The 139,156-nt window shown below is 34.5% G+C and overlaps 18 protein-coding genes and 1 pseudogene across 39 annotated transcripts in view; 9 read left to right on the top strand and 10 right to left on the bottom strand.

The window, feature by feature from the left end:
* Positions 1-1,823, top strand: part of LOC7491895 (uncharacterized) — a 4,978-nt gene extending 3,155 nt beyond the window's left edge. Inside the window, exons 4-7 of the mRNA XM_052451647.1 lie at positions 616-702; positions 842-900; positions 1,295-1,445; positions 1,515-1,823. Of these exons, the coding sequence (XP_052307607.1) occupies positions 616-702; positions 842-900; positions 1,295-1,445; positions 1,515-1,580 (363 nt within the window). The 3' untranslated portion in view covers positions 1,581-1,823. The remainder of the gene's footprint in view (positions 1-615; positions 703-841; positions 901-1,294; positions 1,446-1,514) is intronic.
* Positions 1,824-5,945: 4,122 nt separating this feature from the next.
* LOC7491894 (putative disease resistance protein At4g19050) lies at positions 5,946-12,423 on the top strand. 4 transcript variants are annotated; one of them, XM_024597781.2, is made up of 3 exons: positions 5,946-6,091; positions 7,557-11,420; positions 12,079-12,423. In XM_024597781.2, the coding sequence occupies exon 2, from the start codon at positions 7,573-7,575 to the stop codon at positions 11,368-11,370; it is 3,798 nt and encodes a 1,265-aa protein (XP_024453549.1). In that variant the 5' UTR covers positions 5,946-6,091; positions 7,557-7,572; the 3' UTR covers positions 11,371-11,420; positions 12,079-12,423. The 4 variants fall into 4 exon arrangements, with proteins under 4 accessions (XP_024453549.1, XP_002304369.1, XP_052307606.1 ...); XM_002304333.3 differs by having other exon boundaries at positions 5,952-6,091; positions 7,571-11,420; XM_052451646.1 differs by having other exon boundaries at positions 5,952-6,091; positions 7,571-11,457.
* A 1,487-nt stretch (positions 12,424-13,910) lies between these two features.
* On the top strand, positions 13,911-15,126 carry LOC7465469 (protein BOBBER 1). The gene has a single exon (XM_002304332.3). The coding sequence runs from the start codon at positions 14,058-14,060 to the stop codon at positions 14,874-14,876; it is 819 nt and encodes a 272-aa protein (XP_002304368.1). The 5' UTR covers positions 13,911-14,057; the 3' UTR covers positions 14,877-15,126.
* A 186-nt stretch (positions 15,127-15,312) lies between these two features.
* Positions 15,313-19,571, bottom strand: LOC18096998 (growth-regulating factor 5). 4 transcript variants are annotated; one of them, XM_024598249.2, is made up of 5 exons: positions 19,429-19,571; positions 19,038-19,307; positions 17,878-18,214; positions 15,703-16,175; positions 15,313-15,607 (listed from the first exon to the last, which is right to left on the bottom strand). In XM_024598249.2, exons 2-5 carry the CDS (start codon positions 19,237-19,239, stop codon positions 15,600-15,602), a joined length of 1,020 nt encoding a protein of 339 aa, XP_024454017.2. In that variant the 5' UTR covers positions 19,240-19,307; positions 19,429-19,571; the 3' UTR covers positions 15,313-15,599. The 4 variants fall into 4 exon arrangements, with proteins under 4 accessions (XP_024454017.2, XP_024454018.2, XP_006385702.3 ...); XM_024598250.2 differs by having other exon boundaries at positions 19,086-19,307; XM_006385640.3 differs by having other exon boundaries at positions 15,712-16,175; positions 19,429-19,570.
* A 2,170-nt stretch (positions 19,572-21,741) lies between these two features.
* Positions 21,742-24,787, bottom strand: LOC7491893 (uncharacterized). 3 transcript variants are annotated; one of them, XM_024596392.2, is made up of 3 exons: positions 24,468-24,787; positions 23,244-23,711; positions 21,742-22,382 (listed from the first exon to the last, which is right to left on the bottom strand). In XM_024596392.2, exons 2-3 carry the CDS (start codon positions 23,588-23,590, stop codon positions 21,899-21,901), a joined length of 831 nt encoding a protein of 276 aa, XP_024452160.1. In that variant the 5' UTR covers positions 23,591-23,711; positions 24,468-24,787; the 3' UTR covers positions 21,742-21,898. The 3 variants fall into 3 exon arrangements, with proteins under 3 accessions (XP_024452160.1, XP_052307603.1, XP_002303462.1); XM_052451643.1 differs by having other exon boundaries at positions 23,244-23,700; positions 24,472-24,787; XM_002303426.4 differs by having other exon boundaries at positions 24,472-24,786.
* Positions 24,788-34,795: 10,008 nt separating this feature from the next.
* On the top strand, positions 34,796-45,970 carry LOC7465468 (protein ENHANCED DISEASE RESISTANCE 2). Of its 2 annotated transcripts, none has more exons than XM_024597785.2 (22): positions 34,796-35,633; positions 35,743-35,817; positions 36,216-36,269; positions 36,820-36,885; positions 37,187-37,284; positions 37,613-37,686; positions 37,768-37,884; positions 37,995-38,035; positions 38,137-38,237; positions 39,168-39,263; positions 40,321-40,385; positions 40,465-40,536; positions 40,627-40,782; positions 41,804-42,027; positions 42,099-42,138; positions 42,244-42,398; positions 43,376-43,477; positions 43,967-44,011; positions 44,093-44,233; positions 44,553-44,648; positions 44,745-44,846; positions 45,281-45,970. In XM_024597785.2, exons 1-22 carry the CDS (start codon positions 35,496-35,498, stop codon positions 45,386-45,388), a joined length of 2,166 nt encoding a protein of 721 aa, XP_024453553.1. In that variant the 5' UTR covers positions 34,796-35,495; the 3' UTR covers positions 45,389-45,970. The 2 variants fall into 2 exon arrangements, with proteins under 2 accessions (XP_024453553.1, XP_002304367.1); XM_002304331.4 differs by having other exon boundaries at positions 37,181-37,284.
* Positions 45,971-47,947: 1,977 nt separating this feature from the next.
* On the bottom strand, positions 47,948-49,904 carry LOC7465467 (crocetin glucosyltransferase 3). 2 transcript variants are annotated; one of them, XM_052451642.1, is made up of 2 exons: positions 49,109-49,904; positions 47,948-49,024 (listed from the first exon to the last, which is right to left on the bottom strand). In XM_052451642.1, the coding sequence occupies exons 1-2, from the start codon at positions 49,689-49,691 to the stop codon at positions 48,078-48,080; spliced, it is 1,530 nt and encodes a 509-aa protein (XP_052307602.1). In that variant the 5' UTR covers positions 49,692-49,904; the 3' UTR covers positions 47,948-48,077. The 2 variants fall into 2 exon arrangements, with proteins under 2 accessions (XP_052307602.1, XP_024453693.1); XM_024597925.2 differs by having other exon boundaries at positions 47,948-49,904.
* A 3,054-nt stretch (positions 49,905-52,958) lies between these two features.
* LOC7491892 (protein LPA3) lies at positions 52,959-56,574 on the bottom strand. 8 transcript variants are annotated; one of them, XR_002980738.2, is made up of 11 exons: positions 56,407-56,574; positions 56,201-56,329; positions 56,000-56,047; positions 55,871-55,910; positions 55,682-55,782; positions 55,241-55,433; positions 55,066-55,164; positions 54,662-54,779; positions 54,358-54,485; positions 54,154-54,273; positions 52,959-53,719 (listed from the first exon to the last, which is right to left on the bottom strand). XR_002980738.2 is itself a non-coding variant. In XM_024596639.2 (10 exons), exons 1-9 carry the CDS (start codon positions 56,479-56,481, stop codon positions 54,365-54,367), a joined length of 924 nt encoding a protein of 307 aa, XP_024452407.1. In that variant the 5' UTR covers positions 56,482-56,574; the 3' UTR covers positions 52,959-54,273; positions 54,358-54,364. The 8 variants fall into 8 exon arrangements, 2 of the variants coding, with proteins under 2 accessions (XP_024452407.1, XP_002303460.2); XR_002980739.2 differs by having other exon boundaries at positions 52,959-53,401; XR_002980735.2 differs by having other exon boundaries at positions 52,959-54,064; positions 54,154-54,258.
* A 5,028-nt stretch (positions 56,575-61,602) lies between these two features.
* LOC7465466 (isoflavone reductase homolog) lies at positions 61,603-64,148 on the top strand. The gene is made up of 4 exons (XM_002304330.4): positions 61,603-62,158; positions 63,184-63,424; positions 63,501-63,704; positions 63,803-64,148. The coding sequence occupies exons 1-4, from the start codon at positions 61,829-61,831 to the stop codon at positions 63,955-63,957; spliced, it is 930 nt and encodes a 309-aa protein (XP_002304366.1). The 5' UTR covers positions 61,603-61,828; the 3' UTR covers positions 63,958-64,148.
* A 772-nt stretch (positions 64,149-64,920) lies between these two features.
* LOC7465465 (myb family transcription factor PHL11) lies at positions 64,921-67,521 on the bottom strand. Its single transcript, XM_024597147.2, has 6 exons — positions 67,045-67,521; positions 66,511-66,587; positions 66,328-66,391; positions 66,076-66,151; positions 65,570-65,639; positions 64,921-65,449 (listed from the first exon to the last, which is right to left on the bottom strand). Exons 1-6 carry the CDS (start codon positions 67,196-67,198, stop codon positions 65,039-65,041), a joined length of 852 nt encoding a protein of 283 aa, XP_024452915.1. The 5' UTR covers positions 67,199-67,521; the 3' UTR covers positions 64,921-65,038.
* Positions 67,522-71,740: 4,219 nt separating this feature from the next.
* Positions 71,741-86,180, bottom strand: LOC18096996 (DNA (cytosine-5)-methyltransferase CMT2). Of its 5 annotated transcripts, none has more exons than XM_024597997.2 (23): positions 85,293-86,180; positions 85,153-85,181; positions 84,317-85,034; positions 83,132-83,166; positions 82,903-83,005; positions 82,137-82,241; positions 81,941-82,060; positions 81,559-81,784; positions 79,764-79,969; positions 79,597-79,662; positions 79,259-79,507; positions 78,592-78,650; positions 78,454-78,520; positions 78,038-78,367; positions 77,672-77,740; positions 77,500-77,589; positions 77,327-77,414; positions 74,973-75,088; positions 74,788-74,892; positions 73,847-73,890; positions 73,704-73,773; positions 73,528-73,631; positions 71,741-72,300 (listed from the first exon to the last, which is right to left on the bottom strand). In XM_024597997.2, the coding sequence occupies exons 1-23, from the start codon at positions 85,905-85,907 to the stop codon at positions 72,126-72,128; spliced, it is 3,789 nt and encodes a 1,262-aa protein (XP_024453765.2). In that variant the 5' UTR covers positions 85,908-86,180; the 3' UTR covers positions 71,741-72,125. The 5 variants fall into 5 exon arrangements, with proteins under 5 accessions (XP_024453765.2, XP_024453768.2, XP_024453766.2 ...); XM_024598000.2 differs by having other exon boundaries at positions 73,528-73,615; XM_024597998.2 differs by having other exon boundaries at positions 78,454-78,487.
* A 2,950-nt stretch (positions 86,181-89,130) lies between these two features.
* LOC7491891 (uncharacterized) lies at positions 89,131-91,853 on the bottom strand. Its single transcript, XM_002303420.4, has 4 exons — positions 91,508-91,853; positions 90,730-90,833; positions 90,552-90,636; positions 89,131-89,596 (listed from the first exon to the last, which is right to left on the bottom strand). Exons 1-4 carry the CDS (start codon positions 91,730-91,732, stop codon positions 89,507-89,509), a joined length of 504 nt encoding a protein of 167 aa, XP_002303456.2. The 5' UTR covers positions 91,733-91,853; the 3' UTR covers positions 89,131-89,506.
* Positions 91,854-93,574: 1,721 nt separating this feature from the next.
* LOC7491890 (CSC1-like protein At1g32090) lies at positions 93,575-100,396 on the top strand. Its single transcript, XM_052451641.1, has 11 exons — positions 93,575-94,306; positions 94,846-94,998; positions 95,170-95,305; positions 95,661-95,762; positions 96,054-96,173; positions 96,676-96,756; positions 96,924-97,264; positions 97,703-97,948; positions 98,475-98,799; positions 99,360-99,593; positions 99,756-100,396. Exons 1-11 carry the CDS (start codon positions 93,993-93,995, stop codon positions 100,128-100,130), a joined length of 2,427 nt encoding a protein of 808 aa, XP_052307601.1. The 5' UTR covers positions 93,575-93,992; the 3' UTR covers positions 100,131-100,396.
* A 3,685-nt stretch (positions 100,397-104,081) lies between these two features.
* LOC7491889 (4-coumarate--CoA ligase-like 6) lies at positions 104,082-107,778 on the top strand. Its single transcript, XM_024597244.2, has 6 exons — positions 104,082-105,253; positions 105,607-105,796; positions 106,486-106,631; positions 106,756-106,823; positions 107,135-107,237; positions 107,419-107,778. Exons 1-6 carry the CDS (start codon positions 104,210-104,212, stop codon positions 107,530-107,532), a joined length of 1,665 nt encoding a protein of 554 aa, XP_024453012.1. The 5' UTR covers positions 104,082-104,209; the 3' UTR covers positions 107,533-107,778.
* A 1,031-nt stretch (positions 107,779-108,809) lies between these two features.
* LOC18096994 (plastidal glycolate/glycerate translocator 1, chloroplastic) lies at positions 108,810-114,929 on the top strand. The gene is made up of 8 exons (XM_024597884.2): positions 108,810-109,205; positions 109,368-109,683; positions 110,083-110,344; positions 110,490-110,605; positions 112,761-112,870; positions 113,334-113,511; positions 113,735-113,864; positions 114,614-114,929. The coding sequence occupies exons 1-8, from the start codon at positions 108,894-108,896 to the stop codon at positions 114,762-114,764; spliced, it is 1,575 nt and encodes a 524-aa protein (XP_024453652.1). The 5' UTR covers positions 108,810-108,893; the 3' UTR covers positions 114,765-114,929.
* A 1,415-nt stretch (positions 114,930-116,344) lies between these two features.
* Positions 116,345-118,513, top strand: LOC18096991 (protein BASIC PENTACYSTEINE7-like; annotated as a pseudogene).
* A 605-nt stretch (positions 118,514-119,118) lies between these two features.
* Positions 119,119-122,191, bottom strand: LOC7465461 (phosphoribulokinase, chloroplastic). The gene is made up of 5 exons (XM_002303419.4): positions 121,380-122,191; positions 120,358-120,442; positions 120,177-120,261; positions 119,812-120,056; positions 119,119-119,600 (listed from the first exon to the last, which is right to left on the bottom strand). The coding sequence occupies exons 1-5, from the start codon at positions 121,928-121,930 to the stop codon at positions 119,349-119,351; spliced, it is 1,218 nt and encodes a 405-aa protein (XP_002303455.1). The 5' UTR covers positions 121,931-122,191; the 3' UTR covers positions 119,119-119,348.
* A 1,212-nt stretch (positions 122,192-123,403) lies between these two features.
* LOC7465159 (secretory carrier-associated membrane protein 4) lies at positions 123,404-129,327 on the bottom strand. The gene is made up of 12 exons (XM_002303418.4): positions 129,129-129,327; positions 128,309-128,419; positions 128,160-128,222; positions 127,895-127,928; positions 127,661-127,783; positions 125,960-126,022; positions 125,778-125,871; positions 125,387-125,432; positions 125,228-125,295; positions 125,023-125,071; positions 123,867-123,932; positions 123,404-123,688 (listed from the first exon to the last, which is right to left on the bottom strand). Exons 1-12 carry the CDS (start codon positions 129,189-129,191, stop codon positions 123,656-123,658), a joined length of 813 nt encoding a protein of 270 aa, XP_002303454.1. The 5' UTR covers positions 129,192-129,327; the 3' UTR covers positions 123,404-123,655.
* A 5,974-nt stretch (positions 129,328-135,301) lies between these two features.
* The window catches only part of LOC7456109 (disease resistance protein RPM1-like), a 7,513-nt gene continuing 3,658 nt past the window's right edge, over positions 135,302-139,156 (bottom strand). Inside the window, exon 2 of the mRNA XM_024598124.2 lies at positions 135,302-136,260. Within this exon, the coding sequence (XP_024453892.2) occupies positions 135,394-136,260 (867 nt within the window). The 3' untranslated portion in view covers positions 135,302-135,393. The remainder of the gene's footprint in view (positions 136,261-139,156) is intronic.

Raw genomic sequence — 139,156 nt, 5'->3', positions numbered from 1 at the left:
ATCTTTCTTCATGTAAATATACAGGAATTCTATTCCAGTAAATATTGTGTTTAAAAGTGTGAAAATTAAATTATCATTTTTTTCAAGATAATGACAAGCATTTTGAACTTGTTGGCAAAACATATGTTGTAAGAAATTGTTTGTTCTCATACTAATATTCTCTTTTTAAGAAACTCATTTTCAAGCAATCTCCTCTTCACGGATACACATAAACAGACATGCATCTTGATATTGCTTTGATACTGGCAAGCTTGTATTGTCTGAACTTTTTTTTATGACTTGGAGATTTACTGGAACTAAATATTGCTTGATCTGGTTTTAATAGAATTACTGTTTTCTGTTCTTTTCTTAAACTATCCTTTTACCCTTTTGCAGTAAAAGCAAACTGATAAAGAATTAATAAGTAGATGTGTCTTTTTTGCTGGTAATGTGTATATATTATGAGAGAATAAAACAAATAACAATGAACTGGCAATATTGAGATTGTGGATATGTTTGCATGTGCCTTCGTGATATTTGTCTTCCCAGGTGCTAAAGCCTATATTATATGAAATATGTTAATTATATGTTGATATATCAAGTATTAATGCATGGATGAATGTATCTGTCATTTAGGATGATGATATGAAGTTCCTTCTAGAGAATAACAGCTCCCATGTTGAGAAGACACTGAAGAAATATTCTGATGAACTACTTTCAACAGTAAGCTTTTCAAAATTGATGTTGTCTGTACCATTTCTTCAATATCACATGTTGCTCAGAATTAAGAGTTTGCTGTGTGCTTTGAGAAGCTGTTATACGTGATCAATAGCCGAACTGAGGTTATTTTTTCACATTTTAGTTGGAACACATGGAGCAAAAGCTTGAAGAACTTCTTGATGCAGTGGCATCTAACTGCAGGTAATATCATTTCATGGAACAGAAAAAAAGTTGGTATGGTAGCTTTCTGTTTTCTTCATATGCTTTCAATTTTATAAACCTAATATAATTATCCTTTTCTAACTGTGTTTGGCTGGTATGAATCTGATGGTTTTAGAAATCACGAATCAAGCTGAAAAACAAAAATGATGGGCCAATATTTTAGTGGATAATGCACAATTCAGTGGTCTATCTGCAAAATGATAAACATTGTTTGATTAATCAAGGTGCCTAATCCCAAACTGGTGAAATAAAAATCCATGTTACAGTAGCTCTCATTCTGATTTCTGAGATAAAAATATGTGCTGTATAAGCAATGTATTTTAAGTTTTAAAACTGTTTTTCCTTGCCTCACAATGCCACCTACAACTTGCAGGCCAATGACTCATACTGAGAAGCAGCAACTTCAAAAACTAATTAAGAAGCTACCACCGAAGAAGCTTGACCGGGTAGTTGAGATTGTTCAACGTAGCAAGCCAATAGAAAGCCAAGACCATGATGAAATTTTTGTCAATTTAGAAGAAAAGGTAGTAAATTGCAGCAACATAAGTTTTGGAAAATGTATTTAGAATTCTAATCCTTCAAATGTGTTGCAGGATAACGCAACAGTTTGGAGATTGTATTACTATGCTGAAGCAGCGGAGAAGGCTAGACTCCTCTAATAGCAAACATCTATTGCTCGTGCAAACAAATGACGAGGTGGTGCATTTAGTATAATCAGAGCTGTGATCCTGAGTTGCGAGGGCTTGGCATTAACTGTCGCTGATTTTTCAGAAACGTACTTTCCTTTCTATTTTGTTTCTTCTCATTTGTCTAAACACTCTATTCAACATCATGAATTTATGTAGCTAGCAAGGGGAGATCATTGAGAATTCAGGCAATTAAATCATTCTTTTTGAAGTGCATGTGAAACTTGAGATCAACCAAAGCATTTTTTTAAGTGGGGCTGTAACAAGATATACTAACAATCCTTGCGCTTATGTTATCAGTTCTACATTTCACGGACTTGGGAGCAGTTTGGAAACACGTTTGACCTTAGGTATCCATGAGAACTCACGTATGTATGCCATGAGTAGGGGTGATCATTTTCGGTTCGGTTCGGTTTTTATCAAAAAAAGTAACCAAACCAAAAAAAAAAAATTTTGAAAAAAAACCGAAACCGGGTCAAAACTGACCGGTTTTGGTTCGGTTCGGTTTTTTATGGCAAAAACCGGTTCAAACCGGTTTGGCTCGGTTTTTCTGGTTTTGGCTCGGTTTTCTCGGTTTTTTCCAGTTTTGCCTCGGGTTTTTCCGGTTTGGCTCGGTTTGGCTTGGTTTTTTCTGGTTTTTTGTCGGTTTCGGTTCGGTTCAGTTTTTTCGGTTTTCTGTTTATAAAACCGAACCGGCCGGTTTTTTCAAAAATTTAATCGGTTTAATCGGTTTTTTTTTCCAGTTTTCTCGGTTTAATCGGTTTTCTGGTTTTTTTGCTCACCCCTAGCCATGAGTATGACTTCACATAGATTGACTCTCGGTTTAAAATTTCTCCTTAAAGATTCGGCTGAGTGCTGCTACCATTGAGTCTCTAAAATCACCATATATTGACTTCATTGCTCATTACCATAAATTAAAAAAACATTTATTTTTTGTCCCTAATATTTTTTTATTTTTTTAAAATTAAAAAAACACACCAATTACAATGTGAATGCATTATGATTATTTATCACATTAATCTATACCATGTTGCGCAACTTGAGTTTTAATAATTGCCCAAATTGAAGTAAGAAATAGCCTGGTCAACGAACGATTAATTTAAAAATAAAACCAGAAATCATACTACAGAATGCTCCCACTCTGTCATATGAACACTTATTAAACATATAATATTAATAATAATCAAAGTTGTTAAGATGTCTTTATTCATATATTGACAGACTGATTATTAGCTTAGCAGGGTTTTCTTTCTTTCATTCATTCTTTTTATTCTTATTGTGCTAATAACCAAGTAAATTAAATTTGTTTAATCAACTTTTAATTTGGGTAAGACTTAAGAGAGAATGAGAAACTTTAGGTTTAACTAGATATCGATGTGCGCTAAGTTATGTGGCAGGTTAAATTTTTCTTTAACATAAAAAAAATATTCAGATATTGCTAATATTTTTTTTCTTACAAAAAATATATTAATTGTGTGAGGGTTGACCTGATGTAACTGATTGACTTTACAGGTCCAAAAGCAATCTGGACGACATGTAAAAACATAGTTTGATTAAAAAAAATTAAGATGTTATCTTTTTTTTTTAATATTAAGATAACAATATATTGGATTCATATATGTCAACACGGTTTAACATCTCAAATTCGTAACTCGGTTTATGAGACTATAAACACCCATAGAAAGTAAATCAAAACAAATTATGAAACCTGGTTCTCAATCAACCAAGTAATAAAAGATGAAATTGAAAAAAAAAAACAATTTCATTGGATTAACTTGATAAACTCGTGATCTATGTCATAAGAATAAGATAACTCAATAAAAAATAAATACAATATTAAATGATAGGATTAAAAAAAAAACATTAATGAAAAAAATCAAATAAAAAATATATTATTCTAACAAATAATATGTTATAGGAATGAGTATAATAAAACACCCTCCTTTTTTTAATATTTTTATTTGTAAACATCATCACCGTTAGCATCAACATATATCTTTATATCCTTTTATTTATTTTAAATAGAAACAAAGTTGTCACCCCACCCACCCCAGGTCCCCACCATCTCGTTAAGTATATATAAAAGAATAATTGATTAAAAAATACCTCTATTTCTTTCTTAGTATTTAGTACTAGACAGAGGTTAGCCTTATGTCGCCGGTCAGTTTTTTTTTTTAATAAAAAAAATATGGTAAAATGATATAAAAATACCTAAAAAATATGAGATTTGAGTTATTGACCCAACTAAGTTTAATAAGTTCGGTTAATTTAAATAATACAAATAAAAAAAATACAACAATAATAAAAAAAATGACAACATAAAAAAACCAAGAAGCTCGTCAAAAGCAAATTAAATAAAACTATGAAATTCAATTACTAAACAGCTCAATATTGAAAGGCGAAACTAAAATAAAACTTAATAAAAAAACAACAAAAAAAAAATTCAATTTATCTCGAGTTAACTCGTTAACCCTGCGATTCTGAGCACAAGATTGAGATAATCCCATAAAAAAAGAGTAAAAAAAAAACACAAAGATCAACTCCCAATAAATCAAATACTGAAGCAAGAAACCGAAAAAAAATCAATTTAAAAAAATTACCTAAAAAAGCAAATTTAACTCATGTTAACCTTCGAAGCCAATGACTCTAGTCATGATCCCAGACCAATCCCACAGAAGTTAAACCTTAAAAAGTAACACGGTAAAATTCTTAATCAACAAAATGTTGAAGTAAAAAATTGATAAAAAATACAATAAAAAAGATCTAAAACAAAATAAATAGCAATAAAAAGAATGAGAACTAAAGTTGATATAAGAAATTTTGAAATCAAATATTAAGGGATGAAATTAAAAATAAAATTCAATTAGAAAAAGAAAAATAAATAAACAATCAACAATAAAAAGAATAAAGACCAAATTTGATATAAAAATAAAATGAAATGATAAAAGAAGAAATTAAATAAAAAAAATCAATCAAAATAAGATATAAAAAAACAAAACAAATAGTAATAAAAAAGAATAATGATCAAATTGGATACAAAAAACAAATGAAAGGATACCATTGTATTTTGGCAAGGAAAAAAGAGAAAACAAGAAGAAGAAAAAAGTTCATTGAAACCCAACTGCTACTCAGTTGTGTACACACGAGGCACAAACAAAAAGATCACGACGAGATGCTTCCAACATTACCCTTGAAGTCGATGTTTGGGCGTGAGACAATGACTCACACATTGCCCACTGGTTGGCGCATGCTTAACAAGCACCGAAACTCTTTTTAATTGACCCCCAAGCCAACCCTATTCTAAATATTTACTTGTAGTAGAGGAAAAATAAAGGGCAAGCTATACGTTATTTAATATCAAAAGTATAACCTATATCTCAATTGAGTCCCTAAAGTATAAAGATTCTTCTCAAACAAAAATGATCTTAATTGGACCCCCAAGCCAACCCTATTCTAAATATTTGCTTAGATACAGGTCCATGTAAAGCGATCATGTCAGCAGAGGATTTTTATTTCTCAAATCTGTAATGATTTGGGTGAAGTGTATGATTGATAACCTATGATGTTTGAGGACTAAATTTAGAACTCCAATAAATAAATGAGAGAGAGGTATCAGTCAACTTTGTGGTATAGTTATTAAACCCATATCTGCTCAACAGGTAGAAATCCAAAAAATAAAAGAAAAGGAGGTCTCACTCAACTTTGTGGCATAGTTATTAAACCTGGATCGGCTTAACAGGTCAATATGAGATCTGGTCAACCCGATGACTAGATTAATCCGGGTAAAGTGAAAGATCGATAAGAGTAAAAAAATGATCAAACCTGATCAACCCACCTGGTTTACCTGTTACCCGAGCGACCCAGCAAAACCTGATAAAGATCTTTTTATTTTTTAAATGTGTTTTTTTTCTAACCAGAAACCTTTTTTTTTCATATTTTTTAGTTGGTTTTTAAACCTTTTCAAAGTTCATTATATAAATACTAAAAGACTATTTTATTTTTTTAATTTGAGATTTGAAACTTTTTATTATATCTATTTTATGTTTATAAAAAAAAATTATTTTTTTAACTTGAGATTTGAAATTTTTTAATATATATATTCTATGTTTATAAAAAAAATTATGTTTTTATAATGTTGAATAAAAATTTTTTTAGTTTAAATACTTGAATTAAAATATAATATAATTTTTTTTTATTATGGAATAAAAAATATTTTAAAAAAATATTTTAAATTTTATTATTTATAACAGGTATATTTATATATATTATTTATTAATTTTTTTTATATATAAAAACATTAAAATTTTAAATATTTATTTTAATTTTTTCAAGTTGAGCGAAAGATCTGATTCCTTTGCCAGTTCAACCCCGGATCAGGATTGATAAGTGCAGGAAATAAAACAAGCGCCGTGCTGCCAGTGCCCATCGCAGAGAACTCTGTTGAGAAACAAGGGCGCTTTCCGCTCAAACCAAAGCATACCCAGGTTTTTAAATTGTCATCTTTCCTTTCTCATACTTCTTAGTAGTTCTGTGTCTGTCCCATTAACATAAACATAGCACATAAGCATCTCATTGTTTATGAATGTGATTTACATGCAAGATCTTGTCTTTTTACTTTTCCCTACTTACCGGAACAATTTTTTATTTTTTGCCATTTTTGCTAAGATTTCTTAGACTTGCTGGGTCCTTTTGATGTAGAAATGAATGAAACATGAGGTTAATGCTGATGTTCATTGAGAGTTGAAGGACAGAGGAAAAGGTTTACATCTATTTTTTTTTTTTTTGCTGAGGAGAAGAGTAAAAATTCTTGATCTTGTTGAGGGATCAAGGTGAGATTTTAGGGGAGGAAAGCAAAGATGGGGGGAGGGGATGTCTCTTTTAGGATGTGGGCCTGTCAGAATAGGAAAGAATGAGTTCATGATGAGTTAGATCGATTATACAATTGATGCAGGAACAGTTCTTTTCTTTTCATGCCATTTTAGATCATCGAGAAAAGGATTTAACCTGTCAACAGAAATTATGGATGAGAATTTGAGAAGAAAATAGATCTTCAAATTCTAATCACTTCGAGATCTGTCAGTAACATGAACTAGGAACTCAAAACATACAGAAACAAAAATAATGGCTAAAAAATCGGAGATTATTTATTCCCTTGGTGATATATGATAGTTCAACAATCAAAATCAGTCAAAACACTCTACTAGCCTAGCATAAAAAGCTAACAAAAGCTGAAACTTTTGAAATGTATTATTACTGGTTATTTTTTTTCATCATGAGTTTTTAATTTTATTATTTAAATTTAAACATCCTTCTATCCAAAAAAAAAAAGACTATTGAAAAGTGTACTTTAATCAGTTAGTTTCTCATTCATAAGATCCTTGTTCTGTTAATATCTTGGATAAAGCTTGTTTCAATTCTATATGCAGTTAGCTTAAGGCTACTTTTTTTTTAGTGTTTGAATTTCTGCAGCCTGCTTGCAAGTTAGGCTTAGACAAGTTTTATATAATGGAATTAGATAGATTTTGCTTTCTGTTGATTGATTGTGCAAATGAACAAGTCTGCAATTCTTTTTTCATGATTTAAACTCTTGTAACCCTGAGGCTTTTCTATACTTCTTACTTTCTATAGGGTGTAAGGCGTCCACTACAGTGCCTTCCTATAGAGTTCCTTAAGCATAGATTGTCAAGTCATAGTATCACAATTTCTTAATGCACAAAGAGTGAAAAAAAGAAACCAGGATGTTTTTGAAATTGAGTTTGAGATGGCTTTTTACACGCACACACACACGTTGAGAAAGAAAATGGATTTGCTGGGTACTATCAAAGTTGAAGTAATTGTTGTATTCATGGTAACTTTTAGGCCATGTTTTTATTTATTAATTTCTTTCTTTCTTACTGTCTTTCTTTCTTTATTTCTTTTTAATCATAATCTTCCTTTTGTCATTCTTAGTTAATTTGTATCAGCAATGGACTCGGAGACAGAGAAAAAGATAGTGAACTGGTTGAAAGAAGACGATGCACCAAGACTTATTCTTGTTGGCATTGCTGGAGTAGGGAAAACATGGATGGCAAAGAGGATTAGAGAATGTGCAATCACTGAGGGTTATGCTGTTCTCTGGGTATCCATGACTGTAAAACACGATAACATGTCGCTTTACAAGATTATTGCTCACCAGTTGTCTCTACTGTCCACTATTGAGAAATTGGAAGAAGATGACATTGATGAGGAGAAGGAGGAAAGCCCCGATAACTTGAAGAAGAAAGTATCAGAAAAGCTTGAAGAGATCAGAGAAGAAAACAAGCCTCTTCTGCTAATTCTGGATGATGAGGAGCCCAAGAGATATGGAAGCAAGGACTTGCTGGAGTTGGAACCTCTGTGTAGTGTGAACTCGCAACACAAACTGAAGATTTTAATTTCCAGAAGAAACATTGATGATGGACAGACTGCTGAGACCTCCCAGAGAGAGATTAAGGTTGAACCCCTGTCTGAAGAAGACTCGTTGTCTTTATTGAAGAAAAGAGTGACACGAGTTTCTCAATCTTCTGCTTTTGAAAAATTCTCCAATGCTACTGCTGAAAAGAGCAAGGGTTTACCGGCTGCAATCATCCTGATGGCTGAAGCCCTAAATCAAGTTGGAGAACACGATCTAGATGGTGCTTTGAAAGAAGCAGAAAAGGATGTATCTTCGTTCCTGCACTGTGCATATGGAATGTTACCCAGTGGTGTAGTAACTGATTGCCTTTGGCACTGTAGAGAATTCTTTCATAACTATGGCGGCCTGCACTACAACAAGTTGATCACTTACTGGATAATGGAAGGCTATTTTGATCCCGTTACTGATGTTGAGAAGGCTTATGAGAAAGGACACTCTGTTTTGATGCAGCTTTTGAATCGTCGCATGCTTAAGATACAAGAGGATAATATTGTGATACTTGAAGGTGCAACACAGAGCATTGTTGATAATCGCTTGGGTGGATTCAGTGGGACAGCCAATCTTGGACTGGCTAGCTTGGTACCTGGTGGTGAATTGAAAGGACTTGACAAAATCACACCTATGGATGGCATGATAAAAACACTGTGCAGTGGTAAAAAATGGAAAGAGGTCCATGCATTACTGATTCATGGAAGCCGTCTTTTAAGGGAAGTCCCTGAAAAATTGTTTCAGCGCATGGATGGACTTGAGGTACTTGCTGTTTTTGATCTCAAACTCAAACAGTTGCCGTCATCTTTGTCTCAATTGAAATACCTGCATGTGCTTGTGCTCAGAGGCTGTGATCTATTAGACAACATTGATCACATCTCAAAGCTCAAGAAGCTAACTGTTCTTGAGATATCTGGGGCTAGTTCCTTGACAAAAATCTCAGATGATTTTTTTGCACAACTGACTCAACTTCAGAGTCTCAACTTATCTGGATCCCAGCTGCAAGAGTTACCTTCTACTATTTCCAAACTGATTGAACTGCGTTGGCTCATTCTGAGAAGATGTAAGAGGTTGGAAAGTCTGCCAAAAATACATGAACTTTCAAAGCTTGAAGTGTTTGACCTCTCAGATGCTACCTTGTTCAATAATGTCCAAGAAAAAAGCTTTACAATTTTTAAGAAACTGAAAATTATTGATCTTTCCAATACCCAGATTGTACGCTTACCATTTATCAGTGACCTTAAAGATCTAACGCGCATCTTATTGAGAGGCTGCACAAGCTTATCAAGACTGCCCAAGCTAGAAAATCTACCTCTCCTCCAAATTCTTGATCTTTCAGATGCTGTTCAACTGAAGGAGATCAATGCCCTTAAATTCCTTGATCAATCAGGAATCACAAGCAATCATTCAGCTTCCTGCATTGGCAATCTTTCTGAACTCTATTTGATGGGCTGTCATAAACTAAAAGAACTTCCATGCACAGAAAATCTCACTGGCCTCAGAGTACTTGATCTTTCTGATGCTTCTAGCTTGGAAAGATTCATCGACAAATCCTTTAACCATCTGAGCCTCCTTCATTCTATCAACCTCTCAAAAACCAAAGTGAGAAGTCTTCCATCTCTGTCTGACCTCCATAATCTTTGTTTTCTATTGCTAAGGGGCTGTTTATGCTTGGAACAACTAGACGTTGGAGGGCTTACTAGACTCAAGGAGCTAGATCTCTCTGGTTGTGAGAATCTGTATGGATTGCAGGGACTTAATGCCCTTCAAAAACTGGAGGTTCTTGATCTTTCTGGTTGTGTTGCTTTACCAGAAATTCAAGTGCAATCATTCCTGAACATGTCTTGCCTTCAGAAACTCAATCTCTCTGCAACAAAGGTTGAAAGTCTAAGTTCTCTAAATTCTAGCTGCCTTTGTCAACTTGTACTAAGAGATTGCACGAACCTCAAAATCCTTCCATCTTCAAAATCATTGTCAAAGCTTGAGGTGCTTGATCTTTGTGGTGCTAAGGCTTTAGGTGAAATCCTATCAGATCTCTTTGTACACATGATTCACCTTCAAAATCTCAACCTATCTCATATCATTCTCCAAGAATTTTCATTTGTTTCCAAATTCACCAAGCTCAGGCAGCTTTCACTGGAATGCTGTCGAGGCTTAGGAACAGTGCCGTTTTTGACAGAACTTACAGGACTCGAGATTCTTGATCTTTCTGAGACAGATGTTTGCTCTCTATCATCCCTGGAAAAACTTAGCCACCTATCTAGGCTTTTGCTCAGAAAATGTTCACGCCTACATAACTTGCCATCCCTGAAATCACTTATTCAACTAGAGGTTCTTGATATATCAGAGAGTGGCGTCACAGAATTTCCGTATGAAATCTCAGAATTGGCTCATTTAAAGCACCTTTATATGACAAACTTGAAAGTCAAAGTTGATTGGGAGAGAATTAAGCGCTTACCAGGTCAGTTTGACTTTTCTAACCTTGATGAAATTGATGACGTTGGTAAGAATCCTTCCATACTTGTGAATGGGACAGAGTTTTTTCAAAATTTGAAGAAATACGATGCCAGCTTGCTAAAGAAGTACCTGAAGCAAATTTTTTTCTGCGTTTGTCCTCCTATTGAGAAAGCTAATGGTGGTGGAATGTATCTTCAGAGAGAGGATATTATCTCAAATGATGCTTACTTTGACATTAGAGAGTTTCCGCGTGGTAATGTTCCGTCTATAGAACTCTGTGGATTTGAAAAGTATCCCACTGGTGTGGAGTATGTCCTTGAGCAAACAGAGTGCATCTCTTTGGTTGAAAATGGGTTTATGAAAGGCTTGTCTAGTTTGGGCTCTGACACCTTGAAGTTGAAACACTGTTGGTTAGAGAGATGCACCGAAATGGAAAATATTTTCTCTGATCATAAAGATGTCAAACTGGGGGAAAATCTTGAGGTTCTGTGGGTTTCAAACCTTACTAAACTCAAGAGCCTATGCAGTTGGAAAGTGGGATCTATAAACTTGAATAATCTTCAGCATCTGCATGTGGATTGTTGTCCAATGCTGGAAGAGGTTTTTCCTTTAAAGTCAGGGCTGGAAAACCTCAAAATAATGAAAATCAAATTCTGTGAGAGATTAAAGATGGTTTTTAAATGTGATGGCTCAGTCAACAGCGAATTGCCAAAGTTGCAAGAGTTGCATCTATTTGAATTGCCAGAGCTGACACATTTTGGGGCCCGATATCCACGTGAAGTCAAGCCTAATGTCTTTGCATGCCCAAAGCTGAAACTGGAAGTATCAGGTGACTTCTCAAATGGACAAAATGCATCTGCTCAGAATGCAGGAACTGGAGCATAACAGCATTCTGTGCCAGTTTCTGAGTCTGAAAAAGGCCCTCAGCCAACAAGGTACACCAATGGACATACTGGCCATGTTAAACACCAGGTTTATATGTTTTCTGGCATCTTGTCAGATATTTTGAAAATTCACATCCCTGCAGACTTGTTTCATGATAGTTATAAGGTTGTTTTGAATTACTGATAGTCCCTTTTCAATTCTGCAAGGTTATTTCTTTGTCCTATGCTCGCCAACTTCTTTTCTTACACAACTCTGTAATTTTTCGTATGACCTGTCAAACTAGTTTTGGCTTTAATGTTTAATCGATATAGATCCTACATGCTACTCTTTCTGATGATTGGATGTCTTTTTTTTTTTTTTAATGAATCAACCAATTTCATATAAAACAAATGACAGCAAGAGTTACAAAAAGCTATTAAGGAGATAGCAACCGAAGATGGTGCCAGCGATTACTTCCAAAAAGAAAACAAAGCACCTACTCCATCCCATCCAGGATGTGGACAAAAAATGAATTCTTGTAGCGAAAAGTTGACCAAATTGTTTCACATCCAATTCAGTGTAGATCACTGAAACCATGAAAAGGGGGCATGATTGTAGTTCTTGTTCTAACGCTATTTTTTTCTTCTTCTGAAATTTGTTCTTTGAAACTCCAATGTCTTTTTTATTAATTAGTTATTTTAACACTCTTTATTGTCTTGTGTATGACAGTCGCGTGCATTGTGCTAGATACAAAGCGCCGCGCCCAAGTATTGATCCAACAAATTGTGAGGGGGGGGTGAACGACATTACATGATGCAAGGAGGCTGCAGTACCTTTGAGGCAAATATGCAGTTGGCATCTGAGTAATTGTTGCTTGAGTTATAATGATTCACGTCAGCAAAAATTATTATTTGTAAAGAAACAGACTATCCTTTTATTCCATGTAATCTTTCTTCTCCGTAGCAAGACTTGTTTTTCTACACTGACGTTAAATATCGGAGTTTCCATGTTATGGGACTTCGTTACTATGTGGTGAGCAACATTTCAGGAATAAGAAACAATCCAAATTCTATATTTGCTTATTGTGAAAAGTTATTACAAGGGAAGTTATGGACACTATGGTTCTTTTATTTACTTGATCCATAATAAAACCTGAAGGCACTGGTTACTCTTGAAGTAAACCGTAGTTCTTTCAATCTTATGCCCCTTGATTCTGCCTCTAGGCTCGTCCTTTGTCAAGCAAATCGAAAACTATAAGCAGCATGTATTTTATTCGGTTCACATCCCAGCCTAAAGTTCTTGATGTTTTTTCACTTCCCCATATCCCGGAAAGGAAGAGAAAAAATTAAATAAAAAGGAAAAAGGAAAAAATGCGGACGGATATTCATCCAGGAATATTGCCTGGGGTACAGGACTGGGTATTCTTGATTAGTCACATTATGATATCATTGTAGGTGGGTTGTAATATTTGATGTTGCTGCGTGGCTGGCTATATCTGCGTTCTCATAACGTTATTTGTTTCCCTCTTTCTCTTTTCTTGTGTAGTCGATGCTGCTGTCTTTAGTCTTTCCTTAACCCAGAGAGAGAAGAAGCAGCTGAAATGCGAGTCTTTACCGTTGAAGCTTTTGTGTGCATTTATGTGACAAAAGCATGCAAGACCTCAAAACGCGTTTATTTCTGTATTTGTTATGAGTTCGATTCTTTGCTGCCAGACAAAGGGTGTTTCTGGTGATTAACCTGGTCTTCTTCTTCTTCTTCTTCCTCTCAAAGTTGATTGCTTCATATCAGTGTGATATTGTCACTAACTAAAGCTACATATCTTCTTTCTGATGACAGTTCACAGACTAAAATTACATATCTTCTACATGATGACAGTTTCTATTTCTCACTGCAGGGTTTTCAAGAATCATGCATTTCATTCCCGGTTGCTAATGGTAGTATAAACTATGATTGGTTTTTAGTTTCTTTTGTGTTTGGCTCATTTTTGTCACTTTGGCGGCATGATCAGCTATGTTGATATTTTACAGAGTTACTGTACTCTATTGATATATCAAATAGTTGTACCTAGGCAATTAGCATTTGTACTCGGTTCTAAATAATTTGGCAAGAAATACATTTTCTTGTACTTGAGCATCTTCATTGTACTCTCTGCAGAATAAAAGAAATTCAAACAAGGAAGAAAAAAGAAGATACAAATAACATCTGATAATTATCTTTGATTTCTAGAGCTAAATCAAGTGATTATTGCTGCCAATATCCATTCGAGGAAAACAATCGGCCATAACCAGAGCAGAAGCAACCAACAACATGTCTCGACATCCTGTTGAATCCGTTCTGGAGAAATGTGTAGCGGTTTTTAATTTTAATTTTAATGTTTTAATTTTTTATATATGGGATTTGGTTTTTATTTTTTTTATTGCAATTTGTTTTGTTGTTTAAAACAATCTTGCATTGCACAAACATCTTTTTTTAAACCAATAAAAAAACGTTACAGCCCGCGTCCCACAAATCTAGTTTCAAATAACTTGCATATTTAACATATTCGTTGGCTTAATGTTTATTGTGAAGGAATTCGTTTCAAGATTGCGCTCGGATTTCCACGAAGCACCCCTGCCTCTATATAAACCCCAGTACCACCCTCCACAGAACAAACATCCATACGTGGCATTGCTATTATCAAACTCCTTGTGTTGTTCAACAATCCAAGCATGGCTATTCTCTCCGATCACGAAGAGCCTCAACAAAAACAGCAAACCCCAACATCTCCTTCCTCATTCTCCTTCAACACGGTTCTTGATCCCTCAAACCCTCTAGGGTTTTTGGACTCTGCCCTAAACTTTTTGTCTCAAAAGTCTAATGTCCTAAAGAACGATGTCTCTCCCCTAGTTAAGGAGTTCAAGAAAAGGATCAGGGCTGAAGAGGATTCAAAGAAAGCGGAAGAAAAAATACGTGCCGAGAAAAAGAAGAGAGAAGAGGAGAAGAAAAGGATGCGGGTTCCGAACAAAGGCAATGGTCTTGACATGGAAAGCCATTCATGGGCACAGACCCTGCAAGAAGTAACTATCACTGTTCATGTCCCTCCTGGAACGAAGTCTAAGGATGTTGTGTGCGAGATAAAGAGAAAATCTGTGAAAGTTGGACTTAGAGGCCATTCTCCAATTCTTGATGGTGAACTATTTGAGACAATCAAGATTGACGATTGTATCTGGAATCTGGAGGACCAAAAGACTGTTTCTGTTCTTTTGACAAAGTGTGACAGGATGAATTGGTGGAAGTCCTTGCTGAAGGGTGGTCCTGAGATTGATATTCAAAAAGCTGAACCAGAGCCTAGCAGGCTGTCTGATTTGGATCCAGAAATAAGGTCCACCGTGGAAAAGATGATGTTTGATCAACAACAGGAACAGTTAGGTCTCCCTACCAGCAAAGAGATCGAGAATGAAAGCCTCTTGAAGCTATTCATGGCTCAGAATCCAAACTTCTCCAACAAGAATCCAAACATTGACTTTTCCAACATGAACATGAAGTAGACGGTTGTCTTTGGCTAAACTGGAGTAATTCTTAGGGTTTAGATTGATGCTGGCAGGATAGTATGAGATTTAGTTGTGCAAAGTCTATCCACAATTATTCATTACCGTGATGCGCGGTTTGTAACGAGTTTCAGTTTTATTTTCTTTCTCCGAATGACTAAATAGTTCTATATTGCATAATGTGGTTAAAACGCCATGATATACAAGCAAGAGGAAGTCTGCTTTACCTTTCCTCTTTAGTTTTTTCCTATGTTGAATTATATTTTGCGGCATCAATTGCTTGCTCCTACCTTTAACCCCTCTGTTCATCCAAATTGAACAAAGCTATCAATTTTCTTTAAAGTGGTGGTAATGCCAACCAAATTCTTATTTATATGCGCATAACCTTTCAAAGATCTACTATGATTGCAGTATAAATAGTTAAATGGAGATTCAATTGATCATAACAAAATCAACAAGCCAAATACTGAATTAACATTAAGTTAATAATAACATCTATGATGTTTGATTTTATTGTGGACAAAGAGAACTTCACGCGCATTCTCAATGTAGTCAGAAGTCTACCACAAAAACATAGTAGGAAACCCAAGTACCCAAACATAAATTACAACGGAGCTAGATCCCACAGCCAGAGTAGGGCTGTCCTTGTACTTGATCAAGCAGAGATATTTTGAAGGCATCTCTTAATGAAGCATCCCATGCTCAGAAACTCCCATGCTCCTTTCAAGCATCTGCATTATAACATGAGAGGATTAGAACTCATCTATTTGTTTTCCACCAAGTCTTGGGGGCGTCTAGGTTGCGGAAAAGTATGTTCCAGATAAACCTGTCTCACCATTTGGGGAATGATAACTCCTCGCAGCAGGGTTAGGAGCCATTGGAATGGCCATTGATAGCTGAACAGCAGACGAGTTATTGTTAGATCTTTGATCAGTGAGATGGGAATCCATATCCCTGCATTTTGGCCACTCGTCAAAGAGAGGCTGAAGAGACTGATTTTCCCGCCTCATAGATCCTGATGAACTGAACTCCCTTCCAAATAAATAATGCTGCTGCTGCTGTTGTTTTGACGATGCAGCATCAACAGTTAGGGGCTCAAAATCCTGCAGTGTCTGTACTTGTGGGTAGTTTTGCAAAAGAGAACCATTTCTTGATTCTGGCACAGGGTTTGCAGGGACTTGGGATGTGAGATGCCAAGTGCTGTCCACAGTAGAGTTCATTCCAAAGCTTCTTGTATTTCCCAAAGCTTCTGGTAGGAAAGTTTTCTCATCTGCTTCAGGCTTCGGTCCATGGAGAGACCTGCAGTTCCAGTTTGCACAGAACACACCCAGATGGTTTCTTTATAAATAATTCCACAGCCTTAGGATATGCTTCAACAGTTTGTATCAAATAAACATTTTTTCCTTCACAGCATATGTTAAAGATCTCCAACAAATCCAAGCTAGTCTTTAGATATTCAAGTGCAATCAAGATCAGATCTATTAGTCTAGTGGGAGCAGGTCTGTTGTAAGCTACCTACTCCATTCTCTTCAAAACTACCTTACAATTCACACAATCAATTATTGGCTTAATTAACAAACTTACACACAACGTTGAATATTAAAATTGAAATGGGATGCAGGAACGACCAATGCATCTTCAGAAAGCTAAGTCATGATACAATGGAGATACACAAATGATGACTGTGTATACATGGATAGACTAGTGGAGTAAAATTTCGAAACACAAAAAAGAAAAAAAAATACCATGGTGACACAAGAATAAATCACTCCAACACTTTCAGATGTTTATACGACCAAAAGATTCAAATCTCATCAACATTACTCCTACAATAAAACTATATCACTATTATAGTTTGAAAATAGATGATAACAAACCAAAATGAGATATCACAGCAGCAATCCAAAATCACGATTATAGACCATACTGTGCGCATGAGCTAATGACACCAATAATGGCTAAATTTGGCAACACCTGCAGCTATACAAATAAGACTGGTGAAAAGGGGGGATTTTAATGTTTGAACCTCATTTCCTACTCGTTTCACATCCCCTTTAGAAAGGCTGAAAATGTGATACTATATTTGATTTAGAAGGAACAAAAATTCCAGACAAGTCTGAACTATATTTCTGGGTGATAATTTCTTAAAGCTGCATTAGCATTCAAGTAATCTGAGTATTAATCTGAAAGAACAGAGGCAATACAAAGACAAGCCACATTTTGTATGCCATTGTATGGATACTGGATCGCATTGTAGCAGATGGTTTTCGTTGGTTATGAAAAAATGTTTGTTGCCTCCTCCAAATAAAGGATGAGAAACCAACTAGTGTTGATATTTTTAGAACTACTATTGACAAGACTCCTTTAAAATCCACAACAGGCTCGCAAAAGCAAAGAAGGATAAGGTAAAGACAAACCCATTCAAAATATTTAAAGATTTCAACTTGTTATGTCAGCCTCAATTGATGATAAGAGATATTAAATTTTCATTAGAATCAATGGTTGATGAAAAACGTTGGAGTGCTTTTTGAGTAATGTGTTAAAAACAAGGTCATCAATTTCACAACTTAATCTAATATGTAGCACTTAACCTTCATGATTCATCAATGCAGTAACATCTTGTTTACCTTAACATGCAAGACCATGACTCTAGCCTTTATTTTTACAAAGCTAACAAGTAATAGAAAGTTAGTTATCAGAGTCACTATAATCACCAAGGTGCTTCTACATACTCAACCAAAGGAGAGGAAAACAAAGGATTGGGGAGACCCAAGGGCCTTGGCTTGCTTAACGCAGCATAAGGGATGACAATAGCTTTATGAAATATTTAAATGGCTTGGGGTCAGCATGCTGCTCAAACAATCACATAGCACTCAATTTACACACCGCATTACCCATAACTGTACCAAAATATAAAACATAGAATGCTATCATGCACAAATCCTTTAATAAAACCTTAGCTCAGCATGCAGTCTGGCTAGTGCAAATAACGATCACGCACCTGTAGTCTTTACTATTAACACCATAAGGCATAGACTCCATCTGCCAACGTGACATATTACTTCCCAAACCTAAGGTCCCAGGATTAGTTGGATACCCTCTGCTCCCAATGCTGCTGCTCCCAGTTGCAATTTCTGATGCCACAGTTGACAAGGACTGAGAGGTAGTTTGTGATTCCACAGGCTTTCTTGAACGGTTACGGCTTCTATTCATATGCCGCTCACAGTACTTGGAGTCTGGGTGAGCATCTTTGGAGCACCTCCATTTCTTGCCATCTGTCCTCCGACACCTCCCTGGCTCTGAGTCAATCTTCTTCCCAAAATAGGAACAGTAGCTCACTGCAAAAAAGGACACATATAACATGTAATGAACACAAAAATATAACATGCAACTCTAAAATTAGTTGATTAACTGGATATCACCAACCCATTCAACAAAACAAGTGCGCGCACAAGACATTTGCAAATTAAGATGATTTCACGTGTCAGAAAACTGCATTGCCAATTTCCAGTAAAATTTCCCCAAACCATTTACCTAGAGTTAATTTCAATTACTTGATGGTTACTCGTATGTCTAATTGTATACTATTTCTCACCTCACTGTTATAGCATTTAACAATCCGAAAACAAGCCCCATAAAACAGATAAACAAACATTACAATTTCCAAAGAGGGAAGAAGAAAAATACATTTTTAACCAGTCTCGTACAATTGAAAGAACAAGCAATTAGCTGAATCAATTAAGACGATATATAATTTTGAGGAGTGAACAGTAAACATTCTCAAAACTTAGACTGACCTTGCCAACTTTAATTATAAAAAAAAAAGCTACGCACGTCACAGACGTACCGATCCGTTCCAATCTTAAAGACACCAACTTCAATTGAAATAAAAAATTTATATGCAATTCCGATGAAAGCCCTTTATTACATGTAGGTCAATCAATTAGAGTAGCAGCCATGGCACAGGACATGAAAAATTCCTCACAGATCAAAATGACATCCCCAACTTCTTTTATTTCCTCGTTCATTAAAAGCAAACAAGTCCCCAGCGTACCAAACTTTATCAATCTTAAAAAAACTTTAATTAACACTAACAAAAAGGACAAAATAACGAAACATAAAAGAGGTAAAGCCAAGAGGTTTTCTGTTTTTGTAGCTTACAATTTGATGGGTGCAAGAAACCAGGGGAAAGAAGCTGAAAACTCTTACGAATAGGAAGGAGAAGGGAAGGAGGGACAGGTAACCCTGCATTTAAACACTTAAAGATAAGAACTTGATGCTCCAGCTCATGCCACTGAGACATCGTGAAACCTGGTGGTGATCTTGATCCCACCCCCGCCACTGTGACTGATGAGTTGCTCATTTCTTTCACTTCTCTCTTCAACTTCACTTGGGTATGACCGGCTGCTTCTACTGCTTTATTAAGCAACCCTGTTCAACAAATAATGGAAAAGGGAAGAAATTTTGGGGTTAGCTTGTGAGATATAAATATCTTAGCGAGTGTTAACTGGGAATCAGAGAGAGAAAGGGAGGATCTTTTTATTGCTTTTACCTTAGAATGGGAGATTGAAGAGGAGGGTTTGGACATAGCTGGGGGGAAGTTGGATGTCGGGGGGGTGGGGGGGGAGAGGACTATAGTCTATATCAATGGGTGTTCGGTGGGCGAAAATGGGGCTTTTTTATTTTTGGGTATTTGAAGCTGGACATTAATGCTTCGATTTATGGGCAGACAAAAAAGAGATGTGGAAGTTAGATGTCCTTAATTGGCCTCTTGTTATGTTTCAAGAAATTAGACTTTCGTGTAAAAAACTCTATTTATTTTGGAATATAAATAAATTGCTCACAAATTAATATCACTCAAATCGATATTATATTAAATAGAAATTATTATTAAATAATAATTTGTATATTTTAAAATTTATTTTCAACATTAATACATTAAAAATAATACCCTCCATAACATATGAATTTAATTATTTGTATTTGATTCTAATTTTTTTTATTATGTTTAATGGAATTCTGGCTTGGTGGTAGTGGTTACATGGTAATCATGGATTCTATTGTATTGAGCCCAACTCTCCTTGCTTCATAACACCAGTAGTAATTAGAATTATTTTTTTATATTTTGATCAAATCTTTTTATAGCCTAATTAAAAGAAATTATGCTTGAAATTATAGTAAAGATACAAAATTAAAATATAAAGGATTAAAATATAAAACACAAAAAAAAAATACAGATAACCCCACATTAGCAACAATTCCCCCATTTTAGTTTAAAAATTCTCTTTTTTTTCATTTTTTAGTTCTTGAAGTAAAGGGGGAAAAGAGAAACCAGCTCAAAAACAAAAATGAAAGAAAAAATTGTTTGTTTGGCCACTCTTTAGAGAACTTGTTGTTTTTAATTTCAATTTGTTGTAGGTTTTGTATATAAACATGCTCAAAAAAAAGATTGACTATGTTTTATTTATTTTTTATTTGGTTGATTTTTTTTAGTTAGATGGTTTAGAATGGGTTGTATGGTGTTCTTCGAGTAAAAATAAATTGAAAATGAATTTTCAACTCAAAAAACTCACCCTATAAATTTTTGTTATTATTGTGGTATTCAAATTCTAGGTAGCAACAAGCAATGTATCACCTGCTGCTATTTTTTCAAACAAAATAAAAACAACTAACATGACATTCATCTTTTAAAAAAGAAAAAAAAAACTGAACATGTTGGAATTTTTTTATTAGAAAAGCTCAGGCATATTGTGTCATTTAAGCTCGCGCGTCTTGGTTTTTTTTTTCTCTTTGAGTTTGTTTTTTTTATGTTGGGTTTTTATTGGTTTTTTTTGTTTTTTTTTAATTTTATCCTTCAAGATTTTGGTTAGTTTTGAATGGATTTATATTTTTTATTATATAATAAAATAAAAAATAATTGATCTCAATGAAGTATGTGATCCGGGTCACGAGTTTAATAAATTAACTCAGTTCACTTAAATTGTTTCTTTTTTATTCTTTGAACATATCAAGTCAATAAGGTCACATAAGATAAATTTTCATATGATTTTAATTTAAAACTTGAGTTAGGAAAAGGGATGGCTCAGGAGTTTTAAAATTTGACCCGTTGTGACAGGTTTAATAGCAATGTCAGTGTGCCTATTTTTATTATCATATCAGTAAGTAAAAAATAGTTTTTTAAAAAAGTTGTTAAAACTAATGGAGTTTATAATCTGGGTCGCGAGTTTCGTGGGTTAAGCCGCAAAGCCTGAGTCAATCAATATGTTGTTGTCTCAGTATTAAAAAAAACTTATATTGAACTTTTTTTTAAAGATAAACCATACTTTTTACTGATCATCTTGATTATTTTTTAACTCATCAAGTCGATTGAATCATGTCAAAACAACTCTAACGTGATTTAATTTAAAATTCATACCAGGTAAGGAATTGGATAAAGAAATTTCAAAATTATCCTACGAATCAAATTTAATAATAATATTAAATAATTTTTTATAACCTGATATTTTTTACATTCAAAATTTTTTTATTTGATTTGTTGCTGGTAACAATAAACTAATTAACTAGTAGCATATATAGACTTTGATTAAAAACAAATCACATATCATTTAAATTATATCGATGACATTTGATTCACAAGTAATCACTTTCCTGAAAAAGTGATTCTTGAAAAATTGACTCTCAAGACTTTTAGAATTTTTGTTTTTACTTAATAATGTAAGATTCCTAGCATTTTTATGTTTAGTGTTTCCTTGAGAATTTTAAAACTATTTGGATTAAATTATAATCTTATACTTTATTGTTGTTATAAAATAAATATTCTTGTTAAATTTTAATTGTTTGCACTAATAAAAGTTAAAGCAACGTGTACTATTAAGGGTCTTTAAAAATATTATCATGGAAATTAATATAGTATGCTTTCATATTCACAGGACATCCATCTCCTCATCAGGCAGAGAAAAACTATCGCTAATAAATACAAAATGAGGTGGAAATAGGGTGAGATCGCATACCCTATTTTGATCTCATTCTAATCCATCGGGAAGAACATGCAAGCTCTTAAGATCAGAATGCCCATATCTTGAAGCTGCAAAACCATATGAGGCCGCAACAGTGACTAGGACACCAAAGACCAAGGAGAAGAGCTGAAAGTTTGCAAGCAGCTCGCCTCGAACCAGACTGTCTGATGATCGACACACAATCTGATCGCCCTTAAGCTGACATCCGTTGGGCATCATGGGACCGTAGAGAGTGAAGGCAGTCTGATAAAACCAGAGGCCTTGGAGAGTTATAGCAATGCCACTGGATAAATCAACAGGAAAGCTGGTTCGGAGAAGTGCCCCCGCCGCAACGGATAAAACACAGAGGCCTATCAGAAGGACAAGGAGGAGATGGTAGTGCCCTTCAAGCCCTTTATGGGTTGTTGAGTGAAAGTAAAACAGGAGATACTCTGCAGAAAATGCCGCTGCAGCAACCAAGCAGAGGGCTCCTTCTGGCAAGGGTAGAAATCTGAGCACACAGTTAAACCAAAAGGAAAGTTCCTTCAGATAAAGTCAACTCAGACCATCTTTTTTTCCTCTTTGAGGACTAAATAATAGAATTGAAATCTCAGGTGAGCATGCCAGTGTGCGTTCAGAAATAATTTGTCTCACGTATGATTGTTATTGGCCTTCCATTAACAGGGTAGAAAACATTAAACACATGTTTTGGCAATTATTGCATTATCTTTTACTGCAACCTACCAAGGAAAGGAATTTCTGTGTTCAAGATCCCATGAACAAAACCATGAAAGTTATAATAAACATCATTGGAAATTCACAAAGATTTGGAGTAAAGTTCGTGTGAGTTTATGATCTGCATCTTATGATCCCTATATAATTCAAAAGCATCTCTATTATCCACTTTTCATCTCTCCACAGATATGTAATTGAACTATTGCTATCCAGTAACCACGTCTAGCTGCTTTGTTGGTTGCCTCGTGCAATTGAGTCCCTATCTAGACCCTTTTCTCCTTCCAGCTGGATGTGCTGTTTTAAAGCTCAGGCCGTCCAAACTTCAGAATAAATTCAATATGTATGATCATGACTGCTACAGAGCACTAAGGTCTAGGGCATGCAGAACGAGGACGACAAAGTTAACTGTAAAGACCAATCCGATTTTGCCATTTGTAACACCATTTTCTTATGTATAGAAAATAAAAACAGAAGTCCTCCTATGCTATTTTGCATCAGATTCAATTGAAAGAAGCTAATCCCAAATATGAAAATTTTAATTCCTTCTTTACCTCGTTCGCTCAGGTATCAAACAGATATACACAGTGTCATAAGGTAAAAAATAATCTACAAACACTAATACTATGAAAAGACCAACCTTGTTTTCTCTGATAGCAAACTGACAACCCCGAAGATAAAGAACATGAGAAGCATTCCACCGTGCTCAAAATCATTCATATGATGAGGATTCAAGACTCCGTTGATAAAGAATTTTAGGTGCGTAGAGTACAAAACCTCAATACACATGTCAATAAAGGCACCACCCGCTACAAGATAAAGCTCCAAGTACTCAAGCTTCCCATCAAAACCAGGCACAGGGTTCCAAACCCGGACGCGAAATGACTTTGGATTCGATACATATCTAACCAAAGAGCTCCATATATGCCATACACCAACCAATAGAAACAATGTTCCTGGTAAAGCATGCCCGATGAAAGAACCCATCTTTTGGGTCTATTAGTGCTACTCTCTCTCTCTCTCTCCACTCTCCTTGTTCAAGGACAACACTGAAATCCTTTTCAACTTGTTTGTTTTCTTGATTCAACAAATGGGTTCTGTTTTAAAACTGGGTAAAAACAAAACAAAGAAACGAGTTTAGACTTTTGGTGCTTGTATTTTTTTTAGTATTTTTGGCAAGCAGACTTTTTCAAGTTTGTTTTTTGAATGTATCTTCATCTTAGAAGACCTTTTCGAAGCAAAGGAAGCTTCTGTATAGCCGATAAATAGTAATGGGTTTCGTGTCTGCTCTGTTTTTGTTGACGAGAAAATCAAGAAAATAAAATAAAGTGCATTTTTTTTCAAAATAAACAAAGAGAAATTGAAAAGGCCGTTCATTGCAAGTCTGTAAGATTCAGTCGATGCGAATCTTTAACAAATTATTGCTAAATCTATCAATAACCTTATGCTTCATCTCCTGGAAGAAATTTTCTCATGAAACAATCAGACTTGGGCAAAATAAAGTCAAAATTTGTTGGTATCTGAAAAAAGAAATCCTACCCGTTCAGTCAATTATCGAGAAAAAAGCTTGAAAACAGCCCTTTTTCAAGTCATTGATATTAAAAAAGAAAGAAAATCACGAATTCATTCATAAGCGAAAAAACCGAAGAGAAGAGAAGCAAAACATTCTTTCTTTTGGAAAGAAGTCTATCAAAAACACAGATCTAGCATATCCCCTGAACACAGAAAAAAAAAAAACAACAGACAGAAAGAGAGAGTGTGAAAGCAACAACGACTGCTAACCTAAATGGTTAACCATGCAGGTATATGAAAAGTGCGGTAATAATTACGGTATGATATAAACAAAAAAAAAATATCCACGTACTTACATGATGCTTGACTGATTTCAAGAGCAAAAGGCTTCGGGTTTAATCTGTTGATGTGGAGAGCATAATTAGGATCCAAAAAAGTCACTGCTTGCTTGAGCTCCCTACTCCATAATTAGATATTGTTGTTGTTTAGAGAGAGAGAGACCTTTTAGAAACTGAAAGATGATGATGGTGGAGATGATGGCGGGGATCTGAAAAGGAGATTGGGAAAGGCAACAGAAAAAGAAGATGGGAATAATGAAGGGATCATTTTAATATGTATAAAAGCCTAAAAGCATAGCATAACTATATATATCGTATAATATGGTTGTCATTATCTATATTATTTTAAATTTATCCATGGTGTATAATGCCTCCTCCCGTCCTCCCGTCCTCGACGGCTCGACGGCTCGACGCTATTGCTAGTACTATGGTCTGCATGGATGACATGTCCTCCTCACTCCCCTATTCTATGATTGCGGTTTATATCGCACGGTGCTTGGCATAGAGTACATTTAAACGACAGCCAAAAAAAAAAAAAAACATGTTACTTTTAAAATGAGGTAATAGACGTACCTTTATTAGCAAAGCACATGTAATGGTCTCATTGAAATGTGATTGGCAACGATTTAAGGTTGTAACAATAAAATTTACTTTATGTTAAAAAGATATGCCTGCCACTGATTTATATTATCTCACCACGTGTCAAACTTTGCTATCACTATATATATAAAAAAAACTCTTGTGGAATCACAATAGCTATTTTTTCCGCGTTACATTACATCACGAATAATATATTTTTTTAAAAAAAAAATTAAACATGAAAGCTTATTCAATATGTTTTCTTACATGAAAACTCTAAATATAAATAAAAATATATATATAAATATTTAATTAAATAAATCAATAACTACTCGTGTAAATAAAAAAAAACATTAACGATAATTAAAAGTGAAACTGTAGATATCTTGCAGCATAAGATATTTACCCGATTGTTTACTAAATTTGAATGAAATAAAAGAAAAAAAACAATATCATGTAAGGATGTACATATTAGAAATATTTTTTAAAAATAAATATTTTTTATTTTTAAAAATAAAGTTCATCTATATAAAACATAAAAAAATATTTATAAATGAATTACAATAATATCCTCAAAAATTAAATAAATACCAAATAATTTTTTAAAAAAGTTATTAACAAAAGCTAAATAAGAAAAACAAGAAATCATAAAGGAAAGATATTAATTGAAATATAAATTTAAAAAATTGCTAAAAAGACGTATAAAAAATTGTTTCAATTAAAATAAAAACCAAAATTGGAATAAAAAAATAAGAAAAAAGCAGCGATAATCTAAGTGTTGCAGGTGCATTTAAAATAAATAAGAAAAACACTACTTGGGTTATAGACCCGACCGAGTTTAATAAGTTGGTTATATTTTAACTAAACATTAAAAAATAGGCAACGATAGTAAACAAATAAAACTTTTATATAAAAAGGGATCACGATAACTTTAAAATAAAAAACTTTAGAAATACAAAATTAAATAAAGAAAAATGATTTAAAAAAACAATCTGAGTCATAACCTGAGTAAAAAGGAGTGAGTTAACATGAATTAACTTATAAAACTCGTAATTTAGATAATGAGACTAGAATAACCTGATAGAAAATAAATTGAAGAAAATCACAAAGCCAACCTTTTTTATTAGTAGTAATAATAATATCGAACGATGAAATAAAAAAAATGAGCCAAAAAAGAAGTCGTCCGACATTAACAATTTAAATCCATGACCGAGTTATTAGACCAAAAGCACCATGTCACAGAGTTCAGTTTCTGACAAATCAAATGCTAAGTGATGAAATCAAAGAAAAAAATCAATTACTCAAAAAGATTTAAAATTTAAAAAAATTAATTAAAAGAATGAGGGTGAAAATTAATATATAAAATAAATTAAAGTGTAATAAAAAAATTTGATTAGAGAATTGAATTTAAGAGAAGAATAACTTCATCAAACAAGAAAAAAATATCAAAATAACGAGGATCAAACTGGAAAAAAAAATACCATAAACTTTAATTGAATGATGAAATTGAAGACCAATAAAAATTTAATAAAAATACCAATTAAAAAATAGAAATAAAAAGAATAGAGACCAAATTGAAAAAAATAATACATAATAATTTTTTATTAAAGAATTAGATTGAAAACTAACAAAACTTTTATAAAAAGACCAGCACAAAAAAATAAGGACTGAAATTAAAAAATCAAAAAATAAATTAAAATATCATGTTGCTTCTAACAACACAATAGAATGATAGATTTGACTACCGAGAGATGCCATATCCACACACATGAAAAGCAAGTGTTAGCAACTTTTTGAACACAAATAAATTATTATTAACGTGAAAGAATGAAGATGCCTATGGACAAATGGTCTTTTTTTTACTTTGAAGGGCAAAATTGTCTTATAGCTATATTCTAAATAATTAAAAGATAAAATTACTCTTTGGCCTTGTTTGTTTCAAGGAAAATGAATTCCTGGAATTCATTTTCCTTACTTTCCCATGTTTGGCAACATTACGGAAAAGTAGTCAATGGAAACTTAATTCCAGTCAACAAAAAAACATCGTTTTATCAAAGGAAAGTGTTTTCCTACTGATAAAGAAAGGAAAACACTTTCCTTTTTTTCAATACACCTATTTTCACAAATCACGATCTCTCTCTGCTTGTTCTCTCCCTGCTCGTTCGTGCTCTCTGTTTTTCTTTGTGTTCGTCTGTTCGGAGGGGAAGGGGGGAAGGTGGTGCAACCGGAGACGAGGCTAACACTATGTTTCTGTCTCGTTTGCTTCTCCAGTCGTCCCCTGGTTTTCTCTGTGTTCTCCCTTGGGTTCTGTCTCTGGTTTTCTTATGATTTTTCTCCAGTTCCCGTTGCTGTGTTTTTTCTCTGTTCTTCCCCCCTTTGCCTCTGTTTTGCTCTGCCTTTTATAGAGCCAGAGAGCTTGCCCCTCTAACCAGTCCCTATTACAGTCCTGCATTTACAGGACTGTTAATCAATCCACGAGCGGGATCGTGGGCAAAAGAAGTGGTCCATGATCGGATCGAATTGCTGCTGTTTTCCCTGTTGAATAGGCTTTCTCCGCGCGAAATGGAAGGGATAATGAACAGCTCTTCAAAACGGCGCCATTTGTGTCCTTGGGAATGACTATTTTTCACTTTGGTCCCTGAACTTCTGACATTTATCAATTAGGTCCCTGATTCCATTAATTAAATAATTCCAAGTCCAATTAAGTCCCCAAACTTCTAAATTAAAAATTAATTCATTAATAAATTATTTTCCAGTTTATTTTCCATAACATAACCAAACACTGGAAAGTGTTTTCCAGTTCATTTTCCATAACACTACCAAACATCGGAAAATACTTTCCCGGAATTCACTTTCCAGGAATTCACTTTCCCTGGAATTCACTTTCCAAAAGGAAACAACTTTCCTGCAAACAAACGGAGCCTTTGTTAACAATTTTTGTTCCCTGAGGGTTAATCAATTATTTTACTGTTTTATCCTTTAATAACTGATGAGTCTTTGAAAAATATTTAATTACTCTAAAAAATATATTTTTACTGTAGTAATGAATAGTGTTTTTTTTTTTTGTGTATATGCATGCATAATGATCTCTCTACATGTTTTAGAATATATTTGAGAGTATGATAGCGGTTGTTTTTCAAAGTGATTTTCGCTCAAAAATACATTAAAATGATATTTTTTTACATCAACACATCAAAATAATTAAAAAATATAACTAAAATAATTAATTTTTCTCAAAACACTATTTGAAACACAAATACAAACATCCACTGAGGCACCGTTTGGGGACGCGGTGCAAACCGCGTTCCACAAAAGTTTTAATTTTTTTTGTTAAAAATTATATTTTTTGTATATTTTGAATAGTTTTGATGCGCTAATCTTAAAAATAATTTTTAAAAAATAAAAAATATATAATTTTAATGTATTTCAGTACAAAAAATACTTTAAAAAACAATCACAATTATATTCTCAAACAGACAAATATATCCCTCGCATAATTGGGAGAACAGAGGACAATATACCAATACATCAAGAAATTGGATTTAAACAAATCAAGAAAAATCTTAAAAAAAAAAAACGTGAAAGCGGTGCGTTCTCCCGCGATAGCAATTAGCAAACGAATGAGAAAAGCCATTGTTGCACCTTTCATCAAACTAAACTAACGACGGGGCGTCTGGGAGAGTTCTTATTTCTGTTTTTGTAAAAATATTTTTAATTAAAAAAAATATGAATTTTTTTTATTTTGATGTTTGGATGTGTGTGTGTATATATATCCAAGTAAAAAATTAATTTAAAAAACATAATATACCACAATTAAAAACACACATTAAATACCAAAACATCAATTTTTTAGATACTTGATAAAAAAAATCATCACATGTGATATGTTAAAGTGTTTTAACGGAACAAAACACCGTCAAAAAGAGAAAGTTGACATGAAAAGAAAACATTAAATTATTAAGAGATTCACGGTCATATAAATTTTAGGATGAACTAAATATTCATTCAACGTCATTCACTAATTTTAAATTTTTGATATATATATATATATATAATTAAAAAAAGTGAAAAGGGTGATGAATTTACTATGCTAAACACATTAAAAAAATCTATTTGCACATGCAAACAAAAAACTTTGACAGTCAAAAAGTTGTTTTGAACTTATCCTTTTTACTTGCATGGTAAAAATATCTTCTTGCTCTTGGGAGGGGATGAGGGAACTTTTGTCATTGCCCTCTCAGTTCTTCCGTTCTTATTTGGTAAAATAAGAGATAGTTTTGTCTTTTAATATATTAAAGGTATTTTAAATTTTTTTTTATGAGGTGTGTTGTGCACGCGTTAACATGTCAATTGCGCTGTTGTTTTCCGACAACACATGCAGCTAATTTTGATAACTAGAAACGCTGTTCTGGGATGTCTTTAAAATCATTTCAGCATCTCCTCTGTGTAACGGTGACGCATGTACATAATAACCCTTTGATTTGGCTTCGACCACCATTTTTCTTCTTCTGTCTCTTTTTTCTCGCTCCCTTGATTTTTATGCTCTACCCTGGAATATTTCCAAACAACCCTCAACTTCTCTTTGTTTTTTATTTAATCCCTGATTTTTTGATTAATATTTTTTATCTTAAATAGTTTATAAAATAAAAAAAAATTATTTCATCCTCATTTAAGTTTTTGCTTTATCCGTCATATTTGATCCACATTCTTTTAATTGTTATTTATGTCATCTGAGATTTTTTTTTAATTTATCCTTGTTTTTTTTATTGTTATTTTTAAAAATTTATTTTATATTTATTTTATTGGAGATTAAACTTTGTTTTTTTTATATGCTTTCCACGTCCCTTTTTTATCCTTTTTTTTGTTGGGTTATCTGAGGTCTTTTTATTTTTTATTCTTTGTTAAATCTATTTTTTTAGAATAAATTTTATTTTTTAATTAAATAGAATTGATTGATTTAATATAAATAGAAACTCATTTTATTGTGTTTTGTTCAGTTTGATTTTTCAGGGCATTACTTTAGCGACCTATGTGACTCTTTTTTTATTGTCGTCATGCAACCTTTTGCAATAGGGTTTGAATTGTCTCAACAAACTTTTTTTTACTGTGAGCGATATTTACAGTAGAGTGGTGAAAGGTCTCAAACGATCTTTTTTTTTCTCATTACAAGAATGATATCGATTTAAATTAGATTATTAAATTAATCAATTTTATTGGATATATTCAAATTAATGAACCAGGCACTAAATTTGTTTTTTGTTTCTTTAAAAATATTATCGTTTCTTAAATAATTTTTTAAAATTAAAAAAATAAATCGGTCTACGGGGTAGTGCGCGTTCCACTCTAGTATCTTTAAGACCGTTTGGGAATTCGGTTGAAATCGTGTTACCTCAAATTTCAATTTTTTATTTTTTGCTAAAAATTATTATTATTTATGTTTTTAGATCGTTTTGATGTGTTAATATAAAAAATAATTAAAAAAAATAAAAAAATATTATTTTAATATATTTTTAAATAAAAAATATTTTGAACCGTAATTGTTATCACAAACCCAAATAAATTCTCTATCAAATGCATAGTAGAATCAACAAGGTAATGCTTTGGTGGCGCGTGCAGCTAGCTAGCCAAGGGCCAAGAAATGCAGCTGTCCAGTAGATACCCAACGCGCATCAATATGGGCTTGATGTGCCCCTTTCTGCTATGTTCTCTGGACTTGTCAACTTTAGATCAGGTTCTGACTAGTCCCTAATCGTGGACCCTACATTCAAGGCGTTACAATTCCCTACCTACTGGGCTAGCCCATTTCTAATGAACCCAGATCTTCGTACAATAAAGAGCGGGGCGAGGAGGCCTCAAGGGGCACACCAGCGATTTTATAAATAAAGATTTTGTCCTTTATCGTGAGAAGACAACTTTGTCTCTTCTCGGGAAACGCGTCAACAATCATATTCTCGTCCCACTGGTCGTTAATGCATCGATGGAAAGCGCCATCGAATAAAAGTCCAATTTCAAAAAAGGAGATTGGCTCGCGTCCCCTTGCTATTCTCGTTGGCAATCTAGACTTTGAATTCAAGAAAATAAATTAAATAATCGATAAAAAAATACGAAAACAAACTTGCCTCGGCCTGTTCACACTGCAGTGTTGCGTCGCGTTTTGACTTTTGTGCCACTCTTATAGCCGCTCGTTACACAGCGAATAAAATTTTAAATTAATTTTTAACATAAGCGAATAAAATATTTATACCATTTACTTGTGTTTGGCTATCCTGATTTTTTTTAATGTTTTTTCTAAATATTGTTTATATTAAATAAAATATATTAGTTTAAATTAAATAATAAAGTGGAAAACTAAAAGAGAAGCGAAACCAAGAGATTGATGCAAATACAGATGTTTCACACCATTTGCATATTTTATTTTACACATTTTCATCATTTTTATATTAGAGGTTATTTTTCATCTAAAGATTTTTGTTTTTATAAGTGTGCCATTAAAATACAACTTGTTTATGTAAAGTATAAGAAGAAATCAAATTGTATATAAATTATAATATTCTCTTTCAAAACATTATTAAATTAAACAATATTTAAAAATATAAATCAACATTTTAAAAATTAAAAAAAAAATATTAATCAAATAAAAAAGATCAATGGAAAAAAAGAAGAAGAGAGAGATCAGGTCCACAAGCCTGGCCAATAGCAAAAGCTTAGGTGCACTAGGTATATTGCAAACATTTTAGTTGCACAATTAAGAAGCAATAAAGATTTAAGGACAAAGAATTCATCATTGACAATACCAAAAAAAACTTATTATTTTAAAGTGTTTCAACAAGTAAATATTTTTTTATTTTAATTTAAACATGATTAATTTTATTATTAATTTATTATGGATGCTTAAATAAATTATTGATGCCTCGAAGCTAATAACCTATAATACTATGATTGTTGAAAAACAAAAAATCTAGCCATAACAAAGCAATGACATGGTAAAATGGGAAGGGAATTTATATTTTCTACTCACTATCTCCTCAGATTTTTAGCATACAATAGAAATAAAACTTTATGGTGCTTAAAGAGTAACTATGAATATATAAAAATATTTTACCTAGGTTGATCTATTTTATCTTTCTTGTTTCTACCTTCTTTTTATATCTATTTTTTTTTGTACATAAGTATAAGTTTTTCTTCCTAATCACTGTAATTTTTTTTACAACAAAGTAATCTAGTAATCATTCTCTTAAATCTGACCCATAAAATAAAAAGACATTGAAAAACTCAAAATGTTACCACTTTTCTATTAGATTTCCTTTCTAGCATAGTTTTGAAAAATAAATTAGCAAAGTATAATAGGTAGAAAAAGTTTGGCTAAATAACATAGTTTGAAAAATGTTATGACTGAGGATAACATATTTTAAAAAGTTGCAATGGAGGATTACAACATTTAAAAGGAATGATTAAAATGAATTGACAAAAATTTCAAGACGGAGAAAGGATAGAGAAAAGAAAAAAAAATAAACGAGATCTTGGAGGCACACCAAAATTTCAATGACAACACTCCTAGTATCGCTAGAAAAATCTTAATATGATGAATCTAACGACATTAAAAAAAACCACCAATAATGATTGGAGGAAGCCACAAGTTTCGTCCAAATATAGTGGATGGCTTGTTTGCCTTTGAACATCATGTATCGCCCACTCCAATAATCGTTGATGACATTTCTTGATGTTGTTGGATTTATTGTCGAGATCTTTTTTATAATACCATAAGTATCATCATCAGAGCTTGAATACACCTTCGAGGTCTCATTCTTTTTCCCCCTTTCTCTTTCTCTTATTTTCTTATTGGAATTTGTGCCAATCCATTTTAACAATTTTTTTAAAATTTCATTACTCCCAAACGCGATATTTATTAAATCATGCTATTTTGCCAAAACTTTTTCTACATGTGTTACTTTGCCATTTTTTTCAAATAGTGCTAATTTAAAAATAATTCTTGTTTTTCAAATAAATCTAAAAACCATGATGACGCTAAGATAACCTTACAAAACTGACCATTAATCACAATCTCCCACGTGTGAACTCTTGTTCTCTTAACTCACGTGAGACCTCTTAAATCCATCAATAAAAATCAAGTTTTTTCCTATATTAGCCCAATGAAAAAAACATATTTCCCAAACTAGCACAATTAGGAACATATTTTCCAAGCTAGGACAACTCAAGTAGTTGCGCAAGTCATACTTGTATGACTATTCGATACGGGCATGTAATGCATGCATGACTACTCAAATTAAAATTAAATAACTCATTTTTCTTTTATTTTTTCTCTTCCTTTTTCTTCTCCTCCCCAATATCACCTTGTCTCTCACTCTTTCGATCTTTCTATCCACCATGAAAACTCTGCATCTCTCTTTATTATTGGTTCTTTTTTTTATATCTTATGTGAACTCTAACAAAATTTAATTGAATTCATGAATCTAAGATCTTCCCAATTCATGTTTAAAATTGATAATTGAGCTTAACACAATGGGCGACCTCCCTAAAGCACCAATACTATAATAACCACTCTTACACAATGTCTTCACTTGAAGACGAGTACAAGAAGTATAAAATCACAACAAAGATTAGTCAATTCTTTGAAGAGTGTAGTTTAATCAAGAACCAAATAAGAAAAATCCCTATTATCTATGCTTTAATATGCAGTAATTAATGAGTATTCCAATATAAAAATCAAGTCTTGCAAAAAAATATTTATACTATTTGAAATAAACCCCTAAGATAACTTAATGGGCTCCCTTAACTCAATTTGAAACTAGGCTTGAAATAACCCAAAAACTAACTAAATAAAATGAAAATAATAAAATAAATATTTTAAAATTTTATTTTATAGTGCCGCCACTATTATTTGAAGAATACACTAGAAAACTTTATTGTTCTAAAATCCTATTTTGCCGCCACCTTTAGTGTCCAAGGTAGAGTATGATTTTCCTTCCAATCAAATATCCTTAATATATTATACTTTTTTTACCCAAATAATACATGATTTTCTTGTTGAATTAGGAAACATAAAATATTTGACAAAATAAGTTCAATGATACCAAATTACTCCCTTGGCCGAAACCCAAGGTCCTTAAGCCCATATTGAATATGAATTCAATTTATTAAGACTCGTTCTTATTGGATTATTACTCTTTTGTAGTTTACCTTGACCCACGTGTTTTACAGAAGCCCTAGTGATTGAGCCTGCTATAATTACTAATAGATCCTTTTGCGTGGGTTAGAGTATGAATCTAAATTGAACAATAAAAAAGATGATCGTCATGTTAAAAATGTGATCGAGAAAGATAAGCTAGGTGAGCCGACAAACCAAACCACGAGGCTTCTTATTTTTAAGTCTGAGGAAGTTAGTGAGTATGCTCATATGATAATATGATATTCATTGACTGAGCTTTGAGTTGTAAAAAATCAGGGTTAATTATCAAGTTAGATATTATTGGATAAACCTTCTAAACCAAGTTTAATTTAATTACTATAGTTAAATAATAATATATATAAAAATCATTATAATACAAGATTCAACATGCTATGGGTATTATAAGAATTACAATTCATTTGAAATATTAAAATTGAAAAAGCCTCGTGCATGTCAACCCCATGGCCAATCAAATTAACTTGGATTTTATAGCGTATATAAGTTACGCATGACTACCTGCGCATATTAATAGGTGGCGTAAGGGTTACCTGCACGACTGCATGAGAAATAATTTTCCAACCATTTTATTTTGTAAAATATTTTTTACGACTTTGGTAACGCGAGAAAAAACTCAGTCAAAATCTCTCCCAAATCCCGCTGTTACTTGATCTCTTCCTTCAGAATCAACCTGCAAAAACGCCGGCGTTTTCCACCTTCGTCCCTGATCCCGGCAAATGTCACGACCTCCTTAAAATTCCTCTCGCTCTCGTTCTAGAATATAATTATATATATTTTTTCTTTTTCAGTCTCTATCTCTCTTAAAATATAAATACTTGACTCCGCCCCTATTGAATTTTTTCTTCCTTTTAAGATTCAACTCACACCTTTAAAACTGCAAAGCAATCCTTCATTTTTCCCTTTCCTCTCTGTACACTTTCTTTTTTCCCTATTCTTCTTTTGGTGTGTTCGTTCGCTTAAAGTCAAATATTCGTGTTTGGAATCATCGAAAATGTGGAAATTTGAAAATGGGAATTCAAATCCTTGATTCCGTTGTACACAGTTTTCAATTCTAGAGATGAGAGATCAAGTCAGTCAGTTTTTATTTTTCTTTTCATTTTTTTCGTAACGGTGTTTACGATATCGCAGAATAGGAAGCGAAGATTTTTCAGAATCCGAGCTTCCAATTCCGCGAGATTGAATTTTGAATTTTTTTGTTGTTCTTAGAGAGTTGGATTGGTATTAGGGTGTAAATAAGGTGGTTTGCAGAGGGTAAAAAATGTCGAAAGTGATATACGAAGGGTGGATGGTGAGGTATGGAAGGAGGAAGATCGGGAGATCGTTTATTCATAGGAGGTATTTCGTTTTGGAGCCCAGGCTTCTTGCTTATTACAAGAAAAAACCACAGGATAATCGGGTAATTACTTCTTCTTCTTCTTTATTATCTGAATTTTTTAATGTTCTTGAAAAAAAAAGGAACTGACGTGAGTAATAATAAAAGTGGTGTGAATGTTAAATTTTTTTAGGTGCCAATCAAAACCTTGTTGATTGATGGGAATTGTCGAGTAGAAGATCGAGGCCTGAAGGTTCACCATGGACATGTAAGTTGGGCTTTCTCTATGTTGCTTGGGATTCGGTGATGATGCGTTGTCAGTGAATCGGATAATTCGGATTAGGAGTCATTAGCTAATAGGTTATAGGCTAGCCCTATCTTTATTCCTGTTAATATGTCTGTGCTCGTTGTGAAACTGAAAGTTAAGCAAACATTGTGATTCATGGATTGTAATGAAACTGCGTTTTTGGAAGTTGGCGATTGTTTAAATTAATAGTTTTCTGCTGCTCTCTGTCTGTCTGGTGACTTTTTTCCTGCTATCAAACTGGTTGCTTTTTGTTGATAGCTTACTCAATGTAATGTTATTTTTCTGATGAGGGATTGCTACAATGTAATCTTGTGGAATTTCGAGATGATTATAATGTTTTCCTTTTCTTTTTCCTGCAGACTCTTTATGTTTTATCTGTATATAACAAGAAAGACAAGTATAATCGGATCACAGTAAGCAGTTTTTGCTCTTAGTCTTAGTTTCTAAATTTGTGAATTAAGATGCTTTCCTTTTTTCTTCCCAGTAGTCCAGTTATTTTTTGTGTTGCTGTTTTATAAATCAAATTATAAGAAGCTACCATCTGCTCTATAGCATTACCTTTTCATTTGCCTTTGCACTAAAGTTTTACCTTTGGACTCCTGGGTGGTGCTTGCTCTTTACTCTGCCACTGATAGATTAGTTTAAATTTTGGTTTAAGATTTTGGCAGCTTTCTATTGAGAGCTAATTCTCTTGGTAAATTGATGATCACCTAAGATCATCGGAGCTTGGAAACTGGAAAAAAAAATCATGAGACCACCCTGCCTTTTCAATCCTGAATATTGACCCTCATTTATTCTAGTTATTATAACAGCGCCTCTTCTTGTTATCTGCCATAAAAATATGCAGAAATGACATATTTCCATGATTACAACATGATTAACCTTCATTAGTTGTTCATTTGTTGTGGCATCATAACTTTAAGTGCAAAAATACAACCTTCGTGCGCTGTTTTCTTGTTTCAGATGGCAGCATTTAACATCCAAGAAGTATTTATCTGGAAGGAAAAAATTGAATTTGTAATCGATCAGGTCAGTATGCTTCATTAGCTGTGAATTGTGATCATAGCTATTCAACTCCCATTTCTCATTTGGATTTATTAAAGGCACTGATAATATTTAACCATTATACATTTTCCTTTTGAAGTTGTCACTTCTGTGACGACTCCTTAGATTATACATTCTAGTGTAAAGTATTCTGGGCGATCAACACAATGTTCAGTTGATTCTTTATTTAACATTTTTCAGTTTCATGCATTCATATACCTGTTAGGCAACTGGATCAAATGATTTATATAAGAATGATTGCTTGCTAATATATGTGCAGCATCAGGAGTCCCAAGTTCCCAATGGTAACAAATATGTCTCATTCGAATACAAATCTGGAATGGATAATGGGAGGACTGCTTCTTCATCAGATTGTGAAAGTCAGTGAGTGCCTGTTCAACATAATTTCTCCGCTTGTGTTATCTGTAATACAGTTTCTCCTGTCATAGAACTTTGTGTTTGCTTGCTATTGTATGACAGTAGATAATGGAAAACCTATTCTGTATTTTTGCTATGTTTAAATATAATTTTTATTTCATCTTGCCTGATATTTTATAGTTTTTATTATACTTTAAGCTAGCATTTTGCACTGCTATACTGATCCCAATTGTTGATGCTAGTTTTATTAATCATTTGAACTGCTGTTGGAGCCAGTTTTACCAATTATTCTAACTGATGCGGAAATCTTGGATCAAAAAATGATTGATTGCAGGCTCAGTGCACAGGAAGATGAAGATGAAAATGAAAATCATCGAAATTTGTTGCGGAGAACAACCATGGGAAACGGTTCTCATGCTTTCCTTTTTTTTATCGGCTCCAAGTTAATTTGATGCAATCTTCGAGCAAGTCTTATTTTTTTATTGGCAGGTCCTCCTGCTTCAGTATTTGACTGGACCCAGGAATTCGACTCGGAATTGACAAACCAGAATCCCAACAACCAAGTATTCTCAAGAAAGCATTGGCGCCTTTTACAGTGCCAAAATGGTGATTTATTTTTCTTAGCCTTTAGTATTATTTAGCATTTCATTACAGTAATGATATTCAAGGAAGCATAGCAGTTTTGGTTACCGCCAATGTTTGCCTGTATATGACAGGACTCCGCATTTTTGAAGAGCTGGTTGAAGTTGATTACCTTGTAAGGAACTATTTCGTCTTTTGCATTTAGTGAACGACATCATTTTGCTATGTGGTAGGCTGTTTTATAGTTTGACACCACTTCTTGTTTTCATGATGCAGCCAAGGAGCTGCAGTCGAGCGATGAAGGCTGTAGGTGTTGTTGAGGCTAGCTGCGAAGAAATATTTGAACTTATAATGAGCATGGATGCTACACGTTTTGAGTAGGTGTTTTCCTCTTTCATCCAAATTTAATAGCATGGCTCTAGAAGCATTGTTTATAGAACAAAAATTGTACTCTCTATCCACACACACTACTGTGCTTTTGGGTGCATGAGTATTTCAGGCTTGGATCAAGAAGCTGTTTGCTTTCGAGATGTTTTTTGAACTTTAATTATGTTAAACTATCTGAGACCTAAGTGTGCATGCAGAAGTTGATGCTCGAACAACTTTGAAAACCTTTAATCAAGACATGCGATATCACAAATATTTTTTACATTAAACTTTTGAGTGTCTTATGTACTTTTCTGAATGGCTGAGAACTTATTATCAGCAATTCTTTCTCCATTGTATTCCCCCCTCTTTTTTTCTGTGCACAACATGCATTACCCATTATTGATAGAACATAATTTTATCTTTTTATGATCTGAGCCTTGTTCTGGTGTGGAGGGTGGTTGGGAGTGGGCTAGTAGTTAAATCTCACTGTGACTAGGTCTATGATGCTCACTAGTGTTGGTGGTCATTTGAGATCGCACACATGATTGCCATGGCTTGTTTTAACTGAATTGTATAGCAGACTTCTCTAATGCTCTGAGTTTGAATTCTAATTTTCATTATAACAAAATTCCGCAATATGATTTATTTAAAATCAAGACGTGTTAGCATCTTTCTTTGGAGGAAAAGAAGTGTGTGCATGTGTGTCCGCACTAGACTGATAAGACACTGTAATTAGCATGTGTTAATAAATCCCGCTTCTAAACATGTACGTCACTTGCATCTTAAACTCTTAATACATGGTATGTAGACTTATTCATGAAGCACTAGTGCAATTGCTTGAATGGAGTTGTTGTTTGGTTTTCACTTTTGTTCTCATGTTTTGCCCATGTTGTCTGCTTACTCAATTCATGACATCATTTTTTTCATGCCTTGTGCAGGTGGGATTGCAGTTTCCAGTATGGTAGCGTAGTTGAAGAGGTAGATGGACATACAGCAATACTCCATCATATACTTCAGCTGGACTGGTTTCCAACGTAATATTCTCCCCTAAATAAATCACACTCTTGCATATATTATGATCATATGGAAGTATTTTGCACTGGAGTTTTATTGGTCATGTCTAGGGTGTGAAATATTTAATAGTCTTATCAAACTTGAAGGAAGCTTGTACTTTATTCTGCTTTTTTTTTGTCCCTCCAGTTTTGCTCTGTAATGAATTGTTTCACAGCCTAACAGGTTTACCCAAGTTTGGTTTATTTTTAGACTAGGAAGCGTGATATAAATACTGGATACGTGCTGTTCTTAAAAAAGTTAGGATAATGATACATTGGGAATATGCTGATAAAATATGCATTAATGTAGTACCATCTGCTTTGTGTCAAGTTTAACCATAAACGTGAATAAACGTTGACTTACAGATTATAAGTTCTTAAAACCGAGTAAGAACTTTAAGCTAATTGCAAAGAAGCACATGTGTTAAGTTTGTAATTATGTTAGCCAAGGATATTGAATTTTACAAAAATATACTCAAGTCATCTTAAAAAGTGTGGGTATGCAGTATAACAGCATAGCAATATAATCCTGTCTGATTATGTGGGTATGCAGTATAACAGCATAGCAATATAATGATCTCTGATTGTGGCTTAATCGGTTTTTCACAATTTACATGCTCCAAATAAAAGTCATATAATTAAAATATGGAGGGCCTGAAATAGTTTCTCTTGACGTTAACATGCCCAAAGATGAGCAGGATTCCTTTTTATCTATGCATACCAAACACTATTTTTAAAAAGTGTGGGTATGCAGTATAACAGCATAGCAATATAATCATGTCTGACTTGTGGCTTAATTGGTTTTTCACTATTTACTTGCTCAAAATAAAAATCATATAATTTAAATATGGAGGTCCTGAAATAGTTTATCTTCACGTTAGCATGCCCAGAGATGATCAGGATTTCTTTTTATCTATGCATACCAAACAATATTTTTAAGAAAACTACAGTCTGTCCAAATTCAAGGTGGAAGTCCTCTTGCTTGTGGAAATGGGGCACTTCTGTTGTTCTTTATGACTTAGAAATGAATGGGTTGCAGATTTGTGTGGCCGCGTGACCTTTGCTATGTGCGATATTGGCGGCGAAATGATGATGGCAGCTATGGTAAATAGTTTGGCTTGTCCACACCTTATTTGATCTTCTAACTCGTCCCAAGCTTTATAAATTCCTTGTTATTTTGCAGTTGTGCTATTTCGTTCCAGAGAGCACGAGAACTGTGGTCCACGACCAGGCTATGTGCGGGCCCATATCGAGAGTGGGTTTCATACAGTGCCTTAGGTTTATGATTAAAAATCTAAAACCAGAACTTAGATATTTAGTTTTTGGCTATATCCTGTTTTTACAGGTGGAGGTTTCAATATTTCTCCTTTAAAACCTCGTAATGGGAAACTCAGAACGCAGGTGCAGCATCTTATGCAGATTGATCTGAAAGGATGGGGTGTGGGTTATGTTTCATCATTTCAGCAACATTGTCTTCTTCAGATGTTAAATAGTGTTGCTGGTGAGTTACTTTTTCTACAATTTCTCACTTATATCTTCTGCTGTTGTAAGGATTTGATGTCACTCTTATTTGCTAAAATTTTGAAACACCGTATGTTTCCACGCGTACATACTTTACGTTCTTCCTTAGTTTAGAAGCTGATATTGGGTGGCATGGAACAGAAAAGATAAGGGAAAAACAGAATAGCAGAGAGGATATAGGATGGAGAAGAGGGAAGAAAGGGGCAGAGCAGTAGTGTAAGGCAGGGGAAGAGATGGAGAGAAAGAGAGAAAATCAACCTTAGGAAAGCAGAAGTTTCAAATCTCTGCGATAACTCAGCCACTGATAAACATATTAACAGGAGTCCATATGTAGGCACCAAACCCCAATGAAACCCTAAATAAAATAATAAACGTAATAAAGTTTCTAAATACAATTAAAGGTTATAAAAGCCTAAAATAAGTAGATTTTCTTATTAAGATAGAATATAAAATAAAACATAATCTCTAATTTTTGTATGATAATTATATTGCAAAACCTTCATTTATTCTCCATCATTGGGGTTGGAGGAATGGCTTGAAATTCTAATTTTTCTATACCCACATCCTTTCAGCACCCAAGTTGCTGTAGGAGTTTATTCAGCATTTCCTTTTTTTTTCCCCTTCAACCAAATCGGGATTGGAGGAATGACTTGAAAATCTATTTTCTCTGTACCCACAGCATATCAGTGTCCAAGCAACTATAGTTAGTCCATTCAGCTTTTTCTTTCGTTGATTATTGTTTCATTTTTTGATTTGATTTTTTGTGGGGTCCACCAATTTTGCATTGGATATTTTGTCATTGATGTTGTTTAAATAGTGTTGATGGCAAAAGTACAATTTTGAAATTATCAGACAAGAAAGTGAGCAAGAACTTGTAATAGTTTCATTTTTGCTTTTAGTTTGATTTTTTTAGTTTATGTTGGTGAAATATGCAAGCATTTTTTCAGTCTTTTTGTTGCTATCTTTTCTGGTTTATAATCTCTTGTTGCTTTTTCTGGAAGGACTGCGTGAATGGTTTTCCCAGACAGATGAGAGAGGTGCCCCTCCAAGAATCCCAGCTATGGCCAATATGGCTTCAGCCCCTGCTTTGTCAAAGAAAAATGTAATGCTGCAAGAATCTTCTGTTCATCCGACTCCACCTTCTTTCAATCAGATAAATGCTGCTAGCCAAAACTCTGTAAGGAGGGATGGATACTCCGATCAAATAGCTGAAGAAGAACAAGAGGTACGTTTTATGTCCGTTCCCTAAATGTTTTTTGCGTTGTCTTGTAAACACGTTTTTGTCTCAATTTTCAGGCTTGCCAAACCAAGCATGAGAACGATGCGAAGAGAACAGGTGGATGACAACTGCAAGTCTGCAATATTACTTTGTTTTTTTCATTTCAACAAGTTCAATCTTTTGGGGCTTTATTTGGATATTTAATGACAAATTTTTTAACAGCCTCAGAAGAAGAACCAGTTGATCAAATCGATTTATCCTGTTTTTCGGGCAATCTACGTCGTGATGACCGTGATAATACCCGTGACTGCTGGCGAATATCTGATGGAAACAACTTCAGAGTTCGTAGCAAGCATTTTTGTTTTGACAAATCAAAGGTTCTTTCATATTCTCGTCATATTTCCCTTAGAGTGTGTTTGGTATTGCGGTAGCTGTTGTGGTTGTGATTTGAAAAAAATTGTTTTATAAAAAGTACTTTTAGTTGAAGTTGGTTTGAAAAAATAGGTGTTTGGTTAAAACTGTGGTTGAAATTGAGGTTGAAGAAAAAGTAGTTTAATGTGTTTGGTTAAGAATGCTTTTGAAATTGAGGTTATAAAATAATTTTAAAAAATATATATTAATATTGATGGTTTTAAATTTAAATATTGTAGAATTAATTACTCCTATTACATCATGAAATAAAAAATACTTTATATAAAATATTTTTTATTATTCCATTAAACTATTTATAATTCCATTACGTACAAAATTCATCCGATAAGAACTACAGTTTTCATAATTTTTTGAGCGTAGATAAAATATTATCATGTATAAAATTGATATTACAGTGCGAGTGAATTTAATTCACTCTATACTAGTTTTTCGGGAAAAAAAATATTGTTCACATCATTGTGCGAGGGAATTTAATTCACTCTAAACTAGTTTTTTTTTAAGAAAAAAACTGTTAAAAAAATTAAAAAAAAAAGTTCACGTAAATAGTGCAAGTGAATTACACTGTTCATTGTTTTTTAAGTGAACAGTGCAATTCTCTTGCACTGTTCACATGAACATACACTGTTCATGCTAATTGCATTGTTCAATGAACAGTGCAATTAGCATGCACAGTGAGGAAGAAGCAGCATTTTGCTGCGTTTTCTTTTCCTGCATCTCAAAAGCAAAAACATGTAGGGCCCATACACAGTAAACTGTGTATTTTTCTTTACTAAACGGCTGCAAACTACGTTTTAATTAAAACGCAGCTGCAGCTGCGTAGCCAAACGGGCTCTTAATATATATGCACTGGAGTTATAAAGTCATCATCTTATGAATTTGTTAGGCTCACTTTTGTTAAATTCTATGCGAGTTGCATATGAAGGTTCCCGCAGGAAAACATTTGTTGGATCTTGTTGCTGTTGATTGGTTCAAAGATACAAAAAGAATGGACCACGTTGCTAGGCGTCAAGGATGTGCGGCACAAGTAAGTACCTCTCCAGCTAACCCCTCCCTTGTTCTGTGCTGTTCATCGCAGACTTCCAAATTGACTTTGGTCAAAGTCTTTTTTTCTTTTTCTCTATGGTTGTCATTTACCATGCACAGCTCCAATCTGTGCTGCAAAATATTAAAATTTATCCCATTTCAGGGAATTGCAGTGATTTTTCACCATGATAAACATATTATTTCCTGAAAGGTTGGATTATCTACACCTACCTACTACTCCTCGCATCAAGTTTCGCCTACATTTTGCCAGATAATGAACCTTGTTAAATAAAATCTTAACTTGATCAAGCTGTAGTTAGTTTATCATTGGTTCAAAGCTGTTTTCAGTTGTCAATTTATCCGATGTCCTAAGAGGTCAATCAACTTAGGTCAACTATGTTTTTTGTTGACAGTATAATATTTAGCAAGCGTATGGTTCTTGATTCTGTTAAGGTTGTAACATGTTTGTGGACTTTAAATTCTTCTGTAGGTTGCTTCAGAGAAAGGGCTTTTCTCTGTGGTTTTTAATCTGCAAGTAAGTTTATTTAATTTGTTGTGAATTTCGATAGTAGCATCTGGAGGCTGGAAAAGAATGACCTTGTTTTTCTTCTGGCAGGTACCCGGCTCAACGCACTACAGTATGGTATTTTATTTTGTGACAAAGGAATTAGTACCTGGATCTCTCTTGCAACGATTTGTTGATGGTGATGATGAATTCCGCAACAGTAGGCTTAAGCTCATTCCATCAGTTCCCAAGGTACTTGTCTTTCTGTTCCTCATTTTTGGAAAGTGCGTTTGCCAGGATGGTGGGACCGTCAGAAGCCGTGATTGTTATAGCTAGATGAGTATGTATGATTCACGTTGGTGGTCAGCAATGCTGGCCAGCCCTTAGGAACTACCCTTTGATTGCCTAACATGCTAACAGATTTGTATATCCAGACTTATTTTTTCTCTATGAATAGACATGGAACCATGTTGGAGAAATTTCTGGAACATAGTTGCTAGTAAACATTTTAAAGATTTGATGGAGCCGGTATGAAAATGATTTGAGTTGCTTTCTGTAATTAAACATGCAGGGCTCATGGATTGTCCGGCAGAGTGTTGGAAGCACCCCGTGCTTATTGGGAAAAGCAGTTGATTGCAACTATATCCGTGGTCCCAAGTACCTAGAAGTAAATACCATCCAAATTTCTTTAGTACCTGATATTACTCTTGAGTTGCTTTGCCAACACCAATTGTATGGTCCAACATGGTTTGTGTTTCTGTAGGTTGATGTTGATATCGGCTCTTCTACTGTTGCTAATGGAGTTTTGGGGCTTGTAATTGGTGTAATTACAACATTGGTGGTTGACATGGCTTTCCTTGTACAGGTATGTGTGCTCTGTTCCATGGAGCCATCTCAAATAATTATATGATCAGGAAACCTACCAACTGAAGTTCTGGGTAAAAATACTATCATGCTCGTGACCAGGCTACTGGCCTAAAGTGGTGGACTAGGCCAGGCACTGACTCCCTAATTAGAGCTGTCAAAGAAACAAGAAATCTAAACTAATCCTGCTCAAGTTAATGGAAATTTGTTTGAGCCCATGAATCATTCAACCTAATTATTAAATTCTGATCTGTTTTGACATCTGCTAGAAATCAGTCTTCTACTTGGTTATTATAATACAGTACTTAAGTAATCAAGTTCCACCCCCAATTTGGCAATGAAATTTGCTCTGAAGAGTTTCTAGCTGAGGAAAATAAAATGAAAGGAAGTGCTTTGCCAATGTATGTTCGTTTTCTTACATTCCCTTCTGCACAGGCTAATACTACTGAAGAATTGCCGGAGAGGCTGATAGGTGCTGTTCGTGTTTCTCATATAGAGCTCTCATCTGCTATTGTTCCCAAACTGGATCCAGATACGTCATGACTGACAGAAACCATTGATCTCCACTGATTTTACCCAACCAAATTTGTTTAGATGCATGCACGAGTCTCACTTGTTGTGTCCTTTACTGGAAGTGTTTTCAAATGGAATTTTGCATGGAAAAAAAAAGAAAGATGGCGGAAGGGAATTTGTTGTCTGCTAACTGTTCCAGCTTTCAATGTCGCGCTTACCATCGGAAGAAGGTGAGACGAAAATTTAATTTGAGTTGACATCATCGTGGCACACGTCAGGAAGCATTATTTGCCATGCGGTCGTGTTTTGTCCATGACAATGCGTCATCGAGTTGAGTTGGGTTCTTACCCTTCGGCATTGCACTCTCAGGTGAAGAAGCTGAAAGTTAATGATGGAATCCATATCATTGGATAAAATCCAGAGCAGTCCCTCTGTTTGTAAGATTCAGCAGCTAAAGCCTGAATGAAACAATATGGTCAAATTTCATCTTGTATTTGTGAGATTTAGTCATTTTAATCAAATTGTAAGAGTTCTACCACTTAAAGTTTTTGAAAATGAATAAGGAATAAGGAAAATTATTATTCTTCTAAGAAAAAATTACAATTTTTTAAATGTCTTGAGAATATTCAATATAACATTGCTATTACAATTGTAAAATTCTTTTTACATATTAATAAATTAGAAAATGCTGAGCTTTTAATTTTATTGAAAGATTCAGAGAAATAATTTTTTAAAAAAGTTTAATGGAAATTTTAAGAGAGAAATAAATTAATTTGAAGTGTAAGACATGAGAATCTAAAAAATTCTTAGCCATCAAAACATGTCTATTTATTTATTTTTATAAAATAAAAACCATTGTAATTTTTCAAAATATATAAGAAAATAAAAATCTCAAAAGTGATCGTCCATTAAAATTTTATAAAACTCGTAAAAAAGTTAATTTGGAAAAATTAAACTTTTTAATAAATAGAAAGTAAAATCTTAAAGAAACAAAAAATTTCTTAAGCATTTCGGAAAATTTTGATTTCTTAAATATTAGATTTTTTTTATCTAATAAATGATTTCAGATGTTTATTTATTTTTAAAAAAAATTTAAATCTGTTTCCTTAACCTTATAAAATAAATAAATGATCGGATATTGTGGGAGCTTTTTTATTCTTTAAAATTTTGAAACTTTTATTCTATTGAAAAAGCTAATTTCTATTTCCATAAAAGATTTTTTAATTTTTTTTTTATTATTCCATAAACTTTCTTTTAATTGGTTTTCATCTTACAATTTGATATAAGTTTGTCCAACAAGACTGCATTGATTAAATCTACAAATATCGGTTAAAATTGAACAACATTCTTTCATGTATTACTCGCAAAATCAACATAAATGTTGAAGTTATTTTGAGGATTGTTTCTTTTAAATTATGAACATGTGTCTAAGAAAACTCGAACTCAAATCATCTTTGATGACTGTTTTGGGTTACACCAGCCTTAGCGATTTGAGCACAAACTAGCCCTGGAAAACTCATTATCCCAAGTCCATGAGAGCTAGGTAGGGCCTGAGTCCCTCTAATCCAAATCCAAGCCACCAACATGGAAGGTTTGGTTAGGCTAGATGAAGCCCAGCTCTTTAGTGGTTTGCGGTTCGAGCTTGGATTAACTCTAAGGGATCACTGTCCCAAACTCATGAGGGGTTTTGGTTGGATCTAGGTGGTGAGAGTTTTTATTTATTTATTTATTTATTTATTTTAAACCTTGTGGTTTTGAATAACTGCATTTTTTTTTTAATTTTTAGTTTTTCTTAATTAATTCTATCCGTTATGAACTAGATCATTAAGCAGCTTGGTAAGGCTCGTAAACTATGCTATACTTTATATTCGAGTGATGATGGGCTCAAGGTTTTATGTCTTTTAGATCAAACCCATAAATGCTTTTGCATATTTAGAGTAAGTATAGATGTAGATCTTAAATCATTTTGGGTCCCAAAGCTTACTTAAAAGCAAGGAGCCCAAATTGAATTTGTACAACTATATACCTTAATTTAGGCCTAGGATGCCCTGACGCTCCAATTCTCCCTAAGACAAACCATCCTCGACTTGAGCTGGAGGTGCCTTAGAGCCCACTCGCTTTACGGGATGAGATAGTTCCCTAAACCATGTAGCCTCGGATGCTGCTTGCATACCTAGACATACAACTCATGATCAAACTCGGTCCACTCACCACCAACCAAGAGGACAAGGCATACATGCATTAAATATGGACAAGCTTCTCAGACATATATCACCCAAGATTCAGCCCAACGATTTTTATCAACTGTACATATCCAATATAGCTTGAAATCATGGTAGCTTTTGTAGTGGTCTGTTATCACTACCGAGCCTTTGTCCACAAGGAAGCAAGCATATTGACTACTTTGTCCTTGTATTGACACACTTATGTTGGTTTGATGCTATATAAATAGCCTTGAACAGTAACGTAAGATCATCTTCTTCCTCAGGTTCAACCCTTAGGTATGTATTTGTTTGCAACTAAACACCTATACATATACATATCTTTACAAGGCTTGTAAAGATATGAAGGAATAAGAGAGAATTCAACTGGAAGAAAAACTGAAGAGGTGATAAGCAATATTATAGTGAGAACAACTTTCCATGCAAAACTAGATTTTGTAAAGAACATGACGGCTACAGTACATTAGAAGCTCCAACGCCGAATCACGTGGTCGAGCTCAAACTGCTTTTTGGTTCATGAGATCTCTGAAGGCATCCAAAGAACTCACTGAACTCGTTGGAAACCCATGCTTAAATTTAGCACTAAGCAAAGCTGCCCTGTTCTTGACATCTTCATCTCCCCATAGACTCTCCATTCCCTTGATTATATCATCTTTCTTGATCAGCTGCGAGAAATCATCAGAGACCATGCATCCAACCTTGAGATGTTTCACTACAAGTTTGGCATTGTAGTTTTGGTCGCCTCTAATAGGCCATGCTAAAATTGGGATCCCACGCCCAATAGCTTCCACCGTAGAGTTCCATCCACAGTGTGATAAGAACCCACCAGTAGATGGATGGCTTAGTATTAGCAATTGTGGTGCCCATCCATGTATTATCAAACCTCTTTCACCAACCTTTTTGTCCAAATCACAAGGAAAATAACTTTCACCGGCCTTCGCACCAGGTTGACCCTCAAATAATTGCGGCGGCGGACCAGACCCACCCGAACCAGGCTGGATTACCCAAATGAATGGCCGGTTCGATGTTTCTAACGCATCCGCCAAGTTTGGATACTCTTCCATTTCAGGACCCACTTCGCTACCAAAGGACACATATAATACTGAACTAGGTGGCTTTGAATCTAACCATGCTATCACTTCTTCCTCGGTGACATTGGATTGCCGGTTGGTTCGAATTTCATGGTCATGAAGAAGTGAATCAATCGATTTCCAATAGAGTTCGGGTAATAACGGGCCAATACCCCAAACTGGTTTTTCAACTTGATCAGTTAGATATTGAATGAATGGACGTTCAAGATCATCGCATGTGTTGATCATATACGCGATGGAGCCCCTAACTTCATCCAGCCACGGTGGTGGTCCACCGAGCTTTGGTGGACCCATCATTTTCTGGGGGCCCATATCACCTGGTGGTCTAGGAAAACCACCCATCGGACCGGCTGGTCCACCGAGCTTTGGTGGGCCCGTCATTTCCGGGGGGCCCATATCACCTGGTGGTCTAGGAAAACCACCCATCGGACCGGCAGGTCCACCCAGGCCAGGCGGACCTCCTCTACCACCTGGAGGCCTATGCCGCCTACTTTTAAGGTCGGAATCTGTAAGAGCCATTTCCTTTGGTAATCCAGGGAGTAAACGGATCTCCCCGGGCTTCAGTTCATCCAGGTGGCCCTTCCACGCTGCATACTCCAACGCTGCTGAGCAAGCACCAGATGTAAAAAACCCAACGGTTGGAACCTCAAACTTTTCAAAAACTTCAAGAGTCCAGCCCATCATAACATCAACAATAGCACACGCGGGTAGTCCCGAGTCCGGGTTCTGTGATCTGGTTGAAAGGAGGTTTTCAAGGCCTTGTGCCATCTGGTTGTGGTGCATATGAGGGGGGAAAGGCGGGTCAGGTCCTGGCTGCTGTAAAGGTGGTGGAGAAGAGGGTAACTCAGCTATTTCAAGAAGTGGATACTGGTGAAGATAGGAGGGGATATTGGAGGAGAGGTTGGAGGGAATGACAAGGGTGGTTCGGAAGTTTCTTGATGCGACGTGTTTGCAGAGTTCCATACTTGGCAGGAGATGGCCCTGCCCAAAAAATGGAAAAACCCATATTTCTTGAGTCATTACCGATACTCTTGGTTTCTCTGTCTCCCTAAATCTACCTTGAGATCTTGCTTCTTCACCAACCTTTTTATATAGGAGGTGGGAGATCAAGAAGACTTAACGAGAAAGAAAGGGATTAGCTAAGGATTGTCTTGACTGTTAGGTTTTTTTAGTTAGGCAGAAGGCCATGCCTTCATGAGAGAGAGAGAGAGAGAGAGGGAAACCGCGTTGGTGTTTTGATCGCTTTTTATAAGATAAAATCTCGAAGGAAGTAGTTTTTAGGTGTTTGAAGGCCAACCGTAGGATCCTAACTAGTTCAATTGATGAGGAAAAAGAGGAGGAGAATTTAAAGCAAAAAGAATTAAGAGAAATAGAAAAGAGCAGCCCTATTTCTTTCAATTGCGGTGCCCATCCACGTGTCATCAGAACAAACTAGGACCACCATGATTCTCCTTGTCGGCTCGAACCTTCAATTACTCGCATTCCTCTAAGTGTGGGACCCACTTCATCGTCAATCAAATTTTATTCCCTCTTCCGGACGGACAAATTGGGCAATTAACATAGAATTTAAAAAGAAATGTGGCGGCAAAAAGTTTTGGTTAAATAAGATAATTCAGAATTGTAATATTAATTAAATTTTAGTAGTTATCTCAACTATTTCATGAAAATTCAGCAATAAATTTTCCTAGATTTAAAACGAAAAAAAAATAATTTTTATGAGATTTATTATTCAGTTTGTTAATCTTATATTTAATTTAGTTAATAATTTTAGTGAATAAATTTTTTCTAATTTTAACAAAATTTAAATAAGGTTTCTTTTATTTAAAAACTACACTAAAAATTATTTCATGTTTAAAAACCTGTAAAAAACCACAATAAATAAACACGATAAATTCTCATATTTCATATTATAAGTAGCCTCAGAAATGCATATAAATAAATATATATACATTCAAAATGATTGTCAAATACTTAAATAATACAATATTCTATTAATTAAAATTCCAAAATATATCAACATAACTCATCTATCTATCAACATTTACGTTATTTACTAGATGATCCGAATTTATCAATAGCACGATTGTATCCTACGTCTATCTGTGCTCTTTGATCCCAGAAGAGGTTTAATTAATTTCATGATATGTCATATATTTTAAGCACGACAACTATCTAGTTGTGCTTGAAAGTAGTGATATTTAATAAATATAGCACTTCATAAACACGATGGTAAGGTAAAAATATGCTATTTTATCAAAAAAATTTAAATGATGTTATTCTCTTGTAATCTTTAAATTACTGTGCTATTTTTTTTTATATATAAAAAAAGTCTCTTGACAAACAAATAATATAAAATCAAATTTTTATCTGCAAGCTTGTAATTTGGCATTTTATGTGTTCACAAATCTGCAGTTTCTCCTTCAATACACCCAATCACATTCTACCCAATCATTTCTATGCGAATTCCTCCGAGATGGCTTCCTTCTTGCTCATAAACCAGCGACAATTTAAGCAAAATGTTGCCAAAAACATCTGCATTGGGATAGAAGTAGTTTGTTTCAAACTTGACTTTTGGTGGCTGGAAAGGGCAGTCAGTCAGTCAGTCAGGGAAGGAAATGGATAGTTTGTATTCTATCTCTTCAAAAACTCTCTTTGCTTCCTGGGACTGTTCCTTCCCAGCAAAATATGTTTAGCCATTGATTTGTTGCTTAAAAAGCTGTCTTTCCCTTTCAGAATTTTGTGTTAGGTTTCTAATAAATTGAAAGAATTGATGTTTAAATCATGAATTTTGTGTTAGAGTTTGAAATTTAAATTGAAGAAAATAAAAATAGAAAGTGAATTGAACCAATAGAATTAGATTTGGTTGCGATGGGTCTTAAATTATGAAGAAATAATGAAGAAAAGCAAGGTGTCTTTAATGGTGTATAAGGTCAATCAAGAGAGAACAAGTTAGCATGCAATCAAATTATGTTTGCTTAAGAAAATTATAAGAGAGAAAAATGTATAATGTTGTGTGAGAAATGAATTTTGAATTAGTGTAGTTATGTTATATTAAATGAGTAAAACTTGTATATGGTAGTGAACTGGAATAATTGAGTACAAAGTCAAATTCCTGATGAAAAAGTTTCTTGCTATTGTGTTGAACTTGTTAGCATGCAATAAAAGTTGATACGTGTATTTAATAAAATAAAACAAAAATTATATATGCTAATAAATAATAATAAATATATTAATTACAATAAAAAATTAAATCGAGAAGTTGAAATAACGATATAAATTAAATTATTTGATCTCACATCGTGATGAGGTCTTTATGTTTTTCTTATTTAATTATACAACAATAAAATTATTTTTAGTTGGAAAATAAATAATTTAAACTCTATCAAAAAATAATTATAGTGCAATTCCTCCATTTTTTATTAATATATATTTTTAAAAAAACATTTTTTTTGTCATGGGTTCTTAATTTGATAAAAAAAAAGAATTAGAATAAATATAGATTATTAATACCAATATCGTCCATTTTGATCATCAACAAGATTCTCTCTCCTCTCCTAACTTGAAGATTAAAAAATAAACAAAATAAAATTTCAAACTTAAATGACTTTTTTTGCAAATTTTAGATTGGCTATATGATTTCTCCATTTTTTTTTCATTTTGATCCTTTCTTTTAATTTTGTTTTTCTATTACAAATTTCACCACTAACTCATTAAATTGGCTATAAAGATTTAATAAAAAAATCAACAAAAATAAATTTGATATTTTCAAATCGAGCATCAACTAAACATCAAATTTGTTTCCTAACACTAAAAGAATCTCATACCAAGCCGACTGAAATAAAATACCAAACTCAACCCTATGTCAACCTAATATACAATGATCAAAATAAAAATATATCAAGCTCTAAAAAAACCAAATGACAAAAAATAACTTGTTAGGATTCAATCGAAAAATAATCAACAAAATTAATTTTGATTTTGCTTAATATTTGATTTATTTCCTAACATCATGAAAATCCCATCCCTCCAACCAAAACAAATCATCAACCCTAATTCTAAATCATCCTAACGTAAAGAAATCTAGATTGAATAAAAAAAAAAAAGGTCAAGTGACCGAATTCACTGTTCACACGACCAGGATTTTCCCAGCTATTTTAATGTTTTTGTTATAATGTTAGTCAAACACATTGTGAGGAATGGATTGCATCATGACGTCACTCGTGAGCTATGCTATGCTTTCTGAATAATATATTTATATTTATATTTACCGACATAATAGAAAAGAACTGGAAACAAAATGAGGTAATCGGATTTGACACGCATAAAGCCATAAAAAGCAGCAATCTTTTTTTATACAGAAAACAACGAGTGATTGATCTGTGGAAAAATTACCCGACAGATTCATATTCATAAATCATCATCAACCTGCTCTCTTTCAAACCAAACCAAGCAGTAAACATCAACTCATCTTTTACAATCTTTAACTGTGGCATCTTGATATTCATTTCATTGCAGCAATTAAATGAGAATGAGAACTCTGCAGTGGCTCGTGTCTTATTTTTCTCTCGGGTTTGAGCTAAGTTCCCAACAAAGTTAACCATACAATTGCTTAAGATTTTTGCCTTCCTATATCATTATCACCATCCTGGACAAAACCATTGCTTACTGCAACCCATAAAATTAAACTTGCAACCATCTGCACAGGAAATTACAAGGGTTTGTCCCTAAGCCTGCACATGCACCATACAACAACAGATTTACATACATGAATGGACACCACTTTCAACTCAGAAGTCTAGGCTATTATGCTATGGTTCATCCTTCTATATAAGCACCTTTTTTCTTATTCCCAATCAATGTAATTCCCCACTCACATGTGGTTTCTCAACACAAACAAAAACCAACTTCATGTAGTCATATGCATTGGTCAAATCAATGTGAAATTTGCATCAGCAATCCACCAGAAAGGAAATATTACAGATCCATTAAAACTTCTAAATTTCCTCCTCCCAAAACTAGATGGGGAAGCTAGAAAATCTAAGCTTCACCTACAAAGATATATAACCAAGACAGCATATAAGATTAGAAAAAAGAAAGAAAAGAAAACCTTCCCAACCACAATCAACGACTCAAAGCACCTTAATTATGTTGAGAATTGATGAATAACAATTATGAGCAGTTCTTCCAAAATTCATTCCCAATTGCAAGACAAATCTAGGGGTATTTATCAGGAGTAAAAATGGTAAATCATGGATGTCACTTCTAAACTATTGCAAAACTATCAGACCATACACTATATTCAAACAGTAAAAATGGTCAGATTGAAATAGTTTTTTGAATACCATTCAGAGTTTTCAAGACATTGATAGATGGTTTACGCTTGAACCTGGAGACTAGAAACAACAGGAGTCATGACAGCTAACAGCACTAACAGATATGATAAACATGTCTTTCATAATTTGAAATAATAAAAATAGCACACCTTTTCTATTTCAAGGATGCTTCTTCAATGGATGAAGCAGAAAAAGTTGGCGGTAGCGCAAAGGATGAGGCTAGAGTCTTGAATATACACCTTGGACATATAAATCTGCAACATGGACAACTCAAAGACAGAAAAGGAACATGGATTAAAACTGTTACTACGTGTCATTATAAATTGAAATTTTCTCTGGGATCAAATGAATACCGAATTCTCAAACTGACGGCAGAATATCCAGGGCAACTTCTTTAAGGGAGGGCATAGCTTCCTGTTGATGCAAACATATATAGGCATTCCTAACTTTTCGTAGGACTTGCCAGGGACCTGGGTAGCACCTGAAAAACGGTTTTGAAAATAGAAGTTGTGGTTGAAAACAATAAGAAAATTTTAAATCTATTGAGCCAAACAACCATTAGTTGCAAGCAGCTTTTGAATTTAGAAGAAGAACAAAAACGATCAGCAATAAGTACTTCAGGCATAAGCAGAAGTTAACCAAGTAGTGGCTACAAACCTGAAAAGGGTTCCTCCATTGCGCCCTTTAAAATTGTGAATGTAATATACAGTCTCCATCAATGGGAAGAGTGTCTTCAAAAGAGAGGCAAGCTTAGGATAGAAAAAGGATGGATAATCTTTGTACAATCAAGGACACCATGGGCCAAGGAACATAAAACTCGACTTAAATTTCTGAAAATCAGAAACCAACTAATGAAAGAAAATATGCCATGATGCATGGAGTTGAAGAAGAAAAAAATGGAAACATGAAGAGTGGACTTCTAAAGTTAAATAATAATAATAAAAAAAAAAACAGGAAATTGATTTTGAAGAGGAATGGGCACAGCATGCAGTGAAATGGTATAGATAGCACTGAAAAGCTTTAAAAACTGAAATAAACAAATAAGATTTTGCAAAGGATACAACCAGATCTTATGCGGTCAAGTTCTCCATTGAATATAATCAGTTTTCGGGCTGTTTCCACAACAGCTTCTTTGTAAAGCTCTTCCACCACAAGCATTTCTGAATCGAAAAAACAAATAAGAGATATAAGGCCTGTGTGGAGTTTGAATCAACAAGATGGCAAGTTAGAAGGTACCATTAACATTGAAATATGGATAGGCAACTAGGAACAGTTCATCCTCTGGCTTCACACGGTCTGTCATTTTGACTTTTTCAACAAAACCAAAATCCTCGAAAAATGATGGCTTTGTCAAATAGTCCAACTTAAGCGAAGATCCTTCAAATGCTGATTGTCTTGCAAATTTAACTTCATTAGCCTCTGGAAAGAACTGAGACAAATCCATGGACAGGTTTGTAAACAGAGCCAAATGCTTGAATAAGTAGACCAGATTCAGAATGATCAACAGCATCAAATGAATAAAGAACTACCTAGAAAACCCTCCTAGGAAGATATGCAAAATCCTACTTGGAATAAAATTTCTTAGATGTGAAATCATCATAAAAAACTTTGTGATTTTTCCTATCTACATTAATGAAAAAAGAGAGAGAGAGAGAGAAGCAAATCAAGGATACATACAATTCTGGTCCTTGTAGTCTTTTCTGGACTTACAAAACGATCACAGAATTCACGAATTAACTGCATGCTTCCAGTCATCTCTATTCCTCCTTCACCGTCACCTGGTACAACCATATATATTAACGGCAATAATAAAAAGAGAAATCAAAATTAAGAACCATAAAGATATCAAAGGCAAGTGAAGAGAACCCGGTACAGATTCGAGTCCGGCCGTTGGGAATTCAATCTCCTGAAAAACAACAAATGCTCGTCGTTCACAGAATGTAATATTGTGAATTCTAATACTTTAATTAGTAAATAGCTAATTTAGTTACTAACCATCAGCTGTTTGTTATCTTCCCAAGCCAATTCAGTTGCTTTTTTGGCCTGTTAGTAATCAATTATCAACAAACACACACACACACACACACACTAAAACAAGAAAAAGGAAAGAAAAAACATCAAACAACTCTCAAGATTTCAAGCATCGGCACATACATACATACATTTTTTTTTTTTTAAAATAGATAAATTGCTTACTTGATCAAGAAGCTCCTCATAATCACGAGGAAATGGCACATCAAATTCAACAGAAGAACTTCTTCCATTCCTGGGTACTGTTAATTTACTTGCAATTCTGAAAAGGGCTTCCTTCTCTATCCAAAAACTCTGTCAGTTACAAACATCAAATTGGTAACTAACTGATTTTATATACATGCATAGTTAAAAGTTAAGAATTATTCTACTTTTTTATTTGGAAGTGAAGGAGTTGCTGCGTGAAGTAGTGAAGAGGCAATTGTTGTGGTGTAGGATAACGCCATTTCCCTTTTCTTTTCTTTTTTTTGAACCACAAAGAGAGAGATAGAGAGGAGGAGGTTTTTTCAGTTGAGCGATTTATGCCTACGGTTACATGCTAGATGGTGGCGTTTAATTGGTTGATGAGGTTGAGGTCTAAAAGAATTCTACGATGTCGTTGCTTTGTTTAAATGCCACAGCCTATAAAATGTCGATACGTGGTTTTGTGTTTTCAAAATTGTTTTTTAAAAAAGACCATATCGACTCATTTTTCACTGTTTACTAACACACAAATAAGATGAAATTGTTCTTGAAAAAAAAAAAAAAAAGGAGCTTAGCATGCAATTAGGGGTAGAATTATCCTTTTCATAGAATACATTTATCATTAAAAAAATAATTGGGGGCAAAATGGTTCGTTTTTTTTGTTTGCTATAATATAATTAAATACTGATTTGCTTTTAATGGTACAAATTTTTAATCTTTGAATGGGGGATTCTTTTATCTTTTTTTTTAAAAAATTAAACAATGAAGTTACAATTATGTTTTTGGAAGGAAAAAAATATACATGTATTGAAGAGCTTTTTCATCCTTTTTTTTTAAACAATGAAAATACGAGATTACCTTTGGATTTTAAAAAGATAAGGTTACATGTAGGAGTGTTTTCGTCATTTTAATATAGTTTTGTTGTAGATATCAGGTGGGGGGTGCAATTGAATATTTTTATGTATACAAATTATTATTTATATTAAAAAATAGCTGCTATGTAGCACGTGCCAGTAAGTGAGTGCTGCTCGCGCTAATCGAGTGACGCATACAGCATCAAAACAGCACCAAACACCGCCTTCTGGGGTGCGTTTGATTCGCCTCGCCACCCCAAGCACGATGGCAAGGCGTCTGTGCCATCGATTATAAAGAACACCTTCTAATGACCCGCTGATTTAGAACCTAGCTCGGCCTGAATGTTTTTTTTTAATCAATTTTGGACAAAGTAATAAAATCTAACTTAGAAGTCGACTCAAAATAAGACCCTGGTCATGTGTTGAGAATGTCATCCCGAGTTAACTCCAATTATTTTAAAGTAGCAAAACAATATTATTTTGATCATTTTTATTTTCAAAACGAAAGTCAACGAGTTGAGGGCTGGTTTACACTAGGTTATGGGTTAAGAGGGTCAATACGACTTGACCCTGAAATTAAAAAAATGATCAAAACGATGTTGTTTTGACAAATAATTCATAAAAAGTCAACGGATTAAGGTCTTAGTTATATCTTGGGTCACGGGTCGTCCCCTGATTTTTACTAGGTTAAATAGAGTCATTCTTATTTTTTCTTTAACCTGGACCAATATAAGCTTAAAGTTCCAAGTCAACCTGTTAGACTTATTCGACATTTATAACTGTGATGTTAAATCTATTTGACATTTATAATTGTGATTTTAGACATTGATCCAGGCAAACCTAGATGAGATTTAATGGGATCAATTCCACTATTATTTTTTAGTTTTTGCCCTAAACCACTTAGTTTATGAATTGATCTAGTGACTTGGATCTTTAGTCTGGTTTGACAACTACGAGAGAAACAAGAGCAATGGAATTAAAAAGTTAATTTTTGAGTAGGTAAAAATATAACTGCAAGAAAAAGGAGGAGTAAAAAGGGGAAAAAAGAAGAAGAAGAAGCAAGCCATGCAAAGTCTAGAACGGCAAGAAAGAGGAGGAATAAAAAGGGAAAAGCATCAACTTGCCTCTGTGTCGTCTGGAAAGGAGGAGGAGAAGATCCATTCATGGTAGTAGATCATCCATTCAAGTACAGGAAAGAGAAGAAAAATACTATTACGTTGGCTTTAATGTTGGAGCCAACACACCACTTATGATATCTTTTATATATTTCTTAATTTAATTAAACTTTGTAAAAAAATAAATATTTTCAAAAAAAATTATAAAACCAAAAACATGAAACGGGCCCTTCATAATTTTTGAATGATATTGTAACATAGAAAAGGCATTATAATTAAAGATGGCTTGCATGGCATCATAGAAGCCGAACGTTCTGTACTGCATCAAAGTTTTTTTAAGGTGTTTGCGAGAAAATAAAGGGAATAATCACACTGTTGATATCCAGAGTCAGGAGCTGCAGGCAGGAGTCACGACGCTTTCCATGCTCAAACAATTTCTTAAAATTTAATGTCCATTCATGCGTGCTTTTCACCTCTTTCTTTCACCCGTTTTTTTGTTTTTTTTTCCAGGCAAAAAGAGAGAGAGGGTGACAGTTTGACCTTGTAAGAGGGTCGAGGAACTCTGTGTAACCCAACAAGGAATGGAGAGGAGGAATGAGAGGGGAGATCAATGATTTTTTATCCTTAATTTGGCGTGGTCGGGAGCAAGGAATGGATGGTGGGACAGTCTGATCAGTTTACGGGTTGGTTGTCTTTTCATTTCTTCTACTACTTTCTCCCACCTACCTTATCTTCTTCCTCAACAACTCCTAGAGGAAGAGGTCACAGAGAGGAAGGGTAAAATAACAACAAAAAAAACCCATCTACTTTCAGCTGAAACAACATTCAACGTTGAACCCTAGAAACCATTTGGAACATGCTGGAAGTACGAGTGATCATATTTTTTGAGATACTTTTCTATGGTTTTTTATGTAAAAAAAATATAAAAAAATGTTATTTTAATATTATATTTTTAATTAAAAAATATTTTTACAAAAACATCGTGCGCCGTATTTATAAACAAACACTAGATATCAAACCTAGTTTAAGTGGAATCAACTTATCCTTGATTGCACCCTTTCATCCCTTAATGAAGAGATTTTTTTGCTAATTGGTAGGTTCACATCAATCTATGTTTGCTTGGCAAGCCTTAAACACATGGTAGGTTGACATCAATCTACTTTCTCCCACCCACCTTGTCTTCTCCAATACATGTGTTTAATAAAATTAATTGATAATTATATGCAAGATGAAGGTCTCAAGGGACCATAGAGAAGGAAGAATAAAGGTAGGTCCACAAAAAGAATGTTTTCATGCGACTTCAAGATTAACCATCTGTCTCTCCTTTTTTTTACAAATGAATCCTATTTTCTTAAATTTCTCTAACAAATTATAATAAAAGTGGTCTTTAAATTAGTGGCAGAATGATGCAATTAAAAAAACAAAAATATTTACGAACAAAAGAAAAAGACTTACGAGTTCTATGAATTGTTATTTTAGAGGCTGTTTTAGATTACGTTTCAAATGATGTTTCACCAAGTTAATTTTGAATTATTATTTTTTGATTGAAATATATTATTTTAATATATTTTTAAATAAAAAAAACTATCGAAAACAATTACTAGCTCTCTACTAAACACAACCTTACTAAATTTGGTAGTGGTAATGTAATATGTAAAAGATCACCGAATTGTTAATCCTCCGCAGTCTCTATCTCTGTTATGTTATGCCTTACTAAATTTGGTAGTGGTAATGTAATATGTAAAAGTTCACTGAATTGTTAATGCTCCGCAGTCTCTATCTCTGGTTTCTTAGCGATCTGAACATGACGACTTAGCTTCGTTAAAATTACATCACTAACTTTTGACAAATAAACCACATGCAGAGTTCTCTCATGGGAACGCGAAATACAGAAGTTTGGTTGGTAAAAACCCTGTGTCTGAAGCAACGAGTAGGCTAGAATGAAACGGAAAGCCAACGCCAACGCCAACGCCAACGCCATTGACAATTAATATTGAATGTCTTTTCCTTCTCTTTATAGGTGAAGTGCACGACTTGACGACATTTGAGTAAACATTCATGACAGTTACAACGTTGAAATCCTCCAACTTTGTCAATGTTTGGTCGGTTGTAACTTTGAAGATTAAGTTAATTAAAGATAAAAACAAAATTTGTCCATTTAATCCTTGACTAATTATTGGGTCTGCGATCAGCATCTGTACAATCAGAGTGCAAGTGGGGGTCAATATTCCCCTCCTAGCTAGAAATCAAAATGGCCCTTCATATCTATAGAGATAATGCTATTGTTTCTAAATCTGACCTGACTCTCAGGTTGATATAGAAACTTACCCTAGCTGGGTTTCTTCTTATATCATTTTAAAAATTGACTTAGGCAAATATGGATGGCTCAATAGGTCAATCCGTTATCAAACTCTGATGAGATTTGGCAGGGTTAAATTAAAGGAGTGTTTTAAAATCATTTTAAAAATTAACTTAGTCAAATCTAAGTATTCTATCAGGTTAATTTGAATTTGATCAAAATCATAATTTAATTTATCACACCAAGCTTTAGTGGGACTTGATAGGGTCAAATTCAAGGATTGTTTTTTTCTAAAACAATATTGTTTTAGTTTTTTTTATTGTCCAAAACAATGTTGTTTTGCTTGAGTTTTTTTTATAAAAAAAAATTAAAACAATATTATTTTTATCAAAATAATGATTTTTATTCATATATTTTTTTTCCACGTGACAACTTTAAGTGTGTGTATAGACACACATACACACACAAACGGAAGTTGATTTAAGAAATTGTTTATAGGTTGTAGAAGATCCTTGGCTAAAATCAAGGAGTCCCGTGAATCTCTTGTATAACTATTTTTTCTATTCTAATAACTCACACCGACACTTCCTCCCGTGAATAGAGGATTGTACTTGGTCTGTCTTTGTAAGTATGTTTGCCAAATGAGTCATACAACTATTTTAGCCCTTTTCTACTTTGGGTCGGACAAGGCCTTTGTAATCTGAATTTTAGACCAGATTAGACTCTAGATCAAGCATGGTAATTACTACATATAAGTATCCAATTAAATAGTAAAAAAACATTAAATGTTAGCTCATAATCTATAAATTCCTAGCTTAATATTGTAAAGTAGAAGACTTCTTGTTTTGTCTCGCAATACATTCATGGTTATAATAGGTACATAGTACACGAGGAAATGAGACAAGATCCAAGAATCATGAAGCCTAAACATATGTTATAATAATTGTATGTGAAGATATGGCTCTAATAAATATGAACAGTACCCGTAGGAGAACTAGAATAATGATATGTACTTTGACGAAGACAAACTTTTGTTGTATTTGATCTACAAATCTCTTTACTTTTCGATATAATTTGTTTCGAAGAGCTTTTAATTACCGGCGTTCAAGATGACAATTTTGTCACCTAACCCATCGGGGTCCTCTCTGTTCCCCAATGAATGCATTTTGCTAACTACTATAATTAGCTATTGTTAATTTCAAGTCACCAACTCGAGTAACTTATACTGAAAAAACATGATGGAAATTGATAAAATATTATTAATTAATTAGAACAAATCCTTTTGCCGATCTTTATATAAGTCATAGTTCCATGGGGCACGAAACAATAAAAACAAGAAACCATGGCAAAGAGCAAGGTTCTCGTTGTTGGGGGTACTGGGTATATTGGTAGGAGAATAGTGAAGGCAAGCTTAGACCAAGGCCATACAACTTATGTCCTTCAACGCTCTGAGATAGGCCTTGACATCGAGAAGCTGCATCTACTATTGTCATTTAAAAAGCAAGGAGCTCACCTGGTTCAGGGTTCATTCTCCGATCAGCAGAGCCTTGTGGAAGCCGTGAAGAAAGTTGATGTTGTCATTTGCACCATGTCCGGGGTGCATTTTAAGAGCCACAACATTTTGATGCAGCTCAAGCTTGTGGATGCCATCAAAGAAGCAGGAAACGTGAAGGTACTTTAATATTTATGATAATTCTGCCTGTATGATCCTTAACAGTTAATGACTGTCTTCACATCTTTTATCTCCCTTTTCGGGCTGCCCATGCAAGCGATGCAGGTCATATATATATATATATAGATCGATACACAAGGTAGTGCTAGTTCAACATGTAGACAACGTAGTTACGTAGTGTTGTTGTTCTTGCTGTTTGCTGTTGTTGTTCAAACTTGTGGTGACAAGCAGTACTTTGGAATATTGAGCAGTGGCCAAAGATTTAACCCTTCCCTAGTGTAAATTTTCGCCTCTGTTTATCTAACTTAGTGTATGAATCTTCTTCTTGTTACTAGATCTTGTTTTGTTCAATTATCTTTTGTTCCTTCACTAACAAATTAAGCGCTCTGTTTTAACAATTTTTTCATTTATATTTAGCTTCTCAAATTTTAACCTTAATTCAAGGTAATGTTTTTAAAATCACCTTTTGGATTTCGACGTGTCCCTTTTAGTATCCATGCGTTTTTTTAATAGATTTTGGCAGGTGAGCTAATCTGTCCAGTCTTCACCTATTTGCCCATCAAATCCATCCGTGATAGCCAAGGTAACGTTAGAAAAGAACAATATCGACCTAATTACTCAAGGTGATCTAATCATGAGAAAGATTGCTGTGGGATCAAGGGACTCCTATGTCCTGTCACTTTAGCCCTTGCAATATTTTATTTGGTTATGGCAAAGGCTCAAAAGGCTTCTGCAATTCTTTACTCAAAACCTTTGGCACTCAAGTATGTTAATTAATTGAGTTATTCTGCACTAATTTTCTTATTTTCAACTCATCAAATATTTTTGTTGAGTACAGTAGAGTTTCTGTAATTAATGATAAACAATTTGTAGGTTTCTTAAGCTTTTCTGACCAAGCATATCAATAACAATAAGATAACATAGAAAGGTCGCCCTTATGCATGCTCGATTTTCTTTTCTTTGTTTTTTTTAACGAGGGTATGCTAGTTAAGAGTCTGAAAATACTTCTATTATATTGTGGGCAGCGTTTCTTGCCTTCAGAATTCGGTATGGACCCAGCAACAATGGAGCATGCACTGGCACCAGGAAGAGAAACATTTGATCAGAAAATGATTGTGAGAAAGGCAATTGAGGATGCTAAGATCCCCTTCACGTATGTATCCGCTAACTGCTTTGCGGGTTATTTTGTTGGTAGCCTCTGTCAGCTTGAGACCCTGACCCCTCCAAAAGACAAAGTCCGGCTTTATGGAGATGGCAACGTTAAGGGTAAGTAAGTGGTAGTAAAAAGAAAAAGAAAGGCTATTTTGGTCGTGATTTATGCTGAATTATATTTGTTTTCTAGTTGTTTTTATGGATGAAGATGACGTTGCAACATACGCAATTAAAACAATCGATGATCCTCGGACTTTGAACAAAACTTTGTACCTAAGGCCACCAGAAAACATTCTCACACAAAGACAGTTAGTTGAGATCTGGGAGAAACTCAGTGGAAAGAAACTAGAAAAGATCAGCATTCCCGGAGAAGACTTCCTAGCTTCCATGAAAGGTACATATGAGGATTAAAATAGAAATGGCATTAATCTCTCTCTTTTTTAGGTTGTTTGTCCACGTTCTCTTGGTTGGATAATTTCTTTGTTGTTGCAGGCATGGATTATGTAGCCCAGGCAGGAATGGGGCATTTCTATCATATTTTCTATGAAGGCTGTTTGACAAACTTCGAAATAGGAGAAGAAGCTTCGGACCTTTATCCAGAAGTGAAATACACTCGCATGGATGAATATCTGAAAATCTTCCTTTGAAGAAAACCACGTTCTATGTATCTATCAAAAGCAGTATAATGAATATCTAAGAAGCTTCTGTTGTTGGTGTAGATCGTGAATGAATAAAGAAAGAAAGGATCTCTATCATATATTAAAAAAAAAAACATTCTCTTTTGATGTTTATAAGTATTGATTTTTATTGTGAAATAAATTAAGCTATTGTATACGAACTCTTCTATTTGGTTTTCTAATACTATTATATGAATATTTATAATATTAAAAGATGACATTTGAAATATTTCAGTGAGATTAATTTATCTTTGAATTAATTTCGTAATTAATTTTAATATTTATGACTGTTGAGATAAAACTAAATAGCAGTTATTCAATTTAATTTAAAATATAATTGTTTTATGAACAGTCATACTGTTTGATATATATATATATATATATATAAAACACAATAAAAATATATATTTATTTTTTGTCTTGTTTTTTTATTTTTTTAGAGTTTTAAAGGACTTAGTTGTATCCTGAAGATATTATCTCTGTATGAGATAAATAAACACTTTAAAAACAGTGTTTAATTTCACATCTTTAAACCAACTCCATATTTATTTCCATCCTAAATATTTCTTACACTTCTATCAACTTTCTGTATCATCAACAAGATGAAAGAACAAATTGCGTGGAATGTTTTAAGGACAAGAATGTTAAGCCAATCAATCCATTCTACGAAGTTTATGAGAAGGATTGGTACAGTACTTGAACATTCTTTTCCTTGATGGGAGAATAAAAATATGAATTTCTTGCAACAAAGAGCACTTCATTCTATGAGCATGTGTGGAGGGATGGTTCTTGAACACAAGTTACTGTAGATTTGGAATAGTTTAAAATGTTCCTATAATGAGAATTACCTAAAAAACAAACACAGACAACTCCAGGAAAGTACTCTGGTTGTGCAGTGACCAGAATAGATAGGCCTCCCTATGAATCAAAAGATAGTAAAAAGAACTCCAAAATCTAATTTCTACAAAATTTATAAGCAGCTTTTGAGGGTCACACTATAAGCAGTTACAGTTGTTTGTTATAGAAGTAATTGGTAAATATTACCACTAATTTATCTCCTATATGAAAGCATTTTGAGTTCCAATTCAGATCCATTTGCAGAGACAAAATCATAGTTACCTTTGGTGTTTAAGTCAAAATGTATGGAATCCCCTTGAAGGTGGTGCTTAACATCTTTGGTTTCCTGTGTCTGTCCCTCTCTCTGAATATGCATAGCCGGACCATTTTCCTTCATATTGATACCTTTCAAATCAGTGATGCTTGGTTTCCTATCTTCTGCATTCAAGTTCTCCATGAGACTATAAACAGCGGAATTGAAGCCTGTTAAATGAGCTCTTGTGGCTTTTAATTTTCCATTGCTGTCGTCATTCAAGTTTTGTGAGAGGCTCTTCTGAGCTTTCTCCAGTATGGCCTGCAAGTACTTCCCTTGAGCTTCTATTCTCATCTGCAGCTTCTTCTGTACCTGTTGGAGAAAAGACCAACTCGATATATCAAATAAGAAATTCGAGAATGACCTAGCCGAGTGAAGTGATATTGTTGATTTTCTAGGAGCAACTACCAGAACTCTATGAGAAAGCCATACCTCAAGCTTTTCTTGTAATGTTTTCTGTACTTCAATCTGACAATTTAATGCCTCTGCAACTGAGATTTCTCTGTATTGAACTACATTAATTAGTACCAGCATAGAAGTTTGCAAATATAGTTTGAAGGAGAATTCCAGATGAGATTACTCTTAAGGTTAAGCTAATTTTAAAGTCAAGGCAGATTTTTCTTTTCATCTCACGGGAAAAAAGATAAAAGAAAATAGTAATCAACAAAAAATCACGTGATTCGATAGATCCTTCTCAAACCATCACTACTGCATACACACTCCATCAAGGAAATGCTGGGGTAAAAGGAAAAACAAAAGCTTAAAGCTTTAATGGATATAAGCTATGTTCAAGGAAACAAGTTTTCGTGGATGTAGCTAAAAAATGGTTGCACACAGCACACACCATTGAGGGCTTGAGTCATTCAGAAAAATTCAAGTTATTTTTTTTTATAGAAACAAGCTACATAAAAATACAGAAGAAAGATGGCAACGTATACCCTTGTTCTTCATCGATTCTTGGTGAACTGGTGCTTGTCCCTGAGGAGCCCTTACTGAAGTTTACATATGAAGCTCCTAGAAGTTGAGTGCACGGAAAGTCATCAGAATATTTGTTCAAAGAACTACTCGATTGTACAAATTCTTGTAAACACTTTATGAGATAAAATTGGATCTACTGCCAACATTTAAACTAAAATGAGTTATTTGTGGTGAAAAATGGAACAATGAAAGAAAAGCAGTGATGAACTAACCTCTGCTCTCTTTGCTTTGTTCTGTATTGTTCTGTCTTCGAGCCTGCTGCCCAAGTCTGTATTTCTGCAGATAAATAAGCCAGCATAATTACACAATCACAATTTAATGGGCAAAGAAAAAGGAAATAGAACAAGTAACACTGATGAGAGCAGCAATAGTTGTGTTAAAACTTGAAACTGTACCTGTAAATGACTCTTTAAATGGTACAATGTCAAACCCTTCAATCCCATTAACCTCAACACTGACTTTGGAGTTGCCTCTGAAAATAAATCCATTCTATATATAATTAGATTCACTATAAGATTACACAGAGAACATTGAAGTGTAGACTCAGGTTGATTAAGTTCATACAATTATTGTGAACAATCGGATAGTAATAGACCAGATATATGAATTATACGTACTGTCATTTTCATGTTTCAAAATGCCAACAGCAGCATTTACAGCAGTTTATTATTACTGGGGCTGATGTTTCTGATGTAGTGCTGAAATTATTTTATGGGGGTTTATGATTTCTGTTATAATCTAGTCAGAACGAAGGAGAAGACTCGCAGTAGCTGTAATCATATTTCCTGGAAGAATCCTAATGAGCTAAGCGTACTAATGGCTATTTCAATCAATATGGGCAACTTAATCAAGCAAGCTATCAATCTCTCTAGCTAGATATTGAATGAAGTTCAAACAAGAGAAAAGAAGAATAATTTGAGTGAACTTACTATCAGGGCCACCAAGTTTGGTGACAGCATCAACAAAACGATCATGAAGATCAGCAGTCCATCTAAGTCTTGGCCTTGGGTCTCTTGTCATCATCACCACCCCGTTCTCGTATGGATAACTCCCTCCTCCACCACCAAATGTTGTTTTCTCCATGTTTTATATATAATACAACACCCAAAGTTTCCAACTAAAGCTAGCTTCTGTACTTCATGAAACAATCACTGACTGGAGAAACAAGTCCTCAAGCAGGTTTTTTGCTTTTGCTCTTCCTAAAATTCTCCCCTGCCAGAACATAAGAAGATCCAAAAGCGAAGAGGGAAGAGATGGCTATGAAGAAAGCATAAAGATGGCCAAGAGGACTTGAATGTTCCTGCAGTAAAGCAATTCCTTGCAAGAGCAAGTGACCAAAATTCAACAAGTGTACATAGCAATATAGAAAAAAAACATAGAATTCTTGTTTTTATTCAGGCAGGGAATATATATATATATAAAAACTAAACACTTTTAAGTAACAGTTTTATTATTTGCAAAGTTTTTTTTTTAACAGGGCATTTTATTTATAAAAAAAAAACAAAATAGAAGAGGAATGTATTTATATGGGAAAAAAAATAGTATTTATAATACGTGTATGGACATGCAGAGGAAATCTCGGCGAGGAATCTGAAGCTACATGATTGAAGAAATTTACAATTGGAACAGATCTTTGTGTCGCCATGCTCATTTGTACATCAACATCCCATAATAACTGTCAGATGCATCTTGAGGAAACGTCAAGATGATCGACGGTGAGGTGGTCACTGAGACCATGAGAAGTAAAAGATTAGATGCCACGTACCAGCCAGCGTGGAATATTCGCCGGCGGAGAAGATGGAAGGAATATTAGTGGAGTCACGTGGGGGGGCCCCGTGGGAAGTGTAGGAGGGGACAAAATTGGAGCCATATAATGCTGATTGAAACGACGGTGTTTGACATGTGGGCGGTGGTCCATCTCAAGGATCAGCCAGTGCCGACGGTGAGAGCTGGGTGGCTTTAAGCTTCAGGATAAGAGGGGGGCATGGCCTCTCAAAGTTTATTTTGATTACTATAGATGTATGGATTATTCAATTGTGTCCCTAAAAACTATAAAGCAAGCCCTCTTAAATATTTATAAAATAAAAGGATTTTAAAAATAATGAATTATTCTTCATGTACTCTACTACATGGGTTTACGAGTTTTTCTTTTCTTTTATTTTCCTTTTTTTTTCCTTTGATGCACATTGAGATCGTTTATATAATATAGATAATAATATACATAAAATTGATTATATATATATATATATATATATATATATATATATATGAACTAGAAATGTATACTAAACTGAAATCATTCAATAAAGAATATACTCGTATTCATAACTTAGACTAAGAAACCATGATCTAAAATATCACAGGAACAATGCTTTTATTTTATTTTTTTAATATTAAATTTATTAGAGATTCAACTTCATATTTTATTTCTATTTGCTTTTTATAAGTGTATTTTGATCTCATGAACCAAGTCCCGGGTTTGACAGGTTAACTCAGGTTTTTTAAATTTTTTTACTGATTCATTTTTTAATTTCATCGTTTAACTTTTGGTTTCTTGTGAACTAAGTTTCATTAATTTTTTTCGGTTTGCTTTCTATGAAATTCTTCCAGTTTCATGACCTAGATCGCGAGTTTGTCATGCTAACCCAGATTAACTTGGATTATATTTTTATCCTATTTTTAATTGATTTTTTTTCAATTTCATTCTTCAATAATGGATTGATTGGAAATTAAGTTTCATAATTCATTTCGATTTATTTTTCATGGGGTTATCAAAATCTCATGATCAGGGTAGCGACTTTGACTGGTTAATCTATATCGATCCAATAAGTTGTTATCCTAGTATTAAAAAAAAAAGACGTCATCTTGAGATTTTTTAGTCAAATTATGTTTTTATTGGTTATCTGAATTATCTTTAAACTTGTCAAGTTAACCGGGTAACGATGGAACAACTAATGTTCGAGAGACGTTTTTAGATTTTCATATTTTTTTTACAGTGTAATTACTGCATAGCCTATGGGGTCATTTTTTTTTTTTGCCTAATGTCAACGGGTACTTCCAGTTTTTTAACCTTGGTTTTCTTACAATTATCCTGTGAGGTCAAGGGTTTTCTGATCTTTCTATGATTCAAAGAACAAGTAGCTGGCAAGAGGAAGGCATCTGCGCCTTTTAAGCAGCCCGTGCGGCACCTCCTGGTGGCCACTGGTAGACTTATAGGGCAGCGTCTGAAGCAACACGTCACCCTCTACATGGTGGGGTGGCACATGTCTGCATCCATAGCATGGAGGAGCTCCGACGATAATTTTTCTCCTTCCCCATCTTTTCTCTCTCCTCCACCTCAAAATGTGTGTTAGCCTTGCAAAATGGTCCTCAATCTTTTAATTATATCGAATTTGATTTATTTGTTTTTCAATTTCATCCCTTAGAATTTAATTTTTATGTTTTGTTTAATCAAATTTGATCCTTATTTTTATGATTTCTATTTATTTTGCTTTTAATCTTTTTCTGAATGGATTTTTTAAAATTCAAAATCATCATGGCTTTGTCCAACATGGATCCTCATATGAGGGTGCTTGGCAGTGTGGTAGCGGTTGCTTTTCAAATAACTTTTTGTGCCGAAATGCATGCCTATGATGTTTTTTTATTTTTAAAAAATCATTTTTGACATCAGCACGTCAAAACGATCCAAAACGTACAAACCATATTAAATTTTAGCAAAAAAAAATTAAATTTTTTGGGAACGCGATTTGCACCGCGTTCCCAAACATGTTCTAACTCTGCACACACCTCAATTTTCTAGTATAGAAATCCTAGTCATTAGTTGTGAAATAGTCATTCCACGGATCGAATTATAATTTTTAAATGTAAAAAAGATATTAAGAGCGTGAAAACTTTTTGACAGTGTTATTAAACCTGTCATATGGTTCAATCTTAAAACCTCCTGTCACAGCTCTTTGCCTAACTCAAATTTTCAATTAAACCTCATGGAAGCTAGCTCGAATTAAATCGATCGATTTCATGGGTCCAAATGCAATCTTGATGACTGGTAGAAACATGGCTTAGCTTTAAAAAAACTTCAAGATGGTAACTTTTTTAAAAAAAAAATATTGAGACAATGATAAATTAAGTCAACCTCAGTCCCCCGTGACCCGGGTCATGGACTCTATTGAGTTTAATAACTTTTTTTATAAACTATTTTTATTTAATTATATGATAAAAATATATACTCACAAAATTGAGCATCAATTTAAAAATAGACAGTTATTTAAGACAATGATAACCCTATAGAAAGTAAATAAAAATAAACCATGCATTTTATTTCTCAACTAATCCAATATTGAATGATGAAATTTAAAAAAAAAACAATTAATGGACAAAAAAAAACATATCCAATCAGTAGATAAACTCATTAAACCTGTGAACTTGTGATCAATAATATATAACATTGCCATCGCTGAACTACTGCAAATTTGACTACACGCGTTACCCCATCAACTACACCTCCATTGGATGCTTCAGACGACATGACGGTTGGGAATTTTTTGCCACCGTAAGACACAACACGTGTCGCCCGAAGAGCGCGGACAACATCCACTTGCCGACACATGCATAGCACGCACCAACCACTTTTTTATTATTATTTTATTTGTTAAAATACTGATTTACTCCTATTAAAAATAAATTATAATGAAAGAGCCATTATAAAAATATCATTTAAGGACAATAATGTTATCTAACCGTAAAAAAAAAGAAAAAGTGATGGACCATTAGAACCACGATCAATTGTATAATGATAAATAGATACCTTTGAAAATACGATTGTACCATTTGTTTTTTGGAATGGAGGGCAAAGAAAATATTGCAATTTAGTAATCTACAATGCAATAAATCTATACACACGGTAAATATAATGTCATTGATTTTGGGAATTTTAATGTTTTATTTTTAATGTAATTGATTTTGGGACTCCTAGGGGTTAGCTTTCTGGTTTGTCGCAGTATTGGTAAAAGTAGAAATGTCGATGGAAGTACATAAAAAATGGGAAATATGTCTCAATAAAAGCCCTTCCAACTTCCAAATCTTCGTTTCCATTGGAGCTAATTCTCAGTCCTTTATTTACATCGTGCTCATATAATTATTTTTTTATACCCAATTTCTATTAAATAAAGCATGCAGCCCATTAAAAGAATAATTATTAGAAGAAAAAAGACTGCAAAAATTATCTAGAATGGAGGCATACTTCTACCATCCACCGTATTTATATGGAACGTAATATATATAGCTTATTAAAAAAAAATTATCAAGGTTTTATTAAGGGTAAAATATATATATATATATATATATATATATATATATATATATATATATATATATATATATATAACATTTTGTTTTGGATCTAAAGAATACTCTCCATGCACATACATGAATAAACAAATCAATAAATAAAACATTTTTGCCAAACTCAACAAATAATAATTTCACCGTACATTCAAGAGTGGAGTGTGATAAACGATCCAAGACACTAAAAAAAACAATCTAAAAAATCAATTGAATTTGAAGTAAAAAAAGAAATCAAATTTTGATGGTAAACCAGTTAATCCGCAGCCATAAAGTGAGCCGATATCAATAAAAAGTAATCGTGTCCTTCAACTTTGAACAGAATATCTTATAAACATTCTTTATAATTTGGGGCTCCATAAATACTCACAAATTGACAAGAACACACCTTTTTTTTCCAGTTGCCATCAGGCGTTTTATTGAAACAATAAATCCGAACTACAAATTTCTCATTGATATTCAATGAGTTTCTTTATGCAAAAAATCAGATATCCAATTACAATGAAAAAATGACACGAGCTTGCCTCTCCCGGTAGAAAAGATCGAGGAAAAAGGAATAGCCCAGCAAGCAAAACTCGTCATTAATGCCGCGTGTAATGAGATGGATGACAGAGTTGCGGTGTGGAAAAATATTATTCAGCCTTCTGAAAGGTTGCGGTGCGAGTAAATATTATTCAGCCTTCTGAAACAGTGATTTAGCTAATTGAAGGTTAGTTGAGTGAGAGAACTTGGGAGGTAATGTCATTAGCGGATCATCCCCACTTAGTTTTTGAAATGCCATCCCCAACGTGAATCCCAAGGCACGACCTACAGGAACTGCAACTGCATTTCCAATTTGACGATACCTGCAAAAAAGTTCAGAAGCTGGTCATATAAACACCATGCTCGTTACTGCCGTCACTGCACGCCCACGCATACATAGACATAAGAGATTGAGAACTGGACAGTGTATACACTTTATAGGAGGTAGGAAACAGCAATTTCATCACTCAAAGAACCAGTTATGGAAACAAAATTCACTAGCCAAAACTAGCAGGGCTGTGCAAACATCGATTGGACCACTGTTCTAAAGCATATAAACAGGGCACAACTTTCAGCCTCGCTATTATTCAAAACCTTTTGAGAAATCCAAAAGCAGTTGCTAAAACGCAAAAACAAACAGAATTTTACAAAACTCAATAAAAAAAACACGTAAAAACTGCTTCATAAAAATTGCGTTTCAAACTCAATTTTTTGGTGGGCACCACAGTATAAAACGCAGTTTGGTGTATTACCAAACACCTAACTGCGTTTTTTACACCGCAAATGCAAAAGAACAAACGGAATGACCCCGTTTGGAAACGCGGGCCAACCCATGTTTTCAAAAAATTCAATTTTTTTTTTTTGCTAATTTTTTTTTATGTTTTTGGATCGTTTTGATGTGCTGATTTGTCCCCGGGGAAAAACAGCACCTGCAACAGCTGTTGTTTTGAAAACAGATTGGGTGATCAAGCAACGGGGTCAACTGGCAGGTAATTGGTCAACCCGCTTGTTTAACTAGAAATTATTTGAGTTAAGCTAGCATCTAAACTATATGTATTAGCCTATAATTATGCCAAAGTAATGATAGATTGTTGATATATTAAGTTTTTAAGTCCTTAATGAAATTTTAAAAAAATAATAATAATAATAACTTCAATGGAAACATATAATAGGTATAACTAAAAACCTAAGTTAACATGTATTAGGAACAACCAAAGGAATATAACTAATACACATGCTAAATTAGTCTAATGTCAAGTGACAATTATCATTCTCCACAACTCTTATCCAAAGATTTTAGACTGGTGCCACTCGGACCCATCCAGTCAAACCAGATTGTTTTGACAGGCTTTCACTAGTTCTGATTGGGTTTCTGTTTCTTTCTTTCTGAATCAATTTTCAAATGACCTGCTATGAGCACTAGGTCAGTCTCAAGGTGGTTCACTGGTTAAAAAATGTCTTCCTTTTCTTTTCAAAAGTATGCACACAGACGCTGTCAGATGTTTTTGAGAAAGGAAAAAAATAGAAATTTTCTGAAGAAATATACTCACCTTTGTTTAACTGTCCCGCAGAATCTATAATAATCAGGAAAACCTTGCAGCCTAGCACATTCTCGTATGGTGAGAACTCGATCTTGCTCTGGATGCATCACCGCCTACAAATGCATGAAGAGTTATTACAATAAAAAAGTATATGATTATAAGCTTAAACAAGAGCAAGGAGGGACCTGGCTGTGAAGATCCGGAAAAGTAACAACAGTCGACACTGTTTCATCCCACCATAATCTCGCATATGGCCTAAACAGATACTCAGATCTTTAAAATGTTTGAAAAAAATTTATAAGAGAGGAAACAGGAGAAAAACTGTAACCTTCTAGACTTTCCTCCTTCGAAATTTAAGGCAAAATCAGGTACCTACAAGCAAATAAAACACGACTTAAATGAGTGCCAGTACCCACTAAGCATGACATCAAAGTCCTAATTTACAACGGCCATAATGCAGTCCCTTTCACCCAGTCAACAAATTTCAATAACTTTTGGTCTGTTCCTGTTCCTTACAACAACCTCGTTTTGTTTAACCACCTCCCAATAGCTTTATGAAATATTTTAGTACTTCAAATCCCATTTACCTTATCTGTTCTTTTCCCCCTTGTCCAAATCATTTTTTGTATGCTAAAGTATATTTCAGAAATAAACATGGGATTGATATGTTTTATTCTATTATTTCTTGCCCGCCAACAATAAACAGGTATTTACTAAGTGCAATTTGGATGTTTAGCTGAAAAGAGATCAAAATATGACTGTTGATTTCCTTCCAAACGGTTATTAACAGTAATGATCAGGTGGTTAGTCTTTAAATGTGAGTGATAGTTCTGGTTGAGGGAAAATATTTTTTTAATTTGGCAGGGACAAGACATGATCTTGAACCCAACTTGAAGCCATTAAAGTGTGTTTGGAGCTGGCTGCACAGAAAGGATTGATCAAGTATCAATGCTTTCTCTTCCATTGTTGAGGCCGGCTGCCAAATTGACTGCAAATTCCCTTCATTTTGTTGTTTAGAAGTATTCACGTATATATCTTGGAGCACAATGAATCTACAGAACTATTTAACCATCTCTAGTTAACTTTTCTTATAACAGAATAAGTAAGAGTTTAGGAGACAATAATTGTAAAACTATAGATCATTTCATTGCATAATTCGAAATGCAGGAAAATAAGTTAAAACATGCATTCCTATCTGCAATTTATTTCACAATCATTAACTGAAAAAAAGAGTCGATCTGTCAAAGGAAAATGCAATAAAGCACTAACCAGGGGCTTTCCAGATGGCAACAACATTTGCTCTTCCGTTGGATCCCGCCGGGCAACATTGTCAGCTCCTACAACCACACCAGGTAGGTCCCTGAAATTTGCTCCCTAAAAGAATTTCTACATGAGAAAGAAAATCAAGGAATGAATCTCAGCATACCAATCCACAGAATCCATATTTATCCAACCTTTTTTTTAGGAATTTGGCAAACTCGAGCAAAATCTTCTTCAGTTAATGAATAAGGACGATGGTCATATAGCAAATTGATCATTCTTGTTCCACTGAGCTCAGAACCAGTCATCTCTACAGAGCCAGAAGAGAGATTAAAAAACAATTATGTAGTCAGCAATTAGCTCCATGAACTCTCCCAAAGTTTTAACTTATTTTTAAAATATACAAATGCATGTTTCACCAAATGTAAGGTCCAAAAGCTGACAACCTTAAATAGGAGATCGATTTTCATTCTTCCATCTGGCTGACACTCCAGTTTGGAAAGAACTCATAAAATTGTGATAAAATTATATGTACAATATGGTAGTTACTTGCATGAATACAATTGGGGAAAACACAGTTTTAAATCTTATCATTATTAACCAACAGCAAAACCTGCTATGAATCTTTATCTTTTTGCTCTGATGATGGATAAAAAAAATTAAGCATATTCCAGATCACACACTGTGACTTGAACTTTTTGTGGCAACAACTCTAGTAGATTAAAAGAGAGCTCGAGTTAATTGAAAGTTGAATAGTGGGAAAGCAACCTAGAGTCCAAACTCAAAAGGGTTCAAATCAAGCAGAAACAAGTTTAATAAACATATTGTAACTTTAGCAGCATATAGGAAAAGAAGGAGAATATGTTAACTTAAATGCATGCAAAGGAATTGATACTATAACTATTATGCAATGCAACAATTTAAACAAAAAGGAGAGAGTATCATATCTATCTATAGCAATAGTAGATCTAAATGCAAAGAGAAGATGTACAGATCTATGGTTGAGCCACCTAAGAGTCCATTTTTCAGGTGCTCATGCAGTGTGGAAATAGAAACAAAATCACCATATAATTAAATTTTACAAAAAAAATCGTTCATAGACTACTTTTGATTGAGCTCCAAACCCATCAACTTTATCACAAGAATTTGTCACTACTTTATTGCCAGTATTTGTCATTATCTCTCACAATTTACGAGACTATAGGGTTGAGATTAAACAGTCACGTTAAGACAATGAAAGGCACAAGCTTGTTTGCAAAAAGCAACAAAGGAGTCAGACAGCCACCAAACTCAAATATAGGTCTCAAAAAATCCAAAAATTCAAATTTGGCCCCCATGAAACATTGTTAGGATAAGGTTCCCTGCAATTTGAATAGATCTATACTGTTAAATTCTGAATCTTGACATGCATTTTGCTTTTCTTTCATTTAGCATATAGAACTTTTGGCATGAAAGGTAAAGAGAACCAAGATGGTCAAGTTTTTCTGTTTTGCCACATTATTTTATTGGTTTACTGCTGAAGTTTTATAACTTCTCTAATGTGAAAATGTTCTAAAAGTTTAATTTATTTAATAACCCAAAAAATGGAGATGAAAAGTTTAATTTATTTCATAGCTACCTCATTTTATTATATTTTTGGTAATGTTAAACATTTAGTACACACACTCATAATGAACGAGAACTCACAGGGACAAGATGTGGAATAAAAGAACAAAAAGTAAATCAAGGGGAAGTAAGAAGGAAGAGAATGGTCAAAAGAAACCATAAACATATTCAGTCGTTTACTTTCTCATAGACCATTACTATCTCTGCAGCTTGAGAGCAAATTATCCCAAGGAATATAAGCAATGAATTTGCAAAAGCTTCTTAGAAATTGGCAGGTGCTTGTTAGCTATAGAGTCAAAGCAAGACGGTTGAACTCCAGATGCACAACTAGATTACTATGTGATCCTAAGAACCCACTAAGATGGAAGTTTTCACCATTTGACCAATTATGCTTCTTACTAGAAATTGTCGGACATAATCATCATGTTCAATAAGCATAACTGAGATGGAAAATCGAAGAGAACGAAGACAAGAAGGAATTGGATTACCATGAGAACCAATTGAAGATAAAAGAGGACCATTTGAGATGGTTTAGCCTATATCCAGCTTGAATGTAGAGAGGCACTGGTGTAGCCTTAAAACAGTAAAAAACAAAAGATTTCCCATAGATGGAAGAAATTGTATATATAGGAACTTCAGCTTATTAAACTACCACTTAGTTAATTGAGTTGAGATGGATCCCTATATTACTGATATATAACTATATAATTTACAGATGGCTCTACTCTAGATAAGATAAGCTCAAAATCTAATTATGCAAGTCGCTTGTCATAGTAATACTAAAATTTCAATTATTTCATCACCCAAATTTAGACAGTTGGATTTTCACAGTCCAACCGTATCCACATTTACATTTACAAAAGATAATATTGTGATGCCTCTGGTATAGCAATTGAGACTATTAATATTACCAAATTTTGCAATTTAAGAGTAATCACATTACCGTTTCTTGTTGACCTTATGAATTGTTGAAAGTCAGTTTCTGGAGGCTTGTCGTATGCCATTTCCTCACGGGTTTCATGGCTTGTGACCTTTAACATCAAGTAAGATGAGAGTAAAATAGAATTACAAAAGTTGTCCATCAATAAATGGAAATACAGCATACAGTGAACCTACATCTGGAAGATCTGAAATGGCATCACGAAGAACTGTGGCTTTTTCTAGATCATCACGAGGTTGATCTTCATCATAGGCAACAGTGTTCCGCTGCAATAACCAATCAAATCATCAACTAACTATAGGCTGCAGATAAATGTGATTTCAGACCTTCGTGAAAGAAAACTGATACCTCAAACTCAGGTGGAGGCCAATATCTGACAATAACATCATGAGAAGGAAGTGGAAATTGAGGCAGTTTCTGCAGGGGAAAAGAAAGAAACAAAACAATTAGATGGTCATTTAACATCACAAAGAGATCAAGATATTCAAACTGTCATATATGCCTGATGAATGTTACGTCTTTTAGCAATTGAAATTTCATGTTGACTTGACCAATGAAGATTACTTACAGCACGTGAGAATGGTTGTTCATGCCATCTTCTATTTTAAATGGTCTTCTTATAGACTTATTCTAAATACAAGTTTTGGGGAAATGAATGGGTCAAGCTCACTATAAAATATCATAATGATTGACACCATGAATTATGAAACTTGCCTCCTTGGGATGAGCTCCCCACAAGAAAACACGCAGCCGAAATTGTGGAAGACCATAACAACCAGCTGCAACAGTGCCAAGCCTTGCTTGGTATTTCATATGCACCAATCGGCTTAAAGCATATCTAGCAAACGAAGCCTTGTCAAATCTAAGGATGTCAACTACATTTTCCATCAGCACATATTTAGGTTTTAAGAACTGCACTATGTCCATGAAGACTACAATCTGAATATTTCTTTCATCAGCAAGTGGAGAATCAACATTTCTATAGCGATTATAGCCACTAATCCCTTGGCATGGAGGACCTCCACAAATCACATCAGCATCACCCTGGTACATATTGATTCATTAGGAAAATGCTGGTATAAAAGTTTAGACAGCATCCCAACTTGTAGCAACAGTGAAAGAGAACTCACAGGAAGTGGCAAGATCTTGGATTTGAACCCCTCTCTTACAAAATCCCGTATAGAATGTTCACAGTTACTGAAAATTTTCAAATCAATAGGTAATATTGGACAGAGTCAAGCAGAAATATTGCATTCTAAAAAGCATACCTTAAGCCTTCAATTGGCTCCCATGAATCTTCACTGGTACTATAACCCTTCCAGTGCACCTAACGAAATAGCTATGAGTAGAAAATCATCTTCACCAAACTACAATATCAAACAAAAAATGAATATGAATTATGAACCATGATGTTTAAGAGAAAACAAAGTTTCATTTATTTAAACGTGCAATTTCACGCCTTTTTTACCATTTATTTTAAACATGTTCTAATACTTGACCTCAAAAATTATTTAGGGAACATGCTTGTAGACTTAAGCAGAAAGTAGTCAAAACCCAAGTAAACTTCACAATTAAAAATTTGAGAGGAAAAAGGATAGGTACTTAAACACTAATTTTACTTATTAATGCTATATATCAACACAAAGTCCAAAATTCTTCTAATACAATATGTTCTATTCTTTTGCAAACTTATCAGTTTATATTTTTAATGCTAAAAATGATATCAAGATCATCAGCTTGACTCTCAAAAGCACGAGACAAGGACTTCCCTTAATAACAACCATTTGGAATCGTTTATTTATTTAATGCGAATTGATCCTGAAAAGCAGTTATAAAAATTAACATCCCATTAATTATAAAGTTTGGGGTATGAAAGATGATGTCTTATGCAGTGAACTAACAGAAATTTAGAGAATGGCAATTGTCATGAAGTACCTTAAATTTCAGCCCACGCTTTCCTCTCTTATCGGTCTTCCCATAACAAATGTCAACAAGCCTAGCGACTTCATATTCACCAGAAGCAATATCATCATCATTTGAAGAATTTTTATTTTGTTTTGACATACTTGATGCCATTGACCGTGACTTATGTGTCCTTCCTACATCATTGACCGCATAACGTTTGCATAGCTTTTGCCATTCCTTCAATAGTTCAAGAAAATCCTCGGCAGCTTCATTCCTAACCTATATTTAAGACCATCATATATCTCATACAATTCCATTTTTTTACAGAAGAACTAGCAGTGATCAAATGGTAGATCAGGCACACTCACATGTGTCTCCGGATGATTTAACTTCAAGCTTTGACATGCAGACTCATCACTGTCTAGCGCCCATCTCTAAAATAAAAGGGGAACAAAACTAAAGAACAATCGTGTGTGCTTAAACATGAAATTTCTTGACTTCAAGGAAGTAACATTACAAAATTTCAAGAAAGTACCGTCACAAGATCGACACAAGAAACTTTGGCACCCAGGCATAATCCAGTTGACATTCCACCACAGCCAGAGAAAAGATCTAGTAGTGTCAACTTTGCTTTGTAACTTCCACAAGTGGACATGTTTTCCATTGAAATATCACTGGGAGTTGCAGATCGAGAATCACAGAAAGGCAGTGGTGATAACTCATGTCCCCTTAATGAACAATCTGGAGACAGAACATCAGATGTATAAGTGTCATGCCTGGTTCAAAGCTTTCATCGTTTCATAGTCAGTTTTGTATATTTTATGGAACAAAAGGAGGAATTCAAGGTCATGCAAACACATGGTAATTACCAGGCTGTTCAAGAAAACCAAAAGCAGCAGGATGCCAAAAATAAAGCGAAAGTACCACTCAATCCTGAAACTTGTGAGATTCCAAAAATGGTTTTTATTAGGCTCTTTTACACACTACTTTGAGTTAAAACCAATCCAGCTTGAAAATTGAAAAAAGCCCTCCACTATATTGTGCTTAAAAGAATAGGAGTGAGACTGATGACCACCACTTAAAGTCAACGTTCCCAAATGGAGAAGCATCACGGCATAAAACAAAACAAAGGACCACCTACTGAAACAGAACTATAAAGATTTGTTTGAAAAGAAATTGGAACAAATACAAGATGAATGTTTCCTACTTTTAGCCTGTGAAATATCAAAAAATAGATTAATAGAGTGCACAAGAAGATTGGTTAATTTATTTTTTATTTTATTTTTTTGCTTTTTCTACCTGAACAGAGCACTATAATATGAAAGTCCTAAGCCCTAGTTGCTGCACTGATTCAGATGCCTTTCTTAAAAGACAGCTGGGGCAACAAGAGCATTCCAAACTAGTTGGGGTTGGCTGTATGCATCCTTTTATGCCATTCAGCTGAGGCAGAGTGAATGAACATAAAAATGTTGACATGAATGTATCCATGCTAGAACGTACAAAAGGATGCGTATGAGAAATTCATTTAGTTGGAGAAAGATAAGAGACACCATTAATGGATGGACTATCTTAAAGATATAGTTAGATCAGATGCTATCTAATCCTGCTGTTTTTGAAAAGTGTGTTGTCTTCCCTACAAACACCACCAGCCAGCATAATATCTGATCATTAAAGAGTCAAAAACAAACAAAAATACACAATAATGGCTTATATTTATAGCATTCAGACACTGCAATGAAACTGTCATCAACCAGCTCAAATTTTGTCTTACATACAAGTGTTATCTTCCCTTTTAGAATCTGTTTTTTTTGTTTCTCCGAGGTGGATAGATGGTGACAGTAATTCAAACAGTATATCATACTGATCAAGGATACTATTTTAGCTTCAACCTATGCACCTTTTTATCTAGGAAGAAAAGATTGGCAACAGATAAGCACCAGTAACCCACAATACCTAATTGCATACTGGAAAAAACACTCTTACCACAATAGACTATCTTCCAGCTGATGCAAGTATAGGAGGAAAGAATAAAAGATCCAAAGGAATTATTTTCCACCATGTTGTCCTCCACACGCAAGACTCAGATTTGTGATAAGAATTGGTGGCATTAAGGGAGGTGATTTAATCAACTAATGCGTCAATATGTAATTTTATGTTTTTTGAATTAGAATGAAGCGAAGATATTGTTGAATTTGTCTCTTATTAGCTGTTCTTTCTCAGTATCCTAAGGTTCTTTCTTTCCCTCTCATTACCTACAAACCTAACAGTTGGGATAAAAATTTACTAAGCATGAAAAATGTGAAATTTGATGTTTGGGGCTTATCAAGCACATTGGTTCCTGACCAATATCTCATGCCTTCCATTGAATGATGAAACTGTTCCTTCCCTTCCTCCATTTGACATGCAATTGCAGCAAGACTCAAACAGCAACTCGGTACCAGGAGTAGAATTTAAATTCTTACCAGTCAGCAAAGTTCGAAATGTTGAATAATCCACACAGTATTCCATGTCAAAGTAGAAGTCAGACGCTGGTGTTGAATGAAATTTTAAATGTACCTGAAACAAGTTGCAATTTATTAAATTAGCATGCAAAATAAATTAATTAGGGCAAAAAAGGAAGAGATGCCATCAAAGCCTACAAAAACTTCAAAAGGCAGCCTTCCCGAAGATTATTGAAGTTGATAAAAATCTAGAAGTAAGACTGAACCTTACCCTAGGTGATATCTGTACAACAGTGACTTTAGAAATAATGCAATCTATTGGATTATCATTCATCACTGTGGAATAAAATAACCGCTTATTGTCATGAAAATCAGCTGCTTCTTTCATCACCTAAGGAGACGGAAGAGCGAAGAATTCAATACAAAAATAAATAAATGATTCAATCCAACAAAATTTATGTACTCACCGTATCCTCAGCTCTGTAAAACCATTGGACCCTAAAATAATCTTCCCTGTCTGTTGTCTTGAAAAACTCTAAGATACTACCAATATGATTTTTTGCTCCTTCACCCTACAATTGCTCCAATAGATAGATTAATGGTTCTGAAAAAACTCAAAACCTTTTTTCCCTCATAGTTTAGTAAAAGAAGTGTAGGCAATGCAATACTCCATTCTTGTGCCTAAGCTCTACTACGAAATAGGCTAATCCAAACTGTGCTAGCAACCATCCTGAAAAATCAATTTCAGAGGGGCAAGTGCAAAATAAAGAAATGCTGCATGATTAGGTAACAAAAAAATAAAATATATAGAACTTGTTAATTAAAAATTTAGAGGATTAACATTTAATCTAAATATCATCCCACATCTGAGTTAAGGGAGACAAACAATATACACATGCCAAGCAAATGCTTGGTCAATTAAATGAGGTTGACAAGCTGAAATAAGCAATGGAGCAAAATAACAGCTATTATGTAATGGAATTTTGAGTTCATATTATGTGACACCATATTGTTAACAAGAAGCTCGTACATAACATGCATAGAATAACAGCTTCTACCAAGGGTATGCGACTTGTGACCTCAAAAATATAGCCTAATCATAGGGTAGCAAAAGTATGAGTAGCATCAAAATAATGATGATTTAACCTGATAGGAAGATGAAATGGTAATGTTGCACATAAGAAAAGAAATATCCATCTTCAGTAAATTCTCATAAAAAATAGGTGCATTTACCTTTACATAGACACAATCTCCAAGATTAATGATGCGACCTTCAATATTAGCCTGAGTGTAATGGCATTCAACATTCCAAACAACCTTATCTTCATCATCATCACTGAACAAACGAGCATAAACAAAAATTGACAAGCAAAAAACCATAAGAAGCTAAAACATTATTGAAATAGGATACATAAAACAACAAATACCAGATGGATAGAATAGCTCATAACTGATTGCTTACTCTAAAGCGAGTCTTGGATGCTTGGTTCTCTTACTCTGCAAACTCAAAGATGCCCGCCATGAATATTGGAATAATCAAAATCTAAGGCAAATAGAATTAAAACAAGTAGCGTATGATTTACAGATAATTTCATGCACTAAAAGTTATGGAGCATGTCAAGTCACAACTTACTAGGAAGGATAAGATATCACTTGTTTGATCTGAAATCTTAATTAGCTAATACTACTAACTTGTTACAGGTGCAAAGGCCACACAACAAATCATTTTGGTAAGTTCGTTTTTTCAGTTTTAGCAGCAATGCAACTCCAGAAAACCAATTTTTTAAACTAATCTTTTTTCAATCTCTGGGAATTAGAGGTTTGTATCTTAAGATCCTAGAGGAGGTTTTTCTGACACAAAACTGTTGGTTAACAGACTGAGGCGACATTCTTAGACATGCTGTTTATGTGATAATCTGGTCTGTTTGGTTGGAGGACAATTCTAGAATCTTCAACACAAGCAACCACTCTTATATATTATTTGGATAGTATAGTGTTCTTCACTTCTTATTTGGATGCAAGTTATAAGGGGGGTTACCTAATCATCTAAAGCTGCATGTTCTAGGTCTTAATTAAATTATGGCAGAAAAAGAAAAGAAAAACATCAAATTGACAATCATCTTTTGATATACATGTAAGATTGATGTTAGGCACAGGCCCTGCAGCATTTGAACCTATATAACCTCTTAAGACACATGATTTCTGTGACAACCACATAAAAGAAAAACTGCAACCAGAAGTTACCTTGAAAATCCGTAATAGTTCGTGTTCTAGTGCAACAAACTCATTTACAGTTAATCAGGCATAATTGATATACATCTACCAGCAGGAGGAAGTACAGAATTCTGATGACACAATGACCATCTAAAACGTTTGAATAATAAAATAACACAACACCAGATTATCTTAAGATTTGCAACAAGATCTTATATGGTTGCCAAATTTTCGCGTGGCAACAATAAATTCACAGACAAAAGTCAGATGAACCAAGCACAAATATAGCTATTATCACCCAGTTAGACTGTTAGAGCCCCCCAAATTACCTAATACTGAAATAAAAGTGCAATAAAAAAGAGTGCCAAATATGTACTGAAAATCAAGTAAAAGATAAAATAAATATATAATAAAACAAGAATTTATTAGTCACCTTCATTTCATATCGCCAATGCCACCTTTCTTGAGCTTCATCATGGGCGACAGGATCTCCAATCAGGGAACAATTACCTCTGTGTTCCTTCTGCTTCTTCCCTGAAGAAGCCTTCTCCAAAGACAGTTCTTTACCAGAATTCGTCTTTGGAGATTGCTTCTTACCTGACTTGTTTTCCCCATTTTCAGTCACAACAATTGAGTTTGTCCTGGGAGACCGTCTCAAGAGCTTCTCATCTGACATTCCTGAAACAGAATTTTCTTCACAAATTTTAACCCTCTTAGAAGGGCATGCATCGTTCGAATCAAAAATCCCACTGGAACAAGATATCACTTCAAAATTCCCATCCCCATCCAATGCCGAGGACCATTTACAAGATTTTATGGGAGACTCGTTGATAACAGCATTTTCATTTGCAAAATCAAAACTTGGAGACATCCTCAACGGCTCCTCCTCAAACACACTTGAGCCATCATCACATTTTACCATCCCAGTTTGACTCTCATTATCTCCATGCCATGGAAGCAATAGCGGTTTGGCTTCAAACTCTCCCGAATCCCCTACTTCAGAGTCAGAAATTGTCAACAAAACAGACTGACAACCACGCTTTTCACAGCATCCCAGTTTAGCATTTGCTGAACTGCATGCTACAGGTGACCCCTTTGATAAGTCCTTACTCGAGCATTCTACTTTCAAACAATTTCTTTCATTCTCTTCGCTAAAACACAAGCATTCATGAGCTAATTACTAACTACCAGCTATAAAATTAAAATTAAAAAAAAAAAGAAACAGTAAAAAGTCGACCAAATAAATTTACTGTGTGATAAAATTATTACTTTACTATGAAGCGCGAGCATTTTTCACTCTGCAGAAAATCAAGAACCCATTGTTAACATTGAAGTAAACACAAGTACGCAATCCATAACAAAAGAAAAAAAAATAACAGACTAAAGAGCGTGCAGAAGAGAAACGACACCTGAACTAAGGCAAACTGTACGTCCAATCGGCCGTTTTGATTTCTTGGTGACCTTGACATCTCGTCAGACACTCTCTTTCTCTTTAAGAAAGTCCTCACTTTACTGACCGCAACCTCCGCGTACCCATTTGCCAGCCTCGGGGACCTCCTCAAGCGCGCTGTATCCGCCACAACAACTGAAGCGTTTCGTTCACTAACAACAATCTCCATGTCCGCACTTGACAGCCTCGGCGACCTCCTCAAAGCTGAAGAATCCAACAAAACTGTTCTGTTGGCGGCAACATTTTGCATGCGCGAATTCCCCACCCTTGAGGACCTCGACGGGATTTTGCGGTCAACAGAAACGTTTCGAGCAGAGCATTTCGTTTTAGAAACGTTTCGGCTGTGCTTTTTCCTCGAAACGCTTTGGGGAGAAGCAGGTGTGGGTTCAAGCCTCGGAGATCGTCTGAGGGAAATGTGAGTTGTTTTGGGTTTGTTAGATTTGGGGGTTTTTGAAGGTACATTGTTGTTTGGTGGAGCTAATCTTGGAGATCTTCTTGAGGTAGAAGTGGATTCGTACACCTGCAAAGGTGTTAATTTTGGTCTTGAATCCGTTGGTGATGATGACGATTTCATTGCATGAGATAAGATTTGAGAGGGGGGTTTGCGATTCTTTTATTTTTAAGGGCGTGTGGAGTGTGGATAGGTAGCAGAGTGTTCGAATCTTCGATTAACTAGAAATAGAGAGTTCTGAAAACAAGAGAGCGTTAATCTCTGACAGACACAGTCTTGGACGGAGCACTAAAGGGATGGACCAAGCGCTTCTCGACAAGACTCCCGGAATTTGAAAAGCAAGTCTCCGCACTGAAGGGGATGGGAATTGATAATTTCACCGCAACCGGGATTTTAAAACAATTTAAATTAGCTTTGAAGCAAGAAAAGTGTTTTCTTTTATTCTATCAAGAAAAAAAAATTTAATTTAAAAATAAAAAAATAATAATAAAATATTTTTATTATTATTATATGTTTTATTTGAGATAATTGATAAAATTAAAATTTTTAATTTTTATTATCTTTTAATTTTTTAATATGTTAAATTTAATTTTATTTATTTATTTTATTCAAAATAATTTATGAAACTGAAAAAAATTTAATTTTTTTTTATTTTTTCATATGTTGGATTTGATTCTCATTCTTTTAGTTGTTATTTATTTTATTTGAATAATTAAGAAATTAGAATTTTTTTAATTTCATCATCTTTTAACTTTTTATCTATCAAATTTAATTCTTATTATTTTAATAAACTTGAAAAAAATAAAACATTAATAAGTTATTTTTCAGCTCATTTTTCATGGCATAGTCAAACACTTAGAACTATTTTCAATATATTTTTCATAACACTATTAAATATTAAAAAATTATCAACTTTGCAGGAACCAATTTTTTATGAAAACTATTTTTCGACAAACAAGCGGGACCTAAGTGTGTATTTGATATTTTGATAGCTTTTACAATTACGATTTGAAAAGATAAGTTTAAAAAAAGTTATAAATTATAGCCTTTTGTAATTAATGTTTCAAAAAAGGGTTTCAACTTTCAAGTAGAATCCATGCAAAAATATGATGTGTGTTAATTAACTAATATTTTCAAAACTATGTTTGGAGTAAATTACAATTTCAATCATACTATTAAATGAACTGTTGAAGGAATAGATTAAATTTTTGATGAATAGTTTAGGTTTAAATAAAACTTTAAAAAATAAAGTTGTGTATAGATATTTTTATTCTCAATCCAGACCCAATCTAAAATTTAATAATATCTTTAAAATTATAAAAACATTACACTTATACCATAGCTATATTATATATAATTATAAATACAAAAATATACTGTGTGTTAATTAATTAAATATTTTCAAAACTTTGATTGAAGTAAAATACAATTTCAATTACTACCAAATGAACTGATGAAGGAATGGATTAGAAATTTTATGAATAGTTTAGTTTTAAATAAAACTTGAAAAAATAAAGTTGTGTATAGATATTGTTATTCTCAATCTAGACCCAATCTAAAATTGAATAATATCTTTAAAATTATATTAAAAAAATTACACTTATACCATAGCTATATTATATATAATTATAAATACAAAAGGATGGAGGTGATGAAAGTGAAATTCACTATTCAAAATAGTATGGATTTCACCATTTATTTCTACAATGCCTATATTGGTTATTCAACTTTATTTATTTATAATTTCATCATTTAAAGTTATATTAACATGTTTTTGCATGTTGAGATTTATTTCACTATGCATGCTCTCATATATAAAAAATATAGATTAATAATTTCATGATAAATTAAAGATAAATGTTATGAAATAGAATTATAGGTTGTAGCTAAAAACATTAAGAGAAGAATGATTAAATTTAACAAAAAAATAAAATAGTTCTTTTTTTCATTTTAGAGTGAAACACTTCAATTTGATCCTTAAAGTTTTAGTTTATGTATTTATCTGGTTCATGATATTTTAAATTTTTATATTTTCATCTTAAACTTTTATTGTTTCATGTTCCAATCTCTAGATGTTGAGATGAGAGAGAAGGTTCTTAGAAAAGATTAAGGAGAGAGAAAGTGCTTGAATGGTGACATTCTAGCTCACAAAAAAAGTTGTTATTAGTGTCAATGCGGTTTTTTTTTTTTTTTTTGTGAGAGAAGTTTAATGAAGATGATGTTGTCCTATAACAATGACTAAAAAAGTAGACAAAGGTTCATGAACTTTTTTATTCATTTATTTTTCTTTTTTTAGTGGTTAAATGGGGATTTAGGGTTAAGAATTGGATTATTGAGGTTTCTATGATGTTTTTTAGATGTTTTTATTTGAAATCAAGTTGAAAATAAGTTTTTATAATTAGAAGTACGATGCATGTTATGAATTGCATAAGACTAGATATTGTATACTTGATCAATGAGTTGAGTAGATTTATCATTAATCAAAGTATGAATTGTTGAAAAATAATAAATAAGACACTCAAATATTTGAGGTACTCATTAAACTATAAGCTACATTGTTATACTAGATACTTGGTGTTATTAGAAAGTTATACTGATGTAAATTGGACATATGATACCAAGGATTTAAAATTCTCTAGTTGATATAATTCAAAATCCATAAGAACCATAATAAAAAATCTCATTTAGTTGTTTTTGGTTAATGGTTAATGGGTTTGATTTGCCAAAATTATGTTTTGCTATATTTTTTCCGAAATGAACTTGGAGTATAATTCAAAACGATGAGAGTTTGTAGCTCATTGCAAGCGGAAATGTGAGACATGCAAGAAAAAATCATGAAAAAACTGGAACGGGTGCACACTACATCCCAAGAAATTGCAATTTCTTTCTTCTTTTTCAAAGAATTTCATTTAAAGGTCAAAATCAGAAACATGACAACCATGGGCTTTGATCCCAGGAACGAAGGAGCCCAGACACAGTCCAGGAGGAAGTGGAGCATGGCTGCAGAAATGCTCATTAGACACAGCACCATGTGTGTATGATAAATGGTTCATCTTCCTTCAATTTCTCTCATTCCAGAATATTAACGGATCTGGTTCTCATGCCTTTCAACCAGCGTTCACAGAACCAAGGGACTTGAAAAAACGAAAAAACAGAGAAACTAGTAGTAACTGGTATCTCATTTACACAAGGGGGTTTTATCTCGTTCACGTTTTTTTAAAAAATAATTCAAAGAAAACTAATGCATCCGTAAGCGGAATATTCAAGTTATTCAGAACACTGTTTAAATTTATTAATCCACAAGTGATACTGTCTTCCATAAGGGCAACTAAATCACTCTCCAGAATACAAGAAAACAAGATGTTCTAGATTTTTTTTTAATGTTTCACGACCCTTCAAAACTAAAAACTAGCCATGGCAAGCAGCAATTTCCTTCCATGCTACGTAAACTGACAAATCGTTGAAATAAAACAATGGACCAAATAACTAGCATATGCACTACCTGGACATTAGTTTGGATGAAACCAAAAAAATAAAATATCGAGCTATTATTGGCTGATACTGTTCGACTAGCAATTCAAATTGGAAATATTGTAGCAGTATCCTTGTTTGTTAGCCAAATGCTCAAAACAAGTTCCAACTGTTGCTACAAAAACTGTTGCTCTAGGCCATGGACATTTTCATCTTCTGTCGAAGTAACTGGCAGCATCTGAAGTTTTAAGTTAACCACAGAAATTAAGCTTCTTCATAACTTTGGCATAGGCTGCAGGTACAGTAGATGGTTGTCTCAGTCGACGTTTTGATTTCTTTGACTGCATTAAACATAAAATTTCTGTCAATCACAAATGAAATCAGCTAATGCCAAATCACACCCCCCTAATAAAAGAAAAACAAACAGTAAGATCTGAACAAGAGGATTTTCTGCTGGTAACTACAACTTTTGGAACTTGGGAGGAGAGCAGTGGGTGGTGGGGGCACCTAGAAATAAGTAAACAGTTGAAGATGTAATCATCTTATTTCTGATTGAGTGAAGTTCAAACCAAAATGAATGCTCATCAACCCCACTTCTCCATTGAGAAAAGAATCCTCAAAATGCCACCTTTCATTGAGTATCATTCCTTAAATTGGGTTAACACAAGAGTACTAGGCAAAACAACTCAAACATAAATGCAACACAAGGGTACTATCATTCCTTAAATTGGATACAGTAAACAGAAGTTAATAAGACATTTGTGCCCGCCATCAATAAAACTCTTCAACATCAAAATGCAAGCGAAAAGGAAATAGAGCTGAGCACATCAGGACCAAAAGAGATCATATATGCAAACAGCCTAGGATTGGAAAATGACACAAAAAAGATGTTCTATTAAAAACATGTGATGAACTAGCATTCTTTATGATGGCAAGATAGAGAAACCAGAGCAACATTGCAAACTTACAGATGAACATCACATATAAATGAAACTGGGCCACCTGAAAATGTATTTTGAGTACTAAAGGAGGCTCCTCCTTATCTCTAAACTTAGAAAGCTAAATAACACGTCCAGTGTAAACTTGATTCATAAGCGGATTGTAGTCAAGCATCACTACAACTTTGTAACAAGCATGACTTGCGAAATGCTAAGTAGAATTAGCATGCACTTTATATAATCAAGAAACCAGCTATATAGTTATCAACTTATGGAAAACATGTAGCTAAAGACCATCTAGTTTCAATAACATGAAAAGGAAAGGAAAATGACAGCATGAAATTACTGAAAGACATACCTTCGAGTGCGCATTGTGATTCTTGCCCTCCCTCCAGCGACGAATAGTCCCATCATTCATTGTCCTGAATCTTTCCTTATAGGACCTGATCAGGACAAAATAAAACCAGTTATTCACAGAAATTTAAATAGCACTTTCATAGAAAGAAAAGAAACCGAATAAAACAGCTTAAACTCACGAGTAAGCCTTCATTTTAATCTTTTTTACTTTGGAGGTGCGTGGAGTCATTGGCTTCCTCCTCTTTTTCCGCTCCCTTGATGAAACATGACGCACTTGCACCAACTGGAACACCACAAAGAAATCTACAATTGCATTAAAAAGAAATTCAAAGTGATTTGGATTTAACATCAAATGGAAAATTCCTGGACTCGTGTTGATTGTTAGGATGGAAAAGGACGGGATCAGAACTCTACATACACTCCTATATAAAATAGAAAGCCGAACTCAAGATAATATAATTACGCTTACGTATCAAAAAATTTCAACTTCTCTATCCATTTTATAAGCGGTTGCTGAGAAGGTAAATGAAAAACTAGCATTTCCAATGTATTAGCTAATAGGCTAGGATGCACAGCATGGCTAGTCAAGTGTTGGAACAAATTTGACATGGGTTCTTCTAATTCTTCTTCAGAACTCAACTCCTTGCCAATAACGACTTTATCATTTTAGACTATAATTCTAAAAGCAATAGTTTTATGTCAATTATTTTGCAAATTCTCAAGATTAAAGAAAATGATTGGCATTTGCTGCAAAATTATTGAATCACATATAGAATGAGGTACATTTAGTAAGACCTGAAACAACAGTTAATGCAAAGATTGAACTACAGGTAACTAAATCAGGATTAAAGATACACATTTCTTTGCGGCACTTCCTCAGTATTCATGCATACAAAAAAGAATCAACAAGCGAATAACCATGCAAAAAACAAAACAAAAGAAGCCCAAAAGCCTTACCGAGTGGGGGAGTTGAGACAGACGCGAAGAGGACAGAGCTGCCACCGAAGGAAGCTGAATTGGTAAAGAAGAAGATGTGTTCAAAAGGGACCCATTAAGATTCCATTTACGGGAAGCAGCGGCGAAATGGAGATGTCGGTGATAAGATTGTGGAGGCGGGTGGAGGAGGCGATGTGAGGAGGAAACAGAGGCTAAAGATCGGAGCTTGGTGCATAATCTCTGCATTTCGAGAAGGAAAATGACGGGCTTTGAATAGATTAGAAGGTAAAACCGTCAGAGGTTTTAATCACTGCTCTTTGGTGGGGTTTTGGTTTGGGGATTGTAGTTAGAGGCTGGGTGTTTGGAGAATGGTTTAACTGGAAGCCTTGCTCGTGGAGACATGTTTGCCTGTATCGAGTTAGGACTGTCCTTGCCCTGGACAATGCGGTGGGGGTGGCTGACTGCCTTCGGCTGTAGATTTTTTTAAAAATAATTTTTGTTTTCAAATATATTAAAATAATATATTTTTTATTTTTTAAAATTTATTTTTAATATCAATACATTAAAATAATTAAAAAAAATATATAAAAAATAACTTTAAGCTTTAAATTTTTTTTTAATAAAAAATATAGTTGGACCGCAATACCAAATAAACCTTCATTAATCTTATAATAGGTTAAATATACCTACAGTTCCTTTACTATAGAAATTACACCAATTAGGTCCTTTTTTATGATAATTTTATTAATGATGTTTCTTTATGATATATTTTGTTATTTTAAGGTTGTGTTTGTTTTTGCAGTTGAATGATGTTTTTGAAGAATTTTGAATTTTTTTCTTCAAATTATATTTTTCGAGTGTTTTTAAATTGTTTTGATATGGTGATATTAAAAATAATTTTTTTTAAAAAAATATTATTTTAATAAATTCTGAGCAACAATCACTTTAAAAAACAATTTTCACCATAATTCTAACAACAAGAAATGTGTTCATTTAAGATGAGAAAAAAAAAGTCTAAAGAAATAAAATTTGATTTTCTAAAATTTCAATAATTAACACAAATAAAAATTATTTTAAAATTTTTTAAGATAAAATTGAAGTGTTAATATACTTTTGATATATTTTTTAACTCCCCTTTCTCTCCTCTTGATGTAATTGCTTATGAGTGCGATCTACTCTAATCATCATTGATGATTTTTTTTTTGTATAGTTGGATTTATTTTATTGAGATTTTTTTATGGTATTATTGGTATCATAATTGTAGCTTTGATAAGCTTATAAGGTCTTTTTTTTTTCTTTTCATTGTAATTTATGCATTTAATAATTCTTTTGAAATGTCGCATTTTCCACATGTTGATTTAAATCGCCTAATTAACATGTACCAAACTGTGGTACTTTACTAATTTTTTTAAACTATGTGATTTTATCAATAATTTTTTTAATTAGTGCTAATTTAAAAAAATTCGACTCTTATGTTGTCAAGAAAAACAAAACAAGCTATGATTTAAACAATAAAATAAAAAATAAACATTGCCCATATTTGGCCACTGATTTAGGGATTTCTTGTCATGATTGTGTGTGTGTTTAAGATTGTATTGGATTGTAATTTTTAAAATAAATTCTGACTTGAAAATATATTATAATAAATTATTTTTAGTTTTTTTATATAAGTATATTAAAATTATTTAAAAGTATTAAAAAAAGTATTAATTTTATATTTTTTTAAAATTAAAAATACTTTTTAAAATATATATAAAAAAAGCAGAAAAACTATCGATCACTATGACGTCTATGGAAATGATGGAAATGCAAGAAAAGATCCATAGGATAGTTCCGAGTCATGCCTCGTTGATGACCAGAAAGAAAGTAACCCTTAAAGACTCGGCTACTGAAGGGACTTTCACAAGGAAACAAAGACTAACGAAAAGGACGCAAATCATGAATCACAAAACGACACGTGCACAACCCCCCAATTCTTCATCCCTGTAAAGCTCCTCCTCCTCCATCAATCCTCACATGCACGCGCGCTCTTCTACCAGTGCCCATCTAGCCTTAAAAAAAAACACATACAGAAGCAATAAAAAGTTGGCCTAAGCATTGAAAAAACTTGTAGGATAGAGAGGAAAGAAAGCAGAAAGAGAACAATAACAGCCTTTACCATTATTCTCAAGCATCCCAACAAGCACATGTACAGGGATCCCATGTTGCCTCGGCAATGTTGGCGTCTCCGCTTTCCCTTCCAGCCCAAAAAAAAACACATCAGGATAAGGTTTCCACTACCTTCCACTTTCCTTTCCAAAAAACAACAAGAATAATAATAAAAAACAATACTTTCTCAACTTTTCTAACTTATTATAATTAGAAACTAGAAAAGCTAACTACAACAGTAAAGGTAAAGTCATATTCTTTCTTCCTGTTTCTTCTACTCCTCTCTTTCCTTCCTTCACCAACACTCGCCCTCTGTTTCTTCCCCTCCATCTCCTTTCTGTCTCTGTTATTCTCTACCATGGCAACTCTTCAGGACATAGGAGTCTCAGCTTTCATAAACATTCTTGGTGCTTTTGCATTCTTGCTGGCTTTTGCTCTACTGAGAATCCAACCCATCAATGACAGAGTTTACTTTCCAAAGTGGTACATTAGCGGAGGAAGGAGCAGCCCAAGAAGGGCTGGTAACTTTGTGGGCAAATTGGTCAACCTCAATATCAAGACTTACCTGACTTTCTTGAACTGGATGCCTCAAGCCTTGAAGATGAGCGAAGCAGAGATTATCAACCATGCTGGTCTTGACTCTGCTGTTTTTTTGAGGATTTACACTCTCGGGTACTTTTTTCATTAAAAACTCTCAATTTTCTTTAGCTTCTTTCACGAGCCTTGTCTGTCTGCCATGGCTTTGTTTTGGTCAATTTGTAGAATGCTCTCAATTTGTCTGACTATGAAAACTAGTAGGTAGAGGAAATTGAAAGTTTTGAAAGTTTATGAGTGACAATGTAAGTTGTTCAAATGAATTGGTGGCAATCTGCGAATTTGGTTTCTTGGAGCTTTATTGGATGTCTATGCAGTGCATATGGTAATCTTGGTATATGTTCATCTTGCTGTTCATTTACCGTGGATTGAGTGAAGAGATGCATGCCTTTCTTTATAAGTTTATTTAGCATATCATTGACACTGACTGATGCTCTTCAATTTCTTTTCTTTTCTTTTCGTTTCCTTGTTTTTTTTTTTTTGAAATGGGTTCGGAAGAACCACGGTCAAGTTTCATTTTGCTGTATTTTCTTCATAACATCAGCTAAGGCTTTGAGAGTCCAAGTTTCAATGATGGCGGATGTTTAACAACTGATATTTTCCGATTCATTTGGCAGCTTAAAGATTTTTGTTCCAATTACAATCCTTGCGCTCATAATTCTCATTCCAGTGAATGTATCCAGTGGAACACTATTCTTTTTAAGGAAAGAATTGGTTATGAGTGACATTGACAAGCTTTCAATATCAAATGTCCGTCCTCGTTCCATAAGGTAAGTTTATGTTTCTTTTAGGTAGAGCCAAATGCACATACTTTGCACTTACTTTTTAGCAAACTTGTTGCTATATAGTCTAATGATGGCTTCTAATTATCTCTTGCTTTATTACGACTTTGAAAATGTACAGTTTAGCATATTCTGAAGACCATTTGCTATCAATTTCAGATTTTTTATCCACATAGCGTTGCAATATGCATTCACTACATGGACTTGCTTCATGCTCTACAAGGAATATGATCATGTCGCATCAATGAGATTGCGTTTCCTGGCTTCACAAAGAAGGCATGCTGAACAGTTCACTGTGAGTTTGACTCAAATTTTTCTTTATTGTTTGAGCGAGAACTTTCTGCATGATATCAATCAAAAGTAAACAACCACATCATCATTTCGTTCCAATCCTCAAATAAATTATACATGGTCCAACTTCACGCTTAGATTCTTCTTTTAGTGAGCTTACTGTTTGTTATTTTTTTATGGTATATTTGACATATGAATAGACATGCTCAAGAAAGAAAAGGAGAAGATGCATCTCATAAGTAAATAAGAGGACAAAAAAAGATGTGATAATCTTGTAAAATTTGAGAAAGTTTACAGAGCTTAATATATTTAGTAGGGTAATGATGTTGTTTTTCTCATGAACTCATTATCTTTTGCAGGTAGTGGTCAGGAATGTTCCGCATGTTTCTGGTCGGTCAGTGTTAGACATAGTGGAACAATTCTTTAAAAAAAACCATCCGAATACTTATCTTTGTCAGCAGGTAACATAGTTTTATTGAGATTAATCTTAACTAATTTATCCATTCTTTTTTTCATAATTTTAATTTGGTTAAAATGAAAATGGTCTTTGTATGGATTTTATGTTTGGAAGATATATGCATGATTTCAAGCTCTCTTAACTAATTTTCCTACTTTTTTTTATAAGAGTAATTTGATTTATATGAAAATAGTCTTTGAATGGATTTTATGGAAAGATGGTACATGCATGATTTATGTGCTTAAACTTTTGTTGGCCTTATAATTTATCAAAGAGAATTGGAATTTCTTTGCAGGCAGTCTATAATGCAAGCAAATTTGCAAAACTTGTGAGAAAAAGAGATAGATTGCGAAATTGGCTCGATTATAACCAGCTTAAGTTTGAAAGACATCCAGACAAAAGGCCCACTCGAAAGGTGAAGTTTGTGTATTTAGACCTGTAATCATAACTTTCTCCTATGTGCGCGCTTGAGCATGCATCATTGCATGTGTATGCATGTGTTTGTCGGGATCATTGGGAGAACCAACAAGTCTTTCATCACCAAACTACCTTGTTTATAATCCAAGTTTCCAAGTGATTGTAAAATTTATTTCTCCATTCATATAGATGACACACGTTAATTACATTTCCATCTATTTTAACAAACCTTTTGTCTTTGTAGCTTGTGAAATGAATTATAGCTCTGTCTGTGGTCAAAATTTAACAATATGAGACATTCCAATTGCCTTGAAAATCAACTTGCGAGATCTATAAACATCAAGTCCATTGATCAAATCGGAGATAGTTAGATACAAAAAGTCATGGAATGCTGCAAACAATGGAAGCCATACACCTTTTGAATTAAACTTGCCTAATCAAAAGTCTGTTGTTCAATTAAAAAAGCACAACGTTGATGATTTGACTTGTTTATTTTTCAGAAAGGATTTCTAGGAATCTGGGGTGAAAGAGTTGATTCTATTGAATACTACAAGCAACAAATAAAGCTATTGGAGAAGAATGTAAGCCAAGAGTTTTATTTGTCTTCAACCTTTCATTATTTTATTCTGTTAAACTTAGCTGTCCTATACTGTCATAGTTTTTAACTTGTTCTACATCTAGTGTTTTACCACTCAAAATTGTTGATAAAAATTGCTTAATGCATGTATTTGATGCCCATATGTTTCAGATGGCATCGGAGCGCCAAAAAATTCTTAAAGACTCAAAATCTATCTTGCCAGTTTCTTTTGTTTCTTTTAATTCACGCTGGGGGGCAGCTGTTTGTGCACAAACACAACAAAGCAAGAACCCAACATTATGGCTGACAAATTGGGCTCCAGAACCTCGCGATATCTATTGGCGTAATTTGGCTATACCATTCGTGTCACTGACTGTTCGAAAGCTTATAATATCTTTGTCAGTGTTTGCTTTGGTGTTTTTCTACATGATACCTATAGCTTTTGTGCAATCCCTTGCAAATTTAGAGGGTCTTGAGAAAGTTGCTCCTTTCCTTAGGCCGGTCATAGAACTGTAAGTGGTGTAATTGTTTCTTCATTTTGTGAGTTGTCTTGTTTCATGTTAGATTGCATTGAAGCTTTGCAGATGTAACTTTCTCTTATTTTTAACATTGTCGAATCTCTTTTAACATATTTAAAGAATTTATATTTAGTCTTTGCTTATTGTTCTTATCATTATTTCATTATCTGTGCACTTTTCTTTGAATTATCCATGCCTCGTTAGTATTTGAACATACTGTCGACAATTTAACTTGATGATTTGGGTCTTTACATCTCTACTGTGTTATAGAGGATTTGGGGATCATTAATATATTTTGTTATGTTTACTACTCATTTCTATATACATGAAATTAAATGACATTTTAATTATGCATCCATTTATATGCCTTTCAAGATTTGGAGTACAAATAAGGTAGTATCTTGACCTCACTAAAAATCTAATTTTGCACAGGAAATTCATCAAGTCATTCCTACAGGGTTTCCTTCCTGGTCTTGCACTTAAAATCTTTTTGTATATACTACCAGCGGTTTTGATGATAATGTCAAAAATCGAGGGATATATTGCACATTCAACTTTGGAGCGAAGAGCAGCAGCAAAGTATTATTACTTTATGTTAGTGAATGTATTCTTGGGGAGCATAATAGCTGGAACGGCATTCGAGCAGCTGGATGCTTTCCTTCACCAATCACCAACCCAGTAAATTCTATACCTCTATGATTTTAGCTTTTGTAGTTTCTATATTTGAACAATTTGTTATAGGTTGTGGATACTTTGGATGAGCTAGTAATTTTTTGATTTAAGTTTGGTTGATACTTCTCCAAAAATCACCTATGTGATCAGCATATGCATAATCTTAATAAAAACCCAACTGAATTTAATTGATAAAATTTTATATTTGGAAATGCTGACTGTGATGGGGTAAGTGCATATATTGAAATTGAGTTGTAGGTTTAACCTTCTACCTTAAACATTGACAAGTACCAATTATGCTAAGCAAAAATGTGGAACATAATATATCAACGTAATTGTATCACAACTAGTTCTGTTATGCAACATAAGAGATAACAGGCATATGGTTTTATGTCTCCTAATGTAATATTATCATATTCTTAAATTGTATCATGCAAAGCAAGCATATATTTCAAAGTTTTTACTCATTGCTCTCCAATCTTTATCTCTGTCTGTTCCATTCATGGTTTTATAAGAAATTAATGTACTGCAGGATTCCTAGAACTATTGGGGTTTCCATACCAATGAAGGCTACCTTTTTCATTACATATATAATGGTTGATGGATGGGCTGGTATTGCTGGAGAGATTCTCAGATTGAAGCCATTGATCATATTTCATCTTAAGAACATGTTTTTGGTAAAGACTGAAAGAGACAGAGAAAAGGCCATGAATCCTGGTAGTGTAGATTTCCCAGAGACTCTCCCAAGCCTCCAACTATACTTTCTTTTGGGAATCGTATATGCTGTGGTTACTCCAATACTGCTTCCCTTTATTCTAGTATTCTTTGCTTTCGCATACTTGGTTTACCGTCATCAGGTCAGTATATTCAGGATGCTTGATTACTTATTTATTTATTTATTTTACCTTTATACTATGTTTATTAGCATTACGTTACTTGCTGGCATCTGAAAGTAGATTAAGCATTATCTTTGAATTGACCCGAACACATTTGCTTTGGGATTTTAGATTGGCCAAGGTTTGGAACCCATAACCATTTGATGCTTGCGATTGTAAATATGATGTTCTAGAAAGCCAGCGATTTTGGTATTATCTAAAATCCTATGGTTGGATTTGAGTCTTAGAAATAAACAACTAGGTTAATTAAGGTGTCTCAACTTGTTCCCATTGTGGTTTAAGTGGCGTGGAATGTTTCTCTATTTGCTTGGTAATTCTTTCCCTGGTAATTCTTTCCCCTACAAGTTTAAATAGTCAGTATCTGTCGATTTATGGAGTCCACACAACAACTTTTTTAGATTTACTTCAAACTTTGACTCTTTGGTGTTTGATATTATTGCTGTTGTACTCCTAAGATACCCTTTCAATGTTTTCTAAACATTAGTTTTACTGCTGGTTTGTATTTCTACTTAATGTTGCAGATAATCAATGTCTACAATCAACAATACGAGAGTGCTGCTGCATTTTGGCCACATGTTCACAGCCGTATAATTGCAAGTTTATTGATATCTCAACTTTTACTTTTGGGCTTGCTTAGTACAAAAAAAGCAGCCAATTCCACTCCTTTGTTAGTTATCTTGCCCATATTGACATTATCTTTCCACAAGTTCTGTAAGAGTCGCTTCGAACCTGCATTTAGGAGGTACCCTCTTGAGGTAAGTTTTGTACTTTGCAAGAGAAGAGATTTTTGAAAGTTTCATTAAATTAAATGAAATCATTTTTTTTATTTCAGATTTAAATTTGTCATTTGAAAAGAGGCATGGAATATGTTTGTTTTCAAATACTGATCCAACTGTTTCTTCTTGGCACTACTTCAGGAAGCCATGGAGAAAGACATATTAGATCGAACTACAGAATCTGATATAAACTTGAAAGCATACTTGGCTGATGCATATTTGCACCCAATTTTCCACTCATTTGAGGAAGAAGAGTTAGTTGAGGTTGAGGTTAAGGTTGAAAGAAACAAATCGCATACTGCAAGTGATCCAACCACCGAAATCAACCCCCCCTCTCCACCACATCAAGTCAACCATCCTTTTTCCCCACCGCATTACATGTATCATCCTTCTTCTCCACCTCAGCATGTCTATGAGCCTTCCTCTCCATCCCATTATGCCTATCATTACGAAAATGATATCTACCATCCTCCCTCTCCACCCCATTATGCCTATCATTATGAAAACGAGCCTTGATATTATGGAGGTACTAATCTACAAGTTCAACTGCTAACCCTTTTTTGTTTTTATTTTTCTCCAAATTTCTAATTTCCACGGTTTCATTTAGAATGTATAGCTTTGTTCCCATTGTAATTATTGGTTTGTCAATGTAATCACTAATAGCTTATGGTGTTTTCCTGAAATATGACTGGAAATTCCACAATGCTATATGTTTAACTCTTGAGAAATGGCAGTTATAATAATTGTGTAGGGAAGGCATATAAAGCTAAAGCTGTTTCTTATTTGTTTATGTATTCATTTATTAGGGTTATCCTTCTGCAAAGCTGTCTGTTGTAGCATGTGTGATTGTTCTGTTGTGAAATGTTATGCGAGGCAATGGCCAAAATGAGAAGGCACTGAAGGTCGAGTGAGACTTGGGGGCCAACGTTTGGTTCCAGCATCCCAAACTATCATGCACATGCGTGCTTGCAAATAGTCAGTAGTTCTTCCGATACCTAGAATACGATATTCCCTCTTTTCCGTGCTCAGCAAGTTTCACTTGTCTAAACACTTCAGTTACATGATAATTCAGTGTTGCTAGAGCATTTGTAGCTTAATTGATGGCATCTTTTTAAAGGGAAGATAATAAGTCCGGATGTCAGCCCCAAATTATGCTAGAGATTTAGGTAGTGTTTTATCTCTATGAAGTAATTGTTTTTTAAAGTGTTTTTTTATTATAAAAATACATTAAAATAATATTTTTTTATTTTAAAAATTTATTTTTAATATTAATATATGATCTAAAAATATATAAAATAATGATTTAAAATAATAAAATTATAATTTTTAAAAAACGTGATTTTCACCTAAAAAAAAAAACAAACAATACGTTATTGCTTGGAACTGAGAACATGCTTTTAACTTCAAATTCGTATTTTGGGGGTTCAAAATTTTCCAGTTCTTGAACATTTGTTTTCGGCATTAATCTGATTAATTCGATATCCCTTCAATCCCAACATTTTTTTTTTTAATTTCTTCTGGTTGTAGCCAAAAGAATCCACACTTTTGTTTAATTTCCCACTATATCTTTCATGCAGATCACCTTCTCATCTATCAACACACACAATCATTTTCACGTCATTATAGATAAACAAACCATCATTGACTGACCATCTAAAACTGTCTTTGTCATATGAATCTCCACGAAAGTGAAGGCTTTCATGATTGCAAACTAAATTCATGAAAATTAATACTTAAAGTAACTAATTTATTCTCGAAGCTAAAATACTTCAGATTGGCAAAGATTATTTTCCTTTAATATTCATGTAGAGCATGGATATGGGCAGCATGAGTCTCAAACCTATAAACACTTCTATCCTACGGTTGTAAGATTGACATTGATTAAGTATTCATTGGCATTGCAAGTATATTTAATTTTAATATATTTACAATTTATATTTAATTTAATTACCATTAAATGTTATATTTTGGTGCAATTATAATTTAAGTTGTTATGCAGGAAGAGACCACCATTTACTATCGTACACATAGGCGGATATGACTACATGAGCGAGTCCAGCTATATGTGTTTCAAGCTGATTTTTTGTATGTTAGTTGTCTTGATCATATTAAGCTTGATCACGACTTGATCTATGTATTGATTGAGCGATGAAGACGTGAGACACACGTTCCATTTTAGGCATGAAAAGATGACACCGACATTAAAGGACGTGACAATTTTGCTTGAATTATGTATTGATGAATGGACAATCACATCAACTGGTGTTCGTAATAAGATTATGTTATACGAGTGATTATTTAGATTAGCACCCCCTCTTTTTGAATTGAAAGGGGTAACACACGTTTTAAGTGGATTGATGAGACATTTTCGACACCATCATATGATGGTGACGATGAGTTATTGATGAGGTACAAAATCAATTATGATTTAAATGTATTGATTATTTGTTATGATTGCGTTGATTATTATAAAGATTTTAATTTGTTTGTAGGTATATCAGATCATATATACTTCATCTATTTGGTAATGTGTTACTCACTGACCTCACAGGGAGATATGTTTTTTTGCTTTATTTGACGCTCCTGAAAATTTTCGATGTTATCCACACATATAACTAGAGATTTGCTATATTGGCATCCTTGTATAGATATTTATGTCTTACATGTATGAAAGGGGCCAAACAGGTCGGGGAATGTTTGCTACTTCTACACGTATGAATCAAAAAAATCTAAATAACTATTTAGATTTGGATGTTTACATGCACAACAAAATTAACAAAATATTTTTATTTAATAACAATTATGGTCGTGAGAATATCTCCATACGGGAAGACCTTAAATATCAAGAAGATATGACAGTTCAAACAATAGGGGTTACACTTCATCTCTCACCAGGATGCATATACTGCAATGTTATTTTTGCAATTATACACATTTATATTGTGTTCTTGAAACTTTGAAAAATAAAATGAAACTGACATATTTTTTTATGCTAAGAGGTGTGCTCGACGAGTTTTTGAAAATAATCCAGCATATATGCTAATATTTTATTGGAGCGAGCTCGACATGCAATATACTATTCAAGTATTTTTTGAACTATACACTAAATAAAATAATTAACTGCATCAAATTATTGTTGTTTGATATTTATTTAACTTATAATCTACATATCATTTGGACGACTTACTTGGAATAAAGATTGGTTGTTGCTTCAGTTGTTTGCACCTACGAGATGGATATATAGATAGTAGTGGTCTCGTTGATATGTTTTGATATGGTTGAGTTACATTGTTCGGATAGGGTAATGCGACAGTTCGACTATAGACAACACGTTCCAGTTGATATCAATACAAGTGATGCTTTGCATGTCATTACTCATAAGGGTAAAAATGATGATTATGACTGGTTTCACAGTGAGATGCACATATAAATGAGATATTTACGGAGATTCATCCAATAATTACTGATGAGAAGTATATGATTTAGTACACAAGTATAACACGATGAATCATTACTCCGGATCTCAAGCAAGTTCCTCTACTTGGATATATACAATATGAGTAACAAGCCTAGTGGATTCAACATCATGTAAGTAATAAAGTCTTTTATAAGTAATATATGTTAACTATTGAGTTTTACATATTTATCTTTTAATTTAACATTAATGTTTTATTAATATTAGGTTGACTTCTTGTTACGGGAGGATCAAGAGATCAAATCTCATCTTCATAGTATTGATGAAGAAAGCGAAGTTCATACCATAGAGTCCAAGTGGTTAAATTTTTATCGTACTGGACTTGAAACCCTTAGAGAAAGGCTAATTCTTGATGATGTTGTGACAAAAAATGAGGCCACTTAGACAGAAGTAAGAGCTGGATCCAGTCATGCTACTAATGAGCTCAGATCATCTAATTGACGACATTAACATAGATAAATAGATGAGTTATATCTGTATATATTAAGATTACTTGAATATTGTATTATTAAGTTATTATATTTTTTTTTTGCATATATATATATATATATGTTTTTTTTTTTGCATTCCCGGACCCACTTGTAATTATGAAATATGAGCATATATTGAGTTTAATTAAAATTTATTGATTACGGTTATTGTATATTTTTGCAATTTTTTTAAGCGGAATAAAATTTTAGGTATAGTTCTTATATAGATGAAACTATTCAAATTTTGATAAAATTTTAAATATTTTAACTTTTTAAAATTATAAAATAAATAAAATTTCAAATTAATAAAAACACTTATTTTATAATTTTTTTGAAGCTTAAAACATAAAAATAATCTAAAATCTTATAATAGCCAAAACATTAAATGTTTTTATTTAAATATCATGATTGAAAAATATGATTTTTCTAGAATTATGATATCATGAAACTATGCTATTTAATCTAAACTTTTCGTATTTAATTATATTTTGGGTGACAAGTGACCGTTTATCCAAAACATAGCACCTTTTTTGTGTTAACACTCTGGTGACCTGTCTTGTCCCTTGTTTGATCTCCCTGACCTCTGTACTTATAAATAGCGCCAGCAAATTACTAACACCCATTTCAATTATCACTCGACAGAACCCCGGATGGAGAAACTCACTGCCACCGCCTCAAAAACAACACTCCCAGAGTGGTACTCACCAGAAACAGGAATTTATAGCAGCAAACACCCTCCTATACCCTTACCTGCAGACCCATTTCTTGATGTTGTTTCTTTCATTTTTTCACACCATAACCACAATGGCCTTACGGCTCTTATTGATTCCTCTTCTGGGTTTTCAATCTCTTACTCAAAGATTCTACCATTGGTGAAATCCGTTGCCTCTGGTCTTAGTAACATGGGCATTAAACAAGGTGATGTTGTTTTGCTTTTGTTGCCGAATTCCATTCACTTTCCCATTGTTTTCCTCGGCGTGTTGTATCTTGGTGGCATTGTCAGTACCATGAATCCACTTAGTAGTGAACTAGAAGTCAAGCAGAGAATTGTTGATTGTAATGCATGTATTGCTTTTGTTGAACTAGAAAAAGTTTGTAAATTTCAGCCACTGGGGATTCCTGTGATTGGTGTACCAGAAAATGTAAATTTTGATGAGAAAAGTAATGACTTTGAAGCTTTCTATATGCTAGTTTATAGTAAGGGTGATGTGGGTGTAAAGCCAGTGATTAGGCAGCAAGATACAGCAGCAATAATGTATTCTTCAGGTACTACTGCTGCTAGTAAAGGGGTTGTTCTAACACATAGGAATTTTATATCCATGGTTGAGCTTTTTGTTAAATTTGAGGCTTCACAGTACGAGTATTCGAGTACGGATAATGTGTATTTAGCTGTTTTGCCAATGTTTCATATATATGGGCTGTCGCTTTTTGTTGTGGGATTACTGTCACTGGGGTCTAGCATTGTTGTAATGAGGAAATTTGATGTCAGTGAGATGGTGAAGGTGATTGATAGGTATGGAGTAACTCATTTTCCAGTTGTTCCGCCAATACTGACTGCGTTGACAAGGACTGCAAAAGGTGTTTGTGGAAATAGCTTGAAGTGTTTGAAGCTGGTTTCATGTGGAGCGGCTCCTTTGTTTGGCAAAACCATACAGGATTTTGTGGAGGTTCTTCCGCATGTTGATTTCATTCAGGTATATGGATCCAAATTCGAAAGACTCCTTAGACTAGAAGCTTGACTTAGTTATTCCATTGTAGTCCCCAAGTAAGTTTTTCTGTTTTTCCTTTTTCTAGGCTGCAAATTGAGTAATTGTTCTGTCTGGAACAGACGGCTTTGTTAGCTTGCATATGAGCTGCCCTTGGAAATTTTGGAGTTTTTTTCCGTGGTTAGAAATTAAGTTCTTTATAATTTTTTGGTTGAGTTCTTCAATAATTGAGGCATTAGTATTTATAATAAGGGTTGCATTTTGACTGGCTTTGTTTTTATAGTCATGCTAGCTTCTTTGATTTTCAGAATTTTCGAGCTATGAAATTGGTTTATTTACAGGGATATGGCCTGACTGAGTCAACGGCTGTAGGAACCCGTGGCCTCAACACTGAAAAATTCCAAAAATATTCTTCCATCGGACTTTTGGCTCCAAATATTGAAGCTAAAGTGGTGGATTGGATTACTGGAGCTTTATTGCCTCCTGGGGGAAGTGGTGAGCTTTGGATTCGGGGACCTGGAGTTATGAAAGGTGATAAATTTTACACCCTTTTTAATCGCTTCAAGTTCTTGCGATGCCAGAAATGCATATAATTATGTCCTACGACTGGAAAACAAATTAAACGCTACTCTTTATTCTCATTACCAGAACTCTGCTAGTTTGGTTTCTGTTGCTCATTTTGGTTCATTATTTTCATGTTAAACCCCAAGAAGTATCTGTCTTCATTGCTAGTGCTAGAAAATTTCAAGTTTAACTCCTCAATGGACATTATATCGTTTTTCTTCTTAGGATATTTGATGATGTCATCTATCACAGTGGGCTTAGCCTTTTATTTGCACCCAAGTTCTTAGCCTTTTATTTTTGCTTAGAAAGGAAAACAGTTCTTCAAAAACCGTGCCCCATCGACTTTCAATTAAAAGTAGCCCATGCTACAACAGTTTATTCATGCACTGTTCTCCTTTGATGATTAAAAAAACCTGTCAATTTTCATTTGCGGCCTTGGCAATCATCTTAATCAGTTCAGCAACCTCAGCCCGCGCCCCCCCCCCCCCCCAAAAAAAAAAAAAAAAAAGAGAAAAAGAGAAAAGAAAAGGAACCTCTTGCTGTGATCACCTAGCCGCTCCTCCCCATTTTGTTGCAAAACAAAGCGTGGCGTTTCTCTTTGCATTTTTCCTGAAAATGTTCTAAGTAAATTTGGTTACATCCCTGCAAATTTTCAGAGTATTTAAACGGTGGAGAGGCAACTGCATTGACCATTGACAAAGATGGTTGGCTACATACCGGGGATGTTGTTTATGCTGATCATGATGGGTACTTATATGTAGTTGACCGCTTGAAAGAGATTATCAAGTACAAGGGCTTTCAGGTACAGATTACCATTCCATATCATACAACTTCCTAACGTTTGGAACTAAATAAATGTTGATAGACATAATTTGATATGATTGCAGTTTGTTGATTTGTATGTGACAATTTTGTCTCTTCTGCAGATTGCTCCTGCTGATTTAGAGGCTGTATTGATTTCCCATTGTGAGATACTTGATGCTGCTGTAATACCGTAAGTATGATGAGTTGAAAGCTCACAGCAATGTTTACTGCAGTAACAGTTGTAGAGATTAGTGTTATCCAAAAATTTCTAGGTGAAATGGCTGACATGTTTAGCATTTAAACATCCATATAAATCAGTCATGGACAGTCTTGAAACATAGTTACAGCTTCAGATTGTTGATATCCAAAGAGAACTGTTATAGCATATGTTACTACTAATTGTACTCATATTAGTCATTATCTCAGTCTCTACATGTCCCCTGATTGCTTCGCCTGAATTTCATCAACTATAAATATGAACACATCATCATGATTTTTCAGTGTCGTCGATAAAGAATGTGGAGAGATACCAGTAGCGTTTGTAGTCAAGAGGCAGGGAAGCATGCTAACACAGGAAGCTATTATCAACTATGTGGCCGAGCAGGTAGTTTATTCTGACCTAATGGACTTCTTTGAACTCATGCACATACATTTACCCAGATTCTCATAATCATGGCTCACAAAGATGAACATACGAGAGATATCGAAACGGCAGCTGTGCATGCTGGAATTTTGGCTCTGTCCTTGATGGCCAACACTGAAGGTTAAATATATTTTCTTGTCAGGTCGCACCTTATAAGAAGGTTAGGAAGGTGATCTTTACACAATCAATCCCAAAGTCTGCAGCTGGAAAGATACTCCGGAGGGAGCTCAAGTGCTCCCTGACTTCTAAACTGTAATGTGTCCTCTTTACGTGAAGACCAGATTAGTTACAGCACTGAAATTCAGTATAGCATCGGGGTCTCAAATTTTGATCATAGTAATTAGAAAGAAAGAGTCCATTTGGCATGGCTTTTTACAAATTTCATTGAGTTGTTTTTCAAGCTCTCGACTAAGAAAAACCATACCCATGTTCGGTTTGAAATAGTCAGAGACTTGAACCAGAAAGTTATTTTTAAATTCAAGTCAGAATTTTTTTATTTAAACTTTTAGCTTATTGATCCTAACTCGCACCATCTGTATCCTTCAAGGAGAGAAAAAATGTTTTCTGTCTATTTTTGTCAAGAGAACTTCAAACTTAAATTATTTTCATCGAAAAATAACGACTCAAGTCACCCTTGTTTTTTTAAAACTTTGAATTAATTTTTTTTTATTTTTTTTAAATCATTTAGCTGTGATGATGTTAACAAAAATAAATTTTAAAAATAGAAGAAGTATCAAGCAGGGAAGAGGAAAAATCCAAGGGAAAAAAGGGCAGTACTCTGACGATCTTTTTTCATCAAACAATTCTTATCTCCTTTTCTCAATCCAACCATGAACCACCTGCAATATAGTGGTGACAGTGGTGGTTGTTGTCGTTTATTTGAGTCCATAAATATGTGGAAGAGAAAATGGAAAACGTGCAATTTTAGATTATTTATATGTATTTTGAAAATTAATAAAAGCTTCCGGTCATATTGATTTTGCAAGTAAAAAAAAGGGGCCGGGGAGTTGATCAAGAGAAGGAAACTGCATGGAAGGTTCCTTCAAACCGTGCTCGTTTGGAGATGGTAGATTTGTAGCTTATTGCTCACACACCTTCCCCTGGCATCTCAGCCAGGAGGTATAATAATTTCCTTCCCTAATTATTCACCCACTCATTTCAGGGTTTTTTTTTAATACAACAAACTTAATTGTTGAAAACCCCTGTCTCTATCCCTGATAATGAATTATAATTATGGATGCATCTTGATTGTCTGGGAATGAAAACGTAGTAGAGGTTGAAGTTTATGCTTAGAATCTATATATAAAAAAAAAAATACATGAAAAAAACAAGTTTTTATTTATGCGATTAGTACGTCATCTTAATTTTTACTGTATTTCGAAACACATTCTAAGCAATCCTCCCAGAGACGCTACAAGCCTATGAAAAATTCCCGGGAAAAACCCGTAGTATTCGTTATAGGAAAAGAGGGAGCCAATCTCATCTTCTTAGAAACCAACCTTGTTTTATGTCCATACAAAAAAAAAAAAAAAAAAAAAAACCCACCCTTTGGGGACCCCTCCACGGAGAAAAAGAAAAACAAAAGGAAAAATAAGAGCTCTCCTTCAAACTCTTCCCATGGCTACTCCTTTAGTCGCTCATTCCGTTCAGCTCTGTCATCACCACTCAAAACAATATTCTTTCAAATCACAATCACGTGTCAATAGGGATATCGGTACAAAAACACTACTTGGTGTTTACAATGGATTCCACAATGTATATAACCAATCTTATTTTCATAAGCCTTGGGCACCCATTAGAGTTCTTGAGCCTAATTCAAGGTTCTTGCAAATGGGTCCTCAAGAAACCTGCTCTAGTCGAGGAATTTCCAAGAAATCTATGAGCTCAGAAGGCAGTACCAGTACTAGCTCTTCATCTATTTCTCAACAGGTTAGTATAAAGGTTTTACTGTTTTTCTTTTTTGCACTCCTTTTTATTTTTTTTTATGCTTTCCTGTTTTGTATGATTTCTACTAATTGGTATTGAGTTGTTGCATTTAATTAAGCTGATTCAACTATTTGATTTACCTCCTTTTTATATTGATTGCATAAGGTGATTGGGATCTTGCATTTGCTTGTTTCACTTGGGATTATCCTTGCAATGGATAAGTTGTTGAAAAAGGCATTTGTGGCTGCTGCTATCAAGTTTCCAAGTGCTCTGTTTGGCATGTTCTGCATATTCTCAGTTTTAGTCATTCTTGATATAACTATTCCGGCTGCTGCAACAAGCTTAATGAACTTCTTTCAGCCAGCACTGTTATTCATTCAGAGATGGCTTCCGTTGTTCTACGTTCCATCATTGGTTGTTTTGCCTCTCTCTGTTAAAGATATCCCTGCTGCATCAGGTGTCAAGATTTGCTTCATCACAGGTAAAACGAAGCTTTTTGTTGATTCATTGCTTTTCACTCTCTAAATCTTTAATATAGTTGGCTTGATGAATAAAATGTCACTATGAATTTGTGATAATCACACATAATTAATGTTATCTATTGAAATCACAGAAATTACTGCAAGCTCAAAAGCCAAGATAACATAGCATCTCCTTCATTCTCCTTATGTTTCAAGTTTTTTGTTGACCATTTCATTATTCATATCTCCGATTCCAATGGCCACCATTTTTTTTCTCACTTTGGTCATTATTCATATACCATCCAGTCAGCATTCCCATGTTTACTTCCATTTTGGTGGGACTATTTTTCAAGTTGTGTTTTGCAATTGTAATAAATAATAATAATAATGATGATACAAATGCTTTCTAATAACTGCAGCTGGAGGGTGGTTGGCGTCACTTTGTGTGGCGGGTTTTACAGCTATTGCTGTGAGAAAAATGGTGAAGACAGAAATGACTGATGCTGAGCCTATGGCGAAACCCTCTCCTTTTTCTCCATTGGAAATATGGGCTTGGAGTGGGGTCTTCCTTGTATCATTTGTTGTCGCATTATTATATAGAACGGCATTAGGGACTGCAGCCAGAACATGCCTTCCTTTCCTACTAGCGTCCACCGTGCTAGGCTATATGGTTGGTTCTGGGTAAAATCTCAGTTTCCTCAGATTAGCAACCTCTGTGTTGACAATTGTTTTCCAGACCAAATTGACGAGGAATGGAATTGTTGCACACATTCATTATAATTGTAGCCCAGTTAAAAAATCATGGCTTTACTCTTCTGGTTTTCAGGTTACCATCTGGTGTTAAGAAGGTTTTCCATCCCATTATTTGTTGTGCACTATCTGCAGATTTGGCAGCGTTGGCCTTTGGGTTCCTTTCCCAATCTGGACTCGATCCCGTTCTAGGTACCACTTTTCAAAGTGTTTGCTGTCTTCATTTAGTTCACTCATTTTCTGATGTGGAGCAACAACAAATGACAACAATTGTTACTACAAAATGCCTGTATTATTTTGTTCCACAAGCCATCTCTTGCTTTTCCTTTCTATCATATGTGTTAGTTTCCATTATGTATTATGTTTCCTTCTGATACATGTAGTGTTAGTAGAGAACAAAACCTGGAGGGGCCATTTCAGGCAGTTTCCATTGACAAACTTAGGTAGTGTTTGGTATTCCGAACAAAGATGGACCGGATATGACAATATTTTTTGTGAAGTTGTTTTGTGTACTTTTGAATAGTACAAAAATCAATTTTTATCTTGTCCAAAGCTGTTCTAGTAGAGAAAATTGTCTCATTAGAAGGGGTAGAACAACCTTGTCTAGTTCCTTGCAGAAGAGTTAACTTAGGTTGATCCGAATCAGCATAAAATAAAAATAGTTATTGTTATAGTTATAGTTTTAAACTTGACTAGAGAGTTGACTCAGGGCAAAGTTTGGGTTACGGATTAGGTTGACTATTGACTCAAGTCAATGTAAGGATAAAAATGTTTATTATCGTAGTTTTAAAACTTGACTTAGGGTCGAACCGGGGCAAAGCCCCGATCACGGGTCGGGTTGACTATTGATCTAGGTCAATGTAAGGATAAAATTATTGTTATCATAGCTTTAAAACCTGACTAGGGGGTTGACCCGGGTCACGGGTTGGTTGACCATTGAGCCGAGTCAACGTAAAGATAAAAATGATTATTATCACAGTTTTAAAACCTGATTTAGGAGTTGACCTGGGATAAGACCTAAGTCACAGGTTGAGATGATTATTGAACAAGGTCAATGTAAAGATAAAAGTGTTTATTATTATAGTTTTAAAGTCTAACTAGGAGGTCAACTCGGGTAAAGTCCCTGTCACAGGTTTGGTTAACCATTGACCCAGGTCAATATAAAGATAAAAGTAGCTTGAGTTACAAGTCGGGTTGACCATTGATCTGAGTTAATGTAAGGATAAAAATAGTTATTATCATAGTATTAAAACTCGACTAGGAGATCGACCTGAGGTAAGACCCATGTCACGGGTCGAGATGGTCAACTTGTTTTGACCCAAGATAACGTAAGAGTAAGAATAATTATTATCAAAATTTTAAAATCCGACTCGAGGTTCAGCTTGAGTCATGGGTTGGGAGGGTTAACGTAAGAATAAAAATGATTATTATTATAATTTTAAAACTCAATTTAAAGGTCGATCCGGGGCAAGGCCTGAGTTATGGGTTGAGATGGTCAGCTTGGGTTGACTTAGGTCAATATATAGATAAAAATAGTTATTATCATAATTTTAAAACCTAACTTGGGGGTCGACCTGGGGCAAGGTTTGAGTCTTAAGATGAGAGGGTCAACCTAAGTTGACAAAATATTTTGTTTTTTAAAAAAATCAAAACAATTTTGTTTTATAAAAAAAAATAAAAAAAGTCAAAAGGATTTCTTAGCCTTGTTTTATCTTGGGTCGCAAGTCGACCTGATTTTTTAACCGAGTAGGGTCGGATCAATTGTTTCTTTATTTTTTCTCAAACTTAGATTAGTCCAATTCTTGTGTCAGTCGGGTCTCATCCGGTATCTACCAAACACGAAATAAAATAAATTGTCTAGTTCAATTCAAAGCACACTAAATACAAAAACAAAACAATTATTTGTCGAGTCCAATTAATATTGTCTAGCATACCAAACACTACCCTACCACTCATAGCCTTTGTGCAAAATGTTGAGGGACCTCGAACGTTTTATTTATTGCATCACTTGTGCTAATACTGTTTTGTCAATGATAAAAAAGATGGTTATTTATGATCTAATGATGAACACTTCTATAATTCAAAACTGAAGTTAACTGATATATAGTTTTACAAATATTTTGGACAACATTTTTTAAATTTCAGGGATGAAAATCTTAAAGTTCAAAAGCCGTTTTGATCTAGTTTCTGTTGGAATTCAAATCACATACCATGTGAACTCCCTCTTTTTTCCTCCATCCTTCTCTATGGTCACATTTTTTTCATTAAGTTTTTTCATATCTATTTTTAAGCTCATTTTCTGTACTTCCTCATTGTAGTTATGGTAATTTTCTTCCAATGCACACAGGATATTACCTTACAAAAGTTTCATCTAATCCTGGAGCTGGTGATGTGTTAATGGGATTCTTGGGACCTGTCATTCTTTCTTTTGCCTTCTCAATGTTCAAGCAGCGAAAGGTAACTTCTTTTCTCACAATCCATGCCAACAGGTCGGGTTCATTTTGTATTAAGTGGATATGTTTCATCTGTGCTGTTACTCAGGAAGGACTAGCGGTTCCTTTTATTTAATTGTAACTATTTGGTGTTGCCAACCAAACTATCTGGTGTTGCCAACCAAACTATCTGCTATACATTATTTTTTTTCATTTGGTAATGGAAGACGATGCGTTTGAAATTCAGAGTAGAGAATAAGCAATGAAAAACCTCAAAATATTTAGACCTTGCAAGAATCTAGGAATCTAGAATATTGCATCTACCTTTATATGAATTTATCCTCAGTAGTATTCTATGTATGCTTTGTCATTACATGGTTTGTTGTCCTCGATTCAGAATAATAAAAATTTGTCATCAGATGATGCTCTTAACTTACTGGTCCTTTTGTCATGGCAATGTGAGTTTATATACTCTGGTGTTTCTGCAGCTTGTTAAGAGACATGCAGCTGAGATTTTCACGTCCGTCATTGTTGCAACACTATTTTCATTGTATTCAACGGCTCTCGTGGGACGTCTAGTTGGGTTAGAACCAACGTTGACTGTATCCATTATTCCCAGATGTATAACCGTGGCATTAGCCCTCAGCATTGTGTCATTCTTTGAAGGTATAGTAATGTTCAGAAGCCAGCTGGAAGCAGGGAATTCCATAAATGGGCATCCACTAGTGATGCTAAAATTAAATTTTGACATATCAAACACCGTTATTCTGAGATGAATTCATTTCCAATTTACTTAACGACTTTGGTCAGTTAGAACACAATGTACTGCAGATGATTGGTGTGACTCATTACCATTTTTAATCGAATTAATTTTACATATTGGTTGTAGGTGCCAATTCATCTCTCACAGCTGCTGTAGTTGTTGTAACTGGTCTCATTGGAGCAAATTTTGTACAAGCAGTGCTCGATAAATTAAATTTTCGTGATCCCATTGCTCGAGGAATAGCAACTGCTTCCAGGTTTGTGGTTTACCAAAGACAAATCAGTACGAACTCAAGCACTAAACAATCTTTGCAAGCATAGACCCTTCCCTTTCTTTAGTAAATATAATGATGTGTCATATCAGCTACAAGCAACTATCTTTCTCATAGCTCACCTGTATAGTTTTCTTTCAGGGGACTGCAACAAAAATGCATCTGGGACCAATACTTTGTACTAACAAAATGCTTGCTGTTGGCCAGAAACTGGAAACTGAATCTCCTGGGGAACTTAAAACTGGTTAATAATTAAGCTATTTAATATGTAGAAAATTCTGAATGTCACTGAGATTCTTATTGCTGAATCTTATAAAAATCAAAATCATTTTAGAATTGGACTAGTCAATGAAAGGAGATCTGTGTTTTTCTGTTTTGGTTGAATATTTTAGTCATTTTGGTTATAGCATATAAAAACAAAACCGTGGATTGAAAATAAGAAGAAAGATAGGATGCTCGAACTTTGCTCACTGAATTGGACTTGATGCACAATCTTGAGTTATGCTTTAAAAACCTTACCCAAGTTTGTTTGTGACTTCGGTTATAGTCGCAGCTTGTGATGCTCAGATAAGCTCAGTTTACCTGTTCTGTTCAAGAGTGTACAACCTGACATGCTCAGTCCTGAGTATTATATTCATATCCTACTTTAGTTTTCCTGTGTGAAGATTTTGCAAAGTTTTGTAGGAACTGTGTCCCATTACTGCATTTATGCTTATCCTTCTTAATTGTTTCAGTGCTCATGGACTGGGAACTGCAGCATTGTCAGCCAAGGAACCTGAGGCACTTCCATTTTGTGCCATTGCTTATGCTCTCACTGGTATATTTGGTTCATTGTTTTGTTCAGTTCCTGCAGTTAGGCAAAGCTTACTTGCAATAATTGGCTGAAAGATTGGGCAGCTTTTGGTTATTGGTGGCCAGACACACTTTTGATTGATTATCCTTGTCCACCCACAGCATGATTTTTAGCAAGTACACAGTGCTAATAGCCAACCTTGTATTATTGATTACAGTCAATTATGTATAGAAGTTGACATCATCCTTCTGCAAAAACTCCTCACCTCCTTTAAATTCCTTTAAATTATGAATAGTGAACTGATTGTCTTCTTGTTAGAAGGCGGTCAGCTGGCTGAAAAGCAAAAGCTAAAGGTCAAAGGTAAATTATCTATTCTACACCTTGAGAGGGTGGAAAATCCAGTGGATACCAAAGAAGCCACTGTTGCTCAGAAAGAAAATCTCCATCATTTGACCTTGAATTGGAGAAAATATGGTGAATCTGAATCACAAGAACATGCTGAACAGGCACTTGAATCTCTTGAACCTCATCCAAATCCTAAGCAGTTGAAGATAGAAGGATATAAAAGCATTCATTTTCCACATTGGATCTGAGAGCCAATCCTACTTGATAATTTGGTTTCTGTTGAGCTATCTGATTGGGATAATTGTGATAGATCCTCCACTACCAGGGATGTTACATGCCTTAAGGAATCTAACATTTTCTAGAATTAACAAAGTGGAGTACCTAGAGAAAGAATCTCATTGTGGAGGGGCAATGAGAAGATTTCCATCCCTGCAAACACTCAAAATTGAATATTTGCCAAGGCTGGAAAGGTTTTCAAGAGATAACGAAAGAGAATTGCTCCCAAATCTCACTAAGTTGACAGTCTCTGATTGCTACAAATTATCATCGCTGCCATTGTCACTTGTTTCACTTAGAAAGGTAGATACATGGCATTGCAATGAGGATTTATTGGATTCAGTTTCATAACTTAGCACCCTCACTTCCCTTGTGCTAGGATACTTGGATGAGGTGACATCCTTTCCGCATGGGATGCTGCAAAACCTTACTGCTCTTCAAAAATCACAAATTCTACACCTCACTTCCCTCCAGCGGCTGATATTAGTCAATTCCTTGAGCTGGCTGCTTTGCCAGATACTGTTGAACACATTATCTCCCTCAAGGATTTGTGCTTAGATGGGCTTGATAAGTTAAAAATCTTGCCATGGTTCACTTCAGTGCACTGCAGTATCTAAAAATAGTTGGCTGTCCCAGCTTGGCATCATTGCCAAAAGTCCTTAGGAAACCTGACATCACTACGAGCTTCAAAAATCTTCTGGGGTTGCCCAAAAGCTGACATCTCTTCCAAAAAGCATCAGGATCTCACCAACCTTAAATATTTGAGTATTTCATTCTGCCCTGACCTAATGAAACATGGTGAGAAGCAAACAGGAGAGGACTGGTGTACAAGAATTGGGTGGCCCACATTCAAGACCTTGATTTGCACTGCTAGCTATCATTATAGCTGTGACTTGTGGGTCATACTGTGACTGCAGCCTGCAGGGGTATATATGTCAAAGAACATTATTTTATTTATGTATTTATTTGGATAAAATTAGCATTTGTTTTATGGTAGAAAGATCGAATTCCTCGTGAGATTTTAATGCGCCATTTGCTAGTAAATGATGATTATGCACTTTCTTTTTTATTAAAAAAATATAAAAAAACCACGCAAGGCCTCGACCAGTCCATGCACCCAAGACCATTATTTTTTTTTGACGACAAATTTAAATGGTATTTTGTGAAATAAATATTTAGTCAAACGTTAAAATACTCTATGACACACTAGTACCGGAGGGAATATAAATAGAAACAAATGTTAACACATAAAATCATGCAAACATAATTTGCAAGGATGAAATTGAAAAGAAACTAAGTGCAATGACCAATCTGTACAATGTTAAATTTTCAGGGACCAAGAAAGGAAAAAATTGATTATGAACAGTTGGGTTAACATGTTAATGTGAGAAAACAAACAGTAAGGCAACAGCGAGTCTCGGTTTTCTTTGAGTCTACAGTGTTAGTGTCAGTGTTAAACAGTCTTCAAGTCAACTTTATGAGTAATCTGTTTTTCAGAGCTTGAACTCCACTGCATGGTGGCAACATTGCTCTTCCTTTTTAGGTACTGTACTTTATTTTCCTTTATGAAGTAATTTGGGGTTCGCATGATGTTTCTGTCTTGAAAATTCTTGCCTTGGGGTCACTATGGTGCATATCCTAATATTCTCTGTAGGAGCTTCAGTCAATGCGTTTTTCTCTGCTCATTCAGGAATATTGGGCTCCTTTGCTCATTCTGTTCTGTCTTTTCTAGCAGTGAACTTGTAAGTTATTTATGAAATTGAATCTGTTTTCGCATATGCTGTGATTTATTCTAGAAATGAGTAGGTATTTCTTTTTAGATTTTCATTGTAAAACATCACAGTGAAATAAGATTTGTGCGGTGCAATATATCCTCAGACTGTTCAGAATTCTGCACTTCCTACCGTACTAATTCCACATGCTTTTCCATAATTAGTTTGGCTGGTCTGGTTTAGAATTTTACTTGATGGTTTTGATGATGAGGGAATGAATTCTGGCCTGAATTAGCCAGCTTTTCTTGATGCTATTCTATTTGTTCCCTATCCTTCAGCAACATCTATGTATGGATTATAAGTGGAATTTGGGCTGACATAGATGTCAATTGCAGTTGAGCGCCGGGATTTTGATTTGCCCGAGCTACCTCCTGACGCACATGTGTTAATCCAGTGGTTATGAAGATGGGGACATACTCTTGAAACCATGTGATACCAGAAGCAAGCACAGCGGCATCAGTTTCACATTTTTCCTGGTTTTATCCCGGACGGTTCTTCTCTGCACCGAAAACAAATTCAGGTCCTGACAGAACTCAGAAGGATACACAACCAGGTGTTCCAGTTGCTTCCATCCGTTCAATATCTCCAGCTGAGCTAGCTAAGAGAAACAACTCACGAACTAAGCCCAGAAAGGCTAGGAAACAGAAGTCTGCTGACAAGAATTCTAATCAAATTCCACCCAAGGTTTTGGGGCCAAAGCAACCCGAGAAGAAATCTTCCAAGAAGACGAACGGAAAAATCAGACCTGAATCAAAACGTGAGGAAAAGAATCTTGATATCGATATTGGCAAAACAAAGTTCGATTTATCCGGGGTTCCTTCTCCATTTTGATCTTGTACAGGTATGCCAAGAGTTTGTTACAAATGGGGTGCTGGTGGATGGCAATCCTTGTGTTGCACGAATAGCATATCTGAGCACCCTCTTCCCATGAGTTCATTAGGCCTGGTGTTCGCATGGCTAAGAGGAAAATGAGCAATGGAGCATATGTGAAACTTATTCTGAAACTGTCAGCCGAAGGTTACGATCTTTCTCATCATCTTGACTTGAAGGACCACTGGGCTAGACATGGCACTAACAAGTTTGTTACAATCGAAAAGAGATCTGGAATGTTGGAAGCTAAATTGCCAGCATACCTAATTCCCAACCTTCCACGGGTAAGTCGTGGAGTGTTGTTATATCAAAAAGAGATCTTGATTTCCTCGACCTTTTCCTTTTGATCTGATATAATAAGCTAAACGCAAGATGGCGATGGAAGTGAATGTCATTTCTCTGCCTAATGATGTCATTTTCGTTTTATTTCCAACAACTCGTAACTTTACATGATAATTGAAGCCCATCCTACACCCTCGGTTTCCCAAAGAGATTTTGGCAGTGTCTTTAACTCCCTTCAAAATCTGCTAAATTGAATCTGACACAAGGGAAAACCGGTTTGGATAAGGCCTTTTGCTTCTCTTTGCTTGTGGGATCGAATTTGTTTGTTTCTCTTTTGCAACCCTTACATAAGAACATTAATGCTGTCCTTTCAGAGCTTCAAAGTAGAACATGCTTCTCGCCATAACTTATTTCATTAAGCTTTCTTTCCAGCTTAAAATGCTTCATAGTTACAAGAAAGGATTTGATGATTTGCTCTTTCACTTAATCTCCCTGAATAGGCAATCGTGTTAAAGGTGGCTCTGCATTCGATTGCTTCCCTACAGAAACGCAACAACGTATAAATGCTGTCTCTGAAAAGGCAATCATGCCCTACAGAGATTCGATTGTCGAATCTCAACCAAGAAGACTTTTTTTTACTGTCTTGGGAAATCAAACTAAATCAGTATACACACTCAAAAAGAGAAGGCCAATGTTACTTGCAAACTTTACGCCATGTCACTGGACTTCCTGTTCTCTTACATTTCCTTTGCACATTGAAGGGGAAAGATAAAAATCATGCATTTTAATTAGGCCATTCATGTTCCAAGAAGAAAATAGAGCACAAGCAAATCGCCAATGTTAGTGGCTAAATAGGTGATGCAAGAAGGAAAAAGTGGTGCAGGAACTTGAGAGAAAACAATGCCAAAAGGTTCTGATCTTCTATGAAGTTTCTGAAATGAATTTCATCTGTTTTTGATTCTCTATATTATACAGATCTCCATAGAAATATAACACCAAATAGATACAGAGTGTTCTCAACATCTCATTCTTATGAGGACCGACCTATCACTGAACTGAAGCACAAGAGGACGTTGAAAAAGAGAAACTCAAAGAGGGTTTTGAGAATGAGTGCCTTGTTCAATATGTAAATTAGGCTTTTGTGGCTTCAACTGGGGTTTTGGCCCTGCTGGCAACAATTTGCTCGAAGAGGTCTCTTATTTTCAATCCGACGATTGTTTGGAAGAGACCTGTTCCGTTGTTGCTGCCGGGGAAATCAGCATGCTTCAACATCTGCTGGGTGACTTCTCCATAGAACTTGGTAGAGATGTTACTTAGATGGCTTTCGACATAGATGAGCTCATCTAATCTGTCAAATTGCCCATCCATTTCCAGTACAGACACCTGAGAACGAACAAAACAAAACAGAGTATAAGTAACAAAAATATTAAACTGTAGAAATTGAGCTCATTGTTTTCTCAGACCAAAGAAAGAATCTATGGATCCCTTCCTGCATCATTATAACTAAAAAATCAATTCCGAAAGATTCTTACTTCTCCAGCATATTCTTAAACAGGTCAAATCTAAAGCATATTTAGAACTTTAGACCAGATACCTCATGGCCGTAGTAAGCGTCGGGCCCATAGGAGAATTTGATGCCAGGGTAAGAGCAGGTGAGCTTCCTACCACACGGGATCCATGAAATAGAAGAGCCTTCATCAAACAAGTAGACAGGGCTGAAAAATTCCACCCCTTCTTTCATGATCAGCTTAACTCTTAAAACCTTCCCCTCGTTGTCGTCCGGAATGAGTTGGGTTGGCAGCACTTCAATGACAGCATCAGCATATTGCTTTTGTGGATCTGCAAAGTGAGAAAAAAATTGAAATAATCATGCATTTGGATAGACATTTTAGGCTGATAAACAAGCAGATGTATATTAACAATTGGTAATATAATCTTTTACGAGTTTGAAGGAACTACCAATATAAGCATCAAAATCCGGCTTGCGTGCTTCAATACTAGCTTTAATGCTTTCAAGACTGTGTCCTCGCTCAGCCATATCCCTCTACAATCAGTACGACATCTTTAGCTCACAAGAAATGGATAAATGGTGGCCACTGATATAAAGAAGTTGGAAAGATGGATTTATAGAGGTAGTTACCTGAATTTTCCATGCAAATTTAACCTCGTTGCTAATGTCCAAGTAGATACTGAAGTCCAAGAGGTCCCTCACACGTTGGTCATACCTACATGTTTGTATAGATGGTGACAATCAGTCCAAGCTCTTGCAAACAGATCTTACTCAATAGATTGTAATATATTGCATCACTCTTTCCTGTGCACATTCTGGTTTTGTCTGGTATAATAGCCCTATATTGTTTTGGACGGATGAGCCCTTCATCGACAAAGACAGAAAGGTTAATAGTATTTGTTTTCTTTAAGGTTAGGTATCTTTTGGATCATTTTTCATAAGATTAAATCCCTCTTCAATTGAATCTTAAGCAAGTCATTCACGTACAACTTGATTCATTCATCTAAAAATTTATTTCACCATTCTCCCCTTGAATTCAATCTCTCTACAATAGTCTGCATACAAGGAGTGGGGCTATGGTGCAGGCCCAAGCTAGCTTGGGCAGTATAGAGTTCCAATTCCTCAGCGTTGTAATTAAGATAGAGGATCACTTAACATATACTATATCGAAATGAACAAACATAAATGATAAAACATATACTATCTCAGGATCAACGATCCATTTATCCTCAGATCACTTTGTTGAAAAAACAAAAATATCCTCAAAACATGTGGTATTCTTATTTTCTCCAGGTATGCTTTTTTGCTTGAAAAATTGATCCGTATTTAATATGTGATACATTGTGTCTTTATGCCTTCATGTATAAATATTATACGATACATTAAGTTTTCTGGAAAAAAATGATTAATTAATTACAGATGCAGAAAATAACAAATTCAGTTGATGGAATCCTCGGCTTCATTAAAAACTGGGGGGGGAAAGTGAAAGATGATTCCGAGATTTCACCAACACGTGTGTGGTAAAGAGGGAGTGAGGGAAAGAAAGAAAGACAGAGACAGACAGGCAGACAGAAAGAAAGACAGTTAAGCATATGCATTATCATAAAAAATACAAGTAAAGAAAGGAAATTCGAAGCTGTAGTCTTACTTACATTGGATGCAAACCTTCAATGACAAGAATCTTAGGAGGCTTAATAAGCTCAGGAGGATCCAAGAGACCTGTAACATGATTGTAAATTGGTTTCTCAACAGCAGTCCCATCTTTGATAGCCTTTACTTGCTCGTACATGAGATCAAAGTTGTTGGCTCTTGGATCAAGCGCAGTGACACCCTTCTCTTTCCTTCCAGTCCTATCAAGTGAGTGATAATCGTCTAAACATATTACAGTTGTAGTGTCGCTTATGAGTGTGTTCGAGTCAGGATTGCCACCTCTTGGTGGCTCTGCTGCACCTCCAAAAACACTTGTTAACCTCCTCATGAAGGTACTCTTACCACACCCAGAGTCTGCTGCTAGGCCAATCACAACAGTTTGTGTGTCAGCTGAGCAGGTTATCACAGCACTGCTAGCCCTCTTGGTTGTTTTCTTGTTAGTGCTATAGAACACCACATGTCTTTGGTTAAACCCCAAGTGGGTTTTTGTTGGGGTGGAGATTGAGCAAGTTGAATTGAGGGACTGCGTAGTGTATACCGTGCAAACTGCCATTTCCTTAGCTTGAGAGCGGAAGAGATGGTGGTGAGCTGAGTTCTGATCTTTTCAGCTAGTTTTGAAAGGGTGGCATGTAATGGATTTGTGGACGCTTTTCCTTTGATTATATCAAAGGAAAAGTTTGGAAAACAAATGAGTGGAGGAAAAGGTTGAAGAAAAGAAAAACAGATAGCAGTTTGTATGGGAAAGAAAAAACTGTTTTGGCTGGTGATGGGATGCTGACGTGTCTTGTTTATGTTTTTCTGTGACTACCCCTTGTTTTTGACAAAGCCGGAGGTAATACTAAGGCAGGGATAGAGGGGGACATGGACGGGAATAATTTAATGTCCATGAGTAAGATTGTCATTTGGAATTGTTTATAGTTCCGAAAACTATACCAGATATTTGTAGTCTACTGAACATGTTGATGAGGTGATGGCATTTGCGATAAACAAAGGCATGGAGAAGCTTGGTGGTCATTTCTTGCAGTTTGGATATTTGCCATGCCACGTGGCATCAGGGTGGTGGATGGTTGAAGATGAGGGTTTTGGGGTGTGGACTGGAGGAGATATGGAGCCAATACATAGCACGGAATTTAGTCTCGGAATGTACTTTTATGCCTGGAAGAGTGAGGCCGAGGGAAATAACAATAAAAGACGAAATATAGTTCTATTGTTATTGCTAGCAATGCTTCGGACCACATTCTTCAAAACACTCACTTGAAAAAGACGACAAGAAAATAAGGAAAAACTTCGAACTTTAACAGTCTCGAGTTCACTATTTCAAACGAATTTCTTTCGAACCCCCGAGGAAAATAGTAACTTTTTTAGCCGAGTCCCGAGAGCTTGTCAAGCTTCAGAGATTATTTTTCTGTGAATTAATTCATGAAAGATTACTGCGTAAATGCTTTTGTAGTTAACTATTACTATGTTGCTTCTTCCATGAGATACTGGAATCACATGTAGATTCTTGAACAACCTTGGAGCGGCTGCTTCCTCGTTTTTTAAACTAGTTTTTTTTTCAAATCTTGAAAAATAAAAAACATTATTTTAAAACACAACGCAACGCACTTTATCATAAACAATTAACGATCCCAGTCAATCAGAAGCAAAAACGAAGTTCTCATCCCTGTCGGCGGATCCGTGTTGCGACAACTGATACTTTTGTTGGAGGCTGGTTCATGACAGACCCAACTAAAATAAATGTCTAGAAACACACTGCAGGCGTGTGCTAAGCCCATTGGATGGATTATTTTAACTGCTGATTTCCCCAACAGGAACGCACAGGCAATATCCACGTCTCTTCTGACAACTTGCTCACTGGGCTTCAACGCAACTCACAACACCATGGGCTGCTATTCCCACTTTGCCATTCCGGCAATCCAGCCTTCCCGCAGCTAGCATACCATTATCAAAACAACCAACTAAAATGGAACCCTGTTTCAACTCATTCAGGAGGCACGCGCCCTGTAATTTCACTAGTGCTATTGGCTTATTTATCAAAACAAGAGACATTTCTTCTTTCCATATTGACGCTGAACACAATATATCAGTAATTTTTGGAATATAATGCTCCCTGGGTTTGGAATATGTTACTCACATATAAAAAAAAGAAAAAAAAAAAAAAGAAGAAGAAATGAACATATATATAATGATAGAAAGAGGAATCTACCAAACCACCCAGAGAAGTGAGAAGCAGCAACACTTGAAAAACTGTATCCGAGTTCCAACCCTACATTATCTCTCACTTGTTCCCCCTGAAGTACATATAGATTTTCTGCAGAGGGAGAAAAGGAGAGCAGGAATCCAAGGTCACAAAAAAAAAGAAAACGATATAGAAAAGGGGTATGGTTGCTTTAAATCCAACTCTCAGCACATGCGGGACAAATATTCTACTGGGGCTGGGGAGATAACAGTAAACAAATGCTGACTTTAGTAAAGATGAAGAATCTTACCTGAAGGACCCACAAGCTGAGAAGTGACTCTAAGCAAAACAGGCCAAACCCTACTAAGTAGAAAATCTGCACAGAAGAGCATTATTTCAAGACAGTGTTTTGACACTTGTGAATGGAAGAATGAAAACAATCTGATATCATATCAGAAACAAAATATATCATACACCATGACTGGATCATCTCCATGCATATCATGTCTTGATGATCTTTAAGGAAAGATCATAGGATGCAAAATATATTAAGAAGAAGAAAAACACAACAGTTAATTAGGTATAATCCATCATTTGCCTCCAATACCTATACCACTGGTAATTGATTACACCAATACAAGATCATAACTTTTTACACTGCTTCCTGGAATTACTTCCACATAAGAGTTGATGCTTTTAAGCATTTATCACAGCGCAGTAACACATCCTTAGTTCTTTGGCACTTTAGGAAGGAAAACACCTTCAATTGCTTCTCTCATAATTCATTTTACCTTAGATATATGCCCATTTAACATCACATACTCAAGGGGGAGTATCAATGCATCATCCATCCATCCATCCATCCATCCATCTCTTCTACTTCAGTCATTTAAGGTTAATAGGTAAAAACCAAAAGGGCCTAGAACTTCTAAAAAATTACCCATGAGAGAAGTTGAACCAGATCAGCTAGCTCTCAGGTAAAAATTACTATAAATACTGACAACCAAGGATGGAGAAATAAGAGAACTAAGCCAATTTGCAATTTCTCCAATCCATAAGGAGGCCCCAAGGGACTTGGTGCACAAACAGGTAATTTTTAACTATTGAAGCATCCCTTCTTCAACACCTGATTGGCATTCTTGTAAAAATTAGACAAAAAATTCTATTAAGATGCTTTAGCTTCTCAAGACATAAACACAGCACTCTGTCAAATATATGGAGAAGGATGGTAAATTTACTGAAATGATAAATTAAAAGTGTCATAAATATTTTGAGGGTCAGGAATCATAATAGTGGAAAGAGAAATTCTATCACACACTTGTCGTGTTGTGGGCTAAAGAGATTATGTACGAGCAAAATTTGACATTCCAGAAGACAAAGTGCCTCCCAATACTCGGAAATGTTCATGGCGAGTTGTTTGTAAAACAAATAAAATAAATGAGAGATGCCAAGACTGTTGAACTTACCCCAACCAACACATGGTCAGAGAAGACATCAACTGCTGGAAGGATGCCCCTGCAATTGATAACAATGTTCAAAGCTTAGCATTCAGAACAAAAGTTGTGATATCAAAATCAATATTGTAAGAAAGCTCGTCAATTTAAATTTTATATTCTAAACTAAGTGTGATAGCATGGCATGAAATCAAATTTGAGAACTACAAGAACTTACGTCAAAGACTTCCCATGGAAGACAATTGGAGGAGCAATAGCAGCAAATATACAGAAACCAATATGAATCTGGGCACCAAATTCATAAATCAGTTGGTTTAAAAAAATACAATAATTACAATGATGAATTATATAGTCATGGTTGGTAGTTGAAACTAACCAGGTAGAACACGAAAAACCAGCTAAACTTCAATGCGCTATCCGTCCTGCAAGTTTAAAAACAAAGGAACATTTTAACAACCATGAGAACACCAATCCCTTAATCTTTAGTTCAATTATACATGAAGCAACCATGTGTTTACTTACCACCAGTACACTGTTGTAATCAATGTAGAAAATTTTGATGTTTTGACTCAGTTAAACTCAAGAGTTCACTTTAAGAATTAAGTGGATAATTACTCAAGTTTTCAGCTTATAGTAAGTTTGCAATTCTGTTTTCTCCTCAAATACAAAAACAGATTTAAAAAGTTGGTTTGGCAGCCATGAGCGCCTTATCCAAATTCTGGAAAGCTTCAAATCAAATAAATATGAAGGCATTAACAAATACTTGCCTCATTGCTCGATAGAGAGGTCTGTACCATAAGACATATGAAAGTGGACATCCCATCAGCGCATAGATTATGGCAAGGAAAAAGATTTTGACACCTGCATACCATGAATCGTGGGAGATAACTCAAATTGCATTACAGCTCTTAGACAAATTGTTGCTAATGTGATTAGGAGAAGAGCTTACCTCCGCCTCTAATCCAACACACTGTCACAGCAATTACATTGAAGACAAGACAAAGGACAATACCTGAAATCAGGGCACCCAAAGAAGATTAAGATTTGCTGCTTAATAGTAAGTGAGAAACTCATAAAAGAAAAACAAGAATTTAGCGGTAAGTTTGCATAGAAAAAGAAATGGTACAAGTAATTTTCACTAGAGTTGTATCCATTTCCTTGATATAAAATGACAAATCATAATAAATAGATTTGAAGATAAGAAGAGCAGAAGATACAGAAACAGGAAAAGCAGCCCATATTTGCATAGAAAAAGAAATGACACGGGTAATTTTCATTATTAAATTTAACTTGAGGTAAAGACTGAATTATATGTTCACATGAAAAACTGGTTAAATCCACGATCACAGATAGAATAAGTTAGTGAACCATTACCGAAATATTTATTGCAAAGGAAGGAGATCAACCAAGAATCTGAATTTAAACATTAAACCTTCACCAAAACATTTCACAGAGTCCTCCCACACCTTTCTAATTGACATCTATAACAATTTATCCCCAATTTATGGTTTCCCAGAGAAAAAAAATCTAATACAGGATTGTGCTAACAATATTCTGCATGAAAACACAGTAAAGAAAATTTTGACAAAGGTGCTGCAGAAGCATTGTACCAAGTAAGTCTATAATGGAGCAAAGACAAGTAGGAAAACAAGATATGGAAGCACAAAGATAAATGGGAGATCTAGAAAGATACTATGAATCCTCTAATATCAATGGTGCAGGTTGACAATAAAGCTCCAGGTGATAAAGTGACTTGCTTGATTTTAGTGTTAGGTTAGAACACATTGAAACAGTAAGGGACTACAATAGACTAATTCAAGTGAAGAAATCAATTGATCTAAACTAAGACCCAAAATCCAATCACAAAAACTTCTTAAGCTAAACTGCTTCATTTGATTTTCGTAATCATATTTAGTTTCTCGTCTTCAGATTTAGCAGCTACTCATAAAACATCTTGTGATTCTATATACAAAATGTTCTAACAAGCGCAGCAACTATATTTAAGAATGATTTTAGGTGCATAACTCCACATTATAATATTTAAAAACAAACCCAGCACTAAAACTTCAAAAGGTGCTCCTCCCAATCTCATCCATGAAATTGAAATCCCCAGTTCATCTTTCTATCTATAAACATTAAAGTTATTTCAGTAAACAATAGCACTGTTTGAAGGGCAAAGCAACAGGGTAGGGACGTGTTCTCATGCATAACCGTAGAGACTAGGTTTCCTCATCCACAAACCCCCGAGGCAAAGCAAGTCTTTAAAACTGAAATGGAAGGTTAAAGAACTACAAGGTAGGGAAAGTAAAGCAGGAAATCAAGGACTCTGCACAAAGGACAAAAAGAGAGACGGAGAAAGGCAGTTGGTGTTAATCAAATGCTATATGAGAAATGCACCAATGCTTCTACAGAATACAGTCCCTAATATTATGAATTTGCTTGCCATTCCATTACATTAGAATAGAAAATCTGTGGTGTAACTTGGCTGAAGAACCAAATGCTGACCTACCCTAGAGTCAACTGAAAACAATATCTCTGTTGGTTTGAATAGCATCAAAAGTTACTTGGACTCAAAGAAGAAAGCATGCGATCAAATTTGCAACATAGGAAATTTCAAAAAAAAGATTGATAACACAAAACGATCTCCTACCTAACCAACTGGCAAAAGCCAAATACTGTATCCTTTGGGCATGGATAGGTATTTCATTTGCTATATCATGATGGATGATAGGGAAAAAAGGTGGCCAATTTTTATCATTCGGGGTAATGCCAGCTGAAATACCATGTAAAATGGAAAAGAAAAATTGAGTTAGCAATAAACATTCTACAAATCCATAAATATACGATTTTAGAAGCAAAAAAATTTGTAGGTTGTAGTCCTTGCTTTTAGCAACAGCATCTTCCCTCCTTTTGATTTCCTGATGATGAAAAAGTCATGAGTAAAACCTCTGACCGAGCTTAAAATCAATGTATACTATTTCTTACTATATGAGACATGAATAAAAGCAGGTTTAGAAAAATAAGCAACTCAAAATCAGTTAGGAATCCATGCTCAATTATACACGATAGGAAGCCATGTTTTAGAATAACATAAACCAAGTACTGCACTTGCATATAGAAGTATTTAACCATGGGATGAAAAAGATAACCTTTTCCCTCCTTTTAAGATCTGCTTCCCAAGATGCGAGGTCTTTCCCCTTTTTCTTTGAATCCTGCACATTCAATACAGAAATCATACAGTTCAAAAATCAGCCAACTCAAGTGTACTTGTAAGCAGGGAAACCACAAATTTCATTACATTCATTGTATCAAGTGGAATGTCAACTGTTGCATCATTGTGCCCAAATCCCATAGCTTCATGTCCCAAAGGAGGAATGCGTGCCTTTGATGCCGGAGCAACCGCGCCCTTCTGTAAAAACCCCAAGCAAGTAACACCATGAACCACAATAAACCAAATTGGCAGGAAAAAAATATAAATTAAAAGAAAGATAATGGCATCATACACTAATTTTTTTTCAGAACCAGTTCCATGATCCAAAATTTAACCAGGGTTGAACTTCAGCTAATTTCAAAATCTGAAAGCTTGCGAGTGCATATTTGACTACTTTAACAGAACCCAGTTAACAATTGATGGTCAAACCAGGGTTGACTAGTCTTTGACTAAGCCTGACTTCACCCATGTTGCAACAATTGGGCCCCATAACTTGCCTACTTCCTAACCTATTATTCTCATCAAATAAGTTTTACTCTACTCGCAATTTAGTCAACAATTAGTCCACTCTGATAACAATTTAACATTCACAACCGACCAGCAATCACACCAAGGCTTTCTTTTTCAATTAAGCAAAAAACATTAAATGTTCGATTACACAGTTCAGTGTATAACATAATTTAAAATTGAAAAATAAATAAATAAATCGAACAAAATGTGTACTTGCTCCCTTCCATCATTTAAACAAAGAAAAGTTTTCATATCAGATCCAGACAAATAAACAAGAATTGCCCAAACTACCCTCGCATAAATCGAAATATAGCAAAACTAAACCACTTAAAAACGAGGAGGAAGTAGATCTGGAAAGGGGCCGAAACGAGAAAACAAGGAAAGGAAGGAAAATTACCGAGAAGGGATTCACTTCTTCTTCTTCATCGAATGGGTTAGGGTCGCTGTTGTATCGGCTCATATTTCTTGACCTCTTTCAGATCCCTAATTTGCCAAACAGGACGTTTGATTTTTGGAGAGAGAAAGTGGCTTTGCGTGTGTTTTTTCTGAGAGAAAAACACACTCGCTGTTCAGAAATATAGTGGTGTTCAGAACTTCAGATGCTTCTTAAAAAGTGATAAACACACTTTCGTTATTTTTCTTTTATTTTATTTTCGTTTTCTTTTTAAAATAATATAAGTTATTTTTTAAAGTATTTTTATTTAAAATATATAAAAATTATTTTTTTTTATTTTAAAAAATTATTTTTAACATCAATACATTAAAAAAAAATTTTAAATACTAAAAACAAATTAATTTTAAAAAACAAATTCAAAAAATCATTTCAACTTTGATAATTAGGGGTGAGCAAAAAAACCAAAAAACCGATTAAACCGAAAAAAATAATCAAAAAAACTGAATCGTGAAAAAAAACCGATTAGAATTTTGAAAAAAACCAACTGGTTCGGTTCGGTTTCGGTTTTATAAGCCTAAAACCGAAAAAATCAAACCGAACCCAAACCGGAAAAAAACCAAGCCAAACCGGTTTGAACCGGTTTTTTTCCCAAAATAACCAAAACTGGTCGGTTTGAACCGATTTCGGTTTTTTTCAAAAAAAACTGATTTGGTTATTTTTTTTGATAAAAATCGAATCAGATCGAAAATAATCACCCCTAGTGATAACAAACATGACCATTTTTAAAATCATTTGGTTTTTAAAAAAAAAATTAAAAAAAATTTACATAATTTTGATTTAATAAATACTAATACCATATATAATTGAAATAAACCGGCCAAATTAAAAATGGTTCATAATTATTATAATTTTAGGTGAAAAAATATTCAATGATTATTATTGAAAAATAATTCAATTTATGTCCTTGATTTTTTCTTAAGTTATCAGCTTGGTTTAAAAATTAAATAAATAAATTATTTATGACTATCAAAGTTTATATAAAATTATTTTAAATTCAAACTTATTTATTTAATAAACATTGAAACTTGTTCATAAAAAATATATTGAGAAATCTTAAAATATTATAAATTAATTAAATAATACACAAGCAAAGCAATTGATATGAGTAAACATTAATTAATAATTGATAGGCTAGAGCAGGATTGCTTAGTGTAGAAACGTGGACTCAATTGAAACGTTGTATGTAAAAAGACTAAATTGTAAATAATGACTCATCATGCGCTAAATCTTTGCCCAAGTTTTCCTGCACTCACGGGTTCAAACCTACCGGAATTTCACAAATTAATATCATAACTATTATTTTCAAAAACTCTTAATATTTTTTTTTCTTTTTCTTTTTTTTCTGTTCGAGAATGTGGTTGCAGTTGCTTTTTAAAGTATTTTTCATACTGAAAATACATCAAAATAATATTTTTTTATTTTTAAAAAATTATTTTTAAAATTAGTACATTAAAACAATCCAAACGGTGTTTAAATCGTGGTAGGAAAATTAGTATTTTTAATACACTTTTACATGAGGATATTAACAAAATATTAAGGTAGTATTTGGTATTGTAATAGTTGTTTTCTAAAGTATTTTTTATTTAGAAATATATTAAAATAATATTTTTTAAATGATAAAATTAAAGGTTAATTACTTTTAATTTATTGATGAAGGACATGATTAAAAGTTAATGGACCAGAGTGAAAATAACGATGAAACTATGTGGCTTTTTTCAAATTTTCCTGAAAATTAACTTTTATCCTCGTAGACCCTTTTAACCAAGGTCGTATTCCCCGATCCTCCCATGCCCACCACTGAAACCACTTCACGTCCAGATTTGGTCCCAAGAAGCCGCTCAATCGCTCTGCTTTTTGCTTTTTGAACAGCTTCTTCAAGTAGAAGGGCATCCCTTTGACATTCCATCGTAGTTGATGCTGTTGGAACTTGAACCATGAACCATTTTGTTATTTTTATTGCAGTATCTCCGATGTGACTCTGATATACTGATGACTCTGGATTTGATGCCTTGAATTTTTGAAGCAACTCGACGCCGAGCTCTAGCATCCTTAACAGAGAGACAATTTTCCTGAAGCAGGAAATAACTCCATGCCCATTATCATTGGCAAGGCATAGCCTGATCAGTTCATCAAGTGCGTCCTCTGTGTCATAAGCTACATCTCTTACTTTCTTGACCAGCAATTTGAGTGCAGAATCACTTTCCTCCATTGCATCTGCAAGTCTCAGGAAGGCTTTCATATTGAACGCAAGTTCATCACTAACATGCTCAGCTTCATTCTTCACTGTTTCCAATTGTTTCCCCCTCTCTAGGAGGAAGTCTCCAAGCTTCGTGAGCAAGAAGGTCACTATCCCTTCAGACATGGCTCTTTCATTGTTCCAGGAAGTGTTTCAGTAACTTCAGGGAGCGTAACATTGGTGTTTGAAGTTGTGGCTGTTCTGTGATTCTTGAGAGTTCGCTCTCTACTTGTATAATGCCACCGCATAGCTAGATACAAGTATGAGCTCTTCCTTCATGAATATAATATTTTACTAGTCAACGAGTTCTTTGCTTGAGAGTGCACGCCAATCCAAATCACCATCAGCAAAGATATTCTGTAGTTGTAGTCTACGTAGTTCTATTATATATTTGCAAGCTCTGTGAAATTCTATCGATCCCGTCGTCAATCTGCCAAGTAGCACATTAGTTCTTATCTGAAAAGGCAAATCCTCTTACTTTTCAGGTATGAAAGGCTCACTGCTCAGGTACGCATTGTAGACTAATTATTTAATGGTTCCAAGAAGTTCATGAAACTAATTTTTCTTTCTTCCCCTGCAATTCCTGTTAAGAAAATGAAAATTTACCAAAATATCACCTGCTAGTCAGACTGTACCGAGGCACAAGGGAGGGAGATAAAGCGGACCCCAGAAGATGACCTCATCCAGGCAATCTAGGAGAGGTACCTGTGGGCATTTATCTACTCCTTTGCTGATATCACCTTGCAGATGTTGAAACTTGAAACCAGAAACAATCATCATCTCTGTACAAGAAGCTAGTTAGGTTGGATTATTATTATTATAACTTGAAGGTACTCGTACGAACAAACTAGATTAGCTCCTTGGATTTAATTTGTAAAAAAATCTTCAAAAATCTTCTTAAATACCGGTGGAAGAGCATCATTCAATTTAAAGTTTTGCTTTGTCAATATATAACCAGCCATCTTTAAATTAATCTAAAACTTGACCAAGCCAAATGGTTTGACACCAACGTTAAGATTCTAGAATCTAATATGTTAGAAAAATGGGTGGAAAACGATGAGCAATATATGATTATTCAAGGAAAGCTTAGAGATAAGATGAGAACTTCAGGACAGGAAATCAAAAGGGTTCAAGGCAGCTTGTCGTTTAGCCCTTTTATACTTGAATATGTTTTCAAGCTGAGATACCATGGATAGGTAGCTAAAACCTACCTAACAAAATAGCCTTCTCCAAGTGAGCCTAATTTATGCTGACGCTGCTTGCTTTCAGCGAGTAACTTGCTCTACAGTAGATCCTACCGACAAAAATCCACATCATGCGCGATTACTAGGAATCTTTAATGCAGTATCTATAATTTCTTATTTATCTTCTCGTTTAAGATTTCGAAGGAACAAAAAAGAAAGGTAGATAATGTAGTTTTGATTGTTTTTTAAAGTATTTTTTATTTAGAAATGTATTAAAATAATATTTTTTATTTTTTAAAAATTATTTTTGAAATCAGCGCATCAAAATAATTTAAAAATACCAAAAAAATATTAATTTAAAGTAAAAAAAATAAAAAAAATTTAAACTTTTTTCAAAAATACTTTTAAAATATAAAATCAAATAGGGCCTAAAAAATGATTTAGTATCACTTTTATGGTTTTTTTTTTTATTCAAACCACAAAGAAAGCTTTGTTTAATTAGTTAAATATTGCTTTTTGCTATGTATTGTGTGGGTAATTACACTTAAAAACTAGTGGATAAATATTAATAAAAAAAACTTTAAAGATAATTAAGTTATTTTATTGTACTTTTGTATATATATCAAAATATCAAATTGTCTTGAAAATCAAATAATAATTAAAAAACCCCCTAAATAAAAGTACAAATAAACCATTAATAGCAAGTTATGAAAATTTTGATTATAAAAATAATTAAGTCATTTTACTATGTTATAAAAAGTAAAATATCAAAAAAGCTTCTAGACACAAATTAAATAATTTTTTTAAATGATAATTAAATAATTATATTATATATATTTTTTAAAAAATCAAGTTATTCCTAATTAATTTTAAAATGATTAGTGGTCCGTGTGAAAAGATCTAATTGAAGGATAACTTAGTTTTTTAGATGGGCAAAACATCAATTTTAGTATTCTAATCCACATTGAATCAAGATATTTTTACTGTGCATTTCCCATGAACTTTAGGTTTTTGTTAAATTTCTGTACTTTAATGCAGTATCTATAATTTCTTATTTATCTTCTCGTTTAAGATTTCCAAGGAAAAAAGAAAGGGAGATTAAGAGACGGTTTAGTATCACTTTCAGGGTTTTTTTTTTAAATTCAAACCACAATGAAATCTTTGTTTTATTAGTTAAATATCGCTTCTTGCACTGTATTCTGTACGCAATTACACTTCAAACTGGTGGATAAATATCGCTTTTTGTATATATATCAAAATATTAAATTATCTTTAAAATCATATAATAATAAATAAAAAAAACCCTAAATAAAAGTATGAATAAGCCATAGTTTTTAGACCCGGTCCAGTCCAAGGCCTGGGTTTCGGGTTTTGACCGGGTCATCGGGTTGTCCGGGTCATTTTTTTTATAAAAAAATCAAAACGACGTCGTTTTAGTAAAAAAAAATCAACAGATTGCAACTGGGTTTTTGACTGGGTCTTGCCGGGTCAAACCAGGTTTTTTCTTTTCCTGTTTTTTTTCAACCCTGCCCGATTCCAGCTCCGGATCAGCAGAGTCTCGAGTCGACTTGCGAGGCCGGGTTTTAAAACTATAGAATAAGCTGTTAATAGCAAGTTATGGAATCATTTTACTATAATACAATAGGTAAAATATCGAAAAAATCTTCTAGATTCAAGTTAAATAATTTTTTTAAAAAATAATTAAATAATTATATTGTGCATTTAAAAAAAAAACAAGTTGCCTCTAATCATTTCTAAAATGATTAGTGGTCCCTATGAAAATATATAATTATGTGATAGATAACTTAGTTTTTTAGTTGGGAAAAACATTAATTTTAGTATTCTAATTCACATTGAATCAAGATATTTTTACTGTACATTTTTAGAGATTACTTTTCACTTTTTTTTTTTTTTTGAGATTTTTAGACAAATATCACTAATTGTGTCTACTCAATAGCTATAGATAAAGGAACAAGGGTTTATTTTTTCTTTCTAATTCTTTTAAAATGAAATAATTAAAGATAACAATTAATTATTTAAAAAACTATAAATAAAGGACCAAGTTGTTTCAGTTTTTTTGAAGTAGATTCTCTTATATTCTTATCAAACTAACTCTTGATGTTTGTGTATAGTTCTATAATCGTATTTACTTAAAACATTATAGCAATTATTTTGCAAATTAAGGGACATATAATTAACACTTTAAAGAAAATGTTAATCCATGTTGAAATCACATATAAATCATTTATTTCCCATTCAATTCAATTGATCTTAATTATTGGTTTTCTAGAGGTAAATTCCCCAGCACAACAAGTCTTTGAGACTTTAGCAGGATCGGCATGGCTGCCTGCGTGTACACATATTATAGACGATTCTTAACCATATAATTTAGGAATATTTTAATTATTTCCCATTCTTAGCTAAAGTTCTTTTAAAAGAGGTTTTAGTTTTCTTTTTAATTATTACTATTATTATCAATGAAGGACCATTGCTGGTCCATCCTGGTAGTTTGCCCAGTCGTCGTTGAAGAAAATTCCACTTGAATCTTGATCCACACCAGGGAGGAATTGAATCTGCGATGTGCAATTATTCACACTATCGATGCTCGATCCCCTTTCCGAGGGAGCATAATTAGTTAAGCGTTAAGACAACTGATTACACTGCGCACCAAAGAAGATACTGGAGAGCAAGAGAGATGGAACATAAACATAAGCTTGTTCATGATTTATATATATACATTGATCAATATAGACCAGACAGTATTTGATGAGTAAATAGTAATCACACATTATTTCCAAGTATAATTGCGTTTGATCATTCTAGGAGTAAGCTGGGCAGAGTGTTTGTCTTCTAATTTGGCACCCAGTGAAGAGAAGATATCCCAATTACCATTATTCCAATACGTAGAGTAGACATCAGGCACATGTGCAACCTTCAAGTAATCTCCATCTTCTCCATTAGGATGCAGAGTCATGACTAGTTCTTTTGGCATGTCGAAGAATTCCAGTACTTTCAGCGTACTCAAGTGCTCAATGCCTGATGGCACCCTCCGCAGTGATTTGCAGCTCTGGACTATCAGCTTTTCTAGACAGGGCATTGCTCCCTGCTCTACAGTTATCATCCTGAGCCTTTCTAGTTTATTTAACCCCAAGAACTTGAGTCGCTGAAATCCCTTGGCTTGAAAACACAAGAGCTCTCCATTGTAAACCTGTACTAATTCAAGATGTACTAGGTTGGGTAAATGTTGAAGAGATACAAGTGGGTCGTCATTCAACTGACTCCATTTTAAAACCAACCTGACCAAGCTGTCCAGTGAAGATATCCAGTCTGGTAGTTTCTCCATACGTCCTCCCAAGTACAATCGTTGAAGATATTGAGGAGGCGATGCTACGTAGTCCAGATCAATAATCTCATTTTCTGTGATAGAAGTAGCAGACAAGGCACGGAGATTCGTCAGCCTTTCAACAGAAGAACAGAGAGCCTTCCCATGTTTTTTCTTCAACTTTACAATTCCCAACTTTCTCAACTGTTTCAGTCTTCCCAGTTCGAACATAAGATTCCTCCCTTGATTTGCCTCTACGAAGCAAAGCTTTTGTAAGGATTGTAGACGTCCAATTTGATCCGGGGCCTTGAAACCGTATTTGGTGGGGATCCGTGTTGGGTTGGTTGCCATTAATGTGCAACAACCATTGACAATTGCAGCAGCTGCAGCTGGAGTTGCACCAACCATGTGCACCCATCCAAGATGTCAAAGGTTGGCAGCCACCATTGTTGAAGAAGAGCTGGAGTTGGCAGCCACCTTTGTTGACAAAAGAACAAGTGGAGCAGCACCATGGATGCCTATAAAAGAGGCATGATTTTAGAGAGCAAAGTTGAGAGAGAGAGCTGTGAGAATGTGAAGAGAGTAGAGTGAAAGTGAAGGGCTGCAATGGCAGCAGCCTTGCTGCCATTGCAGCAGCTGCAAGTGCAGCAAAAGAGCTGGGAGTTGAGTTTGAGTGAAGTGATCCTCCTCCTCCATGTATGTTGTAATCCTTTCTCTATATATCTCTAATAATATGGACTCTCCCGTGGATGTAGGCGGTTTTGCCGAACCACGTAAAATATTGTGTCTCGGTGTGCTTTACCTCCGTTGAGCAAGTATCAGTACACCCCCGGTCCGCGCATGGGGGAGCCGGAATCCCCAACAATTGGTATCAGAGCTGATGGTTTAAAGGGGTGTTTGATTTTTTTTGCTCAAAAATGAAAGTTGTCAAAATTATGTTTTGACCATACCACTGTGTAGAGGAGGAAGAGACGAAGCCAACGGTGAAAACGGCGTCAAAATCGGACGTCGGACATGGCCGCACTCTCCATCACTCTCCGGCAAGGCGTCTGCCCACGCGCGCAGACGCGCCCCACGCGTCTTCTTCACCCGGATGAGTTGACCCGACCCGAATACCAGTTGACCCGACCCATGTGGCTGACTCGGATAAGGATGACGTCAGCATGATGTAAAAGTGACGTCATCATGAACACTAGACATGTGAGGGATGACATTAGCATGATGTAATTGTGACATCATCATGTACAGTAGCATGGCCCCTGATGACATCAGCCTGATGTAATGGTGAAGTCATCATGCACAGTAGGCATGCCATGTCAGCAGCCACGTCATAGACCAGTCAGCATCCAGTCAACAGCCACGTCACCAAAGGGGGACCCACCTGTCACGTCACCAGACTCAAGCCGAACTGAGCCGAGCCGAGTGGAGCCGAGCCGAGCCAAAAAGGAGCCGAGCCGAGCCGCGAGCCAAGGGATAAGATTCTGTGCAGCGGAGTCTACGTGCAACCGGATCTGAGATTGAATCTGGGCCGTTCATCAGGCCAGAATTGTTTTGATCAAATCTTAGCCGTCTGAAATGCGATTTGGACGATTTCAGACTTGTTTCCAGCTAATTTGATCGTTCCGGATGCAATGGTACGGTCCGATCATTGAGATTTGAGACCAAAAGTGGTGGTGGTGAATTAACAAAAGAGATTGTCCGATTAGGAGGCATCTAAAGGTCATCGTGGTGGTCGATGATGATGAAGAAGAAGAAGATGCACATGTTTACCCAATTATATGTGCTAAAATGCTAAGTGGGGAGAATTTTAATTGCTTTGAAGGAAGGCAAAATTGGGACACTCTGGACACCCGATCATGTGGACAATTAGAGGTGTAGAGTGAAAATTAAGAAAGACCAATCTTGACGAATCTAAGCACTGGTAGTCTCGCCAGATGTTGAGAAATGATGTATTAAACCAGTATATTCCAGATCACTTGTAAAGGAAAGCCGCAACAAAGCTAACAAATGGTTGTATATACGGAAAGACAGTACGATGGATAGATATGGCCTAAGAAGTTCTGTCTAGGAGATTGGGTTTTAAGCGGGACCAGTGTGACCCCTCCAATCTTTCCTGGGAACTTGCTTAGTGGAAGGATTATCCATATGGTACTATTTTCGTATATATAGCAGTTTGTAATGAAACGGTTGAAGACTAGCAGGATGGCGGCACAAGGGAACAGTTGGGTTCCAAAAGTTCAAGGATCTGATGGAGTGGTGATTTCTCCAAAGAAGTTAGATTCGGTGACTGTGATTTCTCGAAGGGAGAATTGATGAAGACCCTGATAATGGAAGAGAAATACAGCAAGGGGATAAAGATTGGCACCCTATTTTGACTTGGACAGGTGTTGTGACAGGATGAGCTGCTGTCAAACATAAGTAAGGAATAGGGAGAAATCTGGAGAACAGAAATTGCACGAGGGCACACGGAGATTGTGCAGGAGTACCCGTAGGATCCAATGAGGTACTATAATGAGACAATAGGTGCAAGGAGAAGAAGTGTTCCCAGATGAAGCTTAGAGCAGAGACTGTTAAAGTTTGTACAACAGGAAGTCTCTTATGCTCTTGATGAAGACAACAGGCGAAGACCTTTCCAATGCATGCAAGGATGGAAAGAGAGCTGTTGCAGATGCACCTAATTGAGGGGGTGCTAACGCCTGTGATAAAAGGCGACCGCCTATGATGAAAGGCGAAAACACCAAAGAGAGTTGGTGTAGGTGGAGCTGTCAAGCAGAAAGGCGTAGAAGCTCCAAACATAGAAATCGAGGTGGAGGATTGCGAGGAGTATACCGCAAGTTTCTCTTTCTATGTAATTAGTGGCAGTTATCTCTCCCATAGTGCACATGGTGGTAGAGAACTTTTTTGGAGCCACTTTGAAGCATCTCAGCTGAAGGAGGATGCGACCGCCCCATGACAACGGGCGAAGACACCTTAGATGGAAGGTGTGTAAGGGCCATAATAGGAGCCCAAGATCAGACCGCCCCATGACAACGGGCGAAGACACCTCAGAGAAGGTGTGAGGGCCATGATAGGAGCCCCGGATCAGACCGCCCTATGACAACGGGCGAAGACACCTTAGAGAAGGTGTGAGGGCCTTGATATAAGCCCAAGATCAGACCGCCTATGAAAGGCGAAGACACCTTAGATGGAAGGTGTGAGGGCCATGAAAGGAGCCCCAAATCAGACCGCC

The sequence above is a fragment of the Populus trichocarpa genome, chromosome 3, assembly GCF_000002775.5.
Source record: "Populus trichocarpa isolate Nisqually-1 chromosome 3, P.trichocarpa_v4.1, whole genome shotgun sequence".
In the NCBI taxonomy this organism is placed as follows: Eukaryota; Viridiplantae; Streptophyta; class Magnoliopsida; order Malpighiales; family Salicaceae; genus Populus; species Populus trichocarpa.
Note: the sequence above shows the minus strand (reverse complement) of the source record. Positions and strands in the feature narration are given on the sequence as shown.

Coding starts and splice junctions, on each gene's coding strand:
- LOC7491894 (XM_024597781.2), top strand. CDS start 7,573: ATGGACTCGGAGACAGAGAAAAAGATAGTGAACTGGTTGAAAGAAGAC.
- LOC7465469 (XM_002304332.3), top strand. CDS start 14,058: ATGGCTATTCTCTCCGATCACGAAGAGCCTCAACAAAAACAGCAAACC.
- LOC18096998 (XM_052451644.1), bottom strand. CDS start 19,239: ATGAGCAACTCATCAGTCACAGTGGCGGGGGTGGGATCAAGATCACCA. Junction 18,215..19,037: donor TTTCTTGCACCCATCAAATT/GTAAGCTACAAA, acceptor CCTTTTTTGCAG/TGAGCTACTGTTCCTATTTT. Junction 16,176..17,877: donor GTTAATAGTAAAGACTACAG/GTGCGTGATCGT, acceptor CTGGAACTGCAG/GTCTCTCCATGGACCGAAGC.
- LOC7491893 (XM_024596392.2), bottom strand. CDS start 23,590: ATGGGTTCTTTCATCGGGCATGCTTTACCAGGAACATTGTTTCTATTG. Junction 22,383..23,243: donor TTGCTATCAGAGAAAACAAG/GTTGGTCTTTTC, acceptor CTGTGTGCTCAG/ATTTCTACCCTTGCCAGAAG.
- LOC7465468 (XM_002304331.4), top strand. CDS start 35,496: ATGTCGAAAGTGATATACGAAGGGTGGATGGTGAGGTATGGAAGGAGG. Junction 35,818..36,215: donor TGAAGGTTCACCATGGACAT/GTAAGTTGGGCT, acceptor TTTTTCCTGCAG/ACTCTTTATGTTTTATCTGT. Junction 42,139..42,243: donor GAACGATGCGAAGAGAACAG/GTGGATGACAAC, acceptor ATTTTTTAACAG/CCTCAGAAGAAGAACCAGTT.
- LOC7465467 (XM_024597925.2), bottom strand. CDS start 49,691: ATGACTCAAGAAATATGGGTTTTTCCATTTTTTGGGCAGGGCCATCTC.
- LOC7491892 (XM_024596639.2), bottom strand. CDS start 56,481: ATGGCGTTATCCTACACCACAACAATTGCCTCTTCACTACTTCACGCA. Junction 56,330..56,406: donor CTTCACTTCCAAATAAAAAA/GTAGAATAATTC, acceptor TGTAACTGACAG/AGTTTTTGGATAGAGAAGGA. Junction 56,048..56,200: donor ATGAGGAGCTTCTTGATCAA/GTAAGCAATTTA, acceptor GATTACTAACAG/GCCAAAAAAGCAACTGAATT.
- LOC7465466 (XM_002304330.4), top strand. CDS start 61,829: ATGGCAAAGAGCAAGGTTCTCGTTGTTGGGGGTACTGGGTATATTGGT. Junction 63,425..63,500: donor TGGAGATGGCAACGTTAAGG/GTAAGTAAGTGG, acceptor TTTGTTTTCTAG/TTGTTTTTATGGATGAAGAT. Junction 63,705..63,802: donor CTTCCTAGCTTCCATGAAAG/GTACATATGAGG, acceptor TTGTTGTTGCAG/GCATGGATTATGTAGCCCAG.
- LOC7465465 (XM_024597147.2), bottom strand. CDS start 67,198: ATGGAGAAAACAACATTTGGTGGTGGAGGAGGGAGTTATCCATACGAG. Junction 66,588..67,044: donor CAAACTTGGTGGCCCTGATA/GTAAGTTCACTC, acceptor ATTTATTTTCAG/AGGCAACTCCAAAGTCAGTG. Junction 65,640..66,075: donor AGAATCGATGAAGAACAAGG/GTATACGTTGCC, acceptor AGTTCAATACAG/AGAAATCTCAGTTGCAGAGG.
- LOC18096996 (XM_024597997.2), bottom strand. CDS start 85,907: ATGAAATCGTCATCATCACCAACGGATTCAAGACCAAAATTAACACCT. Junction 78,651..79,258: donor AGCGTGGGCTGAAATTTAAG/GTACTTCATGAC, acceptor CTATTTCGTTAG/GTGCACTGGAAGGGTTATAG. Junction 77,741..78,037: donor GGGGAGCTCATCCCAAGGAG/GCAAGTTTCATA, acceptor TTTCCCCTGCAG/AAACTGCCTCAATTTCCACT.
- LOC7491891 (XM_002303420.4), bottom strand. CDS start 91,732: ATGCAGAGATTATGCACCAAGCTCCGATCTTTAGCCTCTGTTTCCTCC. Junction 90,637..90,729: donor ATTAAAATGAAGGCTTACTC/GTGAGTTTAAGC, acceptor TGTCCTGATCAG/GTCCTATAAGGAAAGATTCA. Junction 89,597..90,551: donor ATCACAATGCGCACTCGAAG/GTATGTCTTTCA, acceptor TGTTTAATGCAG/TCAAAGAAATCAAAACGTCG.
- LOC7491890 (XM_052451641.1), top strand. CDS start 93,993: ATGGCAACTCTTCAGGACATAGGAGTCTCAGCTTTCATAAACATTCTT. Junction 94,999..95,169: donor GTCCGTCCTCGTTCCATAAG/GTAAGTTTATGT, acceptor TATCAATTTCAG/ATTTTTTATCCACATAGCGT. Junction 95,306..95,660: donor GGCATGCTGAACAGTTCACT/GTGAGTTTGACT, acceptor TATCTTTTGCAG/GTAGTGGTCAGGAATGTTCC.
- LOC7491889 (XM_024597244.2), top strand. CDS start 104,210: ATGGAGAAACTCACTGCCACCGCCTCAAAAACAACACTCCCAGAGTGG. Junction 105,254..105,606: donor CGCATGTTGATTTCATTCAG/GTATATGGATCC, acceptor GTTTATTTACAG/GGATATGGCCTGACTGAGTC. Junction 107,238..107,418: donor TCAACTATGTGGCCGAGCAG/GTAGTTTATTCT, acceptor TTTTCTTGTCAG/GTCGCACCTTATAAGAAGGT.
- LOC18096994 (XM_024597884.2), top strand. CDS start 108,894: ATGGCTACTCCTTTAGTCGCTCATTCCGTTCAGCTCTGTCATCACCAC. Junction 110,606..112,760: donor TGGACTCGATCCCGTTCTAG/GTACCACTTTTC, acceptor CAATGCACACAG/GATATTACCTTACAAAAGTT. Junction 113,865..114,613: donor GGAATAGCAACTGCTTCCAG/GTTTGTGGTTTA, acceptor TAATTGTTTCAG/TGCTCATGGACTGGGAACTG.
- LOC7465461 (XM_002303419.4), bottom strand. CDS start 121,930: ATGGCAGTTTGCACGGTATACACTACGCAGTCCCTCAATTCAACTTGC. Junction 120,262..120,357: donor AATTTGCATGGAAAATTCAG/GTAACTACCTCT, acceptor TACTGATTGTAG/AGGGATATGGCTGAGCGAGG. Junction 119,601..119,811: donor ACGCTTACTACGGCCATGAG/GTATCTGGTCTA, acceptor GTTCGTTCTCAG/GTGTCTGTACTGGAAATGGA.
- LOC7465159 (XM_002303418.4), bottom strand. CDS start 129,191: ATGAGCCGATACAACAGCGACCCTAACCCATTCGATGAAGAAGAAGAA. Junction 126,023..127,660: donor GGCTTTTGCCAGTTGGTTAG/GTAGGAGATCGT, acceptor CCCTGATTTCAG/GTATTGTCCTTTGTCTTGTC. Junction 125,872..125,959: donor GTGTTGGATTAGAGGCGGAG/GTAAGCTCTTCT, acceptor CATGGTATGCAG/GTGTCAAAATCTTTTTCCTT.